Source organism: Castor canadensis, chromosome 8 (assembly GCF_047511655.1).
Source record: "Castor canadensis chromosome 8, mCasCan1.hap1v2, whole genome shotgun sequence".
NCBI classification, from domain to species: domain Eukaryota; kingdom Metazoa; phylum Chordata; class Mammalia; order Rodentia; family Castoridae; genus Castor; species Castor canadensis.
The window spans coordinates 98084748-98211270 of record NC_133393.1 but is presented as its reverse complement, the minus strand read 5'-3'; the positions used below and the strand labels follow the sequence as shown (position 1 = coordinate 98211270).

Here is a 126523-nt window from a genome sequence, read left to right as displayed (position 1 = left end):
TTTGTTTAAGTCTTTCCCTGAGTTTAGCCATGTTGTCTCTTACTACCCCAGTATGATCTGCATAGAAACAACATTCTTCTTTTAAAGCTGCACATAATCCTCCTTCTTGTAAAAATAGGATATCTAATCCTCTCCTATTTTGTAAGACTACTTCCGAGAGGGAAGTTAAGGATTTTTCAAGAGCGGTGACTGATTCTTCTAATGCCTTAATATCAGTATGCATTGCTGCTTGTAATTGCCTGAATTGTGAGGTTTCCATTAAGGCTGTAGTTCCTGTTCCAACCCCAGCTGCTATTCCTCCAATTGTTAGTCCTCCCAGTAGCAAGGCCAAGGTCATGGTTACTGGCTCTCTGCGGAACCGAGTAATCCCTTCAAAGTGGGTATAAATGTATTCAGGGTCATGATAAACAATTTTAGGCCATAATTCAATTAGGACACAATAGTCTGAGGAGGTATTTAAGACCTGGGCGGATATGCAGGGGGTCAACCCCGTACTGCAAGCCCAATAAGTCCCATTAGGGCCTGTCAAATAGTATGAGCCTGGCCCGGTGGTTAGGGTCTGGTTGCATAGGTCCTGATGGGTTGTGGGGACCTTTCCAGCGCAAAGCCCTTGGCCGGACACTTCAGATAGTGTTAGTATTAGCTGGAGGGGTCGTTGGGGTGCCTTGGGGTAAAGCAGGTGGTATAGGTTGGGAAGGGGGCCGCTGTTCTGTCAAAACCTGATTGGGCCCCATGGAATGTGTGGGTGCCGGGCTAGATATTTGTCGGGTCAACGAGAACAACGCAACAGGGTCATATCCAGTGCGGTATAGGCGTATTCCCCAGGTCTTGGGACCGTCCCATGAGGCTGCTTTTCCAGTGCTAGTAAAAGTAATGATTAAGGGGTTGCATTTGCCCCCCACAGTGGCCCCGGGCATTGATTTTTCCTGTGTAGAATTTGCATTATAGCAGGGTCCTATGCCCCCCTGACTACTGGTGTCTCGCTTGAGGGTAATTAGGTCCCATGAGGATGAGGGGTTCCAATAGGCATCCCCCGTTGTCTCGCAACCCCAGCTGGCGCAGTACCCATCTCTGGCCCCCCCGCAACCTTCTCGGATGTTCTGTCCTGGGCAAACATATAAACCTTTATCTCTAGTCCTATATCGACCCATAGGATGGTGGCAACCATACCCGGGGAATGGCTCTTGGTCTGAGGGGTTCCATGATGGTCCCACCAGATCACAGAGGTCAAAAGGTAAGGCTGGAAAGCCATCTGTTAGCGAGGCCATTACAGAGGTTGCGTTTGCAGTTTTTCCAGTCTCGGTGTTAGTAATTACCCAGGTGATATTATAGATTTGATGTGGACCACCTGTGATTGCTGTTCCCAATATGGTCCAAAGTATGATTAAGGGGCCCCATAAGAAAGTCTTATCTTTAAAGGGTTTTGGGTTCGTTGGACTCTCCATGTTGATGTCCCAGTTGGCTCCTTCTCTTTGGGGTGATGGGTGGCCTTGACGTGGGAAGCGTGGACCCAAGCGGCGATGCCGTCAACCTTTAGAGCGGTAGGGGTGGTCAGCAACACCGTATATGGTCCTTTCCAGCGAGGCTCGAGGTTTTTGGTCTGGTGTCTACGGACCCAGACAGTATCTCCTATCTGGAAGGGATGTAGCACCGTCGGCTTGCCCAGCTGTTCCCGATAGGCCGCCGCTAATGGTTCCCAGACCTCTCTCTGGACAATCTGCAGGGCCTGCAAATGAGCTTGTAGAGAAGGGTTATTAGCAAAATTGGCAATATTGGAGTTATAGAAGTTAACAGATGGTGGGGGTGTTCCATAGAGTATCTCGAATGGGGTGAGTCCATGAGGGCCCGGCGTGTTCCGGGTCCGGTAAAGGGCTAGGGGAAGGAGGAGTACCCAGTCTCTAGAGCCAGTCGCAAGCGTTAATTTGGTTAAAGTCTCCTTAATGGTTCTATTCATGCGTTCTACCTGTCCTGAACTTTGGGGTCGGTATGCACAGTGTAATTTCCAATTAATCCCCAATAGCTTGGCCACTAACTGACTTATTTGGGAGACGAAGGCCGGCCCATTGTCAGTACCTATTGTCTGGGGCATGCCATACCTGGGAAAAATCTCTTCTAGAAGCTTTTTAGTTACAACCTTGGCTGTCTCATGTTTGGTGGGGAAAGCTTCTGTCCATCCTGAGAAGGTGTCCACGAACACCAGCAAATATCTGTATCCATATAGTCCAGGTTTTACTTCGGTAAAATCGATTTCCCAGTGGGTCCCGGGGCGATGTCCTCGTACCCTGATTCCTGGCCCCAGTTTGGTCTTCCCCGCATTTACTTGTGCACAGGCCTTGCATCCTCTTGCCACCAAATGTAGAATATCATCTCTTCCTGGTAGATAGTAAATGTCTTCCTCTTTATCTAAGAGGGTTTTCATCTTTTTGGGGCTAAGATGAGTCAGTTTATGTAAATGGGTAATTAAGTCGTAAGTCTGTTTGGTGGACATGACTAATTTATTTTTAAATGTCCAATGTTCTTTTTCGGGGTCATATTTAGCCCCCATGTCTTTTAGGAGGTCTATGTCCTCCTTGCTATATGCGAGGAGGCGTTGTGGGACAGGCTTGGCGTTGTCTGTTGTCAAGGAAAGAACCTGGAAGAGTGATTTTTCGAGGGCTATTTTTCGAGCAGTGGCGTCTGCCAGCCTGTTACCCCTTGCTTCTGGGCTATGACCCTTTTGATGCCCTGGACAGTGTATAATACTCAGTCTTTGGGGTAAAAATAAGGCCTCAAGCAGGGCCAGAATCTCAGATTTGTTTTTAATTTCTTTACCCTCTGATGTTAGTAATCCTCGCCTGCGGTAGATCTCTCCATGAATATGGGCAGTGGCAAAGGCGTACCGGCTATCAGTATAAACATTAAGCTTTTTACCTTTTGCCATCTTGAGCGCCTGGGTTAGGGCGATGAGCTCAGCTCTCTGTGCCGATGTTCCTGGTGGTAGGGCTTCAGCCCAGATTACCTTCGTCTCTGTGGTTATTGCAGCTCCTGCTCTTCTTTCCCCGTTGTCCAGGAAGCTGCTTCCATCTGTGTACCAAGTGAAGTCAGCATCCGGGAGGGGCTGATCCGTCAGATCCGGTCTAGTCCCATGCATTTCTGCAAGGATCTGGAGGCAGTTGTGGTCCTCTGCATCCTCCGGCAGAGGGAGCAAGGTTGCCGGGTTTAGAGCGACCACTGGTCCAAAGTGGATCCGGTCGGTGTCTAGGAGCATGGCCTGGTAATGAGTCATACGGGCATTAGAGAGCCAGCGGTCTGGAGGTTGTTTGATTAGAGCCTCTACCGCATGGGGCGCTAAAATAGTCAATGGTTGCCCCAGAGTCAGTTTGCTAGCGTCCTTAGTCAAAACAGCTATTGCAGCCACCATTCTGAGGCAGGGTGGCCATCCAGAGGCCACTGGGTCCAGTTTCTTTGAGAGGTAAGCCACAGGGCGCCTCCAGGGTCCCAGTTTCTGGGTTAAGACCCCTTTGGCATAGCCTCGTTTTTCATCCACGAATAATTCGAAGGGCTTGGTCAGATCTGGGAGACCCAGGGCTGGAGAGGCTAATAAGGCCTCTTTGATCTCTTTATAGGCCTTTTGTTGTTCTTCCCCCCAGGTAAAGAGAGTCCCTTGCTTTGTTAGGGGGTATAAGGGTGCTGCCATTTCAGCAAAGCCAGGGATCCAGAGGCGGCAGAACCCTGCGGTCCCCAGGAATTCTCGCAGCTGGCGGGGGCCCTGAGGGACTGGGATATTCATGATAGTCTGTTTACGGGCTTCGGTTAGCCATCTCTGTCCATTTTTTTATCTGGTACCCTAGGTAGGTCACTTGTTTTTGGCAAATTTGAGCCTTTTTTGCAGATGCCCTGTATCCTAAGTTCCCTAGGGTTTGTAAGAGGGCTTTAGTCCCTTCTGTGCAATCCTCCTCAGAGGTGGCTGCCAGTAGGAGGTCGTCCACATACTGGAGCAAGGTTATAGCCGGGTATCGAATTCTGAAATCAGTTAAATCCCTATGTAGGGCTTCATCAAAAAGTGTGGGGCTATTTTTAAACCCCTGTGGTAGCCTAGTCCAAGTCAATTGTCCTGATATTCCTATTTCAGGGTCCTTCCATTCGAAGGCAAAAATGGGCTGGCTTTGAGGGTGTAGCCGGAGGCAGAAAAAAGCATCTTTTAAGTCCAGTACTGTATACCAGGTGTACGTGGGAGATAATCCACTCAGCAAGTTGTAAGGGTTAGGGACTGTGGGGTGAATATCTTCTACCCGTTTATTGACCTCCCTTAAGTCCTGTACTGGACGATAATCCCCCGTCCCTGGTTTCTTGACTGGGAGGAGAGGAGTGTTCCAGGGCGACTGGCAGGGAACTAATATTCCATGATTCAGTAATCTCTTGATGTGAGGTCGAATTCCCTGGTAAGCCTCATGGGACATGGGATATTGCTTGACCGAAATGGGGGTCGCCGTGGCTCTTAATGGAATAACCAGTGGCGCCTGCTGTTTAGCTAATCCTATGCCCCCTGATTCTGCCCATGCCTGTGGGAATTCCTTTAACCAATAAATATCCTTGCTAGGATCCCGGTTTGTTTTAGACTCATATAGCTAGTAGCCTGACCTGGGTCCTCTGGATCATATGGAGTGTACATGCGATAAGCTTCTTTTAGCCTTTCGAGGAATGCTGATGGCGACTCCTCAGGCCCCTGTATTATCTGTTTAACCTGAGCCAAATTAGTGGGACGTCTAGCTGCCCCATGGAGACCCGCTATGAGCAACTGGCGGTAGAAGCGTAGGTGGTTCCTACCTTCAGCCGTGGTGAAGTCCCAGTTGGGACGTTCTAGGGGGAATGCTGCCTTGATCTCATTGGGCACCTGGGTGGGTCGACCATTTTCTCCAGGCACATTTTTTCTGGCTTCTAAAAAAACGCGCTGTTTTTCTTCTGTGGTCAGGAGCGCCTGGAGCAACTGCTGACAATCATCCCAAGTGGGTTGATGAGTTACTAAAATAGACTCAATTAAAGCTGTTAGTTTTGAGGGATCTTTGGAAAAAGAGGGGTTATTATTGCACCAGTTATAGAGATCAGACGCTGAAAAGGGCCAATATTGAAGTTGGCCATTGGGTCCCGCCCGCAGCGGGAATGCCTGGGACGCGGAGTCGGGTGGCTGTTCTCTGCGCCCTCTCAGTCGTCCCGCCACAGGGGAGGGAGCGGGGTCAGCCGGGGGCCGTCGGGGCTCGGCTTCTGTTGGTGGTAATGGTTGTGGGTCCTGATATTGGGGGGGGTTCCTCAGTCAGCAGGTCTACCAGGAGGTCCTCGCCGGGAGGCAGAACCAGGGGCCTCTCGGTAGTTGTCTTCCTCGTCTCCGTTGAGGTCTCTGCCTGTGGGGACCTCGTGAGGGCTGGATAAAGGGAGGATCTGGTAGGGGGTTGGGCAGGAGTGGGAAGTAGGGGTGGGGGTAGGGTTGGGGCAGAGGGAGCGGGAGGGTGTTTGGGAGTGACAAAGGGTTTGACCCATGGTGGTGGGTCATGAGCAAGGGCCTCCCAGGTAACAATATAAGCTACCTGGTCAGGGTGGCCATGCGGCCCTGGATTCATCACTTTATTCTTGACCTGTGAAATAATATCAAGGTTAAAGGTCCCATCTCGTGGCCAGCCTACATTGAAGGTTGGCCAATCAGAGGAACAAAGGGTGATCCATCTTTTCTTGCGGACGTCCATGGACCGGTTGTTAGCCGTGTCCTGGACGTCTCTCCAGTGCTGTAAAGTAAGACTCAGGGGGGTGGTAATAGATTGGCCCATTTCTCTAGATAGATTTATACCAAATATCAAACAAGCAAACAATAAACATAGACAAAGACAACACAGTTTCGCCGCGCGGCTTCGGCGCAGAACCGAAAGTAAAGTCTCAATTGGAGGGAGCAAGAGCCTGGAGCTCTCTCCCCGAAGAACCACGTATTCCTCGGACTGTGGGGGTGACCCGAACAGTCCGATACAGGTATAAGGGTTCACAGAATACAGATGAGCCGAAAATTTGGCTCCAGACACCCCTGGGACGTCTCCCAGGGCTGCGGTCGGGAGTCTGAGCTCGTCAGCTCCTCCTCGATTCCGCCAAATACAGAGTGACACGGCCGGGTCGTACTAACGCAGGCGCACCCTGAGAATGTACAGAGACGAGACTCACAGAGAACAGATGCTGGCCAGCTTACCTCCCGAAAATGGGTCGGTGGTCCCTGGGTAGGGGTCTCTTGATCTCGGTGGAACCTTCAAATGAAAGACCTGATTGCCTTTCAGTCTGGGGAGACCCTTCCCAAGGAACAGCGAGACCACTTGTGCGGATGCAAACAGCAAGAGGTTTATTCAGATGCACAGGTACCTGGGGCGGCAAAGTCGCTCGGAGGACTTGCGCGCCGTTAGGCTGGGGTCTAGGGCTTATATAGGGTTGGGGAGCGAAAGCGCGGGTACAGAAGCGAGATGCATGGTTACAGGGTGGTGATTGGCCAATTTAAATGAGGCGGAACTTGGGTACAAACTGTTTTTGTTTTTCCCTTCCCTGTTGCCAGGTGGCAGACCGAAGATATCCTGTTTGGCCCTTGACCGTTAGCAGAGATCCTGTTTGGCCCTGTTCTGTTACAGGGTGTCGTTGCGCCCTATTTATCCTGCGGGGCAGGTGCCTTTCAGTAGTAAAAAAGAAAACAAGAAAAGACACTGTTTAGACAGCAATGTCAAGTTTAGTCCAGGAGGCTTCGCCCATTCTGATTTTCTATTGGTCAATCTTACTATCACTCACACTTGTAAATAAACCTGAGACGGAAGCATGTTGGTTAAGGGGTGGAATCTTCCTGTCGCCATTGCTATGGTGCCGCGAGAACCCGCTTCCTCATAGGCTGAAAGCTGCTTCTCCCGCCCTACTACATCAGTTGCTAAGGGGTGGAACTTCTAGGGTCTAGGAGGAATGAACGTTCAAAGCCCCGCCTACTCAGTTGGGCGGTAGGGACGGGTCCTGTAGTTGATTGGTTATTGGCGCCGTCTGTTTCGTGCTAGTTGCGGGGGAGGGGAACGTGAGGAGGAGGTGGTGTGAGGCAACCATGGCGGGAGGAATCAAAGTGGCGGTCTCGCCGGCAGTTGGTCCTTGGCCCTGGGGCTGGGAGACCGGGAGTTGTAGGGCGGTGCGACTGCTCTTGGTCCTCTCCGGCTGCTTGGTCTGTGGCTCAGGTACTATCTGGGAAGCAGCTACCAAGGGGGCGAGTGCCAATGGCGTTATTTTTGGAAAAGTGGGGCGCGGTCCGTTACTCTGGTGGGACTTGGAGTTAGGAGAAAGAAGTTTCGCTGGCGAGTGGGTGTCGGGATGAGGGGACTGAAGGATCAGGTCCCCCGGACCGTGTGGGGTTGTTCCCCAGAGTTGAGTGGAGCGTGGAGTCTTTCGGCGGGCACAGGAAGGGAGGCCTGGGCTAGGTGAAAAGCGGTCCTCGGAGCTGCGTCGCGCTCTGGGGTCCCCTCAAGTTATTAGGGTAAAAGGAGGGAAATCCGGGGCCGTTCTGGTTAGGCGGAGCTGCCATGGTGAAGGCAGTATCCCATTCATTCAGCAAATGAGCAAAGCCACAACATACGCTCTGTCAGTACGTGGGACAATGGTTGGCTAAATCGTTAGAGTTCAAAGTAATGCAGTGATCTTTAACTCTGTCTGTTCTTGTAAGACCCTGACCCCTCCAGTCCTATGGAAGGAACCTGTAATTATTACAGTCCAGTTTCAAAAAAAAAAAAAAAAAAACGGTACAAGTGTCATCCAGTATCTTACAGATTTCTTTGGAAATTTTACTCATTCAAATACATTTATTTGGTAACTGCTGCTAGACAGTCTGCTTTGGACTGTTTTCTGTTCCAATCCAGAAAACTTAAAATTATAAATTATGTTTGTTAGAAATCTCTTTTTACCACCCCCTACCCCCTTGTTAAATTCATGACAGAAAAATAAGCAAGATTTCCAAACTTCCACTGGAGAGAGTTGCAATTTAGGAGAGTAAAGATAATCATATCTTGTAAACACACACTGTTATGTACTCTCCACTCTCCCTTCTGTTCCTGCCTATCTCGTGCTATCTTAGAGGATCATCTTTAGCTTGCAGCTTCAAGGTTGTCTCAGCATCCAGAGATCCAGTTCCAAAGCGCAGTGGAACTGAGCTTCTGAAAAAAAAAATTTTTTTTTTAAAGGGAGAGGGGAGTAGGTGTCCAGGAAGGTACTTTTCTAGATGTAGGTCTTAGAATTTCATTGAAAGGGTTATTTGTTATCTGAATGAAAATTTTAAATGGGGTTATGGGTTGTGGAGATGAGAGAAAATATTAAACACTCAGTCAGCAGACCCTTTTTGATTTTTTCTTTTGGAATGGGTTGCTGGGGATTGAACCCTGAAAATTCTTTAACAAGGAGAGGAATGGGAACTTCTTAGTTTGGAGATGGGATATTTGTTCTCTATGGCCTGATAGATTATGTGAGTGGCAGTTACAAAGAGTAGCCATGTAACAAAGAACTCTAAAAGTCAGGTGCTTAAAGACAGAATGGAGTATTACTTTAAAAGGTAGCTACTTTCTTCTCTGGAAGTTTTTTGAAACTTATAAAAATAATGCATGTTGGCAGGATGGCTCATGCCTGTAATTCTAGCTATTTAGGAAGCTGAGTGGGAGGATCGAGGTTCAAGGCCAGCCCAGACAAATAGTTCACAAGATTCCCATCTCCAAAATAACCAGAGCAAAACTGACTGGAAGTGTGGCTCAGGCAGTAGAGTGCCTTCTTTGCAAGCATGAAGTCCTGAATTCAAGCCCCAATCCCGCCAAAAAAAATAAATTTGAGAGGACACCTCTCCCCTCACCCATATCAACCAATAAAATCTGGGCATGGTGTGTGCTTGTCATCCTAGCAGTACAGGAACCATAAATACAAGGATCTAGTTCAGGCCTGCTGAGACCCTAAGGGTAAAAAGGATGGGGGTGTAGCTCAAGGGGTTTTGCTACTGTGCTGAATTAAAATCCCAGTACCCTCTCCCTACACATGCACATGCACAGGCTTACACACGCACGCACACACCAAAAAAACGGAGGCTGGGGTTAGGTAGGTAGACTAGAGAGCACTTGACTAGTGAGCACAGACTCTAGGTTTGAGGCCCTGGGTTCATTCCTAGCATTGCAAAAAAAAATTTAAAGAGGTTGTTTTTTATGACTTCTTAGGGTTCCTTTTAGTCTTTACATATTATGAATCATTTTCATTACCTTTGATCAGTATCGTCGATTTTTTTTGGGGGGGGGTAGTGTGGGTTTGAACTCATGGCCGCAGGTGCTCTATCACTTGAGCCATTCTGCTAGCCCTGATCACTATTATTGTTTGAAAAGTAGAGGAAAAGTTCATATTGATTAGAAGTAAATACGCAGTTATTAACTTTTTTTTTTTTTCTTTTTTGCAGTGCTGGGTTTTGAACGCAGGGCCTACACTTTGAGCCACTCCACCAACCCTTTCTTGTGTTGTATGTTTGAGATAGGGTCTCAAGAACTATTTGCCCTGGCTGGGTTTGAACTTCGATCCTCCTAATCTCTGCTTCCTGAGTAGCTAGGATTACAGGCGTGAGCCACTGATGCCCAGCTACCTTTTTTTTTTTCTTGGTAAATGCTAGATGTACTCTGTCACTAAGTGATAACTCCAGTCCGTAGTTATTAACCTTTGAAGACCTTGAGAACTTTATATATATTTAAGGTCACTTAGTTTAGTTCTGTATTTCTAAAAAATTCGGGCTACAGCTGGAGTCCTGATCATTTGCATGGATCATCCCCCTTAGGTTGAACTGGCACTTTTCCCCTCCATGCAGTGCCAAGGATGTGACTGGCCAAGATGCTGATTTTGGTTGAAGGTTCTTATTGAAGAAGTTTATTTACTTAATATTCTTTACTTTGAATGGTGTGGAATTCAGGAAAAGAAAGAACTAGACTTTTTTTTGGAAGTACTGGGGTTTGAACTCAGGTCCTTCACCTTGAGCCACTCCACCAGCCCTGTTTTTGTGAAGGATTTTTTAGATAGGGTCTCGCAGAACTATTTCCCCAGACTGGCTTCGAACCCCGATTCTCCTTATCTCTGCCTCCTGAGTAGCTAGGATTACAGGCGTGAACCACCAGCTCTAAAATGAAACCCTATATATCTTATCAATCACTCCCCATACCCCTTCCCTTCCAGCCCCTGGCAACCAATAATCTACTTCTTGTCACTGTGTATTTGCATATTCTAACCTTTGGTGTTTTTTTTTGATCTGACTTCTTAGACTCAATTGTAGCATGTTCAAAGTTCATGTTGTAACATGTGTCAGTATTTCATTTCTTTTTATGGCTGAATAATATTCCACTGTATGGATATACCACTTTTTATTTATCTATTCAGTCATTGATAGAAATTTGGGTCGTTTGTACTTTTTGGTTGTCATGAATAATGCTGCTGTGAACATTTATGTACAGATTTTTGTGTGAATGCATGTTTTCAGTTCTCTTGGGTATATATCTAGAAGTAGAATTCTATAGTAACTCTTTAAATTTTTGAGGAACTGCTAAAGTGTTTTCCAAAGATGCTGCACCATTTTACATTTCTGTCAGCAATGTATGAGGGCTCCAATTTCTCCATATCCTTGTTTTTTTTTTTTTCAGGGGGGGGTTGGATTGGGGTTTGAACTCAGGACTGCTTGTTTGCAAAAGCAGGCACTCCACCGCTTGAGCCACACTTCCAGTCCATTTTGCTGTAGTTATTTTGGAGATAGGTTCTCTCGAACCATTTGCTGGGGCTGGCCTCAAACCTTGATCCTCTCAGTCTTGGCCTTTTAAGTAGCTAGGATTGCAGGCATGAGCCACCAGTGCCCAGCTTCAACAACCACTTGTTATTGAGTTATTTTTGAGTATAGCCATTCTAATGAGTGTAAAGTAATACTTCATTTTGTGTGTGTGTATGTGTGTGTGTGTGTGCGTGTATGATTTGGTGGTACTGGGGTTTGAGCTGAGGGCCTCATGCTTGCTAGGTAGGTACTCTATTGCTTGAACCACTCCACAAGTCCTTTTTTGTGTTGGGTATTTTGTGTAGGGTCTCAAAAACTATTTCTTTGGGCTGGCTTCAAACCAGGATCCTCCTGATCTCTGCCTCCTGAGAAGCAAGGATTATAGGTGTGAGCCACCGGCGCCTGGTTTCATTGTGGTTTTAATTTGGATTTCCCTAACAATTTTGAGTCTCTATATGCTTACTGGACATTTGTATATTTTGCTTGAAGAAATGTCTATTCACATTCTTTGCTCGTTTAAAAATTGGGTTATTGTTGAGTTGTAATAGGGTTTTTAAAAAATATATATATTCTGGATACTAGTATCCTCTCAAGTACAAAATTTTTTTTTTTCCTTTCCTTTTGTTTTTTGGTGGTGTTGGTGTTTGAACTCAGGACCTTGAGATTGCATTGCAGGCAGGAGCTCTACCTCTTGAGCCACACCCCAGCTCTTTTTTTCTTTCCTGATGCTGTTGTGAAGCACAAGAGTTTATTTTTATAAAGTTCAGTTTACATATTTTTTCTTTAGCTTTTAATTTTATTTATTTATTTATTTGGTGGTGGTATTGGGGATTGAACTCAGAGCCTTGTACTTGCTAGGCAGGCTCTCTACCACTGGAGCCACTCTGCTAGCCCTTTTTGTGTTGGTTATTTTTGAAATAGACTTTTGCTTTATGCCCAGGCCAGCCTGTACCTTGAGTCTCCTGTTTGTGCTTCCCTGTGTAGCTGGGATGACAGGAGTACACAATCACATCCAGCCATTGGTTTAGATGGGGTCTCCCAAACTTTTTGTCCAGGCTGGCCACAAACTTCAGTTTTTCTGAGTTGCTGGGATTACAGGCTTGAGCCATTGTGCCCAGCTTTTCTTTAGCTTTTTGTACTTCAGTGTCACATCTAAGAAAACATTGCCTAATCCAAGGTCATGAAGATTTATACTTATATTTTCTTCTAGGTTTTATCATTTTGGACTGTTGGGCATCAATACATTTTGTATTTGTACCTTTGCCTTTCCCTAAGGTTTGGTTGAGAATTTTTTGTTTTAGCTTACTTAAATCTATCTGCCTTTATATTAAGAACCAAAATATAACTACATTTCCACTTAGTAGCATTTGATAAATTGGTATGCACAATATGGAACTCAAGGAAGACATTATAAAGTAAGGTACAGTGCTTGCCAAGCATTCATGAGGTTCTGGGTTCAATCTTCCAGTACCTCCACCACCACCAAAAAAAAAAGTTACTTAAATGTTTGTGTTAAAGAAGATAGCATGGGTAAAGTTGGGTGGGAAGATGTAGGAGAGTGGTCACTCTTTTAAGTCTTGAATTAGCTAAGAATGAACACAAACTGAGGGAGAGAATCTTCTGGTTTTGTAGATCAGAGGATCTGTGTATAATTGTTGGTTGCTCATAAAACTTAAAATGAAACTCCTGAAACAGCAACAGCAACTTTGTGATCTTTTAGTATCCTCTTAAAAGTACTTTTTTTTTTGGTCAGCACTGGGGTTTGAACTCAGGGCCTCACACTGGCTAGACAGGCGCTCTTACTGCTTGAGTCACTCTGATAGCCCTTTTTTGTGAAGGGTTTTTTGAAAGAGGGTCTGTTTACCCAGGGCTGGCTTCAAACCAGGATCCTCCTGAATAGTTAGCATTACAGACATGAGCCACTGGTGCTCAGCTTAAAGTACTATTAAAAAAACAACCATACCATCACCAGTTCTACTTAGAAAAGGGATAGAAAAAAAATCAACAATAGGCGTACTTTAGCTAAGTATCCTGATGTAAGAGAGGCAGGATGTTTTTTTTTTTTTTTTTCATTTTTCTTTTATTGTTCATATGTGCATACAAGGCTTGGTTCATTTCTCCCCCCTGCCCCCACCCCCTGAGAGGCAGGATGTTTTATGGTTAAGGCCGAGGTTTGACCTGAATGTGAATCTGTAATTTGGGGCAAATTACTTAATCTTCCTTAGACATTAATTTCCTCATTTGAAAAGTAGGGATTATGAAGACTCCTCCCTCTTAGCAGGGAGGAGGGTTGAATGAGACAACGTACTGTGTTAGTAAACACTTAATAGAGCTGGTAATCCTAGCTACTTGGGAGGCTGAGATTGGGAGGATCATAGTTCAAGGCTAGCCTTGGCAAATAGTTAAAGAGACCCCATCTCTAAAATAGCCAGCAAAAATGGACTGGAGGTGTTGCTCAAGTAGTAGAGCACCTGCTTTGCAAGCACACAACCTTGAGTTCAAACCCCAGTCTACAGCCAAGTCAAACATTTAAAAAAAAAAAAAAAAAAGAAATAAAAAGAAAAGTTGATAAAATAAACTAGATTTAAAAAATACTTAATAGTGGCCATTACTGTTACCTACTCTTAGTTAATGACTGCTTTTAATATTTAAATAATTACACTTGGGGTTGTGGGTGTAGCTCAGTGTAGAGTTCATAGTTAACATGTTTGAATCCTGTGTTTAATCCTAGGTACACACAAAAAGTTAAATTGGACAGAGAGAAGACTCTTGCCTCATTCTCCCATCTGTTTTTATTTTCTTGTTTTTCAGTCTGTCTGATATTTTAACCCCATTTTAGAAAGTGGCCAATTTAATTCTTTTTATGAAATGAGTTATAGTTACTAGCTTATTTTGTTATATTATGCTTAATTGCTATTTTCTTTCTTTACATAAAGCTGGAATTGATGTAAATGTGGTCATGCTTCAGGAATCTCAAGCTTATGATATGAAGACCAGCCAACAATTCTGTTATAAAAATGTGCTTATCCCAATGTGGCATGATATATGGACACGGATACAGGTAATAATTTAGAAGCCCCCCCCCCCGGGGGGGGTCTTAGATTCTTTGAGTTCACGACCTTATACTACTATGACCCTGAGGTAAACTTCCTTTTTTCCTCCCTTCTTTTACCAAAGGAACTGCTTCTCTTCCCTTCTTTCCTTTTGCAGTATGCATGCACATATCTTTTCTTTTTAAAGGCTTTATACCTTCTTTGGGCAGGAAACTGTGGTATGCCTGTCAGGATGTAAACTCTCTTGTCTTGCTCTTCCTATTCTATTTTGATTCTACCCAAAATATTTCATAAACCCCCTGAGCTGAAGTTTCCCCTTGGTAGATGACTGGTCTCATTTATTTCATAACACTGTTAAATCACCTGGCAAGCAAGACTATCTGGTTGTAATATGATTGAACAAAATGAGTCCTTTTGGAAATGTTGCTGCTGTAAATATAGTTACTGATAAGGTTGTTTGTTGTTCACATCAAAAACATAAGAGTAGGTTTGTGGGTTGTTTTAATTTTCTTTTTTTTTATTGTCTGATGTGAAAATCATACTCTATCTGTGGCACATGATAACCAACATTTATCCATAATCAGTGATTTATGACTATGGGTTGAACTTCTCAGCCTGTTATTATGGGGAAACATTTTCAGTTTTCTGGGGCTGTTTATGACTGGCAATTTTCTTAATATTCTAGACCCTTGCTTTGTATGATCTCATAAGTAGATGTATTGATAACTCTGTCAGCTTGAGAGTCTCTTCCCCCCACTCCCAATGTTCTGATGTAATAGATTCTGATCAGTTAGCAAGAAGATATTCTAATAGCTGCCACTCCATAACACAACATATGCAGTGTTATTTGCCCAGTTATGTTTTAGCTGCTGCATCTGTATATTTCTCATAAACCTTGTGGAAAACTGATACCATTACTGATTTAGCTATTCAGAGGGTTTTTAAAAATTGTATTTATGAAAAATTTAAATTCCTACTGCTTTCTCATCCTGATTTTACTTGTGTTACAGATCCGGGTAAATAGTTCCAAATTGGTTCGAGTCACCCAGGTGGACAATGAGGAAAAACTAAAGGAACTAGAGCAGTTTAGTATCTGGAACTTTTTTTCCTCTTTTTTAAAAGAGAAATTGAATGACACGTATGTTAACGTGGGTCTATACAGCACAAAAACCTGCCTCAAAGTTGAGATAATAGAGAAGGACACCAAGTACAGTGTCATTGTGACCCGGAGTAAGTCTTACCTCTGTTTTTCTGATGGATTCTATAGTGAGAAGGGATTGAGCTTTGGAGGTTATAATTAGTGAGGCAGAGAAGTCAGCTCAAGACAGCTACATTTCGGTTCTGATTATAATCCTGAGTGTACCGCAGCTCCAAACAACTCAGAGAGACTCCACCCCACATCAGAAGCTTTAGGCCTAGAATCAAGAGTCTACCACAGGCCATCCTGAGTGCTTCTTTTCCTAGAATTGTGAAGCCTTGGGTTCCTGATACTACCAGTGGCTCTGAGTAGTACTGTTACAGTAAATCAGATAATTTTGTTCATGCTTCTGCACACTTCTAAAACAAAGGTAGCTATCCTGCTGTGTACAGGCCTGCATTTGAAGACATGAATGGTTAAACAATAAAAACTAAAGGAAAAGTTAAATTGAATATTAGGAATTCACAAGCAAAAAGAATAGTGTGAACCATAAGTAAAAATGAAGACCACTGCAATTTAAGGTTTAATTCAGTGTAACTGGGAGAAGACTTCCTTTTTCCTTCTCTGAAAGTCTCTGAGAAAGTTTTAGAGAAGGTGTTGAATTCTCTCTTACTTGGTTTCTCCTTGGTTACACTTAAGATCCTGGAATGTTGTGAGTAGTAGTCATGTCTCTAAAATTCTGCTACAAAAGTAGGTCATACCTTTCAATTGTCCTAGCGTTTGACAGTTTCATAGAATTGGCCTGGGTTTTTTTTTTTTTTTTTTTGGTGTTGCTTCTACATTTAGTGATTCCTTTTATTCTGTTTGTGGGCCTTCCCTAGACTCAGAGCTCTGGTATTTCTCTAAAGGGGTCCCTGGGCCCCTGGTCGTCCTGGGTGAGATGTGTTTGGTTGGTAGGCTTTTCCAGTACAGTGCTGTGTAGTGAAGGAAAGTAGGTGATATTTTTGGCAAGAAAATTGGCCAGTTGGAGAACATGAGGCCCTGATCTAAACTTCTAGTAGGTATATCTGCTGAATTCTATGCCTGAGTGACTTTAAGGCTTGAAAGCCTGAGTGGTAGAGACCCCTTGTGGGTGATTGCATGAAGTGCCGATGGCACTATGCCTAGCTTGGTCCAAAGTGAAGCTAGTTTCTTTTAGCCTCAGTGTAGGTAGCCAAAATAAAAATAAGGTTAGATGAGACATAATTATACTTTCTTTTTAGAGGAGTGTCCAGGCTTTGTGAGGATATTACAATGACATTTGTGGGGGCTGTTTGCATTTATTTTACTATAATTGATCAGTAATACCAGCATTTTCTTTTATAATGTCTTAAACTATTTGCAAAAATCTTTATTTATTTCAGGATTTGACCCCAAACTCTTCCTCGTTTTCCTCCTTGGACTTATGCTATTTTTTTGTGGAGACTTGCTGAGCAGGTAAGTTCCAAGGCTAGTGTGCCTCATGACAAGGTACATACCAGTAGGTATTCCTTCCTCTAGGATCTGTGTGGCTTGGATGTTGCCTGCTTGAATATTTAAAATATAGTATGTGTTATGATTTTTGTTTTTTTAATTTGATTAATAATGTTAATTAAATTATCCCAACAGATAGTCCCTCTATTAGGTTGATGGAAGTTAGCCATCACTTCCCTTTACACTGTTAGAAGTAATGTATTACTGTAGAGACTGATATGATGCAGTTGCTGCCAGATTATATGTTGATGAGTATCGTGCTGCTCAGATGTAAGGAAACAAACATCAAGTACTTATTCATTTCCTTCCTTTAGGGACCTACTAGCTAAAATAGGTGAAAGTGATATACAAATAAAAAGAAAGCATACAGGTAAATAAGCAAACATTAAATGAAGGTACAGTCAATATTAAGTTTGTACAAAGAGTATTTATAGGTAGTAAAAGAAAGTTTAACAGTTGGAATTTTAAGTTGGGGTGAAGTGGGATTGGGAGAAGTTGTTTTGTTATTTTTGGGCTCCTGAGAGAAATCCACAGTAAGGGAGAAATAACTGGCAGAAAGAACCTGCAATGGGAGTAGGGCCTCTCTGTGCTAGGTCCATGAAGGATCTACCTACCCTTCTGAGCAATCAGTTCAGTTCCAGTTTTCACTTTATCCAAAATAACCAGAGCAAAATTAGACTTGGAGATGTGACTCAAGTGGTAGAGTGCCACCCCGGTCCCACCAATCAATCAATCAATCAGTAAACAAACAAACAAACAAACAAAGCCAGGTGCCGGTGGCTCACACCTGTAATCCTAGCTACTCAGGAGGCAGAGATCAGGAGGATCATGGTTCAGAGCCAGCCCGGGCAAATAGTTCCATGAGATCCTATATTGAAAAACCCTTCACAAAAATAGGGCTGGTGGAGTGGCTCCAGGTGAAGGCTCTGAGTTCAAGCCCCAGTACACCAAAAATAAGTAAATAAATAAATGGGTAAATAGGGTTAGGAGAGAGATGGAGATGGGAGTGAAGGATTAAGCAGAGGTTTATTATTGGGATATATTTGAGGAGCCCTCATCGATGATAATGTTAATAATCTAGCAACAATTACATTGTATCATTCTCTATAGTTCTTTGGCCTTGAGTCTTGGGCAAATTCCTTTTCTAATCTTGTACCTTTTAAAAACTCTTTGCTGGATTAGTTGTCCTAATTTTAGCAATGTTGTATATGAAGTGTATACCGATAGTCATGAAATACATTTTCTCTCTGCAGGAGTCAAATTTTCTACTATTCTACTGGGATGAGTGTGGGAATTGTGGCCTCTCTATTAATCATAATTTTTATACTATCCAAGTTTATGCCCAAGGTAAGTACCAGAATCGCCATACACAGGGTGAACTTGAATACCTGAAGTACTATTTTCTTGCATAACTCCCTTTTTTTTTTTTTAAATTGGAACTGGAGTTTGAACTCAGGGTTTCATGCTTGCAAAGCAGGCACTCACAAAAGCAGTCTTGGGCAATCTTAGAACACTGAAAATTTGCATTGATGGCTGATGAGTCAATGTCCATCCTACTCTCCTTGATTCCAAAAAGTACTTTCCATAATGAGACTTGGAGCCTGATTACATATAAATTCTTTTTATTTAAAATCATGTGCTCAGTGGGGGATTAAAGTCACCTTTCTGTTTTCTAATTACATAGCCAGGCTTTTAAGTTATTTAGCATCCCATCTTCCCATTGTGCCTTTCAAACTACCTTTTTAGATATAAAGCACATCTTTTTAAGAGAGGTGTTTTCTTTTTTGCATTCTGAGTAGGTTGAATTTTAAGGAAAAAAAAACCCATAGTTTCATTTTGCTTCTTTTGTGTATGGAAAGTTTGTTGTAATTTTTTGCTTTCACTTCTACTCTGTCTTAGAAAAGTCCCATTTACGTCATCCTGGTGGGAGGCTGGTCCTTTTCTCTGTACCTCATTCAGCTAGTTTTTAAGAATTTACAAGAGATCTGGAGGTTTTACTGGCAATATCTTTTAAGTAAGTGTTGGTTTTGCTTTCCTTTTTGCATGTGTGTAGGTTGTTTTAGTTAATTTGATCATGAAAAGATGTCTGCTTATGAAGAGTTAATAGTTCATATCATTTGACTAACTTGTAAATCGTGTTTCTAGTACCACTACCATTACCACCTTTTCAAATGCTGTTGCTAAGAGACATAAGCTTGTTTATGTTTATAAATGCACTTTTCTTTACACAATAATCAGCCTTCTAAAAAGCTGTAAATTAATTTCAGTAGTATAGTAATATTTTAAATACACTTGAGGGCCTTGAGAAGTAAAAGATTATAGTGAATCTTTTTTATAAAGTGAGAATCCTTTGGTTGAATAGATAGAAACCTTTGATCATTTGAGAAGTTTTTAATATGAAATAAACTTTTACAGTCCAACATGTAGCTTTAATACTCCATTTGAACTAAATTTGTGAAGATAGTGATATATGTATATATAATAAAAGAAAGTATGAATAATTGAGTAAAGCTCTTATCCAATTTCCTGGCTCAATAAATGCTATATAGTGAATTTACTACTGTTCCCATACAAATTACTTTTACCATTTGTAGATAAAAGAATGTTTTCTGATAACTTTTCTCATAGGCTACATCCTCACAGTTGGATTCATGAGTTTTGCAGTGTGTTACAAGTATGGGCCCTTGGAGAATGAACGAAGTATTAATCTGCTGACCTGGACCTTGCAGCTGATAGGCCTGGGTTTCATGTATTCTGGCATCCAGATACCTCACATTGCCCTTGCTCTTATCATCATTGCACTGTGTACTAAGAACCTGGAGTACCCTATTCAGTGGCTGTACATCACCTGCAGGTGACTGAAAGACAATGTAACTTTGTATTGACACCTGCAATGTGGGATGCAAAAGGGTACAGAGGTGACACCCTGGGAACCTCTATGTTAATGAGAAGTTACTGTGTTACACTTCTGCCTTTGTTCCTTACTGAGTCCATTTTTTTACTTCTAGGCTTTTTAAAATTTTATTCTAGTCATTTTATATAAAAGCATCCAGTAAAGTGTCATGTGTTCCTGTTACCACTAGGTGGTGTAAATTATGTCATTTTTATGCCACAGGCTTCTGTTCACCTGGTTTCAGATTATTTCACAATTGATCTCAGATTACTCTGGAAATCCTAGTCTTATTTTAAGATGTAATTCATAACATGTTCTCGCCTTGCATAGTGAATATGGAATGGTCATAGATTCTGAGGTTATCAATGGTTATTCTGTTGCAGATAATCAAAGTGATACCTTCAGTTTGAGGAACCAAGTTAACAGACAGCAATATTATAACATCATTTTCTTGTTGCTTTTCCATTTACTGGAAAATAAATACTTCATCATTTTTTGGGAAATAAGTGAATTTATTCACATTAATGAATAATACTGACTACTCTGATTTTTCACTAATAGTCTGATATGTCAGGAGTCCATTATAATGAAAGATGTCTATGAAAGAAAGGTAGGAATGATGACTTTTTTTTTTTTTTTTTGGTGGTATTGGGGCTTGAACTCAGGGTTTTGTCCTTGTTAGACAGGCGCAGCATATGAGCTATGCCCCATGATAGGAGTGAGGGCTCTTAATGTTCAGGCTGTCTGCGCTATGCTTTGTCCACTGAAGAGAGCTAGAGGTAAGGATAGGTATAGATTACTGATTAATGATTCATGATGTTATTTTGGTGAGCACAGAAAGATGTGTAAGGCAACAGAAAAGCCTGTCCCCCCTCGTCTCCTGACAGAAGAAGAATATCGGATACAAGGAGAGGTGGAGACCCGAAAGGCTTTAGCGGAGCTCCGAGAATTTTGTAACAGTCCAGACTGTTCTCCTTGGAAGACTGTTTCTCGAATCCAGTCTCCAAAAAGGTAAACTCTTGGCCAGACAAGCCAAGTGTCTATTAGGATAATTGTGACCTTGAGTTCTAATAGAGATCATACTTGTGAATAACCATGTTGTATTTGTGACCTTTGATAAGTGTTAACCTAGAAGTAGTCAAGAGAAAGGTACTGTGTTGTCCTGTATTAAGTAGTAGCTTGTTTCCTGCTTCCCCGAGGAACTATCTACTGTAGCTTTGGTTATAGCATTGAGATGGGAAGGTTCTAGTACCATATTAAGTTTCCTCTTTCTGTGTTGATTTTTCTTCTTCTTGTTTTTTTTTCTTTTTAGTTGGGAGCAATTGAATCAGTGGGTATGTGAAGCTTCAATTTGGAATCCTGTTAGCATAAAGTTTATATGGCCATAAACACAGATAACTGTGTAATGCCCCTAATCTTCTCTTATCAGGAATACAGTGACTCAAGGAACCTTATCTCTTCCATAGCCAAAAAGGATAGGTTAATGCTTATCAAACAAGATGAAGGGATATTGGTCTAGGATCCCAGTCTTCCTTTTCTTCCTGTTTCTTTCTTAGTCTACTTACCTGTCAGAGTGAGGACAGGGATTTTAGCTAGACTCAATATTATTTGTGCTTTGAGGAAATGAACCATTTCAGTTTGTTCTTACTTTGAAAGACAACCAGAAGAATGGAAGGCAGATTCCTAATGAGTATTTCCTTCTCTTTTCCAGATTTGCTGACTTTATGGAAGGCTCTTTCCACCTTACACCAAATGAAGTTTCTGTCCATGAGCAGGAGTATGGATTAGGGAGCATTATTGCCCAAGATGAGGAAATGTCCTCTGAGGAAGAGGAGGACTCAGGTTCTCAGTGCTCCACTAACACACAAAACAACTTCCTGACCTAGATGGTGGTCAGTATTTTCAGTGCCTCAGTGGTCCATGTTGCAAGTGTTGTGCAATTCTTCCAGGCTTTTGAGCAGGCTAAAGATTGCACAGAAATTCTTCCACTGAAATGAGAGGCCTGAAGTAGGTCTCCCTCTTGGAATGGTCTTGGTGTTCTCCATGGGATCCCTAAATAAGGAGATTGCCGTGGTAGTTTGCTTCCCTCTTTTTAAGCTATCAGCCCACTTTTCTGTTCCTAAAGAAATTAGATGGCCACAGCCAACACAGCATTCTAGCTCCTCTCTGAAAGCTGATTCAGTCATGGCACTTCTTTCACTGTGGCTGGCCCTCCAAAGTGAGAGTTGTTACAAGTGCAATCATGGTTCCAGACTATAGACTGTGTCGGCTGGAGAGAAATGTACAAATACGAGCCTCTTTCACTTCTGCTTTTGTTTCAGTGGCTGTAGGATAATCTTAGATTGAATTGTTTTGAAAGGAAATGAATTTTTGTCTGCCTTGTTTTTTAAACAAATATATTTTAAAAAATGTAACAAACTCATGTTCCAGAACTAGCAAATGGTCCAGAGTGACAAGCCCTATTGGCCCTAGATATTTACAAGTATGGAGATACTGTGTTGAGCTTTAAATTGTTTCTCATACGTATGATATTCCGAGTCCTGCTTGCTTTTAGAAACATGCCCAAAAGGCTCTTCTGTAGGTGGGATCTCTTGGGCTTTTTATTATATCCAACATTTAATTCCATTTTAAAATACATTTGCATTTTTCTCTTCCCTTTGCTCTTTGCCCCTCTTTTTCCATTCAGGAAGGGAAGGGTCTGTTCTTTAACTGTGGAGTATGTATAATTTATTTAGAGTTTGTCTCATTTCTTCTTTTTCTTTTGAGACAGGGTCTTGCTGTGTATCCTAGGGTAGCTTCAAACTCACCTTTTGCCTCAGCCTTCGAAGTGCTGTGATTACAGGCATGGGCCATCATGCTCAGCTTGTCTCATTTTTTTACCTCCCTTCTTAGTTTTTAGTTTCTAGTATTATTCCCGGTAGCAAGGAGACATGATGTTGTTTACACAACCCCTCTTTTCTGCAGTTAGGTCACATACCTTTTTGTGTGTGTGTGTGTGGAGGGGGCACTGGAGTTCGAACTCAGGGCTTCACATTTGCAAAGCAGACTCTTTGCTCTTCTCTGCTGCTTGAGTCATACCTCCAGTCCATTTTGCTTTGGTTATTTTTGGAGATGGAGTCTCATGAACTGCTTCTCAGGCTGACCTCAAACCACCATCCTCCTGATCTTAGCCTCCCAAGTAGCTAGAATTACAGGCACCTGGCTGGGTCACATATCTTTGAGTTGCTATGGATTCAAGAAACTATCTCCTTTTCCTTTTCCTCCTTTTGTGTGGTTATTCCTTTAGTCTTTCCTCACTACCTGTATTTTCACAAATCTGACTAATTTGTAAGCCCTGAAACCGTCTATGAAGTTTCTTTCTTTGTATCTATGTAATCTAGGATGATCTCAAACTTGAGATCCTCCTGCCTCAGTCTCTCTAGTGTTAGGATTACAGGCAGTGCCATCCATGCCCAGCTTGAAGTTTCTTGATAATGCATTTTATAGCGTTGTAGCTGTCACAATTGCAATTCCAGAAATAGACCTCCAGGTTATCATCATGTCTCTGAATGCTCATTCAGCCATCAGGACCAGACACATTTTTCCCTGAATTTACTATACTTATTTGCAATTTCATTTCTGAACAGAGGTATGCTGCCTTTATTACAGTGGCATTAGTTTCAGCATCTTGCCATTGGAACAACCTATAAGCCATCAATGTCGTTTATGAGGGAGCAAATTCCCGAATACCTGCCATTTGCTTATTTTTTTCTTTGTGATCTTCACCCTCATACCTTGGAAAAAGCTGAAATTCCTTTAGCCAGGAAGGTAGACACTGATGGCAAGTGCATAGTATCAGAATTACTGTCTTATGATCATAGAGAAGAAAGATTATTTTTTTAAAAAGCTGTTAGGTCTCCTGACCAGCCATTTAGCATGTAATTGTGAAAGGTCCTGGGCTCCATTGCTAACTTCCAAAATGTCAGCTCTGAGACTCCCCTGCAGTGGCCAGTTGATTATTTTAACCAGTGTTCTCCACAGCCTTAAACTGTCCTAAAGCGACAACTACCTCAATTGGCAGGAACCAGATATATAATATAAAGTGAACAATAGGCAGTATTTGGCCAGATGCTAAGGGTTAAAGTTACAAGTGTAAGACTTTTATTGGGAAACCTGTATGCCTTTGTGAATTATGTACATGGTAAAATTTTGTCCTTCTGCAAAGAACTGTTAAAACTTGGGAGGGGCTGGGGATATAGCTCAGTGGTAGAATGCTTACCTGCCATGCACAAGGTTCTGGATTCAATACCCAGAACCACAAAAACAAAAACCACTAACAATAACAACAAAAATCTTGAAATATACTATTTTTTACCTTATTTGTAGAAATTGATACCTAGTATATTTGAGTGTAAGTTAATTTGAATAAATAATTCAATTATATAGTGGTTTCAGGATTTTTTGGAGACCATGGTGCCTTCTCCACATTACTTATTCATTCATTTATTTATTTTTTGGTGGGACTGGGGTTTGAATTCAGGGCCTCATGTTCCCTAGGTCCTTCCCCACATGGCTCCTTAAAGAGGTGATAGCTTGCCTTCAAAGTGACTTTTCGTGACTTAGGTCTTTATTTCAGTGAGAAGACATTTTAAAGTTGGGAAAGATTTTCTTCCTTTTCTGTGTGGTAAATTTGTGAAATATAGTTTCCATCTCAATTTTCTTCACAATGTTTGAATTTGGGTTGAGAAAAACATTTTATTACTCCCTGTCTGGTAGTTGGAGAACTGAGTTGCAGGAGTGGAAATGACAGTTAGTCCGTCAGTGTTGAGAGTTGCTCTCTGACAATAAAGGATGGTGTCCCTTTGGTGTGCTGCATGTCCTTGCCCTGTCTGTCTGTGTGGCTCTGCCCAGATGCCTGAGAGGCTCCATGTGCCTGGAGATTGCTTAACTCCGTAAAGCTTCTTTAGGAGCTGCTCTTGTCTGCCTCATGGCCACTTAGTCTGCTGGCTCAGTCCCTACTTGAAGCCCCTATTTAATTTTCTCTGGCAGTTACAGCTCATGCAATTTCAGCACAATCTCATCTCAGACCGATCTCATCAAGAAGAATTGAGGGGATAACTGTAGGATGAGCTGGACATCGGAGCCATGTCTGCTGCCATGTCAGCGACTTGTTCAGCAAATATCTAGTCATAAATTGCCTCCAGGGCTCAGGGTCTCATCAGCATTGGAAATCTGTCACCTCTAATTGGTCTGACCCAAGTTGTATAGAGTATGACTCCCATTAATGGGAGTAACAAGAGGCAAATTGCCTTAAACTTTTTCCTTTTCCTTTCTCACTCAGACTGTTTTCATGAGAGCAACAGAATGCAATGACCAGAAACTTAGGAACTTTGATAGTTTGTGATAAGAAGTCCTATTGGCCATTACACCACACAAAATGATAGTTTTTATGTCTGTTACAAAGGGACTTTTGCTGATGATAGCTCTTTGCATCCCACTGTTCCATTTTATGGTAATATATCCCATTCTAGGGTCCAGTTCTCTCTTCACTGACTGTTCCCTTCAGCCCAGTCCCACTTGGCATGTATGATGGAGGTTTGATGAATGAGAAGACCCAGATAGGCCATATAGTTCCTCCAGGCTCTGATACCCATAAAAGGCTTGGGAATGGATTATGTAATTGTCCTCAATCTTTTTGTTGTTTCAGAAAAAAAGGATGCTTGTGCAAAAATGGTTCCTAGCTTTGTACTTGTAACTCTTTTCTGAATTGAGTGGTGAAAGTTGAAGTAGGAGGAAAGGAAATTAAATGTCCTTCTAGTATTCCTTTGGACTCAGGTCTGACATACGAGATAATAACCTATATTGAAATGCTAAGAATTTATTTGAACCAAGGAGAGGACAGCTGGACAGATTTATTGTGTCCTCACATTACATACACACTGAACCAAGTAATAAACATGAAATAGCCACTGCACAAGGTAAATGCACCCAAGCCATTTGCTTCAGTTTCCATGTAGCAGAAATTGATGATTATTTTTTAGGGGAACCTACACAATTGTAGTAACCCAGTGGTGTCTTAATGACTTAATTTATGAATTCAGGTTGCTGTTGAGTGGAGTATAGATGGTTACTATTTTGAGAATGGTGTTGGGAAACACCATTACTGGGTAATTCAAGCACTTGGGAGGCTGAAATGGGAGGATCACTTGAGTCTGGGACTTTGAAACCAGCTTGGGCAACAAAGCAAGATGCCCATCTCAAAATAATGAAAGAAAGAAAAGGGTATTTGGTGCCTTACATGGTGGGAACCAGAGTCTGCTGGGAATAACAAAGCAGATTCATGCCAGTGTCAGCCTGCAGCTTTAGTGGGGACAGGAGTGGTCATAGACTCCCAAAACCGGGAGCTTTGGAGGACCCCGACACATCCTGCCCAGTGTCTTCCTCTTTGACATTTTGAATGCTAACTTGAAAATGGTGAAGTTACTTTCTTTGAACTTGCCTACAACATGAACAGCATTCTTATGCTAACAGACAACTTACAATGTGAATTTTAGAACCCATTACAGCCTGCTATTGTCACAGTTTTCCATGTTTATGGAATTGATGTTAAAATAATAGAACTAAGAAATTACTGGGTAAGTTTTAGCCTATGGGTAATGCCTTAGTGTTATTTAGATGAAAGATTTGTCATATTTAGAATAAATATTGACTGTTTGAAAGGAACAAAATTATCAGGGATGGCTCTTTGCCATGGGTTTCATTTTCTCCCACCTTTCTGTAAAAAAAAAATGATGTCTTAGGTATTTTTCCATTTTTTTATTATATAGTTTGTAAGTAACCCCAACTTTAATAAAATTTTATAGCATATATAGTGGTGTCTCTTAATGAACATACACTCTTGGGTGGATCCCATGTTTTTAGGCAATCAACAACTCAGTTTCATGCTGTTAGTTCCCATTTTTTCTTTAACCACCCCTCCCCATCTCAAATCTGTAGGTCTACTTCTATCCTTGGACTGGATGGTTTCTCAGGATGCCAGATCTCAAAGGGGCTTTTTCGTTTGTTTGTTTTTGATAGTAGAGATTGAACCCACTACCTCCTGCAAGCTTTCTGCCATTTGAGCTACTTCCATAGCCTTGCTTTTATTTTGTTTTTCGGATGGGGTCTCCCTTACTCTTCCCTACCCCCCACATACCACCTGGCCTTGGACTGCTCCTGTCTCTGCCTCCTAAATAGCTGGGATTACACCATGCCTGGCTCAAAGGGACATTCTCGCAGGAGTAGCAGGTTGTACTACCTTGCTGTCTCATGGAAAAACAAAAACATAGAATATTTCTGGTCCAGGTTGCTACTCTGATTGTGCTTCATTTTTTTTTTTAATAGCTTAAAGTATCTCTTGTTTCTCCATTGAGATGGAGGTGAGGGTGGGGGGTAACCTATGGGTCCAGTTACGAGATTCCCGGCAAGAGTTTTGTGTAGGGTAGAAGAGAGTGCTAGGGAGCATAGAATAAAAACTTCAATTATGTCTAGGGCCAGCTTCTGCGGTAGGATTCTGGTACTTGCATTTTCTTTTCTGTATTGGCTATTTTGTTTGTGCTGGGAATCTATTATAGGGTTTGTTAATTCTGTACCTGTCTTCCTAGTTATTTAGATTACATGGAAATTCATTGTCCAATTTTTAGAGACAGAAAGTTGGCAAAGTAAGAAACAGGATGTATACCATATGTAAATTTATGTAGATTAATTCACACGAATGACATCTTTTCTCCTTTTTATAACTACTACTAGGTGATGATAGGCAATCATTAATGGCTGAGTTAATAAGAACTTAAAGCATAATTATTAGATTACAGGGTTTTAGTGAGTAGAAAAATTAGGATTTGTAAAGCAGCTTGCAGATTTTAACATGCATAGGAATGAGGGGAACTTGTTAAAATGGCAGATTCTGATTCAGTACATCTGCAGTGATGCCTAGCACTCCATTTCTAACAGCTTCCAGGTGATTTAGATACTGCTGGTCTGTGGACCTCATTTTGAATAGCAGGGAGGTGAAATACTTAGCTAGTTGCCTCATACACATAGCCCAGGCTGGCCTTAAACTGGAGATCCTCCTGTCCCAGCCTCATGATTGCTGGGATTACATCTGGGAGAATTGAGTGAGTTGGTTTGATCAGACTCCTACCCTCTCAGTTTTATCAGAAATCAGTATCAAAGGATTTGGAATTGCTCCTCCATCATCGTTGCCTTTTTCCATTAGCTTTACTGAAGTATAGTTTATATAACACAGTTCAGCAGTTTTAAGTGTACAGTTTTGCTGACTTTTGACCAGTAGACTCAGTTGTATAACCATCAGCACAATTTTTTTTAAAATCTGTATCAGTGGTCTTTAATTTGGTTTTCTGTCAAACCACTTTGCCCTTAACAAAAGCATGGAAATATACTGTGAATATTTTGGAAGGCAAAAAGAGTTTAACAAAATGGTACTTTCAAACAGCTTCAGAATTTCTAGTGGTTAGAAAATTTAAAAATTGTAAAGACTTTGTTGTAGTATGATAAAGAATATTTTCATATCATTTTTATTTTTTCTCTTCTGTGGACAGAAATACACATACTACGCACATACACTTTATATACCTGTTCATTTGTTTGAAGAATGTATTGTTTTTCAATGAGCATTATTTGTGAGGAAGCAAGAGTTTCCACAATAAACTACAAAAGTAATAATTCAACTTTTGAGCAAATACATAATCACAACACATGTAACTAAAATCATAGCAGACCTCAGAAGTTATCTAATTAGCTCATTTTTATATGTGAAGAAATTGAGAATTAGTATAAATTATTTAAGACAAGGTAGTTGTCAGACTGGAAGCAAAGTGCAAGGAAACATTGGCTTTTATTTATTGTTTATTTTTTTGGCAGCACTAGGGTTTGAACTCAGGACCTCTTGCCTGCTTAGGCAGGTGCTCTTACCACTTAAGCCACTCTACCGGCTTTGTAGTTCCAAAACAAGGCCAGATGCTATGATCTCCACAACAACAAAATGATATGAAGTTCAGCATGCTACTTAAAAGCATACAAAGACCTTGATAATTCTATCAGGGTATTGTGGTGCATGCCTGTAACACTCAGGAGGCAGAGGCAGAAGGATGGGAAGTTGAGGTCAGCCTGGACAGAGTGAGACTCTGTCTCAAAAAAAATGTATGTTGTATTAGAGCTCCATAATCATCATCCAGGAAGATAATTTAGGGTTTATTAAATATTAAGCATCTACTACATACGCTAGGCCCTGTCTTTAACAGATAGACAAAGGTCTAGGCATATATGGATCTTTGTAGCATTTGTTTCTTTATTTCTATCTTTAATAAATACCTAGTCTCTGCACACCACAATCTTTTTTTTTTGTACTGGGATTTGAACTCGGGGCCTCACACTAGCTAGGCAGGCACTCTTACCACTTGAGCCACTTCACCAGCCCCCCAGTTAACTTGGATGTATATTGCATACCTTGTTAATTTAGAGTGACCCACTCATTCCATTTTGCCTAGGATTTCCCTAGATTTGGCCCTCAAATTCACACGTCCAGTTGGGTAGGAACCCACTGTGCACCCCAGGCAGACCAGCATGGTAGGTAGCCAGAGCTGTGATGTTCATGCCATTGTTTTACAGTTTAAGGTTGGTTTAGAGTAACTTCGCACCTGGGAGCACATAGTAGACAACCCCATGAATGAATAGGTAGGCACAGATAAACCTCAAGTGGTTGCAAATTCCTGGCCAAGAGAATGAGAGATCTGAGTTCTGGTGCCCCCTGTGCCTGGTTTGCATGGTGTGACCCTGAAAAAGTATTTTTCTTATTCTGGAAAATGGGATCTGTAGACACTCTGCCTCTAATACTATGATAATACTCCACCTATACATGGAATTACGTTTTTTAAAAATTTTTTCATTATTTATTCACATGTGCGTACATTGCTTGGGTCATTTCTCCCCCTGTCCCCCTCCCCCATGGAATTATGTTTTGATGTCACTTCCACTCTTTCTCTCTTCCTTGTTTTCAATCCCCTTCCCCCCACTTCAAATAGATATAGATCAATAAATTATGTAAGTGCAGGTTGGTAATGGAACTGCTGATGGGCCAGGCTTACACAGAATGCTTGAGTGCTTACATAGAGCTTGGACCTTGAACCAAGCAGCCATGACTGGGAGTTGGAAAATCAAGTTCCTATCGTAGTTAAGTGTATGTAATTGCCTGATTTGTTCTTTGTGCATGTCAGGGAAAGAGGATGGTAGGCACTGGGGTGGCGGGGGAGCAGCTACTGTTCAGGAATTTTTCTGGGTAGATAAGGGATACTTGGGAAATTGGGTTTGCTAAGCTTTTTTTTTTTTTTAAATCAGAGGGAGCTATTTTCTGCTGGGCTAATGCCCAGGAAACAGCATCTCAGGGTCTTATTCAGTATCCCAGTGCTGGAGGATTAAAATTAGAAACCTCAGAACTTGGGCTGTAAATGGCCTACTGAGGGTCAGGAAACTGCATTGTGTTTCTGGTTCCCACATATGCTAGCCATGGCACTAAAGGCACACAGTAGAGCAACTGAACCCAGAGTTTGCCTCTTAATTTTCCCTTTGAATGGAGTGTCTGCATTGTCTGCTCCCGGGGTAGGGCTACTCAGTGAGATGATATAGGTGGGAGTTCAATGAAACTGGTCCATCTAACTGTGAAGTATTTATTACTATCAACTTTAATGTTTGCGTTTCTGTGATGAACTCTGATTCACAGGGGAAAGGGAAGCAGAGAGAGAGGGATTTGAGAACTTTGTCTGCTTAGCTCTCCAAGTAATCTCAATATTCTCAGACTCCCAATAAGATCAATAAGATAGGAAAGTTCAGTTTCAGAGAGGTACTATCTCTTTGCTAGTAAAGACACTCCAGCTTGCATAATTCCTGACCTCCTTGGAAAATCTTTTCCTTGGCTATAAATTCCATTCCTCCTCCTCTTACTTCCAAATTTTGGGGTCAAAGCATGAATTCTCTACTTGAGCCCCTCAACTAAAGCCAGCCACATACCCTTTTCCTACCTAGAGGAAAACAGCGTCACAGACCTGTGAAGGGTTAAGTGAGCCACACCCTCAGTAGGAACAGCTTCGGACTTTGTGCTGAGCAGTCATCTCTCTGGTCTCCTGGCCAGAGTGGCACAGGGAGCCTGGGCTGGAAGAGGCAGCACAAAGGAAGGTCACAAGAGTGGACACTGGCAAGAGGAGAGCAGCCTCTTTCTTGGCTTCCCCAACACCATGGACAGCTCCCATTAACCTAAGACACTTCGCCTTGGCACCTGGGACTCCTATGTCCCCTTCCTGTCAAATTGGGATTTCATCACCCATTCTCCAAGGGACACTCAAGTTACACCCTTGTTCCAGTGTTTGGTGAGTACTGCCTTGACCTGTCACTGCTCCTCTTTCACACCTTAGGGTGCCCCATCTGGGGTCTTTAATCACAGTCCTACTTCTCTCAAACCTAAACCCAAAGAAATGACTTCTTCCAACCCACCTTTTGCTTCTCACCCTTCCCTGCCAAATTAAAGACTTGGCCTTTTAAAAAACTGGGAAATCTGAGATAATAATAGTACCCATTTCATGTAGATAATACAAGCATCAAGTGAATTAGTATTTGCACATGTTTAGAGCTCTGCTTGGCCTGTGGTAAACACTGCATTATTTCCAGAGACTGCTATTATTAGTATTCTTATTGCTTCCCCAATTGTGTCCTGCCAGGAAGTTAACTGAAGCTTAGAGAAAGCAGAGTGGGGTGGGGGAAGAAGCCAGTGCCCCCTTCTTGTCCCATCTTCCATTCTTGCTTTTCCCTTCCTTCCCCCACCCACGTTCAGAGGTGCAGGAGAGTGGGAGAATATGTCTCTTTTATTCCTACTTGGGAGTGGCATTGACCATTGTACTAATTCTGCCCTGTGCCCGGTCATCCTACCTCCTCAGTCCCACTGGAAAGACTAGGGAGGCTGGGCTTCCTCCTGCAGGAACACCTGCCATGTGCCTACTGCATGGGGCCCAACCCCGTAACCTCTCTTGCAGCTGTATTCCTTGCCCACTCCCACCAGCTACTAAAAAGCTGGGTGTGTCCCTCTGGGCAAAGTCTGTGTCAGTAGTTTACAGAAATAGGTATAAGATCTGGACATGGAAAAATAGGGGCAGAGATCGCAGACATCTAGAGGCTTTGCTAGTTGGGGAAGCAAACCCTACTTTCATTTTCTATGGGAAATTCCAATCTTTTATAGAGGACTCCTGCCTCTTCTCAAATTCACCACCTTGTCCAGTCCCCATTTAGAAATAAAGCTCACTGTGATAATGATAGGGAGATCTCTGGAAGAACTGAGATGGGAATGAGAGGGATTTGGGTGACTGAAATAGGGGCTGTGAAGGTAGGGAGTTGAGCAGAAGCACTGGGGCAAGTAGCCAGGGAATCTGGAAGCTGGTCAGGACCTCAGAACAGGAAGAAGGGAGCTTTCAGTACCTGGCTGTGGCATAAAACTTCGCTCACACTTTGTTCCCCAGGGATCTCTCCTTCAGCACAACTCTGTTGCCCCACCATTGCCTACTGGTGCAGTCCTTCCCCAGGTGGGCGGAGGCAGGTGGTCCTGTTCTAACCTACCCCCTCCACCAGGAAGCAGAGGGTTACCCTACCTCCCTAGTTGACCTGCCTGGTCCAAAGGCTCTTCTAGGTAGGGGGCTCTCCTAGATCCTTCTGCCCTCTTCTACACATACTGGACCCTTAAGCTGAGCAGACTACAGCAAATTACCCCTTTTACTCCTAGAATTTCCAGCCCCTCTGGACATGTCTCTCCTGGAAGGCTCTGTGGGGGTGGAGGACCTCATCCTCTTGGAACCCCTGGGGGAGAAGTCTCTGCTCAAGAACCTTCAGCTTCGCTATGAAAACAAGGAGATTTATGTGAGTGCAATATGGGTGCGGCTGTGGGTGTGTCTGGAAAATTCACATATTCCCATCCCCCTCCCTCTAGGCTCCTTCCTTCCTTCCTTCCTCCCTCCCTTCCTTCCTTCCTTCCTCCCTTCCTTCCTTCCTTCCTTCCTCCCTCCCTCCCTCCCTCCCTACCTCCTTCCTTCCCTCTCTTCCTTCCTTACCTTTTTTTTTTTTTTTTAACCATACTGGCGTTTAAACTCAGGGCCTTGTGCTTGCTAGACAGGTACTCTGCCACTTGAGCCACTCTGTCAGCTCTCTTCATCCTCTTTCTGACTCCAGACCTACATTGGGAGTGTGGTGATCTCAGTGAATCCCTACCAACAGCTGCCCATCTATGGCCCAGAGTTCATTGCCAAATACCAGGACTATACCTTCTATGAGTTGAAGCCTCATATGTGAGTAGAGGGACTGAGGGAAGGCTGAGAAGACCCTGGCTTTGTGATGACGAAGCACCCTAATTTTGCTTATTCCTTCTCCTAAAGAGGGTTCTCAGTTACCCCCTCCTCCCCTGGCCGTCTGGAAGCCTCCCTTCTAAGGCCTAGCCCTTTTTGACTAGTGTGGTCCATGTGGGGGAACGTGGGTGACTCTAGCACTGAGGATTGAGTAGAAAGTGGCATCTAAGGCTGGCCCACATTAGTCATCACCTACTTCCTCTCTTTAAGCTATGCTGTGGCAAATATGGCATACCAATCACTGAGGGACCGGGACCGAGACCAGTGTATCCTCATCACAGGCGAAAGTGGCTCTGGCAAAACTGGTAAGGCACTTGGTTAGGAGAGGCATGGAGTCACCTCTAAAACCACTCCTTGTCTCTATCCAAGCCAGGCCTAGCCCTGTCCCAACTCCTAGCACTTCCTCCCCAGAATTTCTGACTCTGGAGGGTGATGTGAGGTGCTTGGGTGCAAGGAGTTGAGGAGGGAGGAGGGAGGGGGGTGTCAGCTCTGGGTGGGAATCCCATGAGAGTTTCTCATGCACAGAGGCTAGCAAGCTGGTGATGTCCTATGTGGCCGCTGTCTGTGGGAAAGGGGAACAAGTGAACTCTGTGAAAGAGCAGCTGCTTCAGTCAAACCCAGTGCTAGAGGGTGAGCATTCAGGTCTCTGCCCTCTCTTTTCCACCTGTCCCTGGTCCCCAGAGTCCCTCAGCCCTAAACCCTCTTCCAAAACCACTGTTCCCATTCAGCCTGAAAAATGTGAGGTTGGTGTGAGGACTAGAGGTTGTCCTTCCTGGAGGACTTCCCTTTTCTAGAGTCTCATCCTCCCCTCAGCCACCTCCCCTCCCCTCTCCTCATCTCTGCAGCATTTGGCAATGCCAAGACCATCCGCAACAACAACTCTTCCAGATTTGTGAGTACACATCCCAGCCTGGGAGAAGAGGTGGGGGCTGGGAGGGAGAGGTGCAGCACAGATCTCTCTAGCAGGGCCGTGAGAAGAAGAAGCAAAGTCTTTTTTTTTTTTTTTTCTCTCTGAAGGGAAAATACATGGATATTGAGTTTGACTTCAAGGGATCCCCTCTTGGTGGCGTCATCACAAACTGTATGTGTCTCCCCCATAAGGTTCACCAACTCTTTTCCACCTGCCCTATGAAATCCTTTTCTGCTCATCTGCTTCTAGAGGAATGAGGACTGTTAGACTTCAGGAAACTTCCCAACTACTGGGAGTGCCAGGGCTCAGGGCAGAATTAGAGGGATGCTGCATCATGTCCCTGGCCCTCAAAAAGTTATTTTCTAATTCTCTGCCAGATCTGCTTGAGAAGTCCCGAGTGGTAAAGCAGCTCCAAGGGGAAAGGAACTTCCACATCTTCTATCAACTACTAGCTGGAGCAGATGCACAGCTGCTGAGTATGTACCTGCCCTGAACACAGCAAAGCATCCCAATATTCATTCCATCCCAAGAACCCAGGGCCCCTCTGGGCCTATGTTCCCCCTTCCCTTGAGCCCCAGACTTCTCCTTGCCTGCATCCCCACCAAAAATCTCGCCATCCATTGTTGGGAACAAATCTCCTGACCTTTCTGTACTTGTCCTTTGCTGATCTACCTTTCTTGCTTCTTAACTGCTCTTATCCCCTGTCCTGCCTGGGTGCCTCTTTCTCCAAGCTAGTTTCAAAACAGAACTCTCACTTCCATATACCTTCCTTCCTACTTCCAGTTTAAGGGGCTTTATAGACAGTTCAGCACAGAAGCAGGCAGATGTAAGTGTTCAAGAACTTCTAGGGAGCTCTAGTTGAAGCTATCCTGGGCCTACATCTGCCCTACCTAGGGCCCTATCCCTGGTTTTCTCTTCTTAGGTAACTCTATGGAAATTTCATTCTTTCATTCACTCATTCATCAAACATCTCTTGAATACCTACTCTAGTCAAGCATTATTCTAGCCCATAGAGATACAAAGTAGAGTAAAACAATGGACTCTGTCCCCAAAGAACTCAGTCTTCTAGGGATAACAGATGTGTGAACAGATATATTGCAATGTAGTGTGATTGGTGCCAGTCAGCATGTGCAGATGGCAATAGGAGCAGAAGGCATAAAACCCCTTGCCTTGTTCTAAGGAAGAGCCCATGCCAGCCTGGAAGCTGAACTAGAGGTGGCTCTATGTGAGCATCATGGGGTCAGATAGAACTTAGACCTTGTCAGAGTTTGCCTCCAAATCTCACCTTTAGCTGTGAGAACCATGGGTTTCTGGCCCCCAAAGACCTGACCCTTTGTTTTCTTGTTATTCTGTGCCTGACTTATCCCTAAATGCTTTCCCCCTCCTTGAAATCTAGAGATTTCAAAAGTCCCCTCAGTCTAATCCTCCATCTTGGCAGATCAAGGTGATGTCTGAGTCAGAGGCACTAGTGTCTTGTTCTGGCTGGTTCCATCACCTATTGGTTTTAAACTGAGTTTGGTTAGGTTCTCCCTGGTGTCATTATCTCTGGGATTTCTGACTCATTTCTCTTCCAGCTGCCCTTCCTTAGCAGTCTCCTGTTTTAAGATATGTGTGCTAGAGAGAACTGCATTAAACTCTAGTTTGAGGCACACTCCCTGATTCTCAGATTATTTGCATAAAAGATAATTGACACCCCTCTAAGCATTTACCTGTGTCCTTCCCATCACAGGTAAATGCTTAGAACATTTCCTTGATTACTTATTAAGATGAAAAGAGTTCCTGCTTGCCAGTCAGGCACATGAATATGGAGATGAGAAACACAGTTCCAACATACATGTTGATCATTTGTGGGAGAGACAGAAAATATCAAAACCTAGCTCATGTGATATGGGTTGAGATGGACTCATCACAGGGGAGAACAAGAGAGCCTTGTATTTAGTTCAGTTCCTCAGCATGATAGAGAACCTTCCAGAGGAGATGTCAGGGCCAAGGAACATACTATCTGCTACTTTTTTGGTGCTTGAACAAATAATGAATGAGTCAGGCCAGGCTGAGGCTGAGACTGGGAGTGGGTAGGAGATCCATATTTACCTTTCTTCTCTCACCTTTGTCCTCCCAGAGGCCTGAGGAGGATGGAGGGTTTGCTTGATCATTTTCACTGTTTAAACCCTGAGGGTGGGGATAAGAGTCCAATGAGGCTTTTCTTTCATAAAAGTTGGGGGAAAACCCCAAATCCTAAATCCTACTTAAAAATTAGCCTCAAATAAAGGAAACAGGAGCAGAACTAAACCCAAAAGTGTTCCTTAGAATAAAAGAATGAACCCATCCAGGGTAAGGGTGGTGAGGTATCAAGGCTGGTGGGGGGCTAGAGACAGTGGGTACTAACACTCCGTCTATGCTGGCTCTCCCAGAGACCCTGAAGCTCGAGCAGGATATAAGCAACTATACCTATCTGAACCAGGAGATGTCCAGAGTGGGTGGAATGGACGATGCCTCCAACTTCAGGGCTGTTCAGGTGGGTACCCAGTGTGGAGCAGGCGTGGACCCTGAGGCCATCCCCTAGGCTCAGGCCCTGGCTTTGAGAAGGGAGGCAATGGACTGGCACCAGTTCAGCTTGATTTTTGCTTTCTTCCCAAGAGTGCAATGTCAGTGATTGGGTTCTCAGAGGAGGAAATTCAACAAGTGCTAGAAGTGACAGCTCTGGTGCTGAAGCTGGGGAACGTGGAGCTGACGGGCGAGTTCCAGGCCAATGGGATACCAGCAAGTGGCATCCGTGATGGGAGAGGTTTGTGGCACTCTGCTGGAACCCCACTTTTAGTCTCCTTTGAGTACTGCTTTTATACCAACTCTAGTGTAATCAACTTCACCCTGATGCATGCCCACTTAGCCCACTCCTGAGGTTGTCCCCAAATAGATACCAGCACTCCTTGTGAAGTACTTTAGAATGAAGTATTAAAGTTTGATAGACCTAGGTCTGGGACTTCTCGGAGTCTCAGTTGATTCTACTGCAATAGGGATAATCACACCTATCAGGAGATTCTGATATTAAAATAGACAGTACACACAAAGTGTCCAGATTTGCCTTCTCCTCTAGCCCCCATCCTCTAGGACTGTGTCCTGGGATGGCTGCAATGACTTCTCCAGCAAGATTCAGGGCACCAGTCTCTCAGGCAACTTTGCTTAACATCTCCTCTCTGCCACTGAGAGAAGCCCCTCTCTCCAGCCATGTCATTTTTCCTCATCACTCTAGGCATTCAAGAAATTGGGGAGCTGGTGGGTTTGAATTCAGAGGAACTAGAGAGAGCTTTGTGCTCGAGGACCATGGAGACGGCCAAGGAAAAGGTGGTCACAGAACTGACTGTCATCCAGGTAAGGGCCTTCCTGTAGCAACCGATTCTGTCTGTTCTGTTGCTGCCACACTAACTAGGATGCCCGGCCCCCACAGGCTCATTATGCTCGCGATGCTTTGGCTAAGAACATCTACAGCCGCCTCTTCAACTGGATAGTGAATAGAATCAATGAGAGCATCAAGGTGAGTGATTGCTTTCTTCCCTCAACACCCTCTACTTGTTTCACCTTCTGCTTTGGCCATCAGCTCCATTTCTTGGTTTCTGAGATGAACAGAGAGAGGGGGATGAGGGGGAGAGGTACAGTTCCTCCTGGAATTTAAGTTTGACAGTCTGATCCATTTACTTAGCCACATGTAGTCTTTCAATTTCACAAAGATCCTGAACCTTGGATTCCTGATTTGGAAATACTCACTAAAAAGTATTAATGTCTACCTCCTTCAAAGGGTTGAATGCAGATCAGACAAAATTATGTCCATGATTGCCATATGATCTGGCAATTCCATTCCTAGGCATATATCCAAGAGAACTGAAAACAGATATCGTCACAAAAATTTGCACAGAAACGTTCATAGAAGCATTATTCATAATAGCAAAAAAGTAGAAGCAACCCAAGGGTCTACGAGATGTTGGGTAAACAAAATGTGGTATATTTGTGCAACGGAGTACTATTTGGCCATAAAAAGGAAAAAGTCCTTATATATGCTACAACACTGATGAATCTTAAGAACATTATGGCAGCCACAAAAGACCACCTTTTTTATGATCCTATGTATATGAAATGTGAAGAGTAGGCAAATCCATAGAGCTGGGAAGTAGGTCAATAATTGCCAGGGACTGGTGGGGTGGGGAAAGAAGACTAACTACTAATGGGTACAAGATTTCTTTCTTGGAGTGATCAAAATGATCCGGTAATGGTTGTACAACCTTTGAGTAACTAAAAAAAAAAAAAAAACAACCCACTGAATTATATATGGTATATAAACTATAATAAAGCTATTTATTTACTTTTTTTGGTGTTGAGGATCCAACCCAAGGACTCATGCATGCTAACCACATGTTCTGCCACTGAGCTACATCCCCAGTCCTCATCAGCTATTAATAAACAACTGTCTATATCAAATTGCCATTTATTTTGAGTATTACTGGAAGGCCCCAGAGTAAGATGGGATTTGAATCTAGGCTGGGGTAAATGCTTTTTCTTTCTGCAGTTTGATTTTTTTCATCTTCAAAATAGGAATAACCATACCTTATAAGATTATGATAAGCTTATTAAATGATGTGGAAATTTTTTTGCAAAATGCTTTGGAAATATAAGGGACAGTTATTATCCTGAGAGGATTTTAATGTCTTTCTACCTCATACCATGGGAACACCATCCTGGAATCTATTTGCATCTTTCTTTTTCTCCTTCCTCCTTTTTTACTTGTCCTACAGTATATGGAAAAAGGAGAATAGACACCATTGCTCCTTTCCAGCTTTGTCAAGCTCATTCTAGCTCTGTTTGCCCCTCCTTCAAGCCTGTCTTCCCCACAAGGGCCTGGCCTGGTATGCCCAGGGTGGGGTCTCTCCTCAGATTTGTCCTTCCATCCTCTTTAGGTGGACACCAGGGAGAAGAAGAAGGTTATGGGGGTCCTGGATATCTACGGCTTTGAAATATTGGAGGTGAGAGAGGTTCACCCAACCTCAGCAGCCTGCTTCCCTGGAGTTATCAGGGACAGGCTCATGAGGATGTGAAAGAGAGACTGTGTGTGTGTGTGGGTGGGGGGTCTTAGGTGTGTTTGTCTCCTTCTTTAACCCTCAGAATAATAGCTTTGAGCAATTTGTGATCAACTACTGCAATGAGAAACTGCAGCAGGTGTTCATAGAATTGACCCTGAAGGAGGAGCAAGAGGAATATAAAAGAGAGGTAAGCCAAATCTTCTCCCTGCCCACCAGGGAAGTATGTCAGATCTTCCTTTCTCCTTGATCACAACTCCCTCTAAGTTGTTCCCAGATGGAACACAAAGGAGAAAAACTTTCCCTTGCACAGCTGAGAATTCAGCATTACTAAGTAGCCCTAGTGTTCTACTCCCCACCCTCTGTGTCCCCAACCTCTTCACTCCAGACCAGGCCAGACAGGGGACAGATTGATAGAAGGGTGTGTGTGTGTGGATTGATGGAAGAGTGAAGTGACAGCTATACTTGGCCTATGGCAGACTATAGCCAAACTTAGAAGGGCCATTTCTCTTGGGCTTGGCACCCTACCACATCCCTTTTTGTGTCCTTCTCCAACATTGCAGAATCCTTTGTCTCCTCTGGGCACTGGCTGATGATGTTGTCCCCTCTGACAGCACCCTGATTCCAGACTTCCTAACCAGAAGTGCCCATGGCTCCAAACTGCCACACTCCTTCCCTGATTCAGTGCAAACCCTTGTTTTTGATGGCTAGGTGTTAGAAAAGCTCTCTGATTGAGCTAATTCACCCCAAAGTGTGAGTGACTGAGAGTCTTACTCATTAAAACCCTTCCAGGGATGTTGCCTTGTGAACTCTCAGGAATCTGTTATGGCAGAATTTCAGGCAATGTGGTCACAATGTGTGAAAGAGTTTTTTCAGTTGTTTTGCATGTTTTTGTTCTAACAACTTAAAATATCAACCAGATAAAGCATTTCCATGTTTCAGTATTCAAAGAACTTAAAAAAGTATATAAATAAAGGTCTCCCTTCCACCCCTATCCCCAGCCTCTCAGTTCACCTCCCCATCCAGAGAGATAAACCAAGTCTTCTCCCTGCATTTCTTCTTAAATACCCAGAGGTATGCCAGATCGTCTTTTCTCCTTGATCTCAAGTCCCTCTAAGTTGTCCCCAGATGGAGTACAGGACAAAAAGTTTCCCTTGCATGGCTGAGCATTCAGTATTACTAAGTGCCCTAATGTTCTGCTCCCCATCCTCTGTGTCACCAACCTCAAGATGGGCCTCCTTCCAGAGGCCCATATCTTGTACAAGCAAATATGTAAATGTATTTTTCTATAAAATTTATACAAAGGACAGAAAGAGATTCTGTTGGGCACCTTGTTAGTATCACTTAACGAGCTATTTCCATATCAGTATATAAAGACCCTTTTAATAGTTACACATAGGATTGCAATTATATCATAGTTCATTTAACTGGTTGGGGAAGGTATGTTGGGGATGAAGTGAGAGGGCAACTTTATTTAATTTCATTCTACTTTCTCTTTCTCTTAAAGACTTGTGAGGGAGGAGGGAAGGACAGGTTGGTACATCTCAGCCACATTTGTGGATGGCCCCAGCCTGGGATATCTGGGCCTTGGCAGGGATTAGAAGCTATCCTGCTTGATGACTTGATTTTCAGCAAGTCACAGAGCAGAGAACTCTCACTCTTTAACCCTCCTTCATGTCTGTTCACCTACCCCACAAATTTACAACCAACCTTGGATGGGTATGGATGTAAATAGAATCAAACAAAGGATCCCTCTCAAATATGGGCTTTTCTGATGGTCCTTTGTAGGACAGGTAAAAGGAAGGCTGGGTCTGGTAAAGTCTTTGGAAACTTGACTTGGAGCTGCTTCTGCAATTGATGTCTCCCTTTGCCAGGGTATACCATGGACAAAGGTGGACTACTTTGATAATGGCATCATCTGTAACCTCATTGAACATGTGAGTTACCATTCTCTTACCTCTGAGACCTCCCTTTTCAGAGTGCCTCAACATCCTTCTGTCTGTCTCTCCACTGCCCTGCTTGGTAAGAATAGTAAAGGAGAGCAAAAGATGAAAGGGAGTTTAGGGAACAGCAATGAGAATGTAAATATCTTGAAGGACCAGGTCTCAGATACACTAATCTTTTTTCCCTTTGGCCCAGAATCAGCGAGGCATTCTGGCCATGCTGGATGAGGAGTGCCTGCGGCCTGGGGTGGTCAGTGACTCCACTTTCCTAGCAAAGCTGAATCAGCTTTTCTCCAAGCACAGTCACTATGAGAGCAAAGTCACCCAGAATGCCCAGCACCAGTATGACCACACCATGGGCCTCAACTGCTTCCGCATCTGCCACTATGCAGGCAAGGTGATGTAGCAGGGCTGCAGGGTAAAGACTAGGGCCCACCACAAACTGAAGGCAGTGGAAAGACCTGGGCGGGGGGGTGGGACTGAGAATACTTTACAAGAAGACTGGGAAGACCAAGTGCTAGAAAAGGGCTGAGGGGTCTCTGAATCCATAACTACTCTTCTACAGGTGACATACAATGTGAACAGCTTCATTGACAAGAATAATGACCTACTCTTCCGGGACCTGTCCCAGGCCATGTGGAAGGCTCGGCATCCCCTCCTTCGGTCCTTGTTCCCTGAGGGTAATCCCAAGGAGGCATCTCTCAAACGCCCCTCAACTGCTGGGGCCCAGTTCAAGAGTTCTGTGGCCATACTCATGAAGAACTTGTATTCTAAGAACCCCAACTACATCAGGTGACAAGCTGGGCACACAGGGGACAGGGGAGTGTGCTTCATTGTGATGGCATGTATAGTGTCCAAGTGCTGTAGACTATGTCTGTAGCAGCTGTCTCTGGAATAGGGTATGAAAGGCTCTTTCTTCATAGAGCCAGATGAGGAACTGAGCATCCTGTAGTTGGGGGAGGGGCATTAGAGTAGTGAGTGAAACTGGGAAGGCCAGTGGGTACACTTCCACTTCTATTGACTCTAAGCAGATAGGAGTATGGAGACCAGCATGGATTCCATTCCTGAAGATCGGGTCTTCCCCACCTTTCTCCTAGGTGCATAAAGCCCAATGAGAATCAGCGGCAAGGTCAGTTCTCCCCAGAGCTGGTGGCAGTTCAGTCGAGGTACCTGGGGCTGCTAGAGAATGTGCGGGTACGTCGGGCTGGCTATGCCTATCGCCAGGGCTACAAGCCCTTCCTGGAAAGGTACCGATTGCTGAGCCAGAGCACCTGGCCTCACTGGCATGGTGGAGAACGGTAAGACCCAGAGGGGAGTCTGGAGAGCGGTCAAGGGCGGTGTGGGAACTCCTCTGGGAATGAGAGGTGCTGAGCACATCTGCTGAAGCCATTGGATAGATACTTGGGGAAATGAAGGATTGCTTCTCTGGAGCTAAAAAGGACTAAAAGAAATGTGGAAGATGATTCATCCTAAGACACCCCTTGGCAGCTCTTCCCCATCTGGCTCTGTAGGGAAGGGGTTGAGAAGATTATGGGGGAGCTGAGCATGTCCTCAGAGGAGCTGGCCTTTGGGAAAACAAAGATCTTCATTAGAAGCCCCAAGACTGTGAGTTGGGGAGTGCATGTGCATTTGGTGGGGGCAGAAGGTAGAGGAGTCAAGAGCCCCCCCAAGAAAGAGGCCGGAGGGGAAGGCAGCATCCATAACCTGGAGTAGAGAGTGGATGGGAATTGAATGTGAGGTTCCACCCTGCCTCCTTGAGGGCTGAGTGATCCCTTAAGAGGCTGGGGTCCTATGGGGCACAGGAGGAGAGAGCCAGCCGCTCTGCCCCATCCTGCCTTCTCCATAGCTTTTCTACCTGGAGGAGAAGAGGCGCCTGAGGCTGCAGCAGCTGGCCACTCTTATACAGAAGATTTATCGAGGCTGGCGCTGCCGTACCCACTACCAGCAGATGAGGAAGAGTCAGATCCTCATCTCTGCTTGGTTTCGGGGCAACAAGGTACAGTCATCCCACCCCCTTTATTCTTATTACAGTGGGAGAAGTGGTTCAGGATGTGGGTTTTTCTCACAGCGACAATGTTTTCTACAGCAAAAGAAACACTATGGGAAAATGAAGGCATCGGCATTGCTGATCCAGGCTTTCGTGAGAGGGTGGAAGGTAATGGGGAATGGCAAAGGGGTTTCCTGCCCACACATGGCTCCTCCTGGGTTGTGCCTGCTGCAGAGAAGAAAGAACCCAGAGAGTGAGACCTGCTGGCATTCAGGCCTGCTTATGGGATGGCTTATCTGTGGGTTGGGGAGACCTGTACATGTGTCTGTGCCTTCTATTGTAGCTGTCCTCCTCTTCCACCTTGTCTGACTTCACGCCTTCTCTCCTGCCATGGTCTCAGCCCTTTATCTTGCTCTGTTCTTTGTGTAGTTGAAAAAACATCAGAACCTCTTCTGGAATCTGTCTTTACTTTGAGTCCTTTCTTTATGTCCCTGCCAGGCCCGAAAGAATTATAGAAAATATTTCCGATCAGGAGCTGCCCTCACCTTGTCAAATTTCATCTACAAGAGCCTAGTAAGTCCTGAGGACTAGGGTGGAAGGGGTGGAGGGTAGAGGAGGTTGGGACAGGTGTGGAAGAAGAAGACATGACTCAAAGCTTCCCCCAAGAGTTTTCTCAATCTGTATGAACAGGAGGGGATGGAGCAGTGACCTGCAGGGACTAAGCCCTAGCGTCCTGTCCCTCAGACCCAGGGCAGAATCAGACAACATTTTGGCTTGGAAAGAGTTCCAGAACATCCACTATCAGGGCGATGGGCAAATAGGCTAGAGGAGAGGCTGAGGCTGAATGTCTAATGGCTTCATGGAATATCAGAGTGAGGACACACAGAAGGTATCCACTTTGGGGTGAGAGTGGAGGAATTATCTTCGTCTATTCCTTCTGAACCCACAGCAGACACATAAGAAGGTAAATCTCAAAAAGACCTCTCCTCTGGAGGACTTGGGGAAGAATGGATAGGAAGAAGCCAGGCCCCAACCCACATATCCAAACTGGGCAACTTCTAGTGGAAGAAAATAGAATCAGAGAAGAGTGATTTCTGGAGACACCTGTCAGATAGTTCTTCTGAGGAAAACCAGGGAGAGCAGGGCTCCAGTGAAGTCTTGGGAAAGGCCACAGCGGAAGGGAGAGGAGCAGGGCTCTAGGCCAGAGGACTGTAGTAAGTCATAACTGATCTATCTCCCCTAAAGGGATTTTGGACAGTTTTAGGGCCCTTACCAACTGTGCTCAATCACCTTCATTTGAGCCCCTCTTTGTTGTCAGAGAGGTGGACCCCTTGTCTGAGGAATGAGTGAAACTGGGACCTCTCGAGCTTTGGCTTTCTCCTCCTCTCCTTGGGCCTTGTCCTACCCTAGCCTCCTGTCCCACTGGCTCCTCTATGTCTGCCTCCCCAGAGTGCATGCTCTATTGCTACATACCCGAGACCTGTAATCTGATTTTGCACTTATCTCCTGACTGGCCCTTCTTCTCTTTTTCCTTTTACCTGAACTTTATCAGGTAGCTGCTGAATGTCAACTCAGGATCCACTGGGTTCTTTAAATCACACCCCTTCAGAAGCATGCAGGGGGCTGGGCACAGATTCATTTCCCTGGTGCTTCTGACTAGTCGAAAGATTGTTTTGGCCTTAATTATAACTAAAGACTAGTGCTATTGTCTTTTGAACACTTACTCTGTCCGAAGCTCTTTATATGATCAACTCTAAAGCTTTTAACAACCCTGTGACATAGGCCCTTTGCTTTTCCCATTTTATAGATTAAGAAAAAATGAAGGTTCAGAGAAGTTAAGTAACTTGTCAGGGGTCCAACAGCTGGTAAATGGTAGAGCTGGGATATAAACTATTTTATTCCAGAGCTTTTAGCCATTGCCTAAGAACATACTCCTCTAACAGAAGCCTGGGCAACCCATGGCCCTAGGAGGACCTGGAGGCAGGAGGACTGCGTAAGGAAGGTAGAACTCTGTAGATATAGAAAACAAACAAATGAACAAACAAGAACAGAAGAAAGCCCTCAGAGGCTCCATGCTAGCTGGTACAAAGGATATTGTGGGAGATGCTTAGGAATGTTTGTTGAATGGCCTGGGGATAGAGAGGGCTTTAAGCTGTACCTCAAGGATGGGCAGAATCTGGGTGGGCAGAGCTGAGCCAACAGAGCAGCACAAGCCAGACATGAAGGGAGAGTACATGGGCTGTATAGAGGATGTAGCAAGGAGCCTACCTAGTGCCAGGGAATCCTCTGACATGATCTTGGGCTCTAACTGGAGGATTTTCAATGGCAGACTGTGGTATCAGACTCCACTGATCAGAGGGGCTGACAGATTTCGTAAAAAAGCCAACACAGACAGTGGCCACCAACTGTCAGTGATTGTGAGTTGAGAGAATAGGAAGCCATGGGAGCAATATATTGAAACCAACTTTCATATTGGCTTGTCCCACCTCACTGCCCTGGGTGGCAGGCCTCTGGGTGGAGCTAATCCTTCTCTCCCTCCACTCTCCCATTCCGCTCTTACCTCCCAGCCTCAGACTTATACTGCATGCTGACAGAGAGCCAGAGGTGACTCCCTTCCATCTCTCCAGCTCTGCTCTTGCTTCTCACTAGGGGTGGCCTTCCCCCTTGTCAGGGCAGGATCTGGATGGTAATCTGCCTGCCAAGAAGTGGTTGTACTCATCATTTCACTCCCAAACCCATGCTCCCAACTCAGGCACAGAAATTTCTGTTGGGCCTAAGGAACAACTTGCCATCCACCAATGTCCTGGACAACAGGTGGCCAGCTGCCCCTTACAGGTGCTTCGACACGGCTAATCGGGAACTGCAGAAGCTCTTTTATCAGTGGAAGGTGAGGCCAGGCATCTCTCCCTCCCTTGTACTTTTCTCCTCGCCCTCCCATTTCTCTCCCTCTTCTATTTTTTCCCATGGCTATAAATATATATAACATTTACCATCTTAACCATTTTGAAGTGTAGTTATTGGCATTAAGTACATTCAAGTTGTCATTACCATCCATCTCCATATTTTATTTTCCTCTTCCAAAATTGAAATTCTATCCCCATTAAACCATGGTATATGCTCCCCAAAACTTATACTCTTCTTTCTGTTTTTATGAATTTGACTATTGTAGGTACCTTCTGTAAGTGGGAATCACACACTATTTGTCCTTTTGTAGGTGGCTCATTTGAGCCATCTGTTCTTTCATTCCAGAAATACTTGTGGAGCCCCTCTATAGGCTAAGCCTTGTTCTGTGTGCTGGGCATTCGTTCTCATGGCGCTTGCATTAGCTAGTTTCCTTTCTCTCCTGCACCCATCGGTCCCCTCCATCCTGCTCGGCTCTTGCACTCCAGCTAGTCTCTGCCCTCTCTGCAGTGTCTAGTGCCTGTCCTTTCCTTTGTCTTTCTTTTCCCCTGGTGTCCTTGAGTCCCTGTCTCTCACCTCCCTCCCCAGCCCTGCCTTCCACACCATGATCTTAGCTCCTGTCCTTCCCTCCTCACAGTGTAGGAAGTTCTGGGATCAGCTGTCTCCAAAGCAGGTGCAGATACTGAGGGAAAAGCTCTTTGCCAGTGAACTGTTCAAGGGAAAGAAGGCTTCCTATCCTCAAAGGTGAGGGGCCCCAGAGTCTATGCAGTCACTTCCATCAAATGGTGCTTCTCAAGGCTTGAGCCTAAATCAGAATCACCTGGCAGGACTATGAACACCCAGCTATTGTACCCCTCTTCAGGGTCTCTGACTCATCAGGTCTGGGTGAGTCCACCTCTGGTAGTGCGGATGGTGTTGGTCCTGGGCTATATCTGTGACCCACTGAGACAGGAAATGAGGATATGATGCATGGAGGGGGTAGAACACTAGGGATAGACACTAAGGGAAGGGGAGGTACTGAGCCTCGTCCCCACTGCATACCTCCTGTCTGTCCTCAGTGTCCCCATTCCATTCCGCGGTGACTACGTTGGACTGCAGGGGAACCCCAAGCTGCAGAAGCTGAGGGGCAAGGAGGAAGGGCCTGTTCTGATGGCAGAGACTGTGAAGAAGGTCAACCGTGGTAATGGCAAGGTGAAGGGTTGCATCTCCTCCCCACAGGGAGCTCTGGGCCTGGGCGGGCAGCCTGAGTGAAGGGCGAGGGTGGAATAAGTGTGTGTTTTGCCAAGTGGATGGGATAGGCGTTAACTCTGCCTGTCCTCATTCTTTTCCTCTTCCTTCCCTAGACTTCTGCTCGGATTCTTCTCCTGACAAAGAGGCATGTGATTGTCTCAGATTCCAAGAAGTCCCAGGCCCAAACTGTCATTGCACTGGACAATTTGGCTGAGGTGTCAGTCACCAGCCTCCAGGATGGGCTCTTTAGCTTGCATCTGAGTGAGGTATCAGAGCTGAGTGTGGCAGGACCTCCACTGGAGAAGAGGAGGGGGTGGACATTTTGGGGCTGAGGCATCCCAGAGATGCTGGAACCAGACCTTTCACTCTGGGCCTTTGATGTCTTCAGAATGCTTCTGAGGAGAAAAAAATGAATCCCTTTCCTTCTATTTTTCCCTCTTTCTAAGATGTCATCAGTGGGCTCCAAGGGAGACATCTTGTTGATCAGTGACCATGTGGTTGAATTACTGGCAAAAATGTACCAGGCTGTGCTGGATGCCACACAGAGGCAGCTTTCTGTCACTGTGACTGAGAAGTAAGGGCATGAGCTGGTGGTGAGGGACAGCTTGGGACAGATGACCGGGCTGATGGTCATTGTGACCGGGGAAATTCATGCAATCAGAAAGTGAAGGATACTGTCAGGGCAGGGCTTGGAGGTGTTTCTTGGTCCTAGCCCAAGTTCCCAGAGGCCTTGAGTTATCTGAATGGTGGGGGGAAATGCACCATATGCTTGCTTTAGGAAGGGGAGGGACAGCCATCACTAGAATGTGGAAATCGGGTAAGGGAATGGGAGGTACTAGCTTTAGTTTTTCTGTCTGTTCTCCCTGCAGGTTCTCATTGAAGTTCAAAGGCAGTGATGTGGCTGTCACGGTCATCCAGGGCTCTGGGGGGAGTGGGATGGGCAAGCTAATTTTCAAGAAGAAGGGAAGTAATTCCCTGGAAGTGACAGTGCAGTGAGGAGGTGGGGGCCTTTCGCGGAAATGTGGCTTCTTCCTCCTGGACCAGCACTAACCCCCTCTGCCTGCCTTTGGGGAGGGACCTCATGTCTAGCCCCTCCAATTGTGGAGTGGGGCTTGGAGACAAAATAACACTTGAAGAAGGCCTTTCTTCTCCCCAACCCTCCTAGAACTCTCTTCCAAAAGCAGGGTCCTCCCAGCCTCAGTCTCTTTGCTACAATAAATCATGTGGTTCAGAAAGGTCTGGTCAGTGTGGGTGGGTCCCTGTTCCCCCATCTCCTCACCCAGTTCATTTAAACCCTTCTTCTTGATGCCCTTTCTTGTCCCTCAGACTCCTAGGAGCCAGCTAGTACAAATAATAAGAAGGGAAAAGAAAAGAAATTGTCTATGTGCTCCTTGACCGGCTGAGCTCTGGCGGGGTTTGGAGAGACTGGGGTGGGAGTGTGGGAGTCAGGGATAGGGCTCAGGTCGCAGGTGGCCAATGGGCTGATTCATTAAGTGTGTCCCTGGAGGGAAGAAGTGAGGATCCCTGTCTTGGTGGAGACTGGGACCCTTTGGAGATTTAGCCTGAAAAGAAGCCCAAGACTGGAGGGCTCGTACAAACTGAGGTGAGCGGGGAACCCAAGATCCTCTGCACCAGGAACTACATCACCCCTCCATCCCCAAACTCAGCATTGAGCTGCATCACACCTGCCTCCTGGCACCCCCTTCCTTTCCATATATGGGAGATGTTAAGCTTCTGCCAACAGTTATCTTGCTAATCACTGTCCCACAGCTGGGGCCTGCAGCTGGTGGCTGTGGGCAAACTCTCCCACACCCAGACTTCCAACCCCATGACTCCACCCCTTTCCTCTTGTCTTTCTCTGTGTCATTGTCATTATTTTTTTCTCAGTCTCCAACTATCTCACACCATCTCATTCCCCATTTGTGTGGGCTCTGATTAATATTAATATGTAATATTTTGTAGAATGCTTTATATATTTTTCCAACTCCCTGTTTATATCTTTTTCCCCATAGACTCTGTCTTGACTCACTGTCCTTCCTGGTCTCTACCTTTGGGATACTCATATATTTGTAATGAAATTTAGATCTGCTGTCTGTGAGAGCTACAAAGGGCTACCATTGTTAATCTCTGGAAATCTCTTCCTCCTTTCACAATCTCCACCTTCCCTGCCTCTCCCTGCCTCCTCTGCTGAGCTCTGAGCTCGCTGTGCCTTGAGGCTGGGGTCCCTCACTTTGCTTCCATCGGCAGGCAGCTCACGGCCCCAGGTAATCATGCTGGCAGGGAGACCTGATTAACTTCCCTTCCTGCCTGCAGATTAATCTTGCTCTCTGAGCACAAATACCATGCTTTGGCACACCCTGCTCAGAGCTGAGATGGGACCCAGGCGTCAGCTCTTGCAGGCGGGTGAGGGGCTGGAGGCTGTCCTGTGGGGGATGTGTCCAGAGGAGGGGTAGCTCAGGTTCTAGCTAGCCTCCCTCCACCCCGACAACTCTCTCATCCTTGACTTCTCAAAATCAGGCCACGAATATCCTGTCTGGCCGAAAAGGGGTGGTGACCTGAGGCTGATCGCCCCAGCTCTCTGCCTCATCTCCTGCTCCCAGGGCCCAAATTGTCGTCACTTTCCCAGTGAAGTGTCTGGTCATTTTCAGAAGCAATTTCAGGAGAAAATGCAGCTGCTACTCCCTATCCTGCTTTTCTTTTCCTAGGGCTGAGGGTACTGCAGGCTCCTAGAGTGGGGGTGGTAGCGGGAGAGAGCTAGGTCTCTGGTCTCCCTGCCCAGCCATGTGGATGGATGCTATTTCAAGGACAAGGTGGGGCTCCTCTCCTTCTCTTTTACCCTTTTATCTCTCCCTTCTTCCTCTTTCCTGTTTTCCCTTTTCTTTTCTTCTGGAGCCTAGGAGTCTGAAGACTATAGGTCACAGTTTCCCCACCTGTGTAACGGGGCTGGAATTGGCTTTCTCACCATGGGAGACGAGGGAGTTCTGGTATCCGTCCTCTTCTTCCAGCCCTCTTCCCACCTCAGTCCACCTAGCACTCTCAAAGTCTAGATTGTTTCAGCCTCAGAGGTACAAGCCATCCTGGATGCCCTGAATCCCCATGAAGGAGCCATTCTAGCCCCTCACAGCTTATTCAACTTTGGCATAGTCCTCCTGGTTCAGTCCATTTCTTCCCCTGGGCTCTGAGGGACTCTCCCCATTCCTTGCTCTGTGGATTATTCCAGCTGTCTCCTGGTTGCAGGACATGGCTAGACTCAGAAACTGGTGCCCTTCCATTTATCGCTGGCATCTCTGCCCAGTGTCACAGGTAACTGGGGCCCTGCTCTCACCCCAGCACCTTTCCAGAACATTGAGGGAGTCCACAAGTCAAACGTGGTGGATCATCTTGTGTGCACAAGTGTGTACTGGGTTGGCCTTCACCAGTCACTCCTGGAGACGGCTGCCTAACCTGTCTTCACCTCAGTACAGTGGAACACCCCCTTTTTTGGCCTCACCCCCAACAAAGAGGGGGAGCCACAGAGTGAGTGATCTGCTATCAGGAATACTGGACTTAAATGTCTTCTTCTCTAGACTGGTGACAGCATCTGAGATAAAAAGTAGATGTTCAAAGAAAAAACATCTTAACTGCAACAGGCACTTCACATACGATTTGCATACGATTTGTGGGCAAAATGAAGCCGCCTGCTCCAGCTCAACAATGCCTCCCTCCTTCATCACCTTTCTAACTTAGGTTAGTACCAGCTCTTTCAAGTCTTTGCTAATCCCAGAGATCAAGGGGCGATCAGTTCTCCCTACCATCCCCTTGCTCCCCCCAGGCTTGGCTCCTGCCATCCTCTGTGAGATGCCAAATCATCAAAGGACATTATTCATGGTGAACCTTTGCTGAAGCCATGCTTCCCTGGTGCCAGAGCTTGGGAGTGGGGATAGATAGGGTGGGAGGAGGAGGAGTTGATGCAGAGATGGGGTGCAGGAGGCTTTTGGTCCTCAGTTTTTGGTCTCACGCCGCCTCCTGCGTACCCTGCTCCCTCTGACTGCCTAGCCTGGGCTTCCATGTCCAAACTGGTGGGGGTAGGAGAGAAGGAGGAGGGAGGTAGTTAGGTCCAATTAGGAACAGCACCTGGGCTTCTCAAAGGAATGAACCAGTCATGCCATTTGCATGGAAACAGCCTCCTATTTCTGTTTCTCATCCCACCAAATGCTCCAGCCCTGGGTTCTGGCCCATGTTCTTTGCCCACACAGCCCTGCAATTAACTGGGTAATGAGAAGCTTTGAATGAGGCCCCATTAGCCTCTCACATAATAAAGAGGCCTTGATACCCAGCTGCTGCCCTCACTCTGGGGTGAACACAAGACCCTGTGCAACCAGGGTGACTTCTGTTAGTATGGTCCAAGTCTCAGGGTGAGTGAAGTGAACAGAGAAGATTTTAGGACCCCAGAAGTCTTTGAGAGGCTCCATGGAGAATCCATGTTTGGGACTGAGATAAAAGAAAGCTGACTCTGGCTTCCCTTTTCATTTTATAAATGAAAATTTTTATCAAGCATTTATTATATGCCAAATTCAATGGGGAGAGGAATATAATAGCAAACAAAACAGACAATTTTTTTGCTCTTGTGATGCTTACATTCTAGTGGGGTTGGTGTATTTGTGTGGCAGAGACACAATAAGTAAAACACTAGCATATTAGATATAATTACTGCATGAAGAAAAAACACCAAGAGGAGGATATATAGAGTATTGAGGTGGTAGTATATTTAGGTGGGGATATGCAGAGAATTGGGGTTTAAGCAGGGTGATTGGGGGAGGACTTGTTGAGCAGGAGTCTTTGTTGAGCAGTAAATAATAAGATGTAGGAGAGTAGAAGGTCGTAAATCTCTAAGTCTCAGATGGACTATTTGCTCCTTCTGGGAGAGTTCCCTGTTCCCTCACAGATCAATATTAATGCCAATGTAGCAACAAGAATGGGAGATTTGGAGTGAGACAACCTGAATTTGTGGCTGTTCTCTACTGATTAGTAGCTGTGTGTACTGGAGCTAGTGACTGAAACTCCTGGGCCTCAGTTTCCTCCTTGGAAAAACAGGCATTTCTTTTTTTCCGACTTACATGGGAGAAGTGATGAAAATCAATCAAATCACTCCATGCTGAAGCATCTTGCAAATGCTCAAGCCCTGCACCTGACCCCAACACTGTGGGGGCCACCTCGCTCGGAAGCCGGCTTTCACTGTGGATCTCCCTTACCTCTTCAGCACATTGGTCTTTCTCCTCTCTCTGGGTCTCTGATCCTGACCCTGGCTCTGCCTCATCCCTGGGGTTCTCTCCTATGGGTGAGGAATGGACAAATAAGCCCTCTCTGTGTGTGAACAAAGGGCTTGGAGGGTCAAAAAAGATGCCTGAGCTGCATGGAGACAGATTAGAGTGGGGAAAATGCAACCTGGAGAAAGAGGGAAGAAATTAAGAGATCCACGCTGAAACAGAGTGGGGTGTGTGGGGGTGGGTGGGGATGGGGAACAGGTCAGCTATGATGTTTGGTCCTCCTCTCTGAAACTACAGCAGGAAAGAAAGAATGCAGAACTCTAGAAAGAAGCAAGGAAGTCAGGCTAATTCAGGAAGAAGAGAGGAAGGGAAGCCCATAGGACTGGCTGGTGTTAGCACTGATGGGGTGGAGAGAGGCAGACCAAAAACTCTGTGCTCAGCAGCAGGACAGAAGCACTGATGCTCACTGGGGGTGAGGACAAATGTGACGGGGCACCTCAGGCTGGGAGGAAAACTGGGAAACTTAGGACTGGAGGGGATGCCAGACTCACTTCCAGTCCTCAGGTGGGGGCCTCAGTCTGGTGGTCCTGGTGGTGGCAGGGGCAGAGAGGTAACTGCCTGAGCTGTTCCAACCTGGCACGCAAGCTTGAAGGTTTTAAGGGTGAGGAGCTGGGGGCTGAACATGGAGGGAAAGAGGCCCAGGGAACATACCTATTGAGCTAGACCTGGCATGGTAGTTTTGTGACACACCATATGCAGCAACATACCCTAAAGTTCCTACCTTGGGTGCCTTCGGAATGTGGGCTGCTAGCACCAGCTCACTGCTGGGTCTGGTGTGTGTGTGAGTGTGTGTGTGTGTGTGTGCGTGCGCGTGCGCATGCCTGTGTGTCTGCAGCCTGCATCCTCTCCTCAGTAAGTCTCCCCCCTCCTCTCCAGCCACCCTGGGATTGGTGACTCTTGGCCCCTCCCCTCAGCTCCCCCAGACCCTCCCTGAGCCTTTATCAGGAACTGAGTTCCTGCCACCTTCCAAATCCCCTCCACTCTGTTTTTCTCTTTTCTCTTCACAGCAATTCCAGCGTGTGGGGAGTGGTGAGTGTTCTCAGACAGCTCCTGGATCCTGCCAAGCCAAGCTTAGAGCGGCTCCACAGGTAGGCATAGATGTTGGGTAGACTGAGGGGTCAGGGGCTAGATTCAGGAGGGAATACAGGAGATGGCAGCCTTTGCTAGGCAAGCCTCGTACTGAGGAGATGAGCAGAAAGTGCCTGGTTAATGTTTAGAACCTGTGGGTGCAGATTGATTTCTTCCACATCAGAAAGTTTTTCCTGAGTTTTGGGGTAATCTACTACTGGAAAATAGCATCCAGGACCCCTCCTCAAGCCAACTAAAGAAACAGGACAGTACATATTCTATAAATCTATCATCTTCCTTGTAAGCTAGAGTCCCTGCACCATTGTTCATTGCCAGGGTCACATCTTTGGAGCTATCTAATGGGGGAGTAGGGAAAATGTGCCCCCTTCTCAGAGATATATTCCATTCTCTCTCTCCAGACCAGAGCTTGAATGGGAAAGTTGGGACCTGGGAAAGCAGGGTCAAGCTCAGCTGCTGGTCAGGAATGTCTCCTCTGTTCTCACCAAACTATATCCTTCTCCTCTCTTCTGGGCTCTGTCCCTTTGCCCTCCCAGGCACCATGAGGAGCATCCTGTTGTTCACAGCCATCCTGGCCTTCAGCCTGGCTTGGAGCTTTGGGGCTGTCTGTGAGGAGTCACAGGAGCAGGTGGTGCCCAGTGGGAGTCACAGCAAGGTAAGGCACCCCTTGGAAGAGTCTTGGAACATCGCAGGAATCTGGGATTCCTACTGTCTGGACAGCTATAGGTAGGAAGATCGGTAGGTGGGATTGGGGGTTAGGTGGGTGATCCAACCAGGGCATTTTGTCTCCCTCTGGACCTTTCTGCCTCTAGTTCTCTCACGTTCTCACCATCTCCAGAATATGTCTGTAAGTGAATAAAAGGTGCCCTTCAAATATATTGTTTGGTTAGGGTTGATTGATTAGTGACTTGGTGATTGGATGGCGCTGTGAGGAGTGAACTAGGGTGGTCTGAGCATCTCTATGGTCCAGTTCTGCTCCTTGGTAGGGGGACAGATCTGTTCTACTCCTTAGATGGTATGAAACCCAGTGGGAATTTCTTTCCCAAGTGGTCATTTGCATACTAGTTCACCTATCAGTTAGTGTATTCTTTTATTTTCAATAAAATTCCCTATTCTCTATTTATTTATCCCTGTAACCTCAAATGCTTCTAAGATCCCAGCTCCTTCCCTTATCTCCTCTCCGTTGCTGCCTCTAGCCTCTGCTTAATCAGAATGGCAAAACAAAAAATGAAAAACAAAAAGCCAGGTTGAGCCACAATTTCTAAAGTCCTTTTAAGAAAAAGAACAGGAATTGTCAGGGTCAGTGCAGGGAGCACAGGGAGGATGTCTTTTCAGGGGTTTTAGATGACAGCATTTACATTGGTACAAATGCTTTAAGATGATTACAGGTGGGACTTATTACAAATTCAGTGTGTGAAGTCTAACTGCTTCTCCAGCTCCAGTCTGTTTAGCATCTCATTACAGGAGGTGGGCAGAGTATTTGAGCAATCTGGGAAAAGTGGCTGCCAGGAAGCCGTGTGCTAGGCAGAAAGAGAGAGCGAGAGAGAGATCACCAGGGTAGCCTTGCAGGTGGCAGCAGCTGCTTCAGATCCAAATGACCAGAACCCATGAACCCATCAAAAAATGACCAGGGAGTTCCAAATATAGGCAGTAATCCTGTATATAGACCCACAAAGTTCTAGCCCAGGTAGTCAGAGCATCTTGGTTTTTTGGACACAAACCTGCTGCAGTGCCTTTGGGCAGTGATATGGCCTCTCTGCCCCTCTGGTCTCCCAAACAGAAGCATTGGCTTCCTGTTTCTCTCCCAGAGGGTCTGTGTGGAAGAGGGAAATCAGGGTAGGAAGAGGGTAGAATACAGGCAACTAGGTTGATATGTATGGGGATGCATCCTGGATAAATGCACTTCTGTGTATACACAGCAGCCCAAGGACGCCTGGGCTCTGGAGAGAGGCACTGCTGGCATTCAAGGTGAGAAACTCCAAACACAATCATCATCATTGTCTCTCTGTGGCTCTAATTAACTAGGTGGATGGCATGTACCCACCACCTTGAGGTGCCCAAGTTGCTAAAAAAAAATCATGAGGACAGTCAAGAGCCCCTGCTGGGCAGGAGTTCTAGAGTCTGAGGTTCTGCTGGTGGGGAGAAGAAAGGACACCATTCTGAGCATATAGCCTTCCCAAAATTCTAGATCCAGGGCAGAAAGGGGAGAAGGAGCAAAAACCAGAGTCAGAAAGCCATGGAGAGGAAGAGGAGATGAGAGGCAATGATGAAACAGGAATAAAACATCCATGGAAATTTTGCAGAATAGGGGAGTCTCAGGTTTGCAGATGTGCCCTGGCTGCCTAGGTCCAAGTTCTGTCTGTAACTCAATCATGGGGCACATATCAGAGGACACTTGATTAGTCAGACAGACCTTTTCTTGAGAGTGGGGGAATTCATGACTCACTTAGTGAGACAACCACATCCTTGGGCAAAATGATCCTGATATGTCAGGGAGAAAAGAACCTATGGCTCTTGTCACCAAGAGGTGGCAGGAGCTGGGATAGAGACCCAGGGGACAATTGACTTTGAGGTTGGAAGATAGCATGATCAACTGTCCCAGTTTGAGAAAGTTCTGTATCCTGGAAGTCTTTAGTACTGGGCAACCCAGATAGTTGGCCAGCCTGAAGGGCTGCCTCTGCCAGGGCTTCTCAAACCTCCCTGTGCATATGAATCACCTGGGAGTCAAGTTTAAATACAGGTTCTGTCCCAGAAGGTCTGGGGGTAGGATTCTGCATTTCTAAGCTCTTGTGATGCTTGTGCTGTCCCATAAACCACTGCCCGTGACCTGCATGGGTATGCTGCGTGAACCTGACTAAGAGTGGCGGGGAATGAGAAATAAGACACACACAGACATACAGACATAAAACAGAAAAGCTGGGGACAGGAGGGCTACATGTTCCTGATGGGAAAACATGAGCACCTACCTGAGCAAGAGTGTTTATTTAATAGGTCAGTAGAAGGAAAAGACTCAGGTAAAAATCAAGCTTCAGCAATTCTTTGATACAAGGTAAAAGGAATGAGGTCTGGTGGGCTAATTTTCCTAAGGCTATAGAAGATTAATTACAACACATCAGTTCTGGAATCATCAAGGCACACAGGACACCTTATCTAAGGTATTCATTAATCTGGCATCAGAGAGTCTCCAAAAGTTCTGGTACTTTATCTAGTTTTGCATCAGGTTTCTGGTATGCGGATACAGCAGGTTGTATCCTTCAAGGAGATGTGAGAACAAAGGTTAAGGCACCAGGTGCTGGGAAAAATATGATAGAAGAGACTGCAAACTTCTACCATGGAGAGGCTGTGCAAACTCCTATATGGAGAGGCTGTGCAAACTCCATTATTCCCAGTCCAGGGTCATGCCTGGTCCCCAACAGACCACCATTTGAGTACCCACTTCTCTTTGAGAATAAACCAGAGGATATCCTGAAAGAAACAGGGTGTTGGATTCAGCTGTGATGGCTTCAGGATCAGGCTGTTTTGTGTGGGAAGATAACAAGTGGGTGGTGTATGAGTCCCCACCTCACCCCTCTGTTCCTCTCCTCTACAAGGACTCTGATCTCTACCAGCTGCCTCTGTCCTTACTGCGAAGACTCTATGACAGCCGCTCAGTCTCTCTGGAAGAATTGCTGAAAGTGCTGAGCAAGGCTAGCATGGGTAGGAGGTGGCTCTGGGGAGAGAGAGGGGGCAAAGAACAAAATTCTGAAGATTTAGATAGACTTGGGAGACCCCTTTTCAGGAGGGAGGGAGATGGGGTGGCTTAGTGAATGGGTCAGATGGGCAGTGGCTTAGTGAATGGGTGAGGATTGTGACCAGAATTCCCCTCTAGTCATCACTTTCCAGTATCCACTCCCCATTTACACACTCTTCTTGGTTTTTCAGATCCTAAGGAACTGTCACTTCCCCAAAAACGTGAGTAGCTCTCCTCCCTCCCTATCTCTGCTGACCATTTGCCCAGAGCTCTATGGGCATGGGGCCCAGGAGCCATTTTGGCTGGCCCCATCTCAGCTGGTGCAGAACATATGCCAGCTGCAACTGCTCAGCCAGCCTTTCTGAGTGGGAGAGGACACGGGGGAATTAGGCGGAAGCAGGTGTGAGGGGTGTGGGAGACTGTCCTCCACTGCTGGTCATTAGGAACCAAGAGGGTATCCTGGTGGCAGTGAAGATTCTAAGTTGGCCACCCATTGAGGTAGAGAATTCCTTTACTGGAAGAGAAGGAGATGATAAACAGAGAGGGTGAGCAGAGAGGATATGCCTGCTAGCTGGCGGGGTTGGGGGGTTCAGGATGTGGCAAGATAAAGAAACAGAGACCACTGAGCATGGTTGTGCATACCTGTAATCCTAGTGGTACAGTGGCAGGAGGACTGCAAGTTCGAGGCCAGCCTAGGCTACATAGTGAGATTGTGTCTAAGAGAGAGAGAGAGAGAGAGAGAGAGAGAGAGAGAGAGAGAGAGAGAGGGAGGGAGGGAGAGAGAGATGGGGGAGAGGAGAGACAGAGAGAGAACAAAAATCAGTCTCAGAAGTCTTGACACATGTATGTGGAAAGCATTGCTAGTTCTGTTGACAGTGTTGGCCTTTTTCTACAGGTGACATGCATGATTTCTTTGTGGGACTTATGGGCAAGAGGAGCAGCCAACCAGGTAGGAGTGTGTGGGGTATAGTGAAAGATTTTAGGGTGTGGGGAGGATATGTCATAAGAGAAGTGCCTTCAATTTGTCACTAGAGGGAAAGATGAAGACATCTCAGTTATACTGAATGCTCCTTGGCTCCTTCTTCCCAGTCAGCTTGGAACCACTTGGGTGCTCCCTGGTGCAGAGTAGGAGGCCTTTATAAGATAGTCCTGCTGTAGCCAGGAGAGGGACAGGAGGTTCTGCTCATCCCCATTCTTCCAGCTATCCTTCCAGTGCTATCCTTCATAGCCAGCCCTTCACTGCTTGGTCAGGCTGTAGGTTATGTTTGGAAGAACCCTCCTAACTACACTGTTTACTTCACCCCAGACACTCCTACCGATGGGAATGAAGAAAACATCCCCAGCTTCGGCACCCTTAAGTATCCCCCCAGTGCAGAATGAGGTAAGCACTGTTGGCAGGAGAGAGGGGAGGAGACTTTGTGTGTTTGCTAGTTGTGCATTTCTTCAGCTGCTGCAGACACTAATGCCCATAAAATACACAAATACATTGCCAGTGGCCAGCACACTGTGGGTCAAACAATGACCCTCAGTGACACTTGGAGGCATGTGTGCACATATATACACTGACTTCCTCTTTTTTCATCTTTTTTGCCTTTGTCAAGGAAGGAGTGAGTGGTGGGAGATGGGGAGAGAAGGGGTTTCCTTGGGACTTTTCCAGTGGTCAGCTTCTGTTGTTTGGACCCTGTTGTCTGTACAAAAGATGCAGAGGTTGTCATCTGATCACTACAGATACCATGTCCAATTCACAGATAGAGCTTTTGCCTCCCAAGCAGGCTGAACCTTTTGGCTCAAAGTCCTGAGATACAAGCATGGAGTGCAGTCAGACACAGGGTGATTTAGGAAGAGAAGCAAGGAACACTTGGAGTCTAATGCAACTAGCTGGAAACTGCATCTTAGCCTCTGTGCATAACTAAAGCATAACCTGAGTTTGAATCCTGGATTTGCCATTCTCTAGCTGTGTCTCCTTGGCCAAGTTACATAACTTCTGCACCTCAGTTTCCTCATCTGGAAAATGAGTGCAATGATAGTATCTCCCAGGGTTGTAGTTTTTGAGAATGGAACAAGGGAAAGTATTCAGAATGATGCCTGGTACACAGTGCTGTATTATGGATCTCTGGCCTGGGAAGTGGGGGGAAATCCTAGTGTCCCTTGGTTGGCTCTGGTCTGCCTGGTGAGAGCTGTCTGGATGGACCTCAGGCCTGAGTGGGCTGATGGATTCCTCGCTTGTTCACAGTGTGAGGACAGCCTCCTAGGGAAGTGCTTAGTTAAAATACAGAACCTTTTGCCTTGAGCAGCATTAGCTACTCAACTGATGGCTTTTCACTAGCTTCCAAGGAAAGAGGGGTGTGACAAGAAGTGGGAGAAGGATTGGGAAGCCTCAGTAATCACACACAGCTTCCTTCCTCTCTCCTGTGCTCCCAGAAACCACACTCACTGGTCTCAAGGTGGCAAGCCCAAGACCCGAGATGCTAGCTCTTGGTATTTCCTGTGGATGACTCTCTGGGGCCAGGGACTGGGTCTGGCCCCCTATTTACTGTTGGGTGAGAGGGCACAAAGAGCTGTAATAACCGTAACTCGCTGATTACATGGTACTTACAGTATCATTTTGCTCTCATTAGATGGTTATTTCAGTCCTGCTAAAGGCCAGATAATTATACGAGCAGCTATATCTGGATGACATACTCTCCTTCAGCATCGTGCACCGGCCATAACGATAATTACAGTGCAATTTTGCCATAGTATTTTATACAAATAGCAAAAACAAGTGCATTGTAGAAATCTACTTTGAATGTTTGCTGGTGAATCTGAGTTCTTTCAGAGGGACCAGGTCCATAATCACAGCCTTCTCAACCTGTTAGGTGCCAGGCAAAATGGGACATAAGGTCCCTGGAGGCTAGTATTTAAAGGATATTAGAAGAGATGGATCAACACAGATCATTGTCTCATCTTATTTCATTCATGTGAAACTATTGAAAATGGGAGTGATCAGAGCCTGCCCTTCCTCTGGGAGGTTTCTGGGAAGAGACGAGACTGGATAAGGTAGGGGGAGCATTAGCTCCAGGGCACCTTGGATGGGCCGTGTGTGTCCCAGGTTCCTAGGGTCACTATATCTTTCTGTGTGGGTGCCACAGACCAGGCACAGGTGTTCACATGATAAACAGCAGCAAGAAGGGGTGAGCACCTGCAGCTAGGAAAGTCACTCCTCCCTCATGGTGAACCTCCCCTGCTTCCCTACCAGGTGGTAAGTGGGAGTTTCAGAGGATGAAGATATGATTCAGGCTTTTTCTTTGTTTTGTCCTCAGCACTCTACTTTCTGGATCCCTGAGCTGCACCACGAAGACACTGTCCCCCGTCCCAATCAGAGGTGCATGTTCTCCTATTTCCTTTTCTCTTCCCCATTATTGTAACAGTTTTGTGTTTTGACTCCTTCTTCCTGGCTTAGCATAGGAAACTGCACAGTGAATGTCCCCAGTCCCCAGAGGCATTGACTGCAGAGTCTATGGATGGACTATAGTTTCTGTAGTGCTCTACATTAAAAATATACTGTCTCTCTGCTCCTCAGTAATAAAGGATTTTTACATATGCGTGGTGATAAATTGTTTGGTGATTGGTGAATGGGTTTTTCTTTTTCCTTGACTCTTCTAGTTACACTATAAATACACACATACATAAACATGATACACACAGTGTTTAAATGGAAGTACCTTCATTTTGTACACAAATTGGTTGCCTCCATAGTGTCTTACACAGGGCCTTTCACATTAGTAACTGGTTTATTTAGTGATTAAAAGAATAAATACATGAGTTTAGAAGAGAGTTTCGCAGACCAGTTTCACGTAAAGAAAAAACAGATTCTGAAAGCTTTTCTGTATTTCTAGACCTCAGACTCTGAATTTGATCCTGCTTAATTAGAGAGGGAGGTACCCTGCCACAGAGGAGGATGCACCATTCTTCTGCCTCCACTGACCAGCATGGGTTCTGTGGGGATGAGCTGGTGACTCATACACAGATTTTATACTCTTGTAGGGCTGTTGAAAAGCAAACACAACTCAATTCAGCTAGAATGGAGGGTAGACAGGGAAATTACTGCAAAGGCCAAGAAAGAAAGGAGTAGATCTCTTCAGTGGGAACTGTCTTAGTTATATAAAGACAAAAAATATTTATTTCAGATTCTTCTCTAATGTGACTGTTACAGCACATTAGCCCCCAGAATGTGGGAGGCCCTAAAGTGTCATGGACTTAGGTGTGGGTATCTGTTATTAATCTGATGTGTCAGTGATCACAAATTACTGATTCCAATGGGAACTCTGTACTCTAATGGAACAGTCTGGAAAATCCTCAGGCTCCCTAATCTTAGCCTGGTGTCAGGGCCTTGGTTGCGCCTCTAAACTCCATCAATAAAAAGTCAACACTCAGTGATCTGAAGGCAGTTTCAGGACCTGGGAGCCAAAGGCTATTACCTGAAGTTCTTTTACCTCAGTGAAAGCTTTATCTTCCAAGAGCTTGAGTGGGGCCACATAGGACTGAAAGTTGTACAGTGAGGGTGGGGAAAGGAGAAAGAGCTTACTTTCATAGCCTGAGATCAAAGAACACCTCCATCCAGATCCTAGATCCTTTCTCTACTGAAGTATCTCTTTGACTTTTCAAAATCAGGTATCCATAGGGAAGAAAAGTGGGGACACTTTCACTGAAGAATTTCTTTGGGTCATAAAAACTTTAAGTTAGTTCTGCTCAAACTTGGAGTCAGGCATATATGCGGACATGAGATAATTGCTTGCCAAGTATGAGCATAAATGCAGAAAGGTTGCTCCCTGGTGGGGCTGATGAAAACTGCAGTACGGGGGATTCCAGGAAAAACAAAAACAAATTTTAAATTAGATTCTTCCCTTCTTCTCTCCCTTTCTCTCTCTCTCTCTCTCTCTCTCTCTCTCTCTCTCTCTCTCTCTCTCTCTCTCTCTCTCTCTCTCCTTCTCCCTTTCCCTCTCTCTTTCTCTTTTTCTTTCTTTTGACAGGATCTTATTATGTAGCCCAGCCTGGCCATCCCGTGTAGCCCAGGCTAGTCTGGAACTATCTGGAACTACCAATATTCCTATCTCATCTTCCAGAGTTCTGAATTTACTGGGGTACATCACCAAGTACAGCTTCTCAGATTCTCTTTCTGTGCTTGGAGACCGTATGAAGGGTTCTGGACCCTCCTTGTCCTGTTGTAAAGAGGTTGATGCTAAGGCTATCTGATCAAGTAGACAGTCAACTAAATTCCTAGTACTTTCTTCCCCACTTAGCTTTGTGCATATGTGTCATTGTGACTGTGTGGCAACTGACTTTAAAAAAAAATTAAGCAATATAAACTTTCATCTATACCATTCAGATGGTTTGTTAGTTCATGAAGTTTACTGGGGTCAACACTCCCAGAAATACCTAAGGCATTTGGTTAGAAAGGTAGAACAGACATGGTCTTTGCAAGTCCTGGACCACATGTCTCTAGAGTCATACTGCTGGTCTGCTGGTTGTGTGATGCTGGCCTCACATAACTATGGGGCACGGGCCTGCCCAATGGCAGGAACATTGCCCTTTCACTACAGGGCAAAGTGGAATTTCCCACCCCTCGAGTACGCTGTGTGTCACTTGGCTGTTTTTGTGACTCCTCACTAACAAAAGCTACATAAGCTAGGTGTTGGTCGCTCGCATCTTAATCCTAGCTGCCCAGGAGGCAGAAATCAGTAGGATTGCTGTTGGAAACCAGCCCAGACAAAAACTTCTTGAGACCCTATCTCAAAAACATCCGACACAAAAACAGGGCTGTTGGAGTGGCTCAAATGGTACAGAGACTGCCTAGCAAGCGTGAGACCCTGAGTTCAATCCCCAGTACTGCCAAAAAATAAAAATAAGAAAGAAAGAAAAGATGCAACACTAAAAGGGATGGTGGAGTGGCTCATGTGGTAAAGCACCTGCCCAGCAAGTGTGAGGCCCTGAGTTCAAACTCTAGTACCACGAAATAAATAAGTAAATAAAATAAATGCTACATATTTGGCACAGTGCTTGCCTTCAGTATTATCTACCGTCAGTTCCTGAGATTGTGGCAATGAAGACACACAATGTCCCAAATTAACAAGAGAACTGACCATCACGGAATGACCAAACTGGCTTAGATCAGATGGCAACATCCAGTGTGTCTTCTTCTCACTTGTCTATCACAGAATTACTGAATCCTACCATGCAGGTCCTGGGAGTTGTGCCTGGTTGCCTGGTATTCTCAGGCAATGGATGGGATGGCAGAGAGGATGAATGGGTCCAGAAACTGCAGGTTTCTTCCCCGCTGAGAAGGCAGAGTGTGGTCACCAACACCTCTCATGTCTTTGGTTGTGGAGTGGAGGCAGGCAGGGTAGGTATTTTTGATTTAATGACTACTCTTGGGTAGGAGCATTTGATGAGAGGATTTGAGAGAAGGGTGAGGCAGCAGCGTGAGCGAGTTCTAGAAATAGTCAAGGAGGACAGGCTTGGGAACTGGCCTGGGGGCCAAGTTGCAAACTTCCTTCAGTTGGCCATCTAAGTGGAAGGAGGGACAGTAGTAGATTATCAGCAGGGTCCACCCATTGTCTAGCCATCAAGTGCTCCTTCATTTGTCTGTTCACACAGGATTTATTGAGCACCCATCATCTGTGCCTGGAAGCGTGGTTATGAGTGAGTCGGGTATAAAACCACGGATCCTTGTTTTCTGGAAGCTCGCAGCCTAGTGGAGGCGGCATAAATAAATCAAATAAGCTGATAACTTCTCGTAAAACTGCATCAGCGGACGTTCTGAGAAACAGCTTTGGAAGACAGACGAGACAGACTGAGAACGGGGAGGTGAGTTCAGACCGGGCTTTTCACTCCCCAAAAACATCAGGACGCGGTAGAAGGCAGGCGCGGGGTCGGCGGGCGCGGACCTCGCGCTCCACCCCGCCGTGGGGGGGCGCTGCCATCTCCCGGGCGGCGGGGGGCGCTGCGGGCCGGGCGGCGGGGGGCGCTGCCTCCTCCGGGACGGCGGGGGGCGCTGCGGGCCGCGCGGCGGGGGCGGCCCGGGCCGGCGCGGCGAGCGGCACGGCGGATGGAGAGTCTGGCCGCGGCCAGCGGCGCCGCCTCCTCGTCGGGCCGGGCACGGCGGGCCGGGGCCTTTGTGTGTGAGCTGGCGGCGGCGATGGTACTCGGGCCCCGCGGAGCCGGGTAAGTACGGCCGGGCGAGGGCTAACCCTGGCCGGGCCCGACCCCGGCCCGGCCTTTCTGTCGCCCTGGCTGGGCCCCTCCTGCCCGCTCCCCTCGGCCAGCCCCATCCTCCCGCCGCGCGCCGCCCGCCGGGCCCCGCCGTCGCGCCAGAGACCCCTTTCGGTTTTGCGCCCCCGGCCCCCGCCGGGGTCGCCCGGGGGAACCTTGCTTGAGTGTGGGGGGGGGCGAAGACGCTTGGGCCCCCCAGATGGAGTGTCCTAGCCCGATCCAACGCCCCGCCCTGGCGGATTGGACCTCCCGGAGGGGAGACCATAGTGCCCCAGATTGTTGAGGTTTCCTCCTTAGAAGTTGCTAATTTCCCCCCTGCCACCCCCGCTGAGGGTGCCAGAGTCCCGATCCGCCCACCGTGAATGAGTGGCCACCAGGGAAATGTGTGGCTGGTACCCAACAATACTCAGAAGCATGCTGGGCCCCAGAAAAAGTTGGGAGTTGTTGGGAGAATCTGATGAGATGGAGAAAGGGACTGTTGCACGGGGTGAGTCGTGAGACTCAACAGGCATGCAACCAGCATGCTTAGATATGCAGGGGTTGAAGAAAGAAAAGGTGGTATGGAACAAGACTGTAGGAGGCTTACCTACTTGATAGATGTCTTTCTTAAGGGTCCAGATTGTTAGTGTAAGATTGACATAAGTGTAAATCCTGGAAAGGGTGGTAAAAAGGGGATAAAATACAGCCAAGTAATATTAAACACCACAGTTGTGTTTTAGTTTGTTTTCTTCTTTGGTTCTGAGTGTTTAACTTCATCCACAGACGGCAGGGAATGTGATAACATCATCAGGAATGGTTTTGGTGAAGGGCCAGAGTAAGTAAGTAGTGTTGGTAGGGAGAGGTGGGAATTCAACAGTGTGAGATTTATTTTGAGATTTGTTTAGGGGCTGAAAGGACAGCCATGCCAGAAAATACCTTCCTCAGTAGCTAATGGAGCAAGAGAATAGACTCAGCCAGATAGGAAAGCTTGCATTTAGGAGGAAATTAATATAAGAAATTTGAGCCAGTTGCTCTGATAATGAAGTAGAAGATTGGATTTGGACGGGATGCCTTCTGCTCAGCTATAAGGCATTAGCTTGAGGCTTATAAAGTCCCTTACTTTTTTTTTTTGAGACAGTCTCCAGTATAGCCCAGGCTGGCCTTGAACTCCAGATCCTCCAGCTTCATCTTCCTGAGTGCTGGGATTATAAGCACACATCACCCAGCCTCTTACTAACTTTTAAGACCAAACTGATCAGATTTTTTTTCTCATTCCTTTTGGATTTTGTCATGATGACAAAATCATGTCCCCTGCAATTGAGTATATGCAGGGGACGAGGTCATCGTTGTTGTGTTTGGCCCCAGAATGGAGCAGCAGTCCATGTCCATTCATTCCTGCTCCCTGGGACTTGGACACATTCAGAATGTCAGTGTTTTCTCCTGCAGAGCCCATCTTTTTCTCTTGCCGTTCACAGATTAACCGTGCTGATAAGGAGGCAACTTCATAGGAGCTGCTAAGATGGGCATGAGGATCAAATTGCAAAGCACCAACCACCCCAACAACCTGCTGAAGGAACTCAACAAGTGCCGGCTCTCAGAGACCATGTGCGATGTCACCATTGTGGTGGGGAGCCGCTCCTTCCCAGCCCACAAGGCCGTGCTGGCTTGTGCGGCTGGCTACTTCCAGAACCTCTTCCTGAATACTGGGCTAGATGCTGCCAGGACATATGTGGTGGACTTCATCACTCCCGCCAATTTTGAGAAGATTCTGAGCTTTGTCTACACATCAGAGCTCTTCACAGACCTTATCAATGTTGGGGTTATCTATGAGGTAGCTGAGCGTCTGGGTATGGAGGACCTTCTCCAGGCCTGTCACTCCACTTTTCCTGACCTGGAAAGCACTGCTGTGACCAAGCCCCTGACTAGCACCAGTGACAGCGCATCTGGTACTCTGAGTTGTCCCTCAGCAGATCCCACCCATCCCCTTGGAGAACTCAGGGGTAGTGGGGAGCACTTTGGTCCTGATAGAAACTATGTGTTGGCCAGTGATGCTGGAGGAAGCTATAAAGAGGAAGAGAGGAATGTTTCCAGTGACACTAATCACAGCTTGCCTCTACCACAGCTACCACTGCCTCCAAAGACAGAAGACCATGATGCCCCTGCTCCATTCACATCTGTTCCTAATATGGCGACCCAGCCAGTCCTAGGCACTGTTAGCACAGGCATTCAGACCAGCACAAGCTCCTGCCAGCCATACAAAGTTCAAAGCAATGGAGACTTCAGTAAAAGCAGCTTCTTCACCCCTGACAATGCAATAGACATTACCACTGGGACCAACTCCTGTCTGAGCAATAGCGACCACTCCAGAGATCCAGGCTTTGGGCAGATGGATGAGCTCCAGCTAGAGGACCTGGGGGACGATGACTTGCAGTTTGAGGACCCCACTGAAGAGATTGGGACAGCTGAGGAGGTGATTGAGCTGAGTGATGACAGTGAGGATGAGCTGACTTTTGGAGAAAATGACAACCGGGAGAATAAGGCCATGCCCTGCCAGGTATGCAAGAAAGTTCTAGAGCCCAACATTCAGCTAATCCGGCAGCATGCTCGGGACCATGTGGACCTGCTCACAGGCAACTGCAAGGTTTGCGAGACTCACTTCCAGGACCGAAACTCCCGGGTGACCCATGTCCTATCCCACATTGGTATTTTCCTCTTCTCCTGTGACATGTGTGAAACAAAGTTCTTTACCCAGTGGCAGCTAACCCTTCACCGACGGGATGGGATATTTGAGAACAACATCGTTGTCCACCCCAATGAACCCCTGCCTGGGAAACTGGGTCTTTTTTCAGGGGCAGCCTCTCCAGAGTTGAAATGTGCTGCCTGTGGAAAGGCATTGGCCAAAGATTTCCATGTGGTCCGGGACCACATCCTCGACCATCTGAACTTGAAGGGTCAAGCCTGCAGCATCTGCGACCAGCGCCACCTAAACCTTTGCAGCCTCATGTGGCACACGCTCTCCCATCTGGGCATTTCAGTCTTTTCCTGCTCTGTCTGTGCCAGCAGCTTTGTGGACTGGCATCTCCTAGAGAAGCATGTGGCTGTGCACCAAAGCCTGGAAGACGCCCTCTTCCGCTGCCACTTATGCAGCCAGAGCTTCAGGTCAGAAGCTGCCTACCGCTACCACGTCAGCCAGCACAAGTGCAACAGTGGCCTTGATGTGCGGCCTGGTTTGGGGCTACAGCACCCAGCCTTCCAGAAGCGGAAGCTGCCAGCGGAGGACTTTATGAGTGAGGAGTTGGCTCTGCAGGGCCAACCTGGGAATAGCAAGTATAGCTGCAAAGTCTGTGGCAAAAGGTTTGCCCACACAAGTGAGTTCAACTACCACCGGCGGATCCACACAGGTGAGAAACCGTACCAGTGTAAAGTATGCCACAAGTTCTTCCGAGGCCGCTCAACTATCAAGTGCCACCTCAAGACACACTCAGGGGCACTTATGTACCGCTGCACAGTCTGTGGCCACTACAGTTCCACCCTTAACCTCATGAGCAAACACGTCGGTGTGCACAAAGGCAGCCTCCCACCCGACTTCACCATCGAGCAGACCTTCATGTATATTATCCATTCCAAAGAGGCCGAGAAGAGCCCAGACAGCTGACTGGGTCCCAGTAGAGCCAGTGGGAGCTCCCAGACGTCAGCCAGGATGGTGATTTTCTAAAGGCTGTTGGTCCCTCCCCAGCTGAAGTGACAGTTTTGCCTTGCTAGGAATTCTATTCTGTGTTGTGTTTAAAGAAGAAGAAAGAAGAAATAGCACACAAACTGTTACTGTTTTTGAGAAGCAACGGCCCTATCATATTTACCTCCATACCTGTTCTTGCCCACAAAGGGCTGCATTTTTGATTCTTTCGAGGTTGATTTTGGGATCTAGTCCAGCAGTCGTGTCAACTAGATCCCTTTCCCCAGCCTCTGTAGTTTTAGTTTACTGATAGGTTTTATGCTGCTAAGAATCCAACCAACAGCCTCACTTGATAGAGGAGGTGGAGAGAGGTTTTCACTGTGGGTATTACTGCCAGACCTCCACTGGGACAACCGGCTATGAAAAGGATTTGGGGAATGTGGTCATTCAGAAAGGACTGGTCAGCAGGGCAGCTCACCTCAGTACCAGGTTCCAGTGCCAGTCCTCAGCAGGGAAAAGGTGTCAGGGATGGAGGGGCCTTCTTGCTCCAGGGCCCTAATCTATTGACAGTGAAAATCTTAGGGCAGCTAGATCCAAACTGGGAACCAAGCTTTCTGTTTAGGTTGGAAAGCTTTGAATGATTCTGTGCCAGCAGAAGGGATGTCCTTTAGTGCCGCCAGATGGGACAGCCTGGATGGACAGAAGAGACTCCTCTTTTCTCCTCATTTCCAAAGAAACATGATTTTGTGGAGCAAAGGCCTAGAATGTCAGGCCTTTCCTGGAGGGCAAAGAGGATGGAGAGCCACTTTGATATAGTCATGTGTCATTCTGGCCATCTCCGGGGACCTTGAGTTTTCTGGTGGAGGAGAGGATGTCTCTGACAGTAGCAGCCTTGCCTTAATTTATATCCAGTCTCCCACCCAGAAGGGTTGGGCCTATAGTGTAGGTGAGAAGACCCTGTGAGGTGGTGAAGTGGCGGACTGTGATCCCTTCAGGATTAAAGGGGCCTGAGTAACTGGTGGCGTGTAGCAGGGTGTGCATTCTGACTGTCCCAGTCCAGTAACTTGTTTACTTTGTGCTAACAGTGCAGGAACTTTGGTACCTCACCTTTGACCTGCTGGAATTGATCCTAATTTGTCACTGCATCACCTCCAGGGGGTGCTGTTGGGTGGCAGGTGGTTCAGGCCTTCTCTAGGTAGCCCAGTACATGTGACTGGCTCCATTCTTATTTGATCACTGAAGGTGTCTTGCCCAAAGAAGGCTGGAGGGAAAGGGCTCTTGATCTTGCATACTTACAAGGTGGCACCTCAGTAGCTCATACTACCTCACCCTGCTCAGGTGAGCTCTGTGAGTCCCTGGCCTTAGCCGAGACACTGCCCCTAGTGGGACTTTGCAACACCCCAGGCTATTTCACAAGGAAGTGGTTGTCGTTAAATCACAAAGCCTTTTGAACGTTAATATTTATTTATTTTTTGTTTTTGTATACATATTACCAAGAATCTCTTTTGGATAAGAGTCTTAAGGAAAATGAGGTTCTCCCCAGCAAGTAGCCATATTCCAGGGGATGGTCCTGGCCGTAGATTTGGGAAAAGGTGTGTAACTCCTGGAGAATGTGATAAGCCTTTTAAACTAAATTTTCTTCTCTCTAGATAGTATCTAGCAGAATAAATCCAGAGACCCTTTAAGGCAATGGGTGTAAGTTTTAAAAAGTTGGGGCCAGGTAAATTCCCAGACCTTTCGCCTGCCTTTCATCCTGTGATGGAGTGTTTGAGGACTGAGTTGAGGGGATCACGTCACCTGAAGCACCTTTTCACAGCTACTCATCCTTCCTAAACTTAGGGAGCCTCCTGTCCTTGTCTGAATTAAGACATATAGGCAAACCAAAGCTCCATTCCTGTTGGGCCTGCTGCCTCTCTCCCCATCCCTGAATCGAGAAAGCCTCAAGAGTTAAAGCATAGCACTCTCTGGTGGCTCTCTAGTCCCCTCAGGTGATGAGATTTGTACAGTGACTGTTACAGACCACTTGGGGTATTCTTGTCAGGAAATCAGTGCTGACTTTTCATTCCTGATCAGCTTCCCACTACCTTACACTGACCATTAGGAATTTAAGAAGGAAATGTGTAACAGACTACATGCTTTTTGAGCATGAGGAAATCCCCCCACTCCCTGCAACGCAACACACACACACACACACACACACACACACACACACACACAAACATACACACACACATGCACACAGTTGGTGAGGACTGGGTATTTAATGGTTGGGTTGAGAATGGTGGTACTTATTGGAACCCAGACAGGTAGCTGAGAGTAAATAAATATGCTGGAGAAAACCTCTTCCTTACCAGAGGACATCATACATTCTTGGTGTTCCGTATATTTAACCTGAAACTGTGAAGTTTTCCCTTTTTGCCAGCAAACCAAAAAGCAAATCCTTGAAACACTAAATAAACAAAAACAGTATCCTCTAATACCCCTGAGGCTAAATGGTTGATCAGGGAGGCCCAATTGGTCCTAGTCAGACTTGTAGCAAGCAGGATCAGTGGCTCATGAGGCTCATTGACCAAATCCCGCCCCTTGGGTACCCAACATACTGAAACTCATCCGTGTGAAGTCATGTTTGCCTCTGCTTCTAGCTCACCCTTTCCTGAGTTGTTTTACTTGAAACACTTTATTATGGCAAAGGGCAGTATGTGACACCTGGTGGAAGGTATTCATTTTGTTTTGCATTTAAAGTTTTTAATTTTTTTGCTTCCTTCTCTCCTAGAGCCCAGTTTAGCACTGTGCCCTGCTGTGTTGCTCTGGAGTTCTGTTTGACCCTTGAGTGCTCTCTCTTAGCCTGTCCCCTTTTTCTTGTTCCATACTCAGGAGCAGCTACATACTTTGCAGAGCGCTTTTGTTCACAAATTAGGAATTTCAAGGTGGCAATTGTAGAGCGTTAAACCAAACTTGGGGCCATTCCCAGCTTGTTTCCTAAAGGGAAATGGCAATACTTGTGTGCCACACTGGGTTAAACAGCGGAGGCTGTTCCAGAGGTGGGGCTCAGTGCCCTGGCACAATGGTGACTCCTAATGCCACAGAACTGCTAGGAAGCTTTGCTGAACCTTACTATTTGGTTCTGAATTTAAGACTGCCTGGAAAACCCTACAGTTCATTGCTACTTGGGAAGAAAGGAGGTAAGGTGGGGGGTAGTCCCAGGTAACCCCTAACAATAAGGGGATGGGTAAAAGTTCTTTTTGATTCTTCTGTTCTGATCTGTCAGCAACCCTTTGTCTCCAGAAGAAAACTTTGGGCATAAATACCTTTTTCCCTGTCCAGGTTTTTGCTACTGATAAATTTTCTTCCTCTTCTGGCTTCCTGCTGTGCCCTATTCCCTAGACTCCAGACTACTTAACTTTGAAAGTGAGTTTAAATCCCTTTATAGATGGACACTGAATTCATTGGCATGGGAGTGGGCTATGTGGAACAGTCTGTACCCATCTGGGAGTCCCCATGTGTCCTTTTCCCTAAATCCTGCGGTGAGTCAGGAAGCAGGGTACACAGCGTTAGTTTCAATGTGATTATGTGTCATAAACTCAACATCAGAGTGAAAATGAAACTTCTGATTTTGATGTTTCTTTAACACCCTCCCCTGTCCAATTTGCCCTCCACCTCTAATAGCTAAAATCTCTTATGAAACGGAGAAGAGTTGTTGACGCCTAACTCCTTCCATTAAATTAAGAAGTACTGACCTCCTAATATTTAAGTGTTTACTATCTATTGCTGTAAAGTTTTGTATATTTTGTAAACTTTTTTTCCCAAATAGTAGATGTCTAAAATCGTTGTACATCTGATTCTTTTATATTCCATTGTTCAGCACAAAGTGTGGTTTTTATTTAGAATAAAAAACAGAAATTTGAATTGGGAGTTCTTTTCCTGCATCCTGTGAACATGCTCATAACCTTGAGTTTGAAACATCTGGACTCATCTCCTTTTCAATAACACATGTCAGCTCAGCAGATGCCAGAATTCTTTCAGATAGCACATTTTCCTTTCCTGTAGCTGGAATTCCCCAGGATTAACTTGTTGACTGGTTTTTAGTGTTCTCTGATCTATGGGCCTCTAATGTCTAGTTGGCCCCCCAAATCCAAAGGGATTTGGCCACACCTTTTCTTGCCATTACCATTTACATTATGGTGAGCAGTGCCTGAAAAGAGAGGAAAGAAGGAGGCAAAGGTTTGATATACTTTTGTGAGATTGATACCAATGTGTTTGCACAGGAGGCAGACCTCTAGCAGGTAGGGAATGGTGTGGTCCATTTAGTCCCAGAGCATATGCCCAGGACCAGCTCAGTAAATGTGTGCTGAGCAAAGCAGACTTGTTGCAGTCAGCATAGCCAGTTTCCACTCTTCCCTTCCACTGGAGGAAAGGCTGTAAGGAAGTTTTCATACTGCCAGGGTGATAACTGGTCTCTGGTGACATGGGATGTGACAGATGTAAACTTAGATTTCCTCCAGAAAGCTTCCAAGAACAAGTAAGAGGAAGCAGTGATATGGGCATTAGGTCTTGACTTACTTTTTAGGTGGGGACAAGGGAGGAAAGTTTTCAATGAAATTTCTGCCTTGTTAGGTTACGCCTCTACTGCAGCCCCAAGCCACAACCCAGATTCCTGGTTCAAAAAGCTTTCAGCTCTGTGCCACTGAGCAGCTGCCTGTAACTTCAAACCTTTTCAGGTTTGGGCCCTGAGAGCAAAGGATGGAAGATAATGGCTTACCTCTGCACTCCTGACAAACCCGGTGTACAAGCACCCTTGAAGCAGGTGTATAATTCATCTGCTGACTACAGGTAGAGATTTCTAAAAGCAGAAAAGTTGTCTGTGGGTAAGGGAGTAGTTGTTCCAAGTGAGACATTGCAGGCACACTGGGTTCTTGAGCAGGACCAAAGAGTGATCACATCTGCAAGTCCTTCACTCTCCATGAGCAGATTAAGAGGCCAAGGATATAGAACTGGAAGGCAGAAACTAGCACCTGTTCTTAGGCTTTTACGTCACAGTTCTTCATGTTCATAGTCCTAGTTTCCCAGAGTGATAAGTGAACCTTTCCCAGAAGACCTGCTGTTCCCTATCTCATGTTAAACGTAAGTTGCTGGTGAGAAAATTATGAAGAGACTTGGCCAGGAAGAACTGGTTTAGTGCCAGAGTTTTGTCCTATGACAGAATTGAGAGAAATGTCCACTTTGGCCTTCCCTATCCCTGGGCAGGGGACAAAGGCCAGGGATGAGTGACTGTGAGCACCAGCTGCTGGCTACCCCTTGGTTGGCTCTCAGCATAGAAGTCTCTGATATTTTCCTATGATCTGGACAGAAAGGGAGAGATCAGGGTGGTGGTATTTCTGACAGCTCCATGTCTCCCTAGAAGATAGTGTCCTAGATCCAAAGATGGGAGGTTGGCTGGGAGGAACACTGAGGTGGGACAGTGCTTCTGTTTTGGGGGAGGAGGAGCAGGATGGACAAGGGGGAAGGGACAGTCTCTGCAAGGAAGTGGAGCTGTTTCCTGAATGGCTGAGGGTGGAGAGACTATCCTGCTGACCCAACTGCAGGGTGCTTGTCTCAGACCCAGCTTTACCCCACCCCTAAGGTTCCCATCCCCCTCCACTTATCACAGCACTGAGGATGCACAGCTAGGAAACGTCCTCCTGGTTCCTTGGCCTCTGGCCTCTTGTCCCCACAACCTGCATAGTGAGCTGGAAGATCAACAAGCACACAAACACAAAAGGAAAGTTCTGCAAGGTTCCTGTGGGGCTCATTCCTTCCGGCCAGGGTGATTTATGAAATGAGGGCATCTAGTTCCCTCTGCAGAGCATCCCTTTAGCCTCAGCTGCCTTCCTAAGCCCAGCTGGAAGTGCAGAGTTCTCAGAAATCCAGAGCCATGGGTGTCTCTATTATTTATTTCACCATTTTTTTTTCCTCATAGGGCTCCCTTTGACACAAGAACCAAAACAAATAGCGCAGCACCAACGAAAGACTTGTTCTCTATCCCTCCCACCCCTTCTTCCTCTTCCCACCTCAGTATTTTAAGATATACCCAAATTCCACACAAGTGCTCTAACCCTTCCCCACAAATTTTCCCCCTTCCCCTCAGGCCTTTAACCCTACTCATCCAATTGCAAGAGCCTGGCATTTACCTCAGCAGGCTATGCAATTGTAGAGTGCAGATTTGGAGGCAGAGAGGGGGTCTGGAAGTTCAGGATGGGGTGGGGGTGGGGCTCTGCTGCAGTAGGCAGGTTGCTCTCCTTGGTGATGATGATGGAGTGCTGGGTAAAAGAAGAAGAGGAAGCCCGTGCGCCCACCCTGGCCTGGTCCTTTGGAAGGTAACGGACCACAACGCTTAGCAGCCGGCCTCGGAAGCTTGAGCTGAGAAAGTTGTAGAGGATGGGGTTGGCGACACAGTGCAGCATGGAAAAGCAGTCAATGACATCGTAGAAGAAGTAGAGCAGATGAGCCAGGTAGCAATGGAGGGAGACGTGGGTCCCATGCAGAGTGAGCAGCAGCAGAGTCACATGGTAGGGCAGCCAGCAGATGACAAAGACGGCTATGTAGGCACACACCAGCAGGCAGTGGCGTCGGCCTTCAGGCTGTCCTTGCCTCCGGAGCCGGCAGGCCATTAGCACGTTGAAGACGGCAATGAGAGGGAAAGGCAGCAGGAAGCCCAAGACAGTGGTGGACAGGGCCACCACCAGGGACCATGTGCTGTACGTTTCAAAAGGTGCCATGAACAGGCACATGGGCTCAGAACCCTCTACCAGCTGGATGTGGACCACTTCAGGCAGTGGGATGATGGCCGAAAGGAGCCAGACGCCTGCACACATAGCTCGCCGCACTCGGTGCTGGTGGCGCTGCCAGAAGGGAGAGGCATTGGTGAAAGTGACATAGCGGTCCACGCTGAGGCATGTCAAGAAGAAGATGCTGCTGTACATGTTGGCAAAGTAAAAGTAATGAGTGAAGCGGCAGAAGAAGCTGCCCCAGAGCCAGGTGTAGTCCAGCGTGACCTCCAGCATCCACACAGGCAGGGACAAGACGATGCCCAGGTCTGCTATGGCCATATTGAGGATGTAGAGGTTCAGCAGCCCTGCCCGGCTTGGGTGGCGCCAGTTGACACATATCACCAGGAGGTTCTCCACTAGCCCAACCACAAAGATGGCCAGGTAGAGAACAAAGAGAACCACTCGCTTGGTGTCCTCGCTGAGCTCCACATGGCACTCAGACAAAGTGTGGTTGAAGAAGTAGAGCAGTTCCGTCCAATTGTGGATCTCCCCAAAGTCATCATCAGGCACCGCTGTGGGGCCTTCCAAAGGGCTGGACCCAGAGCTGGGTTTGACTGACATGAGGACCAGCTAATGTCTGTTGAGAAGAAGGGCAAGTTGGAAGAGAAAGGAGACCTTGAAAGCAGTCTATGTTCCCCAGGTAGAAGCCACAGGGACTAGGGGGCTTTGGGGATAGATTCTGGGGCTGAAGACATTAAAAAAAAAAAGAATGTTTAACATTCAAATTGTGACTTGCAGGCTTTGCACCAAGAGCAGAGAAACTTTGTGAAGGAATTTCAGTGCTAGAAGAGACCAGGACTGTTTGCACCCGACAACATTTCTTCCTAACCTTTCTCAGTCACACCTCACCTTAGTCCCAGGTGGTCTCCAACCACTTCTTTCAGGACATTTTACTCGTTGGTGCTTTGGAATAGGACTTCACTGGGGTCTCTTCTCTGTCTTGCTATTTAGACTGTATACATGGCTGGCACACACACACACACACACACACACACACACACACACACACACACACCTCAAATTCTTGCTCCAGGAGAATCTCAGGATCCTACAAAGAAACCATTTGTCTCCAAGCTTCTGACCCCTATCTTCCCTGAGAGAAGTTGACACTCACCTGAATTTCCCTTGGAAGCACCTCACCTCTTGGAGGTCCTGCAGATTAGGGCTGTTAGCTGCTAGGAAGCTAAAGGGACCGTGGTTGTTGGGCTGGCTTTGCTGCTGCCTTCAGGGCCGCCCTTCATCCAGGAAATAGCTCTCACTGGCCGAGGCTCTGTGGGAGAGGGCTGGAGTTTTTCCTGCGCTCCCCCAATCCAGCTAGAGGGGACGTCTCAGCAAAAGATGGAGTCAGGCTGCAAGCATTAAAACTCAGACCCTACACTCACTAGCTGTATGAATTGGCCACTTTAAGCCTCAGTTCTCTCCTCTGCAAAGTGGAGACAAGCATATATCTGCTAAAAAGGGATGTTGTGAGACTTAAATGAGCCATCAAGGTAAAGTGCTCCATTCAGAGCCAGCCATGGCAAAAATGTTCCAAAAATACTTCAATGCATACTTTCCTCTCTCCAAGCAGGCTGGGAGTCTCACTCTCCCTGTCTGTTTTGGTTCCTTAGGGTAGAATGGGGGTGGGGGAGGGGAGGGAAACAAATCTGAAAACCAGTTAGGCTTTTAATAACTCTGGCATCCCTACTGGGTCATGTTCACCCCTTAACAACACCACCAGGGTTTCCAGCTCCCTGTCTTCATTTTGTGATAAGAGGTGAGATCTGGGGAGAAGAATAGGCTGAATGTGGGAGGGAGCAGGGAGCAGCAACCAGCTTCAGGGTGACTTCTGGATGGAGAAGGAAAGAGAAGAGTATCATCTTCCCCAAGACCCCATTCTCTTCCATGAGAAGGTGTGGTGTGTGGCAGGAATGAGATAGGGAATGGGGTGTGCGGGAAGGACTGAAAGCTCATGACTGTTGATGACATCTCAGGTCAGCAAAGCTGCCTGCCTCTCAGTCACTTCAGTTACCTCCACTGATCCTCGAGGCACCTCTGGGGAGAGAGAATGGGCTTCTTTATATTCTTTGGGGCCCAAAGAGTTGCTTGTCATGCACAAGCCACACTGTGTACATGGCAGAGCCATTTGGACCTAGGTTCCTGTTTTGTAGGATATAGGGCCAAGGGTGTGTTGGTTGGAGGTGATTGAGAATAATCTACTTAATGGCATTGAAATTCTCATAACAAAATTAGCCATTTTAAAGAGTACATCCCCATTGTTATACAACTCTCATCTCTGTCTAGGTCCTAAACACTTTCATCATTCCAAAGGAAAACTCTCTACCTGTTAAATCACTCCTTACTCTTCCCTTCCTCCAGCCCCCTGGCAACCACTATTCTTTCTTTTTTTTGTTTGCAGTACTGGGGTTTGAACTCAGGGCCTCATGCTTGCTAAGGTACTCTACCCCTTGAGCCATGCCTCCAGGTCTCTCTCCCCTTTTTAAGTGGCAGTAAGACAAACTTTATTAAGCCCCTCAACTTTACTTCTCTTTCTCCTACCTAGTCTTGGTTCCACAGAGATGCCAGGTCCAGCAGACAGTAACGAGACCTACTTTGTGGCCAGCAGATGCATCTCTACTGATGGTAGAGGGTTTGCCCTCATCCTAGTGGTTACTACTGGGGAAGGGAAATTCCACAGGGTCCACAGCCACGTGCCACATGTGTGGCCAGCTGCTCCTCTTTGCTTTATTTATTTGCTTTTTTGTTTATTTATTTATTAGCAAGACAGAGCCTTACTATGTAGCCCAGACTGCACTCAAGTTTGTAATTCTCCTGCCTCGGTCTGCTGAGTGTTTAGATTACAGGCATGTACCTCTACGCCCCGCTCCTCTTTGCCTTATTTCTCTTCATGGTAAGTACTGCTGACCTTCAGGATGGACTCGTCAATTTAGCTACCCTTCACAAGGCTGGGGCAGCTTCATCTTGCTCTTGGGGTTGTGGGAGTTAACACTGGCATTGTTCTTGGAGACTTGGGCCCTGTTAGCCTGGGGCCCCCGGCAGTTGATGGTACTCTCGGGCTTGGTGCCCACAGGAAAACCTTCGCCAGTATGAGCAGGGCCTTCTTGCTGCAGTACAGAACTGGCCGGCGTGGATGCTTTTGGCAGCAATGAGCAATTCAGTCTGCTTCTTAAACAAGGTGTCCTTCATAGTGCTATTGATGTAGATGTGAGGCTGGGGAAATCCAGGATGCACAGTGTGTGGTGCCCTTGTGGCATTTCCTCTGCAACGCAGCATGGACTGCTGCCCTTCTTGTGCCAGTAGATCCCAAGGCTGGTGGTGGAGGGTCTGATCTTGAGCGTGGCTGATTCATTTTGCTCCCTGTCTCTATGTATTTACCTCGCCTGTACATTTACTATAAATGGAATCATACAACAGGTGACCTGTTGTGTCTGGTTTTTTCTCACTTGGCATGTTTCCATGGCTCATCTATATTGTAACTTGTGTCTGTGCCTCATTGTCTTTTATGACCAAGCAATGTTCCATTATGTGTACATACCACAATTTGTTTTCCCACTCAAGGAAGGGATTTTTAAAGTTTGCCAATTAATTTTTTTATTGTGGTAAAATATATGTAACATTTACTATTTTAACCATTTTTAGGAATACGGTTCAGTGACGGCATGAAGTGCCTTCACAGTTGTGTCACTAATACTCCATCTACCTCCATGGGAGGAGATATTTTTAATTTTGCACTTTTCTTAAACTTTCATCTGTTAGACCAATTCTACATCAAGAAATTTATCATGAGTTATAGCTATGTGAAGTGTGGTTTGCTTTGATTTTTCAGACAGTTTCTCTCTCTCTCTTCCTCTCCCTCTCTCCTTGATTTCTATCCTATTGGTATCTTTTTTCAGTAGGGAGCCTTCTGAGAATTTTCACTTCCCTTTGAGCCATGCAGGCAAGAGTTTTTTGCTAGAGCAAAGAAGACCCTCATGTGGTCTCTGTCCTCTCCCCGTGGACCACACTCATGGCCATTCCATTCCTCTGTCTCCTGGGTCTCTGAATCTTCCCTCCCCTGTGGAGACATCACTCTTGCCACCTCACCTCTGCCTGCTCCAACTGCTGCCTACGCCTACCACCCACTGTGCCTTTGCAGCAGGAGGAAGTCATGGAGGTTCCTTCTGCCAGAGGCTCAGAGGGAAAGCTATTCCCTCAGGAAGGAATAAAGTGAGAAACCTGCAGTTTCCATGTGAAGTTTTTTTTTTTTTTTCCCCCCGAGGGGGTGGGTAGGCAGCTGAAAAGAAAGAGATTAGGAGGAAGGGAAAGAAGGAGGGGCAGGAGGCTAGGTTCCTTGCCAACCTTGGAGGGAGGGGGTCACACGGTTTTGCTCTGAGCAGCAAGAGCAGCCCCTTTGAAACAATTCCTGGAAATTTACTCTTTCTTGCCCCACTGTTCGTTTTTTTCAAAAAATGTAGACAAGACATTATGATCAACAACTAGAAAGGAAGGAAGGTACCCGGGAGGAGATATCTAGACACAGAGATAAAGTCAGGCAGCTTCTCCAGTTGGGAGGGGGCAAAGGGCTTGTGTTTAAGTCTGGAGAGAGGGTGAGACAGGCTGTCCCAGGAACCCCCTGTCTTGTCTGACCTGTGTGACTGGGCAGGTGGATGGTGAAAAGGTCAAGGCTGAGGAGTCTGGCAATGACTGTACTCTCACAACCAGCATGAGCTTCTAGAAAGTCACTGAGTGGAGAAGCCAAGTCTGACTGTGAAGGTCACTCTGCCCTCTGGACTCATGATACAGCCTGTCTGTCCAGCAGCCCTGGAAAGGGGGCTCCCCAAAGAACAGTGCTCCCCTGCCCTTGGGTGTTGGTGCTCAATTCTTCCCTGCTCACTTACCCTTCAGGAGACAGAGTGGAGATATACCAGTTTGGGGATCAGACCAGATTCTGACACTATTCCACTGCTGAGTAGTGTAACTTTGGGCAAGTGACTTAACCTTTCTGGGTCTGAATTTCTTTGCATATAAAGTGAGGATAGTGATTCTTCTCTCCCAGATGAGATAGTACACATAAAGTGCTTGCCATAAGCCTGCCCTCTCGAATAAGAAAGGGTATAAGGAAGAAGAGAGCCCCTCTCTTTAGTCCCGCCACCACCAGTAACCACTTTTTCTCTGAATTGGATCAATGTAAACTTCCCCTTTGTTTAGTTGTCTGGAGTTGTGCTTCTTACACAGAAGGGTGGGGACATTCATAAATGCCACTCTGAGTCACCACAGAAGACAGAAGAAATATAGTAATAATAACATTAGGTGAATATTCACCATGTGTTAGACACAGTTTGTAAGGGACATTACTTCATTTAATCCTCATAAACAATTATGAGGTAGATACTACCATAGATGAGGAAACTGAGGCACAGAGAGTTAAATAACTTGCACAAGTCACTGCTAGTAGTTCAGTGAGCTCTCAGTGGGAAGCCCCTGTGAAGTACTATATAGTAAATTTTGTAAAGGGTGTGTGTGCATTTTTATGGGGACTTAGGTTCTCAAAGAGGCTCATGATGTCCAAAAAGGTCAAAAATGACTGCCCTTGAAAAGTTTCTCATGAACCTGAGCTAGGATGAAAAAGCAGAGTTGGGTTTCCACTTCTGGAAGAGACTTAACCCTGGGAATTCTGGGAAATTTCTTGAGTGAGGAAGCAAGCATCTCCTTCATGACACCTGAGCATTAGTGGTGTGGTCTGAGATGTCACTGAGATAGGGGAGATGAATCATCTTTGCTTATCACCCCCATTCTTCCACAAGACAACTGTTTACTTACTCTCTGATTTCCTGAGTGAGGAGGGGAGGGTGTAACATTAATCTAAGGAAGAGGAAGCTTGGAAAGCCTGATAAGAGACTGGAAGAGCCCATAGACCACCTTCCCCTCCCCCACACTGACACCACCTAGATACTTCCCAACATGCTGCCTGTCTTCTCCTTTGGTTTCTCATCTCTCTCCTAACTTCTGTAAGTCCTTTAGCTTCCCCTCTTGAACCCTGGCACTTCCCTCAGCCTCTATGTGGATGTCATGATCCTCTCTTTTCTAGAATTTTTCAGTTCCTGCTAACTTTTGTTGAGCACCTAATGTATGCTGGACAGAATTTCCCCTTGAATTCTCCAGTGCTATCTGAGATCTCAACTTCCTGTTTCCACCATTTTGATAAAATATGGATTCTTAGACTCCCAAAAGTTAGAGTTGGAAGGACTTGCCAAAGTCATCGTGATTCCTTTTCTTCATTATAAAGATGAGGACAACGGAGGCCTTAAGGATCTCATATTGTCAGCCAGTATAAGGAATACAGATGAAGGCAGAGAGTGAAACCAGGAATTACAACACCATCTACCCCAACATTCATTCACCTCTGCTAGATTTGAGGCATTGCCAAGTTCCAGAAACACAGGAAATGGTAAGTGTTAGTCCCCGTCCTCAGGGAGCTGTGACTCTACCAACGCTCTAGTGTTTTGCACGCTCAAGACACCACCCATTAGGACCAGGCGTGATTGTGCATGCCTGTAATTCCAGCTATGTGGGAGGCATTGGTAGGAGGATCACAGACCAAAATCTACCCTGGCAAAAGTGCAAAATCAGTTCTGAAAAATAATTAAAGCAAAAAGGGCTGGGGTGGTGGCTCAAGTGTTAGAGCACCTGCTTAAAAAGTGCAAGGCCCTGAGTTCAAACCCCAGTACTAAAAAAAAATAAACAAACAAATAAATAGATACACCATTCATATTGCTTTATTCGAATGAAACCATTGGTTAGGTTTAAACTGGAGTTTCTAGATGCAGTTTCTAGTTTCATTTTTCTTTCCTGAAAAAGATGCTGATTATTGAACCATTTTGTAATTTGAGCCTCAAAGTCTCTTCAGATCCTCAGCTTGCTCCACCCTCTCCTAAGCCTCTTTTCCTGGGGAGGAGGCCAGGTCCCCTCCAATGGACCTGAGCAGAATCTAGGCCCAGTACTGTCATAGTGCATGGGTGCCATGAGGAAAGCTATCAGTCCTTCTCTTTGCTGTCCTGGCCCTTCTGAGGAGCAGAGGACCGGTGACTTCCCCTTCCTTCTCCTCAGATCTTTGGGAAGGGTGTATCTTTTTAGGCTCGGGTTCCTCACCCTGTCTTAGAAAGGATCTATGTGCCCTAGAGGGCTAAGAACAGGTCTGCATAATAAACTTGATCTAGTCCTTGACCAGCCAAGAGTCTTCTTGTTTCCTTCCCTCCTGGAGGACTCTGTAGGGTGCTGCTGGGAGAGGGACACCCTTATGGTGAAGAGAATGGACATTACAAGAATGGGCTGGATTCTACAGTGGCAGATCCCAAGCCAACACCCGAGCCAAGACTGTAGTGCCCTAGACTAACCAGCAGGGAGCACAACTCTTCTCCGGCCATGGCTTCTACAGGAAACTTCTGTCCTTTCTCCTTACCTTCCCTTAATTAAAGAACAGAACTTTGCATAAACATGAACAGAATAAACCCTGGCTTCTTCTGTCCCTGCCCCTCTTCATCCTGCCCCCATGGGAAGTAGCATCTTCTACCTCACACTAGAGCACCGTCCCTCTCCATAGTCAGTAGCTGTAGGTCAATTTCTGGCCCTGTCTCTGCTCTCCTGAGGAAAAGCTCCCCCCTATGTGGCCACACTCGATACCCACTGAACTAACACCTTCCCAGCAGTTAGGGCTCAGGGCCAAGGTTCAAGACACCCTGCTGTCCCTGTGGCCCTTGTTCAAGTAAGTCTTTTCTACTTTTAGACTCTCAGTGTGTGCAGAGACCAGATTCTAGATGTGTGATCAGACAGGAGAGTCCCAAGAGCAGGAGGGCAGAAGGCAATGAGACAGGTGCCTAGGGCTGGTGTTCTGAAACAACTCAGTCCTAGTCTATGAGGACTGACACCAAGGTGCCATGAGATGTAAGAAAGAGAGGTGGGCAGATCTAGGGTACAATTTATTGGGGACTTATTGACAGACACATGGTTCTGAATGGCAACAAGACCAGTTGGATCCTTGCAATTTGGGTCAGAAAGTGAGGCCTATATATGGGTTAGGACAAAAGTGGCTTCGTTCTAGCTAAAAATCACCTAATTTATCTTAAGCTGGTATCAAGGAGTCAGTCACATCCCTGGAGGGACCAATTGCAAAGCTCCATATACTGCTCTAAAGCTTTTGTCTGTTTATAGTTTGCTGGGAAACTCTGCAGGAAAAATGGGCTAGGGTGATTCTGGGACAGTCATGGCAGTTACAACTCAAGATGGCTACAGTGATGTCAAACTGTAGCCATACAACTGGGGAAAGAGCATCTTCAGGAGGTGAAAGTTTCTATTCCCCCTTGTCAACAGCTCTGGAAGTTTGATTCCCTTCCCATTAACTTTCTTTTTTATTTTCTTTGATTCTGAGGTTAGACTCCCTGTTTTGGGGTCCCCCTGTCCCTCTTTCCAGAAAACTACTATGCCAGGAGAGCACCTAAGTCCACTCCTTTGGCCTTTTTCTGTGCCTGGAGAGAATGGCAGTGATTTAGTTTTCGGAGGCATGACTCTGGGTGCTGAGCTTAATGAGGAAACTCACATTCAGAGAGGGATTCCAAGGGTGGAGTCCCAAGAACTACGTGTGTTCAGAAAGTCCGTGGCAAATGTTGGCATGCAAGGCACACAGAGGCAGTCTGAGCCTGGAACCTGACCAGAGTGGAGTGTGTGGCCACAGAAAGTCAGAGAGGAATAAACGGACTAGTCAGCTATGTTTTCCTTGAGGACAGGACGTGAGATATCCAAGGACATTTTTTTATCAGTCTGATTGAAAGCAGTCAAAAAAAAGCAGTCCAAAGAGCAAAGAGGTGGGGCAAGAGTAAAAAAAAAAATTCCAGTGATCAGGGAGGAGAGTGAGGACTCCATGCCAGAGGCCTGCAGGCTGCTGTGCTTACACAGCTCTCCTCCATCCTCCTGTCTGAACACAGACCGTGCTCATTTTGCCCTAGTGTGTCTGTGCCTGTCCTGTCCTCTTCAAAGCCATGTGGCTCTACCTGGCAGGCCTTGTGGTCCTGTACCACCTTCTGCGCTGGTACCGGGAGAGGCAGGTGGTGAGCCACCTGCAAGACAAGTACGTCTTCATCACAGGCTGTGACTCAGGCTTCGGAAACCTGCTGGCCAGACAGCTGGACATGAGAGGCATGAGGGTGCTGGCTGCATGTCTGACAGAAAAAGGGGCCGAGCAGCTGAGAAATCAGACATCAGGCAGACTGGAGACGGTGATACTGGATGTCACCAAGACAGAGAGCATTGTTGCAGCCACCCAGTGGGTGAAGGAGCGTGTGGGGAACAAAGGTACCACCCAGATTCCTGCCTGTGTCTGTTGGTTTCTTCTCTGAGTGTGAAGGGAACACCTCCTGTGTGCTCCATGGCAAAACTCCTTAAGGGTTTGGGGAGACTTGAATTATTACCAGCTTCCTTCTCCCCAGCTTGTCAACTTGAGCCCCATCTCTCTCCAGTGTTCCTCCATCTTTGGAGCAATCTAGTCTTGGTGACAGGGAATCCTGGTGAGAATTTGCCCTACAGAGATCCTTTCTGTCCTCTGCCCCTGTTTCTAAACAGAAGCTCTGGATTGCTGGATGCTGAGCTGGTTAGGGATAGAGAGTCTTTCCAGAGCTGCAGTGTCTAAGTCGCTGGAGCGATGCTGGAGCCACTCATGACTCGGCACTGTAACGACTTCCGATCAACCACCTATCATCATTCCCATGTTCAGAGCAGGACAGGCAGGCTAAGGATTGATTTAGGAAAGTCACAAACTAGGAGGGAGTCACTTTTTCTTTCTTTCACTACATTGTTTTGTCTGTTATTATGGGATTAAAAAAGGAACGTTGATTTCTTTTATCTAAGAATAAACAAAAAATATGATTCTTAAAAATGCTGGAATGTGCTGGGCACCAGTGGCTTACACCTGTAATCCTAGCTACTCAGGAGACAGAGATCCGGAAGAGTGTAGTTCAAAGCCAGCCCCGGGCAAATAGCTTGCAAGACTCTATCTTGAAATAAAACACCACAAAGAAAGGCTAGCAGAGTGGCTCACGCAGTAAGAACACCTGCCTTGCAAATGGGTCCTGAACTCAAAGCCCCAGTACTACAAAAGACAAAAAATGCTGAAATGTGTAAAATCACAACAAAACCAATATGATCTTAGCCAGAGAGAGAAATGCTATTAACATTTTGACCTGCGTGCAATTATATTTTGTTCATAGTTTTGTGCATTCTTTTCACTTAGAAAAGAGAAACAGTTTTACCACCTAATGAAATTTTCTTTTTTTTTTTTTTACTTTTTTTTATTGTTTTATTATTCATATGTGCATACAAGGCTTGGTTCATTTCTCCCCCCTGCCCCCACCCCCTCCCTTACCACCCACTCCACCCCCTCCCTTACCACCCACTCCGCCCCCTCCCTCTCCCCCCCATCCCCTCAATACCCAGCAGAAACTATTTTGCCCTTATTTCTAATTTTGTTGTAGAGAGAGTATAAGCTATAACAGGAAGGAACAAGGGTTTTTGCTGGTTGAGATAAGGATAGCTATACAGGGAGTTGACTCACATTAATTTCCTGTGCCTGTGTGTTACCTTCTAGGTTAATTCTTTTTGATCTAACCTTTTCTCTAGTTCCTGGTCACCTTCTCCTACTGGCCTCAGTTGCTTTTAAGGTATCTGCTTTAGTTTCTCTGCGTTAAGGGCAACAAATGCTAGCTAATTTTTTAGGTGTCTTACCTATCCTCACCCCTCCCTTGTGTGCTAAAGCTTTTATCATGTGCTCAAAGTCCAATCCCATTGTTGTGTTTGCCCTTGATCTAATGTCCACATATGAGGGAGAACATATGATTTTTGGTCTTTTGGGCCAGGCTAACCTCACTCAGAATGATGTTCTCCAATTCCATCCATTTAGCAGTGAATGATAACACTTCGTTCTTCTTCATGGCTGCATAAAATTCCATTGTGTATAGATACCTCATTTTCTTAATCCATTCGTCAGTGGTGGGGCATCTTGGCTGTTTCCATAACTTGGCTATTGTGAATAGTGCCGCAATAAACATGGGTGTGCAGGTGCCTCTGGAGTGACCTGTGTCACAGTCTTTTGGGTATATCCCCAAGAGTGGTATTGCTGGATCAAATGGTAGATCAATGTCTATCTTTTTAAGTAGCCTCTAAACTTTTTTCCAGAGTTTACATTCCCACCAACAGTGTAAGAGGGTTCCTTTTTCCCCGCATCCTCGCCAACACCTGTTGTTGGTGGTGTTGCTAATGATGGCTATTCTAACAGGGGTGAGGTGGAATCTTAGTGTGGTTTTAATTTGCATTTCCTTTATTGCTAGAGATGGTGAGCATTTTTTCATGTGTTTTTTGGCCATTTGAATTTCTTCTTTTGAGAAAGTTCTGTTTCGAAAATTTCTTCAAATAATAGTATTTAATGATTTAGAGTATTTTACCCTTTGACATAGCTCTACTTAATATAAACATACCTACTAGTCAGATATTAAAATTGTTTCATACATTTTTGTTTGGTTGGTTTGGTTTTTTTGAGTCGGGGTCTTGCTTTGTAGCACAGGCTGGGCTCCAACTTGTGATCTTTCTGCCTCACCTTCCCTAATGCTGGAACCACAGCGTGCACAACTGTGTCTAGCTCATTTCCTACATTTCTTGTCATAAAGGCCATCTTGGTAAACTTCTATTTACTTACATTTCTCTAAACACATATGTACTTGGGTTTCTAGAAATAAAATACCTTGGTGAAAAAAATATGTGTCCCTATAAGGGCAAGGCATGTTTCTGAGAAGAGGAAGAACATGGTATCCTGGGCCAATTCTTTCAGATCAATAGCATCATCCTTTCCCTAAATCAATTGTTGTAGAAACGCCGCTTAGTCCTAGATCTGGTGTTTGGTCTTTCAGAGCAATTACCCAAAGGTCAGTGAACTGGGGGCTAAGAGGATGAGTGAGGGCGGCCCTCTGGCTGGGTGGGAAGAGAGGATGTTGTTTTCTGGGGCAGAAGGAGGAGCTTGTGTGTTGTAGGCAGGGTGAGGCAGCCTTATCTCTTTCCTAAGGCTGCCCTTTGGGTTTTGCAAGTGCTGCTTCAGGATAGTTGCTCAATATTGATCCTGGAGGTTTCAAGGCCTGGTTTTTGAGGACAAACACATCACTGTTTTCCAAATTCTCCCCCAACAAGGACTTCAGGTCTCCATTTTAACCAAATCTTACCCAGATATTAGCCTTGCCTCTCCTTTTCTTTTTGTCTTTTTCTCTGTTCCCTCTTCCTATTTCTCCCTCTCTCCTGTCTTTCTTTTCTCTTGGTAGATAAGAGGGAGCACTCAGCGTAAGCTGCTCAGAAAAATCTAAAAATGAAGGTGAAAGAATAAAATGCCTGCAAGGATGACATTAAGTTATTGAAAACCCCATCATAGTTTCCATGTTTGCAGAGTAATAGATGAACATTATTTCTTCAACATCTGTTCTTACACTTACCAAATATGAGGTGATTGCCTGTTACCTTGAAGGCAGTGAGTTGGGCGATGAAGAACCAAACAAAGAGGAGAGCCTCAATTCTGTCAGCCAGCAGCTTCCAGGATCTGTACCCCTAACCCTACAGATACCATGTTGTTATTTTCCCTATCCTACTCCCCATCTAACACCGGTCAGAATGTTCTCCATCTGTTGACATATAAATTTAAGACACAACTATGTCCACACTGCACAAATGTAACACAGTATGACTCTCATCTTCTCCAGGACTCTGGGGCCTGGTGAACAATGCTGGCATCTGCAGTCCTACTGGTCCCAATTTATGGCTGAACAAAGAGGACTTCGCAAAAATCCTCAATGTGAACCTATTGGGGATGATCGAAGTGACTCTGAACATGATACCCGCGGTGAGGAAGGCGAGGGGCCGTGTGGTCAATGTCTCCAGCGTCATGGGTCGGGTAGCATTTTTTGGTGGTGGCTATTGCATCTCCAAGTGTGGTGTGCAGATCTTCTCGGACTCTCTCAGGTATTGGACAAGGATGGTAGGGGTTTTGTTTAATCACAGCCTTACAGGCCCCATACTGGAGAGCTCTCTCCTTCTGGTTTTTGTGACTCTCACTCACCTCCCCTTTTCTGGATCATTCATTGGGAACAACCCTCCCATGTCTTAGGTCTAGGGAAGGGCCCCAGACCTGAGTTCAGTTAAACTTACTTTGCTTTGGAGGAGGGTTCACAGTTGGAAAGTCTCTGGGGCAGAATTTGAGCCCCAGATAATTTGATCCCAGATCCCAGACCTATGAGCTCTGTGATATTCAGCTTCAGGCAGTCCTAGAGGTGGGTGGAGCATCTTGCTCGATTCAACAGGTATGTATTGAATTCTTGTCTGAGTGTACAATAAATGAACCCTTGCATCATAAAGTTTTATCCCTGATCAAAAAACTGGCAGCCAAAAAGGAAGAAGGATGAGACATATGGTGTCGTTGTTGCTCTCCCATAGAGTGGTTGTGACTAAGTCAGCCATGGTGACCATGGTAGTCACCAGATTTGTGACAGGTCATGCAGAAGGGGCCTGAGCTGAAGGTTGAAGATCTGAACTAACAGCCTGGTAAGGAAGGGTAGAAAGAGCTTCCTGGGTGACAAAATGTCCTCAGCCCAGACCCAGTGTGTGCTTTACTGACTGCCTGTGTTGCTAGGTTCCCCCTGAGAAGGGGATAAGGCCAGGACCGGCAGGAGGGAGACTGGGCAGGTGGGTTTGTGGAGGGCCTGACAGACCTGAACAGGCATATAATTCATGCTGTTGGCAGGGCAACGCTGAAAGGGATTGAATCAGAGAAGTCACTCTGGCCAATCAGCATCCAGGTACCATGCTGACCACAGAGTGGATGGATGGTGCTCTGAGTGTGGGGAGCTACGACTGCAGGCAGAGAGATGCTCTCTAGAACACAGTTGCAGGAACACAGCCGTGAGCTGGCCTGAAAGCTTCCCAGGACAGGAGGGGAGAAAAAGAGGGTCCAAGGAATGTGGAGAAGGTGACATGGGCAAAGCCTGGCAATCCAATGACAGACTCTTAATTGGTACCTGGGAACAGAATAGGTAGGAGTTAGAGCAGTGAGCTGGTATATGTAAAATACTTGGAACAATATTCAAATACACAGAGGCAATATTTATAACTTTTAGTCCCAGCTTTTGAGCTTTTCTCTACCCAGTCTTAATGTTGGAATGTTATTGTATTATTTATTGTTTTTTTTTTTCCCTCCAAAGACCTCTAAAGTCTTTGCTATCTGTCTGTCTGCCTTGCAGGAGGGAGCTCTCCTATTTTGGGGTGAAGGTGGCTATTATTGAGCCTGGCTACTTCAAAACTGCCATGACCAAAGGTGATAGTTGGGTTCTATACTTCAAGGAGCAATGGGGCAAGACCAGCACGGAGGTTAAGGAGATCTATGGCGAGAACTTCCTGGCATCCTGTGAGTGAGCTGTGGACGATGGGAAGAGAAGCAAACTCGCATGAAGAATCTTTGATCTAATATTAGTGCCTCCAACAGCATGAGGTCTGCCCCAGCTCTGTATCCTTATAAAGTGGGGACCTTTAGCCCATTTCCTTTGGTGCTGTGTGGGCAACTGTTCACCTAAGAAAAGGTCCTGGGAAGTTATTTCATCTGAACCCCTCATTATCATGATGACAAAAGTGAAGCCAGAGAGGGGAGACACTTGAGTGTTTATGCCACCTGGCATGAGAGCTGCTTTCCACATGCTTGGGTTTGTTTTTGAGAGAGCCCTTCAATTTATGCAGCCCAGGCATTCCTGGGAACAGAGGCAGAGGTGGCTTATATGGGACAGTGTTCCTTGAGGAGGGTTGTGGCACTTCCTGGGAAATTTGAGTAGATTAGGTTTGGGGCATAGGGGTGGGAGGCATGAATTCTTAGAGAAATTTCCCTCGCTATGTTGATCTCAGAGCAGAAGTGGTGAGAAGTGGAAGTAGACCTGAATCACTTCTCATTCTATACAGACCTGAAAATTGTTGCAGCATTGGACCAACATTGCAGTGAGGACCTGTTCTTAGTAACAGACTGCATGGAGCATGCGTTGATTTCCTGTCACCCCCGCACAAGGTACTCATCTGGCTGGGATGCCAAGCTCTTGTACATCCCCATGAGCTACCTGCCCACCTTCCTGACAGATACCATATTCTACTGGAGATTCCCAAAGCCGGCCAAAACCCTGTGAATCCAACATTTAAGTGCATGGTTGAGGGAAATTGGGTACTGCATGAAACAGGGGATACCTCCAGGGAAGGGAAAATAGGGTGAAGGGCTACAGTTCTCATGTCACAAGGGCACCTATTCCACCTTCTGCATCCAAAGAATTCTGTTGATATGTTACTCAAGACTGGAGAAGTTAGGAAGAAAGAGCCAAGGAACCCTGCTGAGGAATAGGGACTCAGTCAAACTCACTGACGCCCAGTTGACTTAGGCAGCTACCCAAGACACTGAGCATCATGGCTAACAAACCTGGGAGGGGGTAAACAGGTGGGAGGATGCTTAGCCGACACTTTCCTGTCTCCTGCCCTCCTCCTTAGAGTATGCATTAGCCCTGGCTAGTCTGCACTCTCCCTCAGCATGGAATGGCCTAGAGGAAAATTAGCACTCCTCCTCTGAAATCACCTGTGCCCATGTGTGGGGTGGGAGGGCCACCACCAGCAAATCATTCCCCTCAGGCTTTGGGTGCCAATAGCAGGGATTGGTTGGGAGGTGGTACCCCAGTAGGAATCCTGGCAGAGGACACAGAAGTCAATCTTGTATTTGTCTTGAAATCATGGCTTTCTTTTGATTACATTTGTTTAGAATAAAGGTTGAAAAGTTCACCTGTGCCCAGTGATTTGAATGTGACCTGGAGGAGCACTCCCAGTGTGGGCCACGGGGAGGAAGAGTAAGGCACCTTCATGGATATGAGGGGAGAAGAGGAAAGGGAAGCCCTGAGGAGGGTTTGAAGAGGGAAATTGGATTACCCCGCCCTGTCTCAGACTTTCCTGTTACAGAGGTGAGGTGAGGAGCAAAAGGAGAGATCCAGAAGGTACTGGCAGGCCCCAGATCACTTTCCTGGGGAACTGGAACCCTCCTCCTCTCACCAGCACCTTCCCTGCAACCCTCAGTGACCCACCCTTTGAAGTCATTTCAGTTCTGTCCGGTGCCATTCCTTAGGTCCCCCATCTCTGTTCCCCTTCTATACCTCTCCACTGGCATGGAGTGAGACTCACATCTGGACCCTGGCTTTCACTTTCTGCTCAGGTGCAAGAATGCCTTTGAATGATCCCTGACTTCCTGAGACCTGGCGCTATATGTTGTCAGTATTGTGACGATCTTCCCAAGTGTAGGCTGAACACAGAATGTGTTTGCAAAGAGTGGCAGAGATTCCTGGACTGCGTACAAATTTAAGTTGGGGGTTAGTACTTTAGTTTTCTTCCATCAATATAAAAATCAAGTATATTGGTGGTGCCTACCTATAATCCCAGTTACTCAGGAGGTGGAGGTAGGAAGATCAAGAGTGAGACCCTCTCTGAAAAACAAACTAAAAGCAAAAGGACTGAGGCTGTGGCTCAAGTGGTAGAGTGCTTGCTTAGCAAATGCGAAGCCCTGAGTTTAATCTCTAGTATTGCCAAAAAGTTGAGAATATGGAGACTTTACGGACCCTGATATAGTTGAACAATAACCAGTGTTCACTGTGAAAACAGAAAGTGATAGTCATTGTTGCAGGTCCATTTATTTAATTTTTTTCTATTTATTTATTTTGTGGTACTGGGTTTGAATTCAGGGCTTCATGTTTGCTAGGCAGGTGCTCTACCACTTGAGCCACACCATCAGCCCTTTTTTCTCTGGTTATTTTTGAGATAGGGTCTTACTTTTTGCCCAGGCTGGCTTGAACCATGATCCTTCTGTTTTATGTTTCCTCCTGTAGCTGGATGATAGGCACTCACCACCATGCCCAACTATTGTTTAAGATGGGGTTTCACAAAGTTTGGCTGGCCTGGAACAGTAATCCTCCCAATCTCAGCCTCCAAGTTACTAGGATTACAATTACAGTCATGAGCCACTGATATCCAGCCTATTCATTTAAGTTTTAACCAATACATAAAACAATAAAGTTGTACATGTCACACAATGTTTCAAGAGTCACTCATTTTAAAACTTGTAGTGAGTGTGGCAGCTGAATGTTGAAAAAACAAGAATGATCAAGGGTTGCTCTTGTGCCAGCTTGTTCAAGGTCAATCCATGTTGTCCCCTCAAAAGCAGAGCAAGAGTTAATATTCACTCTGAAGCCTCCTGGATTTTATAACCCTCTCTGCTTGCACACACACACACAGCCCTTCTCCCACACAGGAAGCCCTCACCTCACACACAAAACACACTGAACTAAAACCCACTCTTGTCAACTCACTCATAGCTGGATGGAGTAGGTATCCCAGAGGTTTGGACTCACCCTGCAGAGTCTTCTCCAGAGGGCCAGAAGACTGTGAGGGTACAAGTCCCTGAACACCCTGAGGGGCTCCACTGGTGGGGTGGCACTCAGGTCAGACCCATGTCTCCAAACATGGACTGTGACTTAAGGGCAACAACTTGGTCATGTTTGAACAGCAATGGCCTTAAAAGGAAGTGCGGTAGAAAGCAGTCCAAGTCCTTATCCCAGACCCTTGTCAGAGCCCTCCTTTCCTGCTCCTTGTAGTTTTCTTTCCTGGTTGAGGTTGGACCACCAGTGGACCTCCATAGGGACTGGAGCCCAAGTCATCACAGTGCACAGTATACCATAAAAGGCTCCCTTCTTCCTTCCCTTTGCTGCCCTGGCTGTCTGTAGGTCATTGAGTCCCAGTCTTATGTCTCCAACTCTTCATCTTTGGCCCCTTCAGGACATGAGTATCCTTTCATTTCTGGGTCCCCAGCCCAAACTGGGTAGGGGCTGCTGGCCTGCAGAGTTGGAAACAGGTTTATACCATGAGCCTCCCCGCCAACTTCCTATCCTGTCCAACTCTGCTTTTCATCTGTGCCTCCCCTTCTGCAAAAATCCCATCTTGCATGGAGAAAGGGGAGTTGGTGGGGCCACCTTGATGCTGAGAGAGTGGTTACCATGTGGCTAAGCTGGAATCTCCTGGAGTCCTGATCCCAACAGGTGGTTCTGCCCAGGTGCTGCCGGTACGACCAGGGGACATGAGTGTCCAGAGCGTGCAGGTGCTCAGAATTGCAGTCCTGGCACCAGGACAAGGCCACTCTATCCAGGACACTGACAGGGAGAAATCTCAGTAGAGGGACTGTGAGGGTGGGGAGGGGTGGGGGAGTCTCCATGTAGTAAGTACCTCTCTTCTGCCCATTGGCTCCAGGTGAGGGAGTCTCGCCAAGACTCCTCTTCTCTCTGTTCTTTGGAGTGTCCAGGGACTGCTCCAGACTGTGGAGTGTTCTAGAAAGCCCCTACGTCCAGCAAGAGTCCATACTTCTGTCAGGATGACTCAGAGAGGAGCAATAGATGTGAAGATTGGGAAATGTCACTGTGCATGGATGGACTTTGGGAATTCACAGTTGAAAGAACTTGTGGTCACTGAGAAAAAAATCTGCAATTTTCTCCAGCAAGAAACCCTGAGCAGAGAGGTAGGGGAGTATAAAAAAAAACTTTCAGAAAGACAGTAGTCATGGAGCAAACTGAGGACTCCATACCAGAGGCCTGCAGGCTACGCTACCTATACAGTTCTCTGTGTTATTTCCCATCCTCCCATCAGAACACAGGCCAAGCTCATTTTGCCCCAGTGTGTCTGTGCCTGTACTCTGCAAAGTCATATGGCTCTACCTGGCAGGTCTTGTGGTCCTGTATTACAAGTATGTCTTCATCACAGGCTGTGATTTGGGTTTTGGAAAACTGCTGGCCAGACAGCTAGACATGAGAGACTTGAGGGTGCTAGGCTGCGTGTTTGATGGACAAGGTGGCTGAGAAGTTGAGGAACAAGACATCAGATAGGCTAGAGATAGTGACCCTTGATGTCACCAAGACAAAGAACATCACCATAGCTACCCAGTGGGTGAAGGAGCATGTGGGGTTCAGAGATAACACTCGGATTCTTCAAGTCTGTTTGTTTCTTCTCTGCATGTGAAGGGGATACCTACTGTACGCTCCCTGGCAAGATTCCTCAAAAGTTTTGGGTGGGCAAAAACTCTGTACTAATAGCAGCTTCCTTTCACTCACCCATCAAGACAGCTTGTTCCTGGCAGAAGGGAGGGTGGGTGGGTGGGCGCAGTTGCAGAAGCCCAGCAGAGAGCCTAGGTGACCTTCCTGGGGCAGGACAGAGGAAGAGGGGATGGAGGAGCATGGAGGTGACATTGGCCTGGTGAACCATTGGCTGTGAGGCAAATGACTGGAGAGAGTCTGGCAGAATGCATAGGATTTAGAGAAGTGAGCTGGTGTATGCAAAATTCTTGGAGTAATATTCAACACAGAGAGGCAATGCCATCTTTGAACCTTTTAGCCCCAGCTGCTATGCTTCCCAGCTGCTTTACAGATGATCCTACTCCAGTCCTGTTATACATTTTTATTGGATTTATTTGCTGTATTGGTTTGCCTCCCTAATCCTCTGAAACTCTTGTCTTCTATCTGTATACCCTGCAGGAGAAAGCTCTCTTTTTTGGGGTGAAGTTGGCTGTTACCAAGCCCAGGTTCTTCAAAAGACTTGTGGGTTCTTCCAGGAGGCAAAGGGCAGGGCCAGGAGGTCAAGGAGATCTATGTAAGAAGTTTCTGTCATCCTGTGACTGAGCTGTACATAGTAGGAGGAGAGGCAGGGTCCTGGATCCCTCATTTGCACCTTCATCACCAACAGAGTCCATCCTTCAGGCTCTGGCTCCCTGGAAAAATGAAGATGTTTAGCTCTACTCCCATGGTGCTGCGTGACCCCTCAGTTTTTAAAATTTTGTTTTTGAATCAGCATACATTAACAATACAAGGGGATTTCATTGTGATAATTCCATACTTGCATACAGTGTAACTTGAACAAGTTCATCACCTCCTCAAATTTTTTTTTCGTGTGGGGTCTCACTGTTGCCCAGGCTGGACTTGAACTCTTGGGCTTAAGCAGCCCTCCCATTTCAGCCTTCCAAAAAGCTGGTACTATAGCAACTTGCTACCATGGCTAGCAAATTAGCCTCAATATTGTAAAGAAGAAAGTGAATCCAGAAAGGGAAGACACCCGTAGACTCATGACAATAGAGCTGAGTTTGAAGAAAGCTGATTTTCATATGAATAGACTCTGCTAGCAGAGACCTTCAATTTATGCAGCCCCAATACTCCCAGGAAGGCAACCAGATAAGCTTGGTATGGAAAATTGTTCCCCAGGTAAATGTGGAGGCTTCCTTGGGGAGTGTGGGTAGATTAGATTTCGGGTGCATATCACTGTGGAGCCAGAAGCTCTTAGAAACTTTCCTCCTAATGTAGAGTTATTAGTGGAAGTGGAGGGATTACATTGGGATCTTTTTTCATCCTGAACAGACCTCAAAATGTGTGAAAAGATTTTGATGAAACACAATCTGATGAATCTGTCCTGGGTGACAGATGGCATGGAGCATGTGTTGACCACCTGAATCCCTGCCCCTGGCTGGGACACCAAACTCTCCTACCTCCTCATAAGCTACATACCCACATTTCTGGTGGATGCCATGGTCTACGGGAGTTCTTCAAGGCCCTGTGAAGCCAAGATTGGGGTGCCTGCTAGGGTCTGGTGGGGTGGGGTGAGGGGTGATGTGTTGGGGGCTCAAAATAGAGTGGTAGGAGGGATCTCTCAAGTCTCTACCATCATATAGGTCCACCCCCATCCCTCCTCCCCTCTGCCACTGGTGTTTCCTGAGATATTTGTCAGGATTCTGGGAATATCAGGAAGAATGAAGCACATTTTTCAGAAGAATGGAAATCCAGTGGCAATTATTGGCATCCTACTGGGCTGCCATTCAAGGCTCTGTACCTCCTGGCCGACCTGTTACTCTAAGGAATCTGAGCCATATGCACTTTGGTGGGGCAAAAGCAGAGACCAGGGACATGGGCTCAGTCCATCCCTGCTTCCTCCTGTCTACCTCCTCTGGGTATGTCGCACTGTGGCCAGACCATTCCCTCACACAGAATGGAAACAGCCTGGAGGAGGTGAGGGCTTTTCTCCTTTAAAGAAACCTGTGAACCTGTGAACATGGGGTGGGGAAGGAGGGCACCCACCTGCCTGATCTCTCAGGCCTCAAGTGCCAACTCAGTGAGGAGACTGTCATTTCAGGTGGGAGGTGCTCCCAACCCTGCATGTGGCCTTCATAGCTCCACTTCCATGGTCTGCATTTTACACTTGAGCTCAACGGATGCTGAGAGTCAGCAGAGAGGCCCAGAAGGTGGGTGGGTCTGACCTAGGCCTGTGTTGGGTCAGTTCTGAGTCATCTTTCTTCAGGTTCCAAGCCAACCTCTAGATTTCACTTATGTTCCCAGGAACTGAGATATCCACTATCCCTGGGCCAATTCGGTCTTTGAGGGACATTGTTTGACTTCTCCCAGCCATGGCTTCCTCGTTCATTCACCCAGGAAGCCAACAGAGACTGGAGACACTTTCCAACTCATTACAGAACGTGCTATGCCTTGGGGAAGGAATGAAATAGTAGGTTTGTCTTTCACCATTCTGAGATGGGTTCATGATCTGAAGACATCACCACCACCACCCTTGGTACAGAATGGCCAATCCTTGCTGGGTTTTTCTGAGGTTACACCTGCTTTAACTGATTCTGGAGCTGGTCAGAGTTGAAAATTTGTGGATCAAGGAGATGCAACTTTTGTCCCTTCCCTGAGGAAATTTTGTGGCTCCATTTCTATGTCAGGTCCTCCAAACAGAAAAGGTGTAAACTGGTGACCGGGTTCATCCTGAGGAATGGTGACCCTGGAAGTTGAGCCAAGGAACCACCCTACACCCCAGCATCATTCTGTCCCTGCATCTTAAGCAATCCTGGGTGTGGGCCCTCACGACTCACACCTAGCTAACGTCCTTATTTCCTTTGCTTTAGTTAGCAGCCTTCCTCCTACCTTTCTGTGAGTCCTCTGTCTTATCTTCTGGAATCTGTCCTTCCCTTCCAAGGCCTGACCCTGACATTTTCCCCTCATATGGAGCAGCTTCTGCTTCTCCTATGCCTCATCCTTCTCAGAGATAAGACCTCTCTGGCCAGGCCCTTCCTTCTCTGCAGTGAAGTCACCATCCAGCCTCATAATCTAGCTGGACCTGTCTCAGTGATATTCACATTAGAGCCATCCACTCCCTGCCTTTCCTCCCAATGCTGAAGTTTCTTACCTCCTGACTGACTTCTCTTGCCACCTGTGGTTTTACCTGTTGTTGGCCTCACGCCTTTGGATCACTTTGATTTCTGGCCTCTCTTCACTCCGTACATCCAATTAGCTCCTGGGCCAGCTGGTCCCTTCCTCCCACTGTCACTAACTACCTCCCTTCAGGCTCCCGAGTGAGCTCATCAGACTTCCCAGAATGATCCCTGGGGTAAAAGGAAAATGCCTCCTGGGACCCTGCCTGGGGAAGTGGCTGTGCCCTCAATCCCAGGGTCCCTCTGTTGGCCTGGTCACCAGGGAAGTGGGTGGAATGATGGACTTGTGTCCTGAGCATCACTCCCAACGGATTCAAGATCTGGTCGCCTCAGATCTTTTGACTTTCTGGAAGTCAGGCCTCGTATCCCTAGCCTTCCCTACAGGAGGCCCACTGCCTCTGCCTCAGGACAATGGAGGCACCCAGCATGGGAAGCCCTGTGTTTTTCATCATCTCTCATGGTGGAGATGCACTTATGATTTCCAAAGGGCTGATGAACTGGGCATCATTTCTCTTGGAGTTTGGAGGGCCCAGTCTAATTTTTGTTTGTTTTGCCTTAATAAATTTCTATTTTTTTTCCCTGATAACAAAAATTAAATTTATTTATATACCTGTACTCATGACAAATGATTTTTTGATTTTTTGGCAGTGCTGGGATTTGAACTCAAGGCTTCATGCTTACTAGACAGGTGCTCTACCATTTAAGCCATGCCTCTGGCCGTGATCTGGTTACTTGGAGATACAGTCTTGCTTTTTACCCTGGCCAGCCTGGACTGTAATGCTCCTCTTTTACACTTCCTGCTGTTGCTGGGATCACAGGCATGAGCTACCACATCCAGCTTTTTTCCACTAAGATGGGGTCTTGCAAACTTTTTTTTTCATAGGCTAGCCTTAAAGTACAATCTTAGCCCCTGAGTAGCTAGGATTATATGTGTTAACCACCAGTACCCAACCATGACAAACACTGGTCCCCAGGCAGGAGGTGACACTGGGGTGTTTTCTCAGGGACTCTCTGGGCTGAATCCTCTTCTCATTTGCCCTCTCATGCTATTCTGGTGAGCCACCCCTTTGCCTCCATGTTGCTATGAGCTCTCCCATTTTGGGCCTTTTCATCCATCAGGACAGGGGGAGAAAGGGAGGCAGTCACCAGGACTGTCAGAGGCGACAAGGTTTCAGGTTGGACTTGAATTTCTTGTATGTGGACTAGTCGGTGTGGTGATGCATCCACCTATAAAATTACTGTGTGGCTCACCCAGGGGCCCTGCATGTGTTGCAAGTTCTAGAAGCTCTCTTTCCCCGTGGGTTCCAGCAGACTGCCGCTGGCCTCTGAGGGCCAGCCTCTCCTGCTGTCTCCTGAGCCCCCTTCTTCTTGACCATCAGCACCCCACTGCCCCATGGTGGCAATCATGGACTTCTCTTTTATGTACCGCTGGTTCAAGAACTGCAATCTGGTTCGTGACCTCTCTGAGAAATATGTCTTCATCACTGGCTGTGACTCGGGCTTCGGGAACCTGCTGGCCAAACAGCTAGTTGATCGGGGCATGAGAGTACTGGCTGCTTGCTTCACTGAGGAGGGGGCCCAGAAACTTCAGCAGGACACCTCCTACCAACTGCAGACTACCCTCCTGGATGTCACCAAGACTGAGAGCATCAAAGCTGCAGCCCAGTGGGTGAGGGACCAAGTGGGCGAGCAAGGTGGGGCAAACTGCATTCTTTGGCTTTCTCAGTTTCTATTCGATGTCTGAATTACGTGGGAGAGGTAATGGAGGGAACATGGTGGGGGTGCTGGGGTGGGGGTGCAGTTGGATTGGAAAACACTGTATGGTTTGGTATGTTCACACCAAGAGGTGATTTTTGGAGGAAGTTTTCTCCCCCAGAAATTCAGAGGGATGGGGCAGAGGTTTCAATAGGAGATGAGGGAGGGAAGATGTGTTTTGTATGTCCAAACCTCTAAAGATGGAGGTGCCTCTCAGAAACTTCAGAAGCCCTACCATTAGCACCTGTGGAAGTGCAAGCACATTTCTTGCAGGGATCAAGTTAGAGGCAGGAATGAGGGGGCAGGACCAGTTGGATTCTAAGAGAAGGCATTTTCTGTGGGGTTTGTTGTCTTTGATGGTGTCGGACAGGAAAGAGACTGATCCCTTCCTTACATCAATGTGGATGTTGGCGCTTCCATCAGAGTGGCTGCTCCCATTGGGAAAGAAGGCTGTGAGCTAGGGCTGGACCAAGAGTGTGTGGGGACCTGCCTCGTAGATTTCTAGCACACGGGATGTGGACATAGGATAGGAGGAATAGGATAGTTTGGCTGCAGAAGCAGCAACCTGAGGAAGTCTTCACTCCCAGACATGGACTGGGCCTCTGCTCAGGTGAGGGCAACAGGACCCTAGGGCCTGAAAGGAGCCAGATAGTGGCCTTGCTTTTTTTTTCTCCTTAGCATTTATCCCTATCCAACGCACACTGCAGTTTACTTACTTTCTTATTTATTATCTGTTTTCTCTGCTTGAATAAAGCTTCCTGGAAACAGGGATTTTCATTTCTTTTATTTACTGAATGTTCTTAAGGTGCCTGGCACCTTAAGGAGGTACTCAATAAATATTTGTTGAATGAGCAAATTAATGAATAATTCAGCAAGGGTGAGCCTCTGTCCACCATGCTGCTTCAGCCAGCTCCCTTCATTCAGCCCAGAGCCATTTGTGTTCATGATTCACTGGGGTGTATGCGTCTCCTATCGCCGCTGTAACAAATTCACGCAAATGTAGTGGCTTAAGCAACACATCTTTATTATCTTGTAATTTTGAAATCCAAAATGGGCCTCATTAGACTAAAACCAAAGCCTCAGCAGAGCTGTGCTCCTTCCGGGGGTGCTTGGGCAGAATCCATTTCCTGGTCTTTTTCCACCTTCTGCCTGCAATCCTTGGTGCTGACCCACTCCCTCCTCCAGCAAGATTAAGCTGTGTTCTCTTCATGATTTTTCCATCTCTCTGGTTTTCTGGCTTTTGCCTTCTTCTTCCATTTAGAAGGGACCTAGTGACTGTATGGGCTTACCAGGTGAATTCAGAATAATGTCCTCCCCCCCAGGTCAGTTGATTAGCTACCTCAATGTCACCTATGGTCTTAACTCCCTTTTCCCATGTCACCTAACATAGTCACAGGGTTGGGACGGTGACATCTTTGGAGGACCATTGTTCTGCCTGTGTTAGGGGTTACATCCTTGGTCTAAGAAGCACTGGGAACTGGGCGTGGGGGCAGAGGCAATGCTTGCATGCTTTCTTGAAGCCCCTGAGAGTCCCTGGACATGAGGTTGGCACAGCCCTAAAGCTGTTAACCCTGCTCTGACTATTCTCTGGTTACTCTTTGCAGAAAAAGAAAAAATAGTAAAGTTTTCCTGGTCCCCAGTACATTGCATCCTCTGCTGGAACCATTCACCAGGATAATCAGAGGTATCAATGGTGTGTGTTCTCCACAGCAGAGACCCCTAGAGTTTTATGATCTTTGGGGTCTCAGAAGCCTCTTTTTTCCCCTGTAAGGCAGGAGAGTCCCCATAGGTTAGAAGTCTCCAGTCCTGCTGGGCAGTTGCTCTCCTGGAGTCTATCTAATTAGAAGAGGGCAGGAAGATAGGAGGTGTGGCTTGGATAGGGACCCCAGACCAAACGAGAGAAGTAGACCAGGATTGATGTTGGCACCCAGACTGCCCTCGGGAAAGAGTGGATCTTGCCAGGCAGAGTATCTTGAGGCTGTGTTGGCCAAGATGGGAGATACAATGGAAGGAGGGAAGGGGAAGGGATCCAGGGAGTGGGGCTCCTGGGTTCCTCAGCTAAAAGAGCCAGAAGGGCCCTTGAGGGCCATTTGGAAGCTTTTCTAGTATGAGTTTAGTACCATCACCCATGGTGAAATTTTACTTGAAAGCTCAATATGTAAAACAAATTAAAGGAGAGCTTTTCCTGAAGCCTCCACCTTGGTAGCAGTCTGTGGGACCAGCTGGAAACAACTGTTCTGGTGCAGAACCACAAAGGGAAGCAAGCTCCATGACTGGAGCTAGAACCAGGCCCAGAACTTGCAGCTTTCTAACCTGAAGCCCTACAGAGTGGAGTGACCAATCGTAAGAACTATTTCTTCCCTTTTTACCAACCCAATGTAAGGAGAGCCCCGACCTTATTTTTCCATATGTATTTTGTTTAAATGTTTTATGTATTTATTTATAAATAGTAGTAGTTTTCTTTATGGCTTGTGAGCTCTTTGAGGAATGAGACCCTGGCTTGTTCATTTCATGTCTCCTTGATCCTGTAATTGCACAGGTAGGTGCATGAATGAATGATTGTGTGAATGGATGACTAGGAATGGGTGAATGGAATTGGTTTCTTATACTTAGATTAGATTAGTGAGGGAATTCAATTTTATTAATTCACTGGTATGAAAGTGGTATCTCTTATCTCAGTGATAACAGCTTAGATGCTATTAGCCTCATGCAGCCTGGATTGTAGGTGGTACAGAGTTCCAGCTAGCTGGCAGACCACATGAGCTAGAAAAAGAGCACACTGTCCTTCAAGCTGCTGTAGCTCCCACCTCCATGCCAAGTCACACCGTCTTTGTCTTATACAATAGCTCAGCCATCCTTGGTGGCCCTGAGCTGGTGGGTAGTGGTCTCTGTTACCTTTTCAGAGATGGTTTCCCGTGTGATTCTTTCTCTTTCCATCTCACTCCCAGGTCTCTGGGCCCTAGTGAACAATGCTGGTGTGGGCCTGCCCAGTGGTCCCAATGAATGGCTGACCAAGGAGGACTTTGTGAAGGTGATCAATGTGAACCTAGTAGGACTGATCGAAGTCACCCTCCACATGCTGCCCATGGTCAAGAAAGCACGGGGCAGAGTGGTCAATATGTCCAGCTCTGGTGGTCGTGTAGCTATCATCGGCGGTGGCTACTGTGTCTCCAAGTTTGGCGTTGAGGCCTTCTCTGACAGCATCAGGTGACTGGGCCCTGGTACCAAACTTCTCTGGGTGGGGCTCTTGGGAGGTTTTCCTCAGAAAGAGAAGGGTAGGAGCTGATAGCATGTGGGCAGAACAGGCTGGAGAGAGGAAGCTAAGACAGTAGCAGGAGAAAGACTAGACCTTAGTGAGCCACCCCCAAGGACCAAGAAAAGAAGGGATGAGAGAAGAGGTGGGTGGAGATGAGAGCGTCAGATGGGTCTTCCCTTGAGCAGCCCCTGAATGAGGGAAACCCTGTTGGACTTATGGGAGTAAGCCAGAGAGAGTTCCCCAAACAGACCCTGAGGCCTGGGGCAGGGGTGTCCCTGAGTGACTGTTGGAGGAGGATGCAGGCATTTTATAGATCCCCTTACTTCTTTTGTCACGTGGGTGTGGGGCTGAGCGGGAAGGACTTGACCTTGACTAGATTCTCGTAGATGTCCTCTCTGCTGGGTCTGCCTAATGCAAATTGCTCAGAGACTGCTGGACCAGCTTGGGAAAGAGTAAAGGCCCTAAGGAAGGCTTGTTTGCAAGAAGGCAATGCCTGGGCCAGCTGCCAGGGTGGGAGAAGTACCTCTGAGCTTCCTGGAGAGACAAGTCCCTCCAGAGGTGACTCTCTCCAATGACTGTCATCTGAAGGCCCAGACTGAATGTAACTCTAATTTCCCAGGCGTGAGCTCCACTTCTTTGGGGTGAAGGTAAGCATCATTGAACCGGGAAACTACCGAACATCCATTCTGGGCAATGAGGGCATGGAGTCACGCTTGCAGAAGCTGTGGGAGCGGCTGCCTCAGGAGACCCGGGATAGCTACGGAGAGGAGTACTTCAGCATCTGTGAGTCCCTGGGCAGGAGCAGTGTCTCTGAGAGGGGTAGGGGAGATCTTGGTGTCACTGACTGGCTTTCAGTTTACAGGGACTCGGGCCTAAGGCCAGAACAGTGGGGGGGGTGGGGTTTGAGAATAGAGACCAAGTTGCAGAACAACAGCTGCTGGGGTGCTGTGGAGAGGAGAGTGGGAGTGGGGAAAGATGCCGCCTACTCCTGGCACCTGCCCCAAACATCATGTGCAGGCGGATCAGGTGGAAATGCTCTGAGAAGAGCATTTTCTGAGAGAGGTGACTAAGTTCATGCCTGCTGAAGCCAGATTGCCTAGGTTCAAGTCCTGACTCCGCCTCTTATTTTCTGGCCTCCTTATGCCCACTCACAGCTGTAATCCTAGCTACTCAGGAGACAAAGATCAGGTTCAAAGCCAGCCCAGGCAAATAGTTCATGAGACCCTATCTCGAAAAAAACCCATCACAAAAAAGTGTGTGTGTGTGTGGCGGGGGACCGGTGGAGTGGTTCAAGGTGTAGGCCCTGAGTTCAAAGCCCAGTACTGCAAAAAACAAACAAAAAAACCCAAAATGTAGCTAATAATGGCACCTGCCTCACAGGGTTGCTAAGAGATTAATATGTGTGACGTGTTTTACAATAAGTGCTTGTTAAAGAGGAAAATGAACACATGGGTATTTAAAAGAGAGGGTCCCTTGGCAACTTTCTTTCTCTCCCCTAGATAATGGTCTCTGGGAAACTTAGGTCCTTTGGAGGGTGGAGGAAGGACATCTCAGTTATTTACTGTGCTGCTCAAACTTTGTGCAGTTCCTCCAGCGTGGGGATGGATGGAGCCCAGGCCAGTGGGGGACATGAGAGAGTGCGGCCTGGAGGGGCTATGAAGGAATTGCCAAATGTTGGACGTTTCCTGGTAGAAGAGAGATGTTCACTCTGAGGGCCAGAAAGTCCCACATTCCGTCAGAGCATCTACTCTTTAAAGTTTAGCCAGTTCGTTTCTGGAGGGGAGAATCCATGAGACTTCCTAGGCTACTCTGTGTCACAGCTCCCAGGGTCAGGAGGGAGAGCAGCCCCTGGGGCACTCCTGTGTGTGGGGCAATCTCTGGCGATAGAAACTGGTTCTGACACAATTAGATGACACGTCCTTGGTAGGCATCTCCCTTCTCCAGTTGCCTCTCAGACAGGAAAGGCAGAGCTGGTCCTGCGCTGGTCCAGAGCAAAGCAGCTGCACACCCAGTTCTCTTCCCACTCCTTCTGGACCTCAGCTGCCTAGTCCTGTGTTTCCTTTACCCACAGCTTTCTTTTTTTCCCCCCTCTTTTACTTGGGTGCATGAACATTCCTGAGAGGCAAGTTTTGGTCATGGTTAGGCTCAGAATGAGGCTGCCAGGTTGCAGATATCAACTTGCTGCTGGCCTTAAGCAAGTTATGTGACCTCTCAGTTTTCTCATTTGCAATTAGTTCTGAGAATTAAGTGTAGAGTAGCACCTGGTCCCTGGCGAGAACAATTTTGAATTAAGAGGTTGAGGTTGCTAAGCACTCTGACTCACGCCTGTAATCCTAGTTCCTTGGGCGGTGAAGATCTGGAGGATCACAGTTTGAGTCCAGCCAGGACAAAAAATTTTCGGGATCCCATGTCAACCAATGGCTGGATGCAGTGGCATGTGCCTGTCATTCCAGCTATGTGGGGAAGCACAAATACGAGATCAGAGGTCCAGGCTGGCCAGGACATAAAGTGAGACCCTATCTCAAAAATAACCAATGCAAAAAGACCTGGCAATGTGGCTCAAGTGATAGAGCACCTGCCTAATGAGCACAAGGCCCTGAGTTCAACCCCCAGGACTGTCAGAAAAAAAAAAAAATGAGGTTGCTGTTATTATCTTCCCTTAAATGGAGTATGGTCTCCTTTTCTCCATTACACTGGTCCCTATAAGTTATAAGTTCTCTTATTACAAAGAGAGATCCTTAAATAATAATTATCCACCCAGGTGTGACACACTCCTATAATTTCAGCACCCAGGGGGTAGAGGCAGGAGGATCTTGAGTATGAGGCCTGCATGGGCTACATAATGAATTCAAGGCCAGCCTGGGCTACATAGAAAGTCCAAGGCCAGTCTAGGATTCATAACAAGACCCTGTTTCAAAAACAAACAAGCAAAAAATTATCCAAAATTAAAAGTGATGAATTTTTTTAAATGTACCCAGAAACTCTGGTTAGGTATGTTAATGAGCTTTCTGTTACTATAACAAACACCTGAGATAATCAACCCACCAAGAGAAAACACTTATTTTGGCTCACAGTTTTAGAGGTTTCAGTCCATGATCAGTTTGCCTTGTGATTGTTTTGAACCTGTGGCAGCAGATCATGGCAGGAGCTTGTGGTGGAGCAAAACTACTTACCGCCTGGCTGGAAGCCAGAGAGGAAGAGGAAGGGGCCTGGGTCCCATGATGACCTAAAGACCTTCCACTATGCCCCACCTTTTAAAATTCTACCACCTTCCTTTAACACCAAGCTGGTGTCCAAGATTTTAACTCATGGGCCTCTGGGGAACATTCAGATTCAAACTACAGCAATGGGCTAAATGTAATCACTGGAGCAAATTCCTGGAATATCTGAAATGCTTGGTGGAGGGACTTATTTTAATGGCATGCATTTCTGAACATTATACATCAACAGAGAGTTCAAAGCTGAGACTTGAGAACCAAGAAAGTCATTTCTTTGCTTAATACACCTTTCCTTGTAAGACTGCTGTGTGCCAGGCACGGTGTGGGGCTTCAGACTTGGAGTGGACAGTGTGCTGTGCTTGCTCCTTGGTACCTGAAGCTGAAGACTCTGTAGGGAAAACAAATGTTAATTAAAACACATATGTTTAATGATAAACATAGTTAGGTGCCATGGGGAGAAGCAAGGCTATGAAAGAACAGAGCTGGGAGTCGGGGCCCCCAATCAGATTATGGCACAGGGGCCTCTTCTCTGAGAAAGAGGAAGAGCTAGGCATTGCAGGAAAGTGAAAAGAGGTGGGGCAGGGAGATTTTTGCAGGGGGGCCTCTGAGGCAGGACACTCCTTTTGAATGACTTTAAGGAAACCATGAAGGAAACTATGGGTTTCCTTAAAGAGAGAGCAGCGAGCAAGGGATAGCTGAAGGGCACAGGACAAAGGAGAGCATCAAATGACACTGACGGATTAAGGATGTGTTCTGAACTGTAATGGAAAGACCTATGTGGCGCCTGCAGTCTTCCAGGCATGACAGGATGGTGGTTTGCATGACAGAGGAGGTGGAAGAGTTGAAAAGAAATTGCTGGGTACCAGTCCTACATTAGACCAGCTGCCCCTGAGGGTGGGGAAGAGGAAATTGAGGAGGATGAGGGCCAGATTTATGCTGAGGAACCTGGTGGATGGAAGCACACTTCACTCATTGATAGGGAAGATTCAGGGAAAAGATATTCAGTGAAGTGTTCCTTTAAAAAAATAATTTTTTGCCAGGTGCCGGTGGCTCATGCCTATTATCCTAGCTGCACAGGAGGCAGAGATCAGGAGGATTGAGGTCTGAAGCCAGCCTGGGCAAATAGTTTGCAAGGCCCTATCTCAGAAATACCCAACACAAAACAGGGCTGGTGGAGTGGTTCAAATGGTAGAGCGCCTGCCTAGCAAGCATGAGGCCCTGAGTTCAAACCCCTGTACTGCTGGGTGTTGGTGGCTCATGCTTGTAATCCTAGCTACTCAGGAGGCAGAGATCAGAAGGATTACAGTTCAAAACCACCCCAGGAGAATAGTTCCCAAGACCCTATCTCAAAAAAAAACTTTCACAGAATGGCTCAAGATAAAGGCCCTGAGTTCATACCCCAGTACCGCAAAAAACAAAACGAAAAAAACAGTACTGCCAAAAAAGAAAAAGAAAGTAATCTTTTAGTTCTGGACATATTAGATTCTGTGTGGAGAAAAAACACATCCTAAGGGTATAGATCACTTTGGACTTTCTCAGTTACAGGTATCAAAATCCTACCAAAGTTATTTAAACAGAATAGAAATTCTTTTACTCAATAACTAAAAAGTTAAGCAAAATGGACTTCGAATACAGCTCAATCTAGACCCAAAATAATACTGTTAGGACTGTTTTCATCCTATTTCTTGGCTCTTCTGGTTTTGTTTCTACTCTAGTCTCACAAACTCTGTGCCCTGTGGGAGCCTCATAACTGTGGCATCTCCTCACCCCTTCCTAGAGGGAGGTCTGCTGGGAAAAGGAAAGAGTCCTTTGCAGTAGTTCCATGGAAAGTCGGCAGTTGGATCAGAGGAAGACACAGTGGTTGGTTGAAGGGATTGATTCAGGTAGGGTCATGTGCTCCTCCCAGACCAAAGACTCAGAGTGGGGGAACAGTGGGTCCCCAAAGGGAAATCTTCAGCTGCTGAGAACAAAGGGAATAGATGTTAGTGGGAGTGAATAACATAAATTCTCTGTGTAATCCCCCTAAAACTCTCTTAGCAAGAGTGGTCCAAATTTTTTATGGGGTTACCCTGAGACTGGGGTGCAACACGTATTTAATCAGTGCCTAAAAATTTCATTAAACCATTTAGCAAGTAAGTACTCAAGGCAGGCAGCGACTGTAGTCTTCAATGAGGTTCATGAAAGAATATATATGAAGGCAAATTTCCTCTGAGACCCACTTGCAAAAACGCTAGTACGGTTATGCTGAAGCCCAGTAAGGACTGAGCTTAAAAAATACCACAATAGGCCAATTCATCTGTGTGCCACACCGTGATTTCTGAGAAACATTTCCAACAGTATTACTGCTTTTAGATTAATACTTTCCGAATCGATTGGCTTTTCTCTTCAGTTACCTAGTGATGACTGGGATACGGGGGTGAGACACAGGCTCCTGGAATCCAACAGGGCAGATATGGCAAATACAAGGCCACACAGAGGTGTGTGCAATGATAGACATGCACACAAAACAAAGCAACAGCGAACAGTACAGACACCTGATTCTGCTGCCACAAAAGCCTCACCAAAGTGACAATGAATAGCAGTTCACCAAGACAGAGAGATGTTTGCTGAAGAAAGAACATGAGCGACATTTGGAGACCTGATCATCAGATGCTTATGGAGGCAGAGTGGATTCTGGGGTTGGATTCCAAAAGTCCTTGCATGATTCTCTAAACTTTGGCTTATTCACTTAAAAAGTATAATAATTCCTCTCTCCCAGATTGCTAGAAGAACTAAATAAAAATGTAAAGCACTCTGCCTAATGGCAGAATGAGCTCACTGAAACTTCCCAGTTGCTCTTAGTACTTATCTGGCATGAGTGAAGGGTAAAGGCAACAGAGGTGGGGAGAGATTATGGATCAGGGCATGAAAGGTTGTGGTGGCCACACTGAGGCGTGTGGATCTTATCCTGAAAGTGCCAGGGAAACTTGTAAATAGCTCTGAAATGACTGGTCACCTTTGTGGGCCTTGGGAAAGACAAAGCAGCCAGTTGGGAGCTCCTCCAGAAACCCATGAAGGAAGGATGAAGACATGAAGTGACAAGTGTGAGAAGTGGCAAGGGTGCAGTGGAACAGATTGAAAACATATTTAGGAGTGTTCATACAGCACCATGTGACACAAACTTTAGAAAGTTGCTATGGTCACCCCTGATTGACTTGTAAACCCCAGGACCAGGCCCCCTGATTTCCTGGAGTCATTTTTAACTATACCTAGAATAGAACCATATTGGAGATCCTTTTTTCTTTTCTTTTCTTTTCTTTTTGACAGCACTGGGGTTTGAACTCAGGGCCTAATACTTGCTAGGCTGGAGCTCTTACTGCTTTGAACCACCCCTCCAGCCCTTAGAACCGTATTGGAAATGGCACATTCCCAAAGAATTAGCACACAAAGTCACAGGGAAAGACACACAGAGAACGGTGTTCTTGCGCTAACTAACCTAAGGCCACGGCCAGGTGCTGTTAATGGGGAGCACACCATCAGGCTGGTTTCTCTTCCCACCTCCACTCTGCTGGGGAAACCATCAAAAACTCCCCATTTAGTCCTCCTGCTACTTGATGGAGGGTCCACATGAAGCCTAGGACTTGTCCCTGGCAAAGAAGGGGATAACTGTCATGACCGGGACCCTGATACATTCTAGCCTCTCTTGCTTAATTCTCTCAAGAACAAAACACTTTTCCAGGTGCCCAGACCTAAAGTTATGTTCTTCTTCACAATCATGAGAATGATAGGGCTGCGTGGGAACCTCTTCTGTCCCCCTTCCCACTCCAACCCAAAGTAGGAGCCATTAAATATTTTAGAGGACCATGGAAGAACATGTCTCAGATAGCCTACCATGACTGGGTAGTTTTCCATCCCACAGTCTGTGTGGGTCCCCTCACCCTTCAGGACCCATGGTCTTAATGGTCCCTCACATCAGCCTTCCTCCACTGCCTCAGCCCACACAGGTCTCCCTGGCCCTGAGGGGATGTGAGAGTTCTGAGCCTCCTGGTGGTTCTTCACATTCAGCTCCTTGTCCTGGCCTTGCTGGGGAGGGACTCATTCCAGGTCCAAGATTGGAGGCTTTCTAGGACATTATCATTTATAGAAAATCTGTCTTTAAGTGAGATTCTAAAATATAGCTTGGAATTTTCACTCTAGCATTTTCTCTCCAGAAAGTACAAGGGAGTTCCTCAAGTGTGGGGGGCCTGTTCTCACCAACCACTCACAATGGTCCTGATCCTGAGGGGTGAATTCCCCACCTGCCTGGACCATGCTGAAGTTAGCAACTAATTTTTTGTTTTGCTTTTTTTCAGTACTGGGATTTGAACTCAGGGCCTCACACTTGCTAGGCAGGCATTCTACCACTTGAGCCACTCCACCAGCCCTTTTTTTTGTTTTGGATATTTTCAAGATAGGTCTTATGAACTATTGGCTGGCTTCGAACCTTGGCTCTCCTGATCTCTGCCTCCCAGGATTACAGGTGTGAGCCATCTACCAGTACCCAGCTCTCTTTCCCAGTTTTAACCCCTCATCAGGCAGCTGACTCTCAGATTCAGTTTCTCTGGAGTCCTTGGGGCTGTCGTTGAAGTCTGAATCTCACCAACATGTCCCTGTCCTAGTCCCATTGTCTCAGAGAGGGGCCTGGCAAGGAATGGACGGCCTGTTTCCTATTCGTACTGAGAGCCCCAGCCGATTCGTATCACTCGGGTGCCCAGCCTTGTATCCACACCCATGAGCATGCTGCAAGCAGAAAAAACCTTACTTGTGTTAGAGCCCTGTTAAGGCGGCCATCTGGGCTGGCCATTTGTGTCCACGATGGCCTTTGGAACAAGGGAGGGGCAGGAGTATTATCACTTTTTTTTTTGGTAGTACTGAGGATTAGGGATTGAATTTGAGTCATTTCCCAATCCTTTTGCTTTTTAGTTTGTTTTTCAATAGGGTCTCATGCTTTTGCCTGGCTAGCCTAGACTGGGATCCTCTTACCTATATCTCCCACATAGCTGGAATTACAGATATAAACCACCACAACCCAGCTTATTAGTTGAGATGGTATCTCCCTAAAAATTTCCCCAAGCTGGACTTGGACTGCAAATCCTTCCAATCTCTGCCTCCCAAGTAGTTGATCTTACACTCATGAGCCATGGTGCCCTGCCAGATTACTATTTTTAAATAACTTTTGCCCTGCAAGCTTTTATAGAAAATGTGGGACTCTACAAAGTACACAGAAGAAAAGGAAAAATAAGAAGCTTAATGTAGCTAGAAATCTCACCAGCCAGACAATATTTCTACTTCCTTCTTTCCAATTTTTCTATGCATATATCCATGTTTTCTATTCTGTCCTCCTCCATCGTCTATCCAGCTATTAAACATCTTTGTTATTCTCCAGGGCAGGTATTATTATCTGTGTTATAGATAATGACAGTTTGAACTCAACTTAAACTCAGACAACTGGTAAGTGGCACAGTCTCGTTGCTGGTCTAATGCAATAGTAGGAATTCAGCTTACACTGTAGAATTTGGACAGAGATATAAGACGATTTATAATGATCCTATAAATGGTTATTTTTTGGCAGTCTGGGTTTTGAACTCAGGGCCTTGCACTTGCTAGGCAGTTACTCTATACTCAAAGCATGTCCTGAGTCCTTTTTGCTTTAGGTATTTTTGAAATAGGGTCTCACACTTATGTCTGGCTGGCCTGGACCATCTTCCTTTTATTTATGCTTCCCACATAGCCAGGATGACAGGTGGGCATCACCAGTGCCCACTTTTTGTTGGTTGAGTTGGGGTCTTTCAAACATTTTGCTTCGGCTCGCCTCAAACTTTGATCCTCCTGATCTCTGCCTCCCAAATAACCAGGATTATGGGCATGTGTCATGGCACCCAGCCTTCTATAAATGGGTATTTACGTAAGGGACATCCTGGATGGTGGGGCAAACCTGCTTGAAACGCTAGACCTGGGATCTGATGGAAAAGGAGCTTAGATGGAATTCAGAAGAAACCATCTTTCATGAAGAATAATAGAGGCTTTTGTTTTTTCCCCTGTGCACCCAGACACTGACAAATTGAAAAACATGATGCAGCTGGCAGAGCCAAGATTCAGTGATGTCACCAACAGCATGGAGCACGCCATTGTTTCCCGGAGTCCCCGCATCCGCTACAACCCTGGCCTGGATGCCAAACTACTGTACCTCCCCCTGGCCAAGTTGCCTACTGCTGTGACAGATTTCATCCTGAGCCGATACTTGCCACGGCCAGCAGACAGTGTCTGAGCTGGGGAGGCTCCAGGCACGGTTGGTGACATGCAGAAGAGGCAGTGGGAAAAAGGACTGTGGGTCTCAAGGTGGTGTCAGGTGTCCTAGGGTTGCTGACTGTAAAGGCCTCTGTCCTCAGCTGACACCCTTTGCTGGCAAAGCCACCTCCCATCTACTGGGTCTTCCAAAAACTTGAGGTGCCCTTTGCAACATGACCCCAAGGACATCAGTTACCCAGGCAGGATACAAGTTTTTCCTGAACCTGGAAAAGTCAAGGAAGGGAAAACTCGCTTCTGTCACCGTCTCTGAGAAAGGCCACAGGACAATCTCGACCCACTTCCCACAGCTCTCTAAAACTAAAACGCACTTGCTTCAAGCACATAACCCATTGTGAAGTTATGTGAAGGACAAGTGGAAATTCAAGAGTGTATCCGGCAAAGTTTAAAATCGTTTCTCTTCTCTTTACATTTCTCTATCTGTAGGTGACTGGGATCCACATGAAATAACATTCACTTATTTTATCACCATTGATTAATTTTTTCAACTATTTATTGAGTGCCTACCATCTATGAGGCACTGTAAAGGTTTTGGGGTTGGGGGATATGATGATGATGAAACCGGGGCCTTGGGTTTTTATTGCTTATTCTGTGTTTGGTTTTGTTTTAGCACAATATCTAGCAGCAGAGATAGGACAGTGATGGAACAAAAATCAGAAAACAAGGGACCCTGGGGCTCATCTTGCCGTGTATCATAATCACCCAGTTAATTAAAAGCACATATGGGCTTCAATGTTAGAAAAATCTCTTTCAGTGGACCTGAGATCGAGTTCAGAACTACTTATAACAAGGACCTATATGGCTCTGATGCATCTGGGCACCTGGGAGCCACTGATAGTTCCACAGGAGAAGCAGCTAATGCTCAGAGCAGGAAGTGAGACCAAGACAGAGACAGAACTCAGGTATTCAGATTCCCAGACCAGGGTTCTTTTTTAATTACAGGAGAATCAATTTCTGAAATTAATAACATCTGCAAATAAGTCACAGAACTAAAATTTTAGAATAGTCTTAAACTTCTGGATCATATGAAGTTTTGTTGAAAAACTTTTTTTTTCTTCTTTGTGCTGGGAATCAAATCCAGGGCCTTGAGCATACCAGGCAAGCACCCCACTGAGCTACATCCCTAACACTTGTTTTTTTTGAGACAAGGACTCACTATGTCATTTAGGCGGGTCTGAAACTCAATTCGTAGCCCACGCTGGCTTTGAACTTGCAGTCCTCCTGCCTCTGCCTCCTCATTGCTGGGATTACAGGCATTCATCATCAAGCCCAGAAAAACTTTTTATCTTGATGAATGGCCATATAATAAAAGTCAAATATGTTTTTTTTAAATTAAAATGACATGTCTTTTCAACATTGGGCTGAATTTGAAAGTAATAAAATGTACTTTAATTATATCTGCAAAAACTCTTCTTCCAAGTGAGGTAACTTTTACAGGTTCCAGGGGTTAGCACGTAAATAGCCCTTGGGGGCCACCATGCAACTGACGACAGTCTGGTATTGGCAGTGCTTCTTTCTGGCACCAAATTCTGAATCAGCAACAAGTAATGGGAAGATCTACTGGCATAGGCTTAAGCAATAAAGAGTGAGAGCAGGACCCAGTGGCTGGATGGTGGCCTCAAAGACACAGGCTCTTTCTTCTTCTTTGCTCTGGATGAAACCTTTATTGTTGTGGCATGAATACCAGTGGCAATGGGAACTTTGTTTCCTCATTTCCAACTTACAGAGGAAAGAGCCTGGCTTTCCATGGCTTTCCAGATGGAGAAAGGGAGCAAGGTGCCAGTGGCTCACACCTATAATCCTAGCTACTTGGGATACAGAGATCAGAAAGACAGCAGTTCAAGGCCAGCCTGGGCAAATAGTTCATGAGACCATATTTTGAAAATACTCAATACAAAAAAAAGAGCTGGTAGAGTGGCTCAAGTGCTAAGAGTAGGCATGTGCCTAATAAGAATGAGGCACAGAGTTCAAACCCCAGTACTGCCAAAAAAAAAAAAAAGTAAGAAAAAGAAAAGATGGCACCCTCAGTCAGGCTTTCCTTGAATCCCACTCCCAATCTCTGACAAGGGTGGAAGTCACCATGACCTGCTCTTGATCAATCATGGGATAGAGTGGGGATGTTTGGGGCAGAGTCAGTCACAATGCTTACTGTCCAAAAAAACTCAGACCTCTATGCTATGAAGAGGGTTAAACAAAGGTCAAAAATTAATTTTCTTTGTTGAAAACACACCTTTTACTAGAGGGAAACTATGGCTAAGTGATATTCTGAGATATTAATTTATACTCTTCAATTGCTCCTTGTTTTTTTCTACTCCCTCTTTGCCCAAATTGGGTAGCCGATTCGATTCTTTACCTAAGGTGAGATGTTTGGCAGGATAGAATGGTGCCCAGTGTTCAAGTGGTGGTAGTAGGAATGATGAAAATGAATGAAGTAAGCATATAATTTAAAGGTAAAACCACTGATGGATTTTTTTTTTCTAAGCAGTACTGGGGGTTGAACTCAAGGACTCCTGCTTGTTAGGCAGGTGCTTTATCACTTCAGCCACACCTCCAGCCCTTTTTGCCTTAGTTATTTTTGAGACAGGGTCTCACTTTTATGCCCTGGTTGGCCTGAACCACAATCCTATTTGTGCTTCCCTATGTAGCTGGGGATGACAGTCATGCACCACTGTGCCCAGTTATTGGTTAAGATGGGGTCTTTTGAACTTTTTGGACTGACCTTTTGCCACAACCCTCTTGATCTCTGCCTCCCAAGAAGCTAGGATTACAGGCTTGAGTCACCACACTTGGCTACCACTGACGGATTTTAACCAGGTACTCTGTCAAGACAAGTCTGTTACGATCTTCCTATGTGCCAGGCATGTGAGTTAGTTAGTTGCTTTTTGTAACTGTGACAAAAGACCTGAGAAAATCAACTTAAAAGAGGAAAGATTTATTTAGGCTCATGGTTTCAGAGGTTCCAGTCCATGGTCAGCTGACTCCATCGCTGTGGTGAGACAGAACATCATGGTGACGGGAAGCATGGAGAGAGGACGCTTCTCAGTTCATGGCTTCCAAGAAGCGGAGAGGGAAAGAAAAAAGATCTGGGGACAAGCTCTACCCTTTCCTCAAAGGCACACCCGTTTCCTCCAACTAAGCCCTACCTCCTAACAGCCATTCAGCTATGAACTCATTGATGAGGTCAGCACGCTTGTGATCCAATCACCTCTCGATAGCGCCTCCCGCTGGGGACCAGGACTGTGGGGGACACTTCATATCCAACCATAACAGTGTGGATCTAGATTCTGGCATTACAGTGGACGATAAGGCAAAGCCCCTATCGTAAAAGAGTTTATATTTTAGTGGCGGGAAGAGTTGGGCAATAGACATATGGAGCAGCAAAAGAGGAGCAAATCTAAAGATAACAGGAGATGTGAACAATAAAATAATAGAATAATAATAATTAGCTTGTATTGGTTCCAAAAGCTGTGCTTAGTGGTTTCCATACACTAAGTGGTTTAATTTTATTTAGTCTCTGCAACCAGTCCTAGGAGGTTATTCCTGTTCTATAGAGCAGAAAACTGAGGCCCAGAGAGGTTAAATCATTTGCACAAGATTACACATCTAATAAGTATAGTCAGGACTCCACCCTCGTGGGGGTCACCACACTCCACGACAGCACGCACTCCTCCAGTGACTTGCCCCATGTCAGGCACTGCTTTAAGCACTTTTATCTCCACAACAATGCGGAAAGGTAAGTATTATTACTCTGGTTTTAACAAGTAGGAAACTGAGGCTCAGAGAGGATCATTATATACCTTTCAAACAACTAGTAGAGAATTCCTCTCTAAATTCTTTTTTTTTTATAGTAGTTGGGTTCGAACTCAGGGCTTCATGCTTGCAAGGCAACACTCTTGAGCCATGTGCCTCCAGTCCTATTTTCTTTTGCTTTGAGACAGGGTCTCCCTATGTGTCCCAGGCTCTGGCTGGAGGTATGGCTCAAATGGTAGAGAACCTGCTTTGCAAGCCTGAAGCCCAGTCCCACCAAAAAAAAAAAAGTATACTGTAGTTCAGGCTGGCTTAGAACTCGTGATACTTCTGCCTCAGCCTCCCAAGTACTGGGACTACAGGCCTGAGCCACCACACCAGGCTAGAACCCTATTCTTTGACTAAGTACCTGCTTGATTTAATTTCCATACACCCGCATTAGGGGCAGGGTTTTCCGACCAGCAGCAGTGATTGGGCTTGCTACTATTGTTATGAACCTTCTGAAACCTCCCTTAACCAGCCTAGCTTGGTCTCTTCCAGCTCTTTGCTCATGATGACTGGGGTCCTCTTCCCTCCAGGGGACTTCCCTTCTCCTGTGGGGCATACTTCCCTTTCCTCTGAACCCCAGCAAGTTCCCTGATCTCTGTGAGCCTCTCCCCAAATGCAAGGAGGAGGCAGAGGAGAGAGAGGAGCCTGGAGAACTGGAGGCTCACTGGCCAGTCTATTTGAGACTGTTTTGTACAAGGACAGTGTCTTCGTGCCTCTGCACCTGACCACCCAGCTACAGGGACTGTTAATGCCAAACTCAGAACAGCAAACAAAATGTTCCTTTTGGAATTTCTGACTTGGAGCAGGCAGAAGGTGAACATGAACTGAAAGTAAACAATTTCAAAGCAGAATTGAGACCCCACTTAAAAAGCCTCTCAGGGCTTTGGACATGAGAAGAGAGAGGCTGACTCTCTCTCTAATTGTGCCAGAGAAGGAGAAATCTGAATTGGTCTTTCCACTGAAGGAGAGGAAGAAGCTACTGCATGGGGTGCTATGACCTTTTGTGCTGTGAGAGGCAGGTGACTGCTGAGCCATCTCTGAGTCAAGGATGACTTAATTGTGAGATGTGACTCAGCCTTTGGGCACCTGCTGGCCTGACAGCAGGACATATGAGGCTTGTGGGTGCTGGCTACTTATCTGATGGGCAGAGCAGGTGAGGGGCCAGATGTCAGGTGAGCTGGAGACTGGGATCCTGGATGTCAGCAAGACAGAGAACATCACTGCAGCCACATAGTGGGTGAAGGAGAACATTGAGGACAGATGTCTGACTTAAATTTATTTCTCTTAACTGGATGCCCTCTTAGTCCAAGAACCAGCCCCTCAAGAAGAAGACACCAACTTTCCAAACAAGAGAGAGATGCCGTTACAATTTTTAATTTAATTTATTTTGGGGGGTGTGTGAATCCTGGGGATTGAACGCAGGTCCTCATGCTTGTGAAGCAGGCACTCTACCAGTTGAGCCATGTCTTCATATAGGGTCTCTAGCTAACTTTGCCCAGCTGACCTCAGATCTTGATCCTCCTACCTCTGCCTTCCAAGTATCTGGGATTAAGGTATATGCCACCACACCTAGCCCAAGTTACAAATTTTGTTCTTAATTCTCCACTTTGACACAAAGGAACAGTGCTCTGAATCCAAGAGAGCAACTAATTCCACTTAGTCATACTCTATGGTATGTATTCTTAGGTGTATGCCTAATATAAGTGCAAAGTATTCAAAATAAATAATCTCTATATAGCACATCACAATTTTACAAAGTTCTTTTATAGAGAACACCCCATGTCCTGATTTCATCCCAGATCATTTGAGCATTTTTGAATGGGTCTTGCTGCCTTCATTCCTTTGCTCATAGCTCTGACATATACTGGTGCTATGGGACAAGCATGCAACTTTCCATGTGACCTTGGGCAAGTCATCTAATCCCTCATGATTCAGTGTCTTTCCCAGTAAAGTGGGAATAATAATGTCTTCCCAAGGGGCCACAGTAAAGCATACATGAGAAAGCATGTGTAACAGATGGAGCCGGATCATGGAGCTGGGGACCATAGGCCAAGCTGGAGAACTCACTTTGTCTTCTGTGCAATAGGGAGTCACAGCAGTTTATGAAGAGGAGTTTTCTTCACCTCTCCCAATTTTCCTTTGTCCACTCTGAAATCCTAATTTCTTAGATTAATCCTGTGTCCACTGATCATTATCTAGCAGATTCTGATTGAGAATTAGAGGAGGAAGGAAGTCACTGGCAAGTAGCTTCAGATACCCCAGTGGTGGCCGTCCCAGACTTTCTTCATAGGAGGGACCTGTGAGAGCAATTAGGTTGGCTAAACACTTATCTTGGTGCTGGGTTGGTTTTTTTGTTGTTGTTTTGTTTTGTTTTGCTTTTTTGTGGTACTGGGATTTGAACTCAGGGCCTACACCTTGAGCCACTCCACCAGCCCTTTTTTGTAATGGGTTTTTTTCAAGATAGGGTCTATTTCCCTAGGCTGGCTTTGAACCACGATCCTCCTGATCTCTTCCTCCTGAATAGCTAGGATTGCAAGTGTAGATGGCGTCCAGCTGGGTGCTGTTTTTTGCATAGCAAACCATATTTGCCTTTCAGAGCACAGTTAAGAATCACAGATCTGAAATCAGACTTCCTGGGATTAAATCTCCCCATGCCACTTACTAACGGTGTGACCTTGAGCAAATCATTAACTCCTCAGTGCCGCATTTTCTGCATATGTGAAACAGGGAGACTAGTAGTATCTATTTCTCAGAGTTGTTATAAAGATTAAGTGAGTTAACACGGGTAAAGCACCTAGAGTAGGACACAGACCATAATAAGTGCTGCACATATTAGTATTTTTATTGTTGTTTATATTGATCGGAGTGGCTTAGAAGGCACCGATGGGGATTATGTATGGGAGGACAAATTCTCCCCAAGGGATACATAGGCACCACTATTGATAATGAGATTTTTCCCAGTGCATCCCTCACTGCTGCCCTCCTTTTCTTGCTTCTTCTGCATTCTTTATATCCATCTCCATAGACTTTATGGTCTCATGTGGAGACTTACAAGGCACTATCCCCTCTCACAGGATGCCTTCTGCCTAGCCTAGCCTCATAGTTCAGCTCATCTCATAATTAGGTTATCTTTATTCTATGTCCCATTCCTTGTGGTCACTAATCTCTTCACCTTGTGAAGGTGAGAGGAGAATTGGGAACCCTGAGTATACATAGCTCCTTCAAGTAGTTTCGCTCTGATAAGGAATAGAAAAAGGGTCAAGAGACTCCATTTGTTTTGAAGATGGGAGACAAAGCAACATGTTTGTGAGCTGATGGCAATGATCCAATCAAAGGTGACAAAATTAATGTAGCAGGAAGTAGGCGGAGAGGATTGCTGGGATGGAATCTTTGAGTGGGAAAGAGGGACAGGAACTTTGAGCAGGAAAGAGATAAAAGTGAAGGCTTTGGTTCCTGTCCACACCCTAGCCTGAGACCAGTTTCCTCTTCATAGTGACACATGGCCTTGGACAGGTCCTGTCTTAGTCTATTTTCTGTTGCTAATAACACAAGACAACAGACAGGATAAGTTATGAAATAAAAGGTCTCTTTTGACTCTTGGTTCTCATCCAAGGTCAAAGGACTGCATTTGGTGATGGCCTTCTCAGCGTCCTGAGGTGTTACAGGGCATCACGTGGCAAGAGACTAACCAAACTGGCTGTGACTGCAGGCCCACTCTCAGAGTAACCCATGCCCCCATGAATTCCTTCATCCATTAGTCACAGGAATGGACTAATTCATTCATGAGAGCAGAGCCATTAATCACCAATCCCATCTCTTAATGTCTCACAATGGAAATTAAATTCAACATGAGTTTTGGAGGGAACAAACCATACTCATTCCATAGCTGTCTCAGCCTCACACCTCATACCCTTATCATCAGACTGGAGTCCAGACTTGCTTGCTCTCATTGGAGCTAAGTTTAAAAAATACTTGGTAAGTGACAGTCCCCAAATCTGTAGCCAGTGGTTCAAGGTTCCAGTATCAGCCTCGCTTGGGTCAGAGGTCTGTTCCTTGATAAGCAGTAGGGGAGGTTAGAAGTGGGTGGAATGTCCAAAACAATAGTCCTTTCTATTTAGATCACATGATGAGTGAATTTCCCAGAAAGGCAGGCAGATAAGTATTGAATGCTGTTTTAGTCCAGCAAGATAAATGTCCTTTCTATTTGCAGAGTGAAAAAAGAAGGCTATAACATCATCATATGATAAAATTTAAATTTTGTTTTAAAATAATTTCAAAAATCAAAAAAGTTAAACACATATGTAGCAGCATACATATATAGAATGAGAATATTTTACAGCATTGTATATTTATAAAATGCTTCTGTAATTATATTATAAATATTTATAAAACTAGAAGCTTCTAGAACACAAAATTAACCACTAAGTATTTTTCCTGAATATAGAAATGAATGAGAATTCTTACTCTTTTTTTTTTGTTTTTCAATACTGGGGCTGGAACTCAGGGCCTACACCTTTTTTTGTGATGGGTTGTTTCGGGATAGGGTCTTGCTGAACGATTTGCCCAGGTTTGTTTCAAACCACGATCCTCCTGATCTCTGCCTCCTTGAGTAGCTAGGATTATAGGCATGAGCCACTGGTGCCTTTCTTACTTTAAAATTTCATTTGTAATATGTGGCATATCAGCATACTTTTTAATAAATTGAAGGTAGCCCTTCAAGCTTATCAAGGTTGTGTCCTCTCCAAGTCTGATGTTCTTCAAAGTCTTGGAGGCCATGACTGTCTTCTAGAAAATCTAGGTTGTAACAGTGTCCAGCCCTTCCAGTAATCTACTCAAGCCCTAATCTGATGTGGTAGCATTTAGAGGGAGCATTTGACCAGCTTCTTCATTTTCAATTGATGACACTTTTCTGTGGCTTTATTTTCGGTGGAAAGCCTCGGCTTGGAATTTTGATGTACACTTCTGATCCTTATCCCTGATGAAAAGTATTTTTCTTCTGGTTTGGTTTCCTGCAAATGTCTTCTCTTACCAAGTTGTAGAAAGCTATGGTTTCTAACCTTCCAATTTCTAAGCTTTCTTCAGTCTTTCACTTTGTTTCCACGGAACAGGGGTTTGTTTGCATTCGGTAGCTGCTCACCACAATCTCTGTCTCCGTGGAGTTGATTTTGTACATCTATGTTTATTCTCTGGCAGGGGTACAATTTAGGTCAAAGTAATTTCGAAATAATTTTCTACCTTTTGCATCTTTCTTTCTCTAGTTGATTTTCTTTCTTGCCTCTCCAGCCAGCCTGTTAGGTTGTCCAATGAGTCCCCTAAGACCTGGGCTGTGGTTATTCACTGCCTCTTCAGCACTTTTCATGAGCTCTGGGATCAGACCTGGAACCAGGAGCTCCCAGAGCCCCCTGCCTCGATCCCCACCTGGCAGTAGTTCCTGGCATGTCACACTTTAGTTCTGTGCTTTACATCAAGAAAAAAGTGGTTTGCAAGTACAGTCACGTTCTCTAGGTTCACACTCAGCTTCTTGTTGCTCAGCAGCAAAACTCTCCATGTTTCATTGCTCAGGCCATCATATCATCCAAGATGGCACCAGTCAGAAGGAATGAGGACCTCTGCTCCCTTAGAAGAGTAACGTGAATGTTTTGCACAACTCACTTGTGCCTATATGCATTGGCCAGAACTTGCTCACACTGTCACACCTCTCTGCAACAAAGACTGAAACTGGTTCTTCTGAGGAGGCATGCAATTTTCAGCTAGAAATTCCATTACTAGAGAAGAAAGAAAGAACTGTGCATTGTGGGGCAGCTGGCAGTTTGTACTGCACAGAGTAAGTCAGCAAGAGCATCTTGGTTTAGAGTCTTTAGTATAAGACTGACTCCAGGACTGGGTCACGTGCTTGGAATTTGTCTAGGAGGAGTAGATTTGATTTGACTCTAGGAATTCCCTCAACAGCAGAGAATCAGGAGAGTTTGGAGGAGGCTGGTGGAGTGACTCAAGTGGTAGAGTGCCTACCTAGCAAGCATGAGGCCCTGAGTTCAAACCCTAGTATTGTCAAAAAAAAAAAAAGAGAGAGAGAGAGAGAGAGAGAGTTTAGTGACCTTTCTCATCAACTCTTGGTCTTTGTAGGTTACAGATCCTTACTGATTTGTTTTCTTTAACAGTTTTGTTGAAGTATACTTTTCACACCATCAAATTCACTCATTGAATTTTGTGCAAGTGTATAGTTTGATGATTTTTTGCTAAATTTATGCAGTTGTGTAACTGTCATACAACAATTTAAAAAAATTCTCTTCATCCAAATGTTCTCTTGTGCATGTTGGAGGTCAGGTCCCACTTCTGCTCCTGCTTCCCCTAGGCAACCACAGATCTGCTTCCTGTCTCTGTAGAGTTACCTTTATTAGAATTCTGTATAGATAAAACCACACCACTTGTGGTCCTTTGTGTCTAGCTTTTTACTTAGACACTGTTTGGGGGGTCTTTCCCACGTAAGTATGTATTTCAGTAGGCTACCCTTTCTTAAATTTCTGAAGTGTATCTTACGGCATGGATATACAACATTCTGCTTACCTACTCAGAGGTGAGTATTTGGGTTGTTTCTAGTTTGGCGTTATTATAAATACAGCTACTGTAAAAGTTCAAATACCAGCCTTTGTGTGAACAAAGCAACGCATGGTAAGTCTAATTTCTCCATTCCTTCACCAGCATTTTACATTGTCAACCTTTTGGATCATAGTCATAGCAGTAGGTGTGTTGTGGTATATTATTATGGTTTTAATTTGCATTTCCCTATTGATTAATAATACTGAAGTGACTTAAGTGGTAGAGTACCTGCCTAGCAAGCATGAACCCCTGAGTTCAAACCCCAGTCCTGCCAAAAAAAAATAATAATAATGCTGGACACATGAAAAGCTATAAGATTTCTTCTAAGCACTGTTAGCTTATTTTATTAAAATTATTTTGCTAGATATTATTTTTGTTCTTTTGTTTCTCATTTCCTGATAACCCTGTTTAAAAATTTTCAGTATAGCAAAAGAAAAAGAAAACAAAAAAGAAAAATATTTAGTATAACATTTTAATTCCTCTGTTGATTCTTTAAAAACTTTTTTGTAAATGTTATTTTCTTAATGGTTGCTCTAGAGCATTGGTTCTCAACTGCAGGCAATTTTGTTCCCTGACTCCCTCCAGAAGACATTTGGACATTTCTGGAGACATTTTTGGTTGTCATGACCTGTTAGGGCATTCAGCCAGTTCCCGGATCAACCTTGGCCTTTGCTTTCAACTCATGTCTCCCCTTGTGCATGAATAGTTTGCCAGGCAGATGGCTATGGCTGAAGAGCTTAGCCCAGCTCCACTGTTGATCTCTCTGCTAAATTTCTAAGGTCTGAGCTTGTCCCGGCCAGGGCCACAAGCTCAGGCTAGAGTTCCTGTAGGCTTTCCTTTTTCATTTCCTACTAAGTTTGCTACTTTTGCTGACAGTACCTTGATGTATGGTCACCTTCTGCCTGACTGCCTGCAATTGAGCCTGTCCATCTGGTAGCTAGTCTGCTGCTTTTCTGGCCAGCTCTGTCTCTGCAGTACTGACATCTTGCACAGTAAGCTGGAGGGGAAATAAGGTAAGTAGCTCCAGGCCAGCAGGACACACATTCCTGATCTCACCTGAAGATGTAGCAGATTTTCATGAATAAACAATTCTCAACTTGTTTACCTTTGGTTCATTTTTCAATGACAGCATTGTTCAATTTCATAACCTCCCCCCCTTTTTTTTTTGCAGCACTAGGGTTTGAACTCAGGGCCTTGCGCTTGCTAAGCAGGTGCTCTACAGCATGACCCAGGCCCTTTGCCCTAGTACTTGTTTTTGAAGAAGAGGATTTGCTGACCTCTGCTCCATAGTTGGAAGTCTCCCCTACTACTTCCGGTTTAAATTCTTATCATAAAACCTAGGGCAGCCATTCTCACCCCTGAAAGGCTAAACGGCATCCTGGAGGAAGTCTGGAACTAAGTTTTCCAGAAAGTTGAGAAAACTAAGAGTAGATGCTCCTTTGGTTTTTTTTGTTTCTTCCTATTGGTGTTTGCTCTGTTTCAGGCTAGCCTTGAACTTGGGACCCTTCTGCCTCAGCCTCCAGAGTGCTGGGATTACAGTAACAAGCCACTATGCTCAGCAACTAGGAGTTCTTGGATATTTATAGGCCCTCTCCTACAGCAATCAATGAAGTATTTTTGACCTTCATTCAGAACAACTGATCTGAGCCCCAGATAGATGTCTGACCCCAGGCACAAGCCCCTCCACACTGGCTGGTTTTCTCACCGGAGGGCTGGCTTTCTAAAGACTCGCGCAGTGACAGCTGCTTCCTCCAGGATGGTGGATGTCTCCATTCTCTCATTGCCTGGTCACACTGCACACACCTGCATGAATGCACAGTCACACTGGAAACTCGCTTTCTGGGGCAATCCAACTCTGGCTTCGTGAGACCAAAAACCTCTACATGAGGTGCCCCAATGAAGGCCCCCCCAAGCACTAAAAATTAGAGAACATCCTTTATTCATTCACTCAACTGATTTGTGTGGAAGCACCTACTGTGTGCCAGCAGTGTGCTGGTAGCTGGGGATATATGGTGAACGTGCCACAGGACTCACCCTAGAGGAACTTTCTATACTAAGGAAGGACACAAGCAAATGAGCACTTACAATAAAGTGTGGTAAGCATAATGGTGAGAAAGGAACAGGCTGTTATGGAAACTCTACACGACAGGGGCAGTTAGTCTAGACCTCGGGGATCAAGTCTTCTTGGAAGAAGCAATGTCTGAACCGAGGCTAAGGAATGAGTCAGAACCCAGCAGGCAGCTAGTCATGCTATGCTGTGCTTTCTTCACGAATGTTCAAGGTTAGGCATGTGTAAGTCAACCCTCACCGATTTACCCTGCTTCTAGGTCACCTCCTCCACGCTGCATCCTTACCTCACACACCTGTGCAATTTGGTATGTGATCTTCCAGAAAGACTGGCTTGAGCCAGTTGGATTTAGAAAGGAGAGCAAGCAGCAATAATGATAATAATAATACCTGACCTGATGACTGAGAAACAAACCCCCCAAGTTCCTGACAGCTTCTGAGCATGACGTGTTACACCTGTCGGCTGGGTTTCTCTAGAGGAAACTCATGCATCCCACGAGCTTGGACTAGATCACCCTGGTCTTCTAGTCCCAGGACAACCATTGAGTGTGCTGTTGGGCAAGTTTCTGAACCTTTCCAGGCTTGCTACTTTTTTGTTGTTATTAGTGACAGCAGCATTATTGAGAGAGGGGTAAGTTAGCCCTCATTTTCCTTTCTCCTCTAATATAAAGGGAATCAGGTTCTCTTCAAAGCTCCACGAAAATTATTCTCAGATAGGCGATACCATAGAAAACAAGCTGAGGTCCTCACTACAGAAAGCAAGATTCTACCTAACGTGCCAGGATGGTTTAGGAATAGACTTGGAGGTTTTTTTGCTGTTGTTGTTATTGGTTTTGGTTTTTTGGTGATACAAGGGTTTGAACTCAGGGTCTCATACTTGCTTGGCAGGTGCTCTACCACTTGAGCCACTCGCCAGGCTTGTTGTGTATTAGCTGTTTTCAAAATAGGGTCTCAAGAATTATTCTCATGGAGCTGGCTTTGAACCTCTATCCTCCTGATCTCTGTCTCTTAAGTAGCTAGGATTACAGGTATGAGCCACCAGTGCCCAGCAACCTAGAGGTCCTGCATCTGGCCCAGCAGCTTTCTCAGACTTACTCTGCCTTCTCTCATAGGTCTCTTTCCTCCACGTGCTTGAAGAAGGCTCTCATATCCCTCTATGTTGTACCTACTTACAAATGTTATTGACTGAGGTAAATCAGACCTGTCTCTAGGGACAGGCAGCAAAAGACACTCATCAACTGTTCCCTATCCTCACACTTGTTCCTCGACCAAGTCATGTTCCACTCCTCCCTTACTAACTAGCTATCCTGGAAGAACCCCTGCTTCTTGATGGGACTAAGGAAAGCCCTGCTCCAGGGCCCACCCCACATAGCTGATGGCATGAGCACCCAACACACCATTGGTGACCCCTAACTCCAATGTAATGCCATGCCTTATTCTGACAATTCCCACAACAATGTATGCGACATGTGTGTGTGTGTGTGTGTGTGTGTGTGTGTGTGTGTGTGTGTGCATGGGGAGGATGTCAGACTCGTTTTCATTTCATTTATGGAAAACTAAATGTGAACAATTGAGCTGTTCATATCTGACACAGGCATGTTTGGGGGGAGTTTCTCACAGACCCATTCCAACCTTCAAATAGTGTCTTTTTGAATGGACAGTAGAAGAGAAGGACACTGTAAAGTAAGTGACAGGTCACTAGGTCTCTAAGAGTGAGGGTTTTCCACTGTCCTAGGTTGGAGAGTCACCAATGAGATAGGAGAAAAACACAAATAATACTAACCTAACAGCTATCATTTATTGAGCCCTTTCTATGCACCCTTACATAGTAAATCACCTTTAAGTGTACGGGAATTCCCCTAGTTTATAGAAGAGGAAACAGACTCAGAGAGGTAATGTAACTTGTTCACGATCACATAACCTACTTCTGCCAGTCATTGCACCTTTGTCTCTGGATGACCTTGGGTATTTTTTTGTTTGATTTTTAAGCTGGTTTTATTTTTTTATTATTGTTGCACTGGGGGTACATTGTGTTGTATCAAATACGTTATAGTTGAATCTACCCCCTTCTGGATGACCTTGTGCACTTTCATCATGAGTGGATACTTGGCAGGTGGCGGGGGATGTCTCTGTCCTCTCAGACTATGGAGCTGGTCCCTCCACACTAGACAAGAAGTTAAGCAGCAACTCGTGCAATTTCATGAAGACTCATGTCATTTCCCACGTGCCACAAGGTATAGAGGTGACATGGGGATAAGGATACCCTGCATCCCTGAGCTGCGATGAGGTTAAGGGAGGCGATGTCAGCAAAGTGTTTTCCTCAGATCAGGAATCGTGGTAAGCGTAGGATAAACATGGCAGTGCCATTACTGAGTCCTCTCTGTTTACATTTCTAGTTGTACCTCCTTTCTTTAAGCCAATCCCCAATACAGTTATGACCCCATATTTTTTTAACTGGCCTCTGGAGTGGCGTTTTAGAAACGTGA

General features: G+C 45.9%; 7 protein-coding genes across 14 annotated transcripts; 6 read left to right on the top strand and 1 right to left on the bottom strand.

Moving 5' to 3' along the window:
• Positions 1 to 7050: 7050 nt before the first annotated feature.
• Positions 7051 to 26227, top strand: Nemp1 (nuclear envelope integral membrane protein 1). Its single transcript, XM_020163192.2, has 9 exons — positions 7051 to 7211; positions 13732 to 13856; positions 14859 to 15078; positions 16390 to 16462; positions 17752 to 17845; positions 18398 to 18512; positions 19127 to 19352; positions 20229 to 20402; positions 21103 to 26227. The coding sequence occupies exons 1-9, from the start codon at positions 7085 to 7087 to the stop codon at positions 21275 to 21277; spliced, it is 1329 nt and encodes a 442-aa protein (XP_020018781.1). The 5' UTR covers positions 7051 to 7084; the 3' UTR covers positions 21278 to 26227.
• A 3323-nt stretch (positions 26228 to 29550) lies between these two features.
• Myo1a (myosin IA) lies at positions 29551 to 48078 on the top strand. 2 transcript variants are annotated; one of them, XM_020163196.2, is made up of 29 exons: positions 29551 to 29607; positions 30450 to 30790; positions 32191 to 32324; positions 32634 to 32749; positions 33017 to 33111; positions 33332 to 33436; positions 33652 to 33698; positions 33824 to 33887; positions 34094 to 34192; positions 36128 to 36231; positions 36354 to 36501; positions 36967 to 37085; positions 37162 to 37248; positions 38663 to 38728; positions 38868 to 38972; positions 40657 to 40719; positions 40922 to 41122; positions 41291 to 41517; positions 41823 to 42023; positions 42237 to 42330; positions 42572 to 42721; positions 42812 to 42880; positions 43211 to 43285; positions 45465 to 45599; positions 46251 to 46357; positions 46672 to 46804; positions 46957 to 47109; positions 47290 to 47417; positions 47713 to 48078. In XM_020163196.2, exons 3-29 carry the CDS (start codon positions 32211 to 32213, stop codon positions 47837 to 47839), a joined length of 3132 nt encoding a protein of 1043 aa, XP_020018785.1. In that variant the 5' UTR covers positions 29551 to 29607; positions 30450 to 30790; positions 32191 to 32210; the 3' UTR covers positions 47840 to 48078. The 2 variants fall into 2 exon arrangements, with proteins under 2 accessions (XP_020018785.1, XP_073939806.1); XM_074083705.1 differs by lacking the exons at positions 29551 to 29607; positions 43211 to 43285 and having other exon boundaries at positions 30519 to 30790.
• A 192-nt stretch (positions 48079 to 48270) lies between these two features.
• Positions 48271 to 60545, top strand: Tac3 (tachykinin precursor 3). 2 transcript variants are annotated; one of them, XM_074083710.1, is made up of 8 exons: positions 48271 to 50569; positions 53157 to 53237; positions 53772 to 53890; positions 56826 to 56931; positions 57157 to 57186; positions 57861 to 57914; positions 58272 to 58346; positions 60268 to 60545. In XM_074083710.1, the coding sequence occupies exons 3-7, from the start codon at positions 53777 to 53779 to the stop codon at positions 58343 to 58345; spliced, it is 378 nt and encodes a 125-aa protein (XP_073939811.1). In that variant the 5' UTR covers positions 48271 to 50569; positions 53157 to 53237; positions 53772 to 53776; the 3' UTR covers position 58346; positions 60268 to 60545. The 2 variants fall into 2 exon arrangements, with proteins under 2 accessions (XP_073939811.1, XP_020018786.1); XM_020163197.2 differs by lacking the exon at positions 48271 to 50569 and having other exon boundaries at positions 53079 to 53237.
• Positions 60546 to 64027: 3482 nt separating this feature from the next.
• Positions 64028 to 71774, top strand: Zbtb39 (zinc finger and BTB domain containing 39). Its single transcript, XM_020163201.2, has 2 exons — positions 64028 to 64168; positions 65671 to 71774. The coding sequence occupies exon 2, from the start codon at positions 65715 to 65717 to the stop codon at positions 67848 to 67850; it is 2136 nt and encodes a 711-aa protein (XP_020018790.1). The 5' UTR covers positions 64028 to 64168; positions 65671 to 65714; the 3' UTR covers positions 67851 to 71774.
• Positions 71775 to 73778: 2004 nt separating this feature from the next.
• Positions 73779 to 75948, bottom strand: Ackr5 (atypical chemokine receptor 5). 2 transcript variants are annotated; one of them, XM_020163224.2, is made up of 2 exons: positions 75789 to 75948; positions 73779 to 75251 (listed from the first exon to the last, which is right to left on the bottom strand). In XM_020163224.2, exon 2 carries the CDS (start codon positions 75233 to 75235, stop codon positions 74045 to 74047), a length of 1191 nt encoding a protein of 396 aa, XP_020018813.1. In that variant the 5' UTR covers positions 75236 to 75251; positions 75789 to 75948; the 3' UTR covers positions 73779 to 74044. The 2 variants fall into 2 exon arrangements, with proteins under 2 accessions (XP_020018813.1, XP_073939802.1); XM_074083701.1 differs by having other exon boundaries at positions 73779 to 75359; positions 75789 to 75946.
• Positions 75949 to 83525: 7577 nt separating this feature from the next.
• On the top strand, positions 83526 to 92962 carry Rdh16 (retinol dehydrogenase 16). 4 transcript variants are annotated; one of them, XR_012450861.1, is made up of 6 exons: positions 83526 to 83998; positions 87436 to 87694; positions 88969 to 89132; positions 89675 to 89777; positions 90510 to 90594; positions 90704 to 92962. XR_012450861.1 is itself a non-coding variant. In XM_020163202.2 (5 exons), the coding sequence occupies exons 1-5, from the start codon at positions 83686 to 83688 to the stop codon at positions 90541 to 90543; spliced, it is 873 nt and encodes a 290-aa protein (XP_020018791.2). In that variant the 5' UTR covers positions 83526 to 83685; the 3' UTR covers positions 90544 to 92962. The 4 variants fall into 4 exon arrangements, 2 of the variants coding, with proteins under 2 accessions (XP_020018791.2, XP_073939803.1); XM_020163202.2 differs by having other exon boundaries at positions 90510 to 92962; XR_012450862.1 differs by lacking the exons at positions 90510 to 90594; positions 90704 to 92962 and having other exon boundaries at positions 83527 to 83998; positions 88969 to 89216.
• Positions 92963 to 95445: 2483 nt separating this feature from the next.
• Sdr9c7 (short chain dehydrogenase/reductase family 9C member 7) lies at positions 95446 to 115644 on the top strand. Of its 2 annotated transcripts, XM_074083704.1 has the most exons (5): positions 98514 to 98694; positions 100385 to 100464; positions 101729 to 101987; positions 102656 to 102819; positions 111323 to 115644. In XM_074083704.1, exons 1-5 carry the CDS (start codon positions 98654 to 98656, stop codon positions 111538 to 111540), a joined length of 762 nt encoding a protein of 253 aa, XP_073939805.1. In that variant the 5' UTR covers positions 98514 to 98653; the 3' UTR covers positions 111541 to 115644. The 2 variants fall into 2 exon arrangements, with proteins under 2 accessions (XP_020018793.1, XP_073939805.1); XM_020163204.2 differs by lacking the exon at positions 100385 to 100464 and having other exon boundaries at positions 95446 to 98719.
• The last annotated feature ends 10879 nt before the right edge of the window (positions 115645 to 126523 follow it).

What these genes read in the sequence shown, in the direction of transcription:
- Nemp1 (XM_020163192.2), top strand. Translation starts at nt 7,085, where the DNA reads ATGGCGGGAGGAATCAAAGTGGCGGTCTCGCCGGCAGTTGGTCCTTGG. An exon ending in CAGTGTCATTGTGACCCGGA is followed by an intron (nt 15,079 to 16,389) that starts GTAAGTCTTACC and finishes TATTTATTTCAG; the next exon opens with GATTTGACCCCAAACTCTTC. An exon ending in TTACTGGCAATATCTTTTAA is followed by an intron (nt 18,513 to 19,126) that starts GTAAGTGTTGGT and finishes CTTTTCTCATAG; the next exon opens with GCTACATCCTCACAGTTGGA.
- Myo1a (XM_020163196.2), top strand. Translation starts at nt 32,211, where the DNA reads ATGTCTCTCCTGGAAGGCTCTGTGGGGGTGGAGGACCTCATCCTCTTG. An exon ending in TCTGCCACTATGCAGGCAAG is followed by an intron (nt 41,123 to 41,290) that starts GTGATGTAGCAG and finishes ACTCTTCTACAG; the next exon opens with GTGACATACAATGTGAACAG. An exon ending in TCATTAGAAGCCCCAAGACT is followed by an intron (nt 42,331 to 42,571) that starts GTGAGTTGGGGA and finishes CCTTCTCCATAG; the next exon opens with CTTTTCTACCTGGAGGAGAA.
- Tac3 (XM_074083710.1), top strand. Translation starts at nt 53,777, where the DNA reads ATGAGGAGCATCCTGTTGTTCACAGCCATCCTGGCCTTCAGCCTGGCT. An exon ending in CCAGTGGGAGTCACAGCAAG is followed by an intron (nt 53,891 to 56,825) that starts GTAAGGCACCCC and finishes CTCCTCTACAAG; the next exon opens with GACTCTGATCTCTACCAGCT. An exon ending in CAAGAGGAGCAGCCAACCAG is followed by an intron (nt 57,915 to 58,271) that starts GTAGGAGTGTGT and finishes ACTTCACCCCAG; the next exon opens with ACACTCCTACCGATGGGAAT.
- Zbtb39 (XM_020163201.2), top strand. Translation starts at nt 65,715, where the DNA reads ATGGGCATGAGGATCAAATTGCAAAGCACCAACCACCCCAACAACCTG.
- Ackr5 (XM_020163224.2), bottom strand. Translation starts at nt 75,235, where the DNA reads ATGTCAGTCAAACCCAGCTCTGGGTCCAGCCCTTTGGAAGGCCCCACA.
- Rdh16 (XM_074083702.1), top strand. Translation starts at nt 83,686, where the DNA reads ATGTGGCTCTACCTGGCAGGCCTTGTGGTCCTGTACCACCTTCTGCGC. An exon ending in ATCTTCTCGGACTCTCTCAG is followed by an intron (nt 87,695 to 88,968) that starts GTATTGGACAAG and finishes TCTGCCTTGCAG; the next exon opens with GAGGGAGCTCTCCTATTTTG. An exon ending in CGAGAACTTCCTGGCATCCT is followed by an intron (nt 89,133 to 89,674) that starts GTGAGTGAGCTG and finishes CATTCTATACAG; the next exon opens with ACCTGAAAATTGTTGCAGCA.
- Sdr9c7 (XM_020163204.2), top strand. Translation starts at nt 98,419, where the DNA reads ATGGTGGCAATCATGGACTTCTCTTTTATGTACCGCTGGTTCAAGAAC. An exon ending in GCCTTCTCTGACAGCATCAG is followed by an intron (nt 101,988 to 102,655) that starts GTGACTGGGCCC and finishes CTAATTTCCCAG; the next exon opens with GCGTGAGCTCCACTTCTTTG. An exon ending in AGAGGAGTACTTCAGCATCT is followed by an intron (nt 102,820 to 111,322) that starts GTGAGTCCCTGG and finishes CTGTGCACCCAG; the next exon opens with ACACTGACAAATTGAAAAAC.